This window comes from Lingula anatina, chromosome 9 (genome assembly GCF_051362555.1).
Source record: "Lingula anatina isolate TDL-2025a chromosome 9, LinAna3.0, whole genome shotgun sequence".
NCBI lineage: Eukaryota > Metazoa > Brachiopoda > Lingulata > Lingulida > Lingulidae > Lingula > Lingula anatina.
The window spans coordinates 14,331,981-14,476,159 of NC_141775.1; the positions used below are offsets into that span (position 1 = coordinate 14,331,981).

A 144,179-nucleotide genomic window follows, 5' to 3' on the forward strand; every position below is an offset into this window, starting at 1 on the left:
AATAAAAAACAGTTAAAATGCACTAGAATGCAGTATTATACATACTTTTTTAAAAATTTTCCACACCGTGGGAGGGGGACACCCCCTCCCCCCTCGGGGGCTTCGCCCCCTCGTGTCCGCTTACTGCCCCCCCTGGCATTTTGCTCAGGCTACGGCCCTGGATCAACATCAAGAACTACAATGTCGCAGCCTCAGCACAGGTCAGTGCAACAATGATATTACTATACTGGTGATTCTCTTCAGTTTCCTTTTTTTACCACCACCACCACTATTTATACTATCTTGAATATTGACATCTTGTAAAAGGGTCACTAAAGATCCCACTCGATCAGTTTGATATATGTTCAAAGTGAAAAGGGTTAATGTGAACTCTTGGGGGTCTGAGCAAAAATCTGCCAGTTTTTCAAATTGCCATATGGACAAAATTTCATATATACCTTTTGATACCTTTTGATATACCATGTGCACTGTCTGTTGTGACAATGTATGTGTCTGTATATATATTCTGACCATTGTGTGTGTCTGTTTTGTCCCTGTACACATTTATTTCTGTTCTGATCTCAGTGTGTACTATGTCTGTGTTATAATTATAAATCTGCTAATATTCTTTCTTGAAGATGTCTCTTATTTCAGTATTGATGAATGTGTGCATGTCTCCATTTTTATCACACTGCTGAGGAGAGCCAAATTCCTCATCGACATCAAGATCAACAACCTGGCTGCCTTAAGAGAGGTCAGTGCAATAATGATATATTGCATAAAACTGGTGTTCTAGCTCTTCAATCACTTTGTGAACACCACCACTATATGCATGTATAGTACCTGGAATAGTATCATTTTGTAAAATGGTCAATTAATTAGACCCACTCACTTTTATATTTGTTCAAAGTGAAAAGGGTTCATAGGTACCATGGCCCATAGGAGCCTACGCGTGCGTCTTTTAGATGCCCCTTTACATGCGAAAACGACAAGGCCTAAGCCGAGTTCGTCTTTTACTACAGAGCTTTGAGAGCCGAAAATGGCATGGCTGTGTCTCTTTCGCCACTTACTGAACTCCAGAGATGCGAGATTAACACGACCCATGTCGCGTTTGTCTCTCAAAAGACACTGTTATAAAACATGAAATAGGCATTACGTGTGATTTTCGCAGCTGAATAAGTAGACCCTTATAAACGAAGTTGACGTGACCTTAGAGTCATGTCGCTTTCAACTTTTACAAACCTCCAACAAAATCTATCTCCACACAGACGCGCGCGACATGTACTATTGGACATGGGTCAGTTGAAAGCGACATTAACCTAAATGGCTCATGTTACTTTCAGCCGATTAATTTGAAACAGAAGGACCGTCTTAAAACCCTTTATATTTGAATCCTTGAAAATAAAAATATGAGGCCATATAATTATTACAAGCAATTAGCCACACTGTTATCTAGATAGCACTAAATTATGATGGGATTCAAATGAAAAAAATGTTTTGGGACAGCACAACACTGTTTCAAATTAATTGGATTTGACATATAAGAGTTGGCTGAAAGTAACATGAGCCCTTTAGGTTAATAGGGTTTCAACTGACCCATGTCCAATAGTACATGTCGTGCGCGTCTGTGTGGAGATAGATTTTGTTGGAGGTTTGTAAGAGTTGAAAGCGACATGACTCTCAAGTTACGTCAACTTCGTTTATAAGGGTCTATTTATTCAGCTGCGAAAATCACACGTTATGCCTATTTCATGTTTTATAACAGTGTCATTTGAGAGAAGAACGCGACATGGGTCGTGTCAATCTCGCATCTGTGGAGTTCAGTAAGTGGCGAAAGAGACACAGCCATGTCATTTTCGGCTCTCAAAGCTCTGTAGTAAAAGACGAATTCGGCATAGGCCTTGTCGTTTTCGCATGTAAAGGGGCGTCTAAAAGACGCACGCGTAGGCTCCTATGGGCCATGGTACATAGGAACTCAAGGTGGGGTGGGGGCTGCTGAGCAAAAATCTCATTTTCATACCTGCAGTGCACTGTCAGTTGTGAGGGTTAATGTGAAGTCTGGGGGGGGGGGGTTGAGCAAAAACTCTGTCAGTCTTTCAAATTGCTATATGGGCAAATTTCTATGTATACCTTTTGATACTTGTGCACTGTCTGTTATGACACTATATGTCTGTATATATTCTGATTACTGTGTATGTCTGTTTTGTCGCTGTATGTGTTTATTATAATATAATAATATTTTTTTATCACTGTGTAATGTCTGTGTTGTAACTACTATATGTGGCTGCATATATTCTTTATTGAAAATATGTTCTCTGATTTTAGAGAAGATGAAGGTATGTCTCTTGGATTATCATCACCCTGAGGACAGCTAAACTCATCATCACCATCAAGATCTACAGTGTTGCAGCCTCAGAACAGGTCGGTGCAACAAACATATTTCTATACTGGTGATGTGATTCTCTTCAATCCCCCTTTTTAACACCACCACTATATATTAATCGAGTCACATACCATTCCATAGGCCCAATAGTCAAACCCTGCAATATGTTCTTTCCTATAAACTTTTTTTGCTGAAACGCATTCTTCAGGCCAAGAGAAGCAAAATTAGCTTGGTTGCTATGTTCAAGATATTGAGCATTTTTCAATATAGCCGTCAATATATGATGAAAAAAGCAAAACAACTAGTATTCGGCGGGGATACTATATTGAGAGCTTCTTTCAACGTTAATCTTATCAGAAGACAACAGCAGGACCATTGAATACACTTAAGTGCATAACATTTAGCAAATAAGAAAAAAGGCCGTCAAAACATATGTCAGAAAGTGATAAAAGCTGCAAAATTAGTTCGTTTTTGTAAATTTAATCTTATTAAAAGCATATCTGCTTTTTATGTTTATGTTCATTATCATATTTTGTTAGTCATGACCCAAAACTGTTAGAATATTCTTATCTGACAGTTTAATAACAGGTGGTTGAGAATATCAACCCCCAAGAGTCTATTTGCCACTTCAACGGGTCCCATAGTCAAATACTTCTATAATTTTTTTAAGAATTTTCTTTTAGAATTGAATTCTTTGGGGCTATAAAAGCCAATTTAATTTGGTATTTTTTTGCCAGTGGCTATATATCTGGAAGTCTGGAACATTGATCAATTTTCAAAATTCGAGATGGCCGTCAATAATTTAAATTATATTAGAGTATTATATTATAAATAGGTAATTATGTCAACTTGCAAAGAGTCGGGTTCAAAGTGCATGATATCCCACATTTCAAATGAACGCTAAAACATATCCAAAAAGGTTTTAAAAAAAGCAATAAAATTATGTTTTGAACTGATAATCTGCCATATAATATGTATTAACTCTTTTATTAGTTACAAGGTGTACTAGTAAGGTACAGTTATACTAAGAATCTTTGAAAAAGTGTCATTGATAAGACTGACCGTTATGTAAGTTCTCTTTTTAACGCAAGCTCAGTCTGAAGGAGATACTGTCAAGGGCCAACAGGGATTCCCGCAGGATTTTGGGTACAGGGAGTTCAAAATGTTAATTTGCAATCGGGGCCCTCATTTACAGGGAGTCCAACCAATTCCTTCAGGGAGGGGGGGTAAAATTAATAATAAATATATTTATCTATCTATTTATATAAAATTTAGCTTTAAAAATTCACGTTCTTTTTATTGAGATTGACATGTTTCAGAAAACTTCAAGGTTTAAATTACATCAGTATATATTACCACTTCTAATTTTTCTTATTTCTGCAAGTTTTTCACTTTAAATTATACAGGGTTTATACTTATTATGGGATATTATTTTTGGGTGTGTAAATTTTCTTCAAAATATTTATTTTCTCTTCAGCTATTTTAAATCCAAAACTGAAGTGTCACTCCATGTGTAGCCAGGTGTATTACCTAATTACCACATGACTCTCAAAACAATTGATGCATGCAGTTACATGTTCTGTTGTCAGAAATGTTAGGGGTGGTCTTTTCGGCAATTTCTGCCCTTGTATAAAAACACATAATGGTTTGGTCAATCTTTGCAGTGTATTTGAAACAACAAAGGGATCGTTCTGAAACTTGACAGGTACCTTAGAGAAGATATGGTTTGACAGCTAAGCAACGCAGCTTACTATGCGATTCTTGCTCTCAGAGAAAATGACCAGACATGGACGACTGCAATTGCTAGGCAATTCAACATTTATCAGTAACCGTTAGTAAAGTCCTCCAAAGAAATGCTATAACAGGGGCACCTACTCCAATATCTCGAACAGGGTGTCCACGTATCACAACAAGAAGACATGATGGCCTTCTCCTTAGAGTGTGCCGTGCTGGTCATACAAAGACAACCATGCAGTGTCCTCAGAAAAAAGTGGCAGAATGTCGTTCAAACACCCAGTTCAAGGTCCTTTGAGAACAAGAGATAACTGCAAGCTGGTTTTAAAAACACACACAGAGTCGGGCAAAATGACCATATTTCCCCAAATCTAGAACACTATAAGGAGAACAGACAAACTAAATAGTAATTAATTGGATCATAAATAAATTCAACCATTTCTGCAACAGATAATGAAAAATCCCACCACTTGCAACCGAGTTAAGATAATAAAAAGTCCCGAATATGGAAAGGGAAGGGTGGGTGGGAGAGCAAAGCGAAATTGGCTTAAGCTAGCAAAGTTGGTGTACTAACGCAAAATATTACGCATATTACAGCTGGCGGCGCTAAACAAAGACTTCCCCAGGAGTGAAAATTAATAGGCCTATGAAATAAAGCTGAGTGACCATTGGTCACACTACCGGATGTTTTTCACGTGGCCTAGTTACTTAGAGCTGATAGGACAAAATTGTTTTTCACATGACTAGTTACTACCCTGGGAAACAAAGGCCAGCTGCAGGCAACCTTCCCTGTGTGTGCTTTTAAATACTCCTTATACTAAGGGGGCACATTTTGAAGATCTGCAGTATGGGCTGGGGACCACGTGCTTTTGCAGCCAAATCACTGGAATCATATAATTTTCAGTGATGAGGCCAGATATGGAGTTTTTAGCGTTGATGCCCATATCCGTGTCCGCCAACGTGTGCGAAAGACATAAAATGATGATGATTGTGTACTGCCTAGGGTGCAAGCAGGGGGTTGATAACGTCTCTGTTTGGAGAGCATTTCATGCTGGTGCCCAGAACCAGATGGTTTTTCTAGAAGGCAACCTCAACCAGGATTCCTACAGAGACATTCTATAGCAAACAATGCTTCCCTTTGTAAGAGTCATCTTCAGGAACAACTTTTTGTACCAAGACAACTACGCACCCCCACATCAAGCTCGCAGAATCACTGTTTTTCTTCAAAACCATTGGGTTCAGCAACTGTCCTGGCCTGCAAACTCCCCAGATATGAACTCAATTGAAAATCTGTGGGCAGAAGTAACTCACAGAATTAATAGCTATGGTCATTGGCCGGTAAATCGTGATGAACTACGACAGGCAAATATCACTGTGTGGAATGATATCCCCATCCAAACTCTGAAAAACTTGTCACAGGGTATGCCATGTAGGGTGAGGGCGCTGCAAGTGGCTGCTGGAGGTCATACCCGCTATTACATGATTACTTTTCATGATTTACTGTAATGAGTTCTTTGACTTCATAACATATCACTGTCCGTTGGCTATCATTTTCTTTAATATCTTATAATTAGCTTATAGTTAATACTGACATCAAACTGGTGATGTGGTTTTCTGGGTGTGTTCTTTTCTTTTGAGTGATCTATGTATAGATCTATGTATGACATCTGATGTCAGATTTGATATTATTGGCCAGAATATCTCACAATAGAAGACTGGACATTTTTATCACTCAATGACATACTATTTTGATGAATAAAGCCCAAAAAAATTTAATATGCGCTCAGGAATAACAATGATAAAAAATATTCCATATTAAGTATTAACCCTGTAGAGTCAATAAACAAAACAAACCATCTTAAAAATCTTTTGGTTATATATACTGACAGTCATTATAAACTTTGAGGCCATATTTTTTGACATAATTGTTATTTTGAGCCCTAAACTGGATTTATTTTTCATATGAATCATTTGTTTAGGATATTGGCATACAGAAACACAAATCTTAAAGGGATAATAACTCTTTGTATAAGATCTATATTTCACAATAAAAACATTGTGAACAACTCATAGAAATATAATTTATTCTGTTTTACCACAAAAATGGCAGTTATAGCTATTATTCTGAAAGACCACGTAACCTCCATTGATGGCTATACTCTATGTATGAAATGACTTTTTAGAAAAAAAACAGGGACTAACTTGTAAAAATGGATTCTTCATTAACCATTGGTAAGTGTTGGAAAATTGTTGTTTACTCCAGGAAAAATTCATTTTTTGGTCAGAACATGAATAGCAAGAGACATACATTTATACGTGTCATACGTTCAAATTAAAAATTGTATTGTTCATTCCATTGTTCATCATGTTTATGTATAGATCTATGCAAATTGCGATCATTTATTAGGCCACACTTTTTTATTTTTATGGATGACATCCTCTAGGGACCCCGAAATTGGTGCGAGAGGGCAAAAAAAAAAATACTGCTTAAGTAAAGGAATGCTGTTAGGACAGAGGCGTAGACATATGTATTTCCGAAGAAAATTCAATCGCCCCTATCAAAAAATACCAACTGGTACTCAAACGGATTTCAGTGTAACCTTAAAGTATGGTGATTGTTGAAGCATGGAAAGTATTTTTTATGGAATTAAACGTTACAATGGAAATTAATGGGACTTTTTATAGTGGTTTGTAACCTAGAACAAAAGTGGATGGCTAGTCTTTTTAATTTCTATGGCAAGTGTAATGCTTAAATAGGGACTGTCCGGGATAGCCTATTTTGAACATCTGCACAGCAGATGATGTCAAACGAGACCTGGATTGGAGCGAGATTTCACGAGAGGTGGGGTTAAAATCTGCCATTGAAACTTCTCTTGCGGTCGAGCACAAGTCTATGTTATAGGATTGCATTGAGTAAAATTTGGCGTTGTCATGTAATTTGAGATAGAGCAACGCAATGGCGAATTGCTAATGTTGTGTCGTAGGGTGCATTGCAGTTAAAGTTAAGCGAGAAAACCAGGAAAATGACCGTGGATGACGGACACGACTGGCGAGAGAAGTGAAGTGAAGAAAGAGAAGTTGGGCTTGATTAGATTAAAAGGACTAAGTGCGGACATATTTAAAGTACAGATCAGGTCGCAGTATTTTGTAGAAAGAAAGGGACCAACTGCAGACAACTCGCACCCGGCACGTCACTGGCTCCATGGCATCACCGTATAGACCGTATCATCAACGGTCAAGGGGCATATTAATAAGTGAGTTTTGTGTGTAGTTTACAGGACACCATGGTTTATTAATGTGATACAGCCCTAGTACTTGTGATTAATAGTCTTTTACGGTAACTATATCAGACAAATTTGCTTGTACCATTCCTATATCTCCATATAACATGTACCTGATTATGAAATACTGGTGAACCTTCCACACCTATTAAGCATACACATTGTTCAGTTGCATTTGTAACATTCCATGCCGGGTGGTCAGTTATGATAATTGCAAGTAAGGTAGAAATTAGAGTTGGTATTTTACAACAACGTTTACCACATAATGATATATATTTCAGAAAACTAAGTGAGTTATTTTTTATTTATTTTAGAGCATGACAGACACAGCCCATGTTATTGAACCAGGCAAGAACTGTGAGAGTCATGTGGTCAGGATAATCAGATGTTGAAGATTGCTCAGTGTATATTAATCTCTTATGTCCTTAGTTATTATGTTGTTAATTATATCAGGAGTCAACAGATGGCATTTATGTGTGTATATGCAAGAGTGAGATGGAATTTATACATCTTGCTACGTTGTCTTTATATAATCTCAATGATGAAAGATGTGTGCGTGTGTGTGTGTGTGTGTGTGTAAGAGAGAGATGGAGGTCATACATCACTTTTTGGACAGCCTTATTTGATAATTTTGATCCAAGAAGATTTGCATATAAGAGAAAATTGAATTTTTTTTCTACTTTGGATTGTTTGAAAGTTTTTAATGAATTAAAGGAATTAATTTGTTCATTTTCTTTTTGTTTCTTGTGTTATTCTCTATTTCAAAGTGATATTTTAATGCCTGCAGTCAGTTTTGCATATCCTCCCCTCTGCTGCATTTTAGTGCTTTTTTCATCTGCTTGGGGGCAGCACCTTACAGTAAAGTTCTTGTGACTGGGAGGCTATACTGTTAAATAAGATATCTTGATTTTATATACAGATGCAATAAGTGTATTAACGGTAATTAGGACTAAACTGCAGTCTTAGTTGGAAAAGCAGTGTTAATTGGTTTCTTTTTCAGAAGTTATACATTTTTGTGAAATTTATTGGCATTTTCATTGTGGGACATGGAACTCCCACACGCTTGAAGCAAAACGGTAATCAAATTTTCTACACATCCATGTTATTTATATTAGATATTTAAGTTGGTGGTAATTTCACTTTTAATCAGCATGTAATATTGCATCAAAATTGACAAAAAAAACTACTTTGTGCTCTGCCACCACAAACGTTATGAAAAGAAAAGTGTTATTTATTACAGTGAAGTTATTGTGACTGGGAGGCTATACTGGTAAGGTATTCTGTTTAGGTCTTGGGTAAAATTGTTAGAATCTGAAGTATGGTGTTTGTTGAAAGCATGGAAAAGATTTTTTATGGAATTAAACGTTACAATGGAAATGAATGGGGACTTTTATAATGGTTTGTAACCTAGAACGAAAGTGGATAGCTAGTTTTTTTAAATATCTATGGCAAATGTAATGCTTAAAATGGATCATTATCCAAACACAATGTTTCTTGCACTGAACAATATCTGAAGTATGTCCTGTAAGCCTATTTTTAATCATTACCCTAACATTAAGCCCAACTTTTAAGCCTGGGTTCCCATGCCTAGACCGATCCATCTGGAACGGTCTAACTCGATCCCAGGGGAGTCTCACTAAATTCCTATCTACTCAACCGGCTTAAATGTCTGAATCGGCTAGAGGGTAAAGATAATTACCCCCTAACAGGTTTACAAGGCTTGAGAGACATTTAAGCCGTTTAAGTTGATGGGAACTTAGTGAGACGGTCCAGGAAGATAGATCGATCCAAATATCTGTGGGAATGGTCCCTAATGCTAACCCTAATCCTTACGCTAGCCCTAAGTCTTACCCTAACTCTAGCCCTAAGTCTTACCCTTACCGTAAAATTAACCCCACGTTTTGAAGCGAGACCCCTGAAAGTTAGCCCCATCTTTTAAGTGTTACTTTAAAATCAACCCTACCTTTCACCCCCAATCCATAAAAAACAATTTATTGAAGAAATAACAGACAATAGTGTATGTATAAAATTCACTTTGTTTATTATTATTATTATTGTCATCTGGATGGCATCTAATGGACTTCTGTGGCAGCTTGTCAAGCATACCTTTTCGAACTGTACTGTTAACTTTTTTTGGTCTTCAGTCATACGTTTTATATTTTGTTAAAACAGTTCTTGTTTTGCATGTATTTGGCTTGTTTTTAAATGTCTTTTCTCATTTTGACTTGTTCATCTTCACTTTTCAGCTAGCACCGAACACATGAATTGTGGGCATGCAAGGATGGCCCCAGCATGATCCACAAGCTGCACTGTAGAATGGCCTGGTCCATTGTTCACCTTGAGGACTGCACTGTGTGTCCCAACTGCCACTGAAATTCCTTGACATGCAGACACATTTTGGGTTTGTTGATGTATTAATGTCAGTGGTTTACTGCTTCTGCTTCTGGCTGTTACTATTAAATTGCTGAGAGAGCACGTACTGCATTTGTCTATTTTGTAGCCAATAGCTTGTCTTAATTTATCTTTATCCTCATCAGTCATATGTATAGCCTGTAGCCTTCTGCTAGCTTGTACTTGTTCCAGTGGTACCTTTTTGTACCCTGGCTTGTTAATGACTTAATTGCCTCTTTTACACAAGTTATGGTTCACATTGCAAAATTTAATCAAGGCATCAGTGGTATAGGTCAGTTTTTTTATCATCATATTCACATCCCCAGCACCTGCCTGATATTACAGTGAAAATGTCGTAGCACACTGCCGCTTAACATCATCATTGAATCAGTTAATCAGTCTTAAATTGTCTATTTTCAGTTGTCTAGAAAACATCCCAGAGCTCCAGGATACTTTGGCCGATGCACATGAATTCTGTCTGAGACTGAGGTGATGGATGTCTTTACATTTCAGTAGGAGTGGAGGGATATTACTTGTTGATGCCTGTGAGGTAGGTTGTAAGCCCTTAAGCCCTTAAGTGCATGTGAATCACCATCTAAAATGCAGTATTTCACAGGTGCTGGCTCAGTGTCCTTTTGCATTTCCACCATACATGCCTTCAAAGTCTGCTTTATCACCAATGCTGGAGTTAGGGGTTGCTGTAGCATAGTATTGACCCCAGTGGTCTGGACACATCTCACAGCAGGCCCGTATATAGCCAGCAATTTCAAAAGGAGGGGGGGGGGGGGGGGCTCGTTTTTTTGAAGGAGTAGACCTTTTTTGTGTTAGAGAATTTATTGTTAAAAGCTCCAAAAACTTCAGAATTGATATTAAAAAAAACTAACCCAAATAAATTAAGGGATTTAATCATGCTGATGTTGAAAGCTGTATTCATTTAAAGTCAAATACAGAATAAATTTGTGGAATACTGAATAAATTTAAAAGTAACAAGTGTTCAGTTTATCAAGTATTGTCATTACATTACAATTAATTAAAAGCTCCACGTAACATGTAGGCCTACATGACCAGGGGGAAAATCTATTTAGAGCTATAGCATTGTGTCATGCTTCTGTGCCTTCATTTAATCTCAAAGATGACTTGGTGTGTGTGTGTGTCTGTATATATGCGTGTATGTGTGTATATGCAAGAGTGAGATGGAATTTATACATCTTGCTACGTTGTCTTTATATAATCTCAATGATGAAAGATGTGTGCGTGTGTGTGTGTGTGTGTAAGAGAGAGATGGAGGTCATACATCACTTTTTGGACAGCCTTATTTGATAATTTTGATGCAAGAAGATTTGCATATAAGAGAAAATTGAATTTTTTTTCTACTTTGGATTGTTTGAAAGTTTTTAATGAATTAAAGGAATTAATTTGTTCATTTTCTTTTTGTTTCTTGTGTTATTCTCTATTTCAAAGTGATATTTTAATGCCTGCAGTCAGTTTTGCATATCCTCCCCTCTGCTGCATTTTAGTGCTTTTTTCATCTGCTTGGGGGCAGCACCTTACAGTAAAGTTCTTGTGACTGGGAGGCTATACTGTTAGATAAGATATCTTGATTTTATATACAGATGCAATAAGTGTATTAACGGTAATTAGGACTAAAATGCAGCCTTAGTTGGAAAAGCAGTGTTAATTGGTTTCTTTTTCAGAAGTTATACATTTTTGTGAAATTTATTGGCATTTTCATTGTGGGACATGGAACTCCCACACGCTTGAAGCAAAAACGGTAATCAAATTTTCTACACATCCATGTTATTTATATTAGATATTTAAGTTGGTGGTAATTTCACTTTTAATCAGCATGTAATATTGCATCAAAATTGACAAAAAAAACTACTTTGTGCTCTGCCACCACAAACGTTATGAAAAGAAAAGTGTTATTTATTACAGTGAAGTTATTGTGACTGGGAGGCTATACTGGTAAGAAATCTGTTTAGGTCTTGGGTAAAATTGTTAGAATCTGAAGTATGGTGTTTGTTGAAAGCATGGAAAAGATTTTTTATGGAATTAAACGTTACAATGGAAATGAATGGGCCTTTTTATAATGGTTTGTAACCTAGAACGAAAGTGGATAGCTAGTTTTTTTTAATTTCTATGGCAAATGTAATGCTTAAAATGGATCATTATCCAAACACAATGTTTCTTGCACTGAACAATATCTGAAGTATGTCCTGTAAGCCTATTTTTAATCATTACCCTAACATTAAGCCCAACTTTCAAGCCTGGGTTCCCATGCCCAGACCGATCCATCTGGAACGGTCTAACTCGATCCCAGGGGAGTCTCACTAAATTCCTATCTACTCAACCGGCTTAAATGTCTGAATCGGCTAGAGGGTAAAGATAATTACCCCCTAACAGGTTTACAAGGCTTGAGAGACATTTAAGCCGTTTAAGTTGATGGGAACTTAGTGAGACTGTCCAGGAAGATAGATCGATCCAAATATCTGTGGGAATGGTCCCTAATGCTAACCCTAATCCTTACGCTAGCCCTAAGTCTTACCCTAACTCTAGCCCTAAGTCTTACCCTTACCGTAAAATTAACCCCACGTTTTGAAGCGAGACCCCTGAAAGTTAGCCCCATCTTTTAAGTGTTACTTTAAAATCAACCCTACCTTTCACCCCCAATCCATAAAAAACAATTTATTGAAGAAATAACAGACAATAATGTATGTATAAAATTCACTTTGTTTATTATTATTATTGTCATCTGGATGGCATCTAATGGACTTCTGTGGCAGCTTGTCAAGCATTGCAAAATTTAATCAGGGCATCAGTGGTATAGGTTAGTTTTTTTATCATCATGTTCACATCCCCAGCACCTGCCTGATATTACAGTGAAAATGTCGTAGCACACTGCCGCTTAACATCATCATTGAATCAGTTAATCAGTCTTAAATTGTCTATTTTCAGTTGTCTAGAAAACATCCCAGAGCTCCAGGATACTTTGGCCGATGCACATGAATTCTGTCTGAGACTGAGGTGATGGATGTCTTTACATTTCAGTAGGAGTGGAGGGATATTACTTGTTGATGCCTGTGAGGTAGGTTGTAAGCCCTTAAGCCCTTAAGTGCATGTGAATCACCATCTAAAATGCAGTATTTCACAGGTGCTGGCTCAGTGTCCTTTTGCATTTCCACCATACATGCCTTCAAAGTCTGCTTTATCACCAATGCTGGAGTTAGGGGTTGCTGTAGCATAGTATTGACCCCAGTGGTCTGGACACATCTCACAGCAGGCCCGTATATAGCCAGCAATTTCAAAAGGAGGGGGGGGGGCTCGTTTTTTTGAAGGAGTAGACCTTTTTTGTTTTAGAGAATTAAGTGTTAAAAGCTCCATAAACTTCAGAATTGATATAAAAAAAAACTAACCCAAATAAATTAAGGGATGAAATCATGCTGATGTTGAAAGCTGTATTCATTTAAAGTCAAATACAGAATAAATTTGTGGAATGCTGAATAAATTTAAAAGTAACAAGTGTTCAGCTTATCAAGTATTGTTATAACATTACAATTAATTAAAAGCTCCACGTAACATGTAGGCCTACATGACCAGGGGGAAAATCTATTTAGAACTATAGCATTGTGTCGATCATGCTTCTGTGCCTTCATTTAATCTCAAAGATGACTTGGTGTATATGTGTCTGTACATGTATGTGTGCGTGTATGTGTGTATATGCAAGAGTGAGATGGAATTTATACATCTTGCTACGTTGTCTTTATATAATCTCAATGATGAAAGATGTGTGCGTGTGTGTGTGTGTGTGTGTGTAAGAGAGAGATGGAGGTCATACATCACTTTTTGGACAGCCTTATTTGATAATTTTGATGCAAGAAGATTTGCATGTAAGAGAAAATTGAATTTTTTTTCTACTTTGGATTGTTTGAAAGTTTTTAATGAATTAAAGGAATTAATTTGTTCATTTTCTTTTTGTTTCTTGTGTTATTCTCTATTTCAAAGTGATATTTTAATGCCTGCAGTCAGTTTTGCATATCCTCCCCTCTGCTGCATTTTAGTGGTTTTTTCATCTGCTTGGGGGCAGCACCTTACAGTAAAGTTCTTGTGACTGGGAGGCTATACTGTTAATTAAGATATCTTGATTTTATCTACAGATGCAATAAGTGTATTAACGGTAATTAGGACTAAAATGCAGCCTTAGTTGGAAAAGCAGTGTTAATTGGTTTCTTTTTCAGAACTTATACATTTTTGTAAAATTTATTGGCATTTTCATTGTGGGACATGGAACTCCCACACGCTTGAAGCAAAACGGTAATCAAATTTTCTACACATTCATGTTATTTATATTAGATATTTAAGTTGGTGGTAATTTCACTCTTAATCAGCATGTAATATTGCATCAAAATTAACAAAAAAAAAAACTACTTTGTGCTCTGCCACCACAAACGTTATGAAAAGAAAAGTGTTATTTATTACAGTGAAGTTATTGTGACTGGGAGGCTATACTGGTAAGGTATTCTGTTAAGGTCTTGGGTAAAATTGTTAGAATCTGAAGTATGGTGTTTGTTGAAAGCTTGGAAAAGATTTTTTATGGAATTAAACGTTACAATGGAAATGAATGGGGACTTTTATAATGGTTTGTAACCTAGAACGAAAGTGGATAGCTAGTTTTTTTAAATATCTATGGCAAATGTAATGCTTAAAATGGATCATTATCCAAACACAATGTTTCTTGCACTGAACAATATCTGAAGTATGTCCTGTAAGCCTATTTTTAATCATTACCCTAACATTAAGCCCAACTTTCAAGCCTGGGTTCCCATGCCTAGACCGATCCATCTGGAACGGTCTAACTCGATCACAGGGGAGTCTCACTAAATTCCTATCTACTCAACCGGCTTAAATGTCTGAATCGGCTAGAGGGTAAAGATAATTACCCCCTAACAGGTTTACAAGGCTTGAGAGACATTTAAGCCGTTTAAGTTGATGGGAACTTAGTGAGACTGTCCAGGAAGATAGATCGATCCAACTATCTGTGGGAATGGTCCCTAATGCTAACCCTAATCCTTACGCTAGCCCTAAGTCTTACCCTAACTCTAGCCCTAAGTCTTACCCTTACCGTAAAATTAACCCCACGTTTTGAAGCGAGACCCCTGAAAGTTAGCCCCATCTTTTAACTGTTACTTTAAAATCAACCCTACCTTTCACCCCCAATCCATAAAATACAATTTATTGAAGAAATAACAGACAATAGTGTATGTATAAAATTTACTTTGTTTATTATTATTATTGTCATCTGGATGGCATCTAATGGACTTCTGTGGCAGCTTGTCAAGCATACCTTTTTGAACTGTACTGATAACTTTTTCTGGTCTTGAGTCATACATTTTATATTTTGTTAAAACAGTTCTTGTTTTGCATGTATTTGGCTTGTTTTTAAATGTCTTTTCTCATTTTGACTTGTTCATCTTCACTTTTCAGCTAGCACCGAACACATGAATTGTGGGCATGCAAGGATGGCCCCAGCAATATCCACAAGCTGCACTGTAGAATGGCCTGGTCCATTGTTCACCTTGAGGACTGCACTGTGTGTCCCAACTGCCACTGAAATTCCTTGACATGCAGACACATTTTGGGTTTGTTGATGTATTAATGTCAGTGGTTTACTGCTTCTGCTTCTGGCTGTTACTATTAAATTGCTGAGAGAGCACGTACTGCATTTGTCTATTTTGTAGCCAATAGCTTGTCTTAATTTATCTTTATCCTCATCAGTCATATGTATAGCCTGTAGCCTTCTGCTAGCTTGTACTTGTTCCAGTGGTACCTTTTTGTACCCTGGCTTGTTAATGACTTAATTGCCTCTTTTACACAAGTTATGGTTCACATTGCAAAATTTAATCAGGGCATCAGTGGTATAGGTCAGTTTTTTTTATCATCATGTTCACATCCCCAGCACCTGCCTGATATTACAGTGAAAATGTCGTAGCACACTGCCGCTTAACATCATCATTGAATCTGTGAATCAGTCTTTAATTGTCTATTTTCAGTTGTCTAGAAAACATCCCAGAGCTCCAGGATACTTTGGCCGATGCACATGAATTCTGTCTGAGACTGAGGTGATGGATGTCTTTACATTTCAGTAGGAGTGGAGGGATATTACTTGTTGATGCCTGTGAGGTAGGTTGTAAGCCCTTAAGCCCTTAAGTGCATGTGAATCACCATCTAAAATGCAGTATTTCACAGGTGCTGGCTCAGTGTCCTTTTGCATTTCCACCATACATGCCTTCAAAGTCTGCTTTATCACCAATGCTGGAGTTAGGGGTTGCTGTAGCATAGTATTGACCCCAGTGGTCTGGACACATCTCACAGCAGGCCCGTATATAGCCAGCAATTTCAAAAGGAGGGGGGGGGGGGGGGCTCGTTTTTTTGAAGGAGTAGACCTTTTTTGTGTTAGAGAATTTAGTGTTAAAAGCTCCAAAAACTTCAGAATTGATATTAAAAAAAACTAACCCAAATAAATTAAGGGATGAAATCATGCTGATGTTGAAAGCTGTATTCATTTAAAGTCAAATACAGAATAAATTTGTGGAATACTGAATAAATTTAAAAGTAACAAGTGTTCAGCTTATCAAGTATTGTCATAACATTACAATTAATTAAAAGCTCCACGTAACATGTAGGCCTACATGACCAGGGGGAAAATCTATTTAGAACTATAGCATTGTGTCGATCATGCTTCTGTGCCTTCATTTAATCTCAAAGATGACTTGGTGTGTGTGTGTCTGTACATGTATGTGTGCGTGTATGTGTGTATATGCAAGAGTGAGATGGAATTTATACATCTTGCTATGTTGTCTTTATATAATCTCAATGATGAAAGATGTTTGCGTGTGTGTGTGTGTGTGTAAGAGAGAGATGGAGGTCATACATCACTTTTTGGACAGCCTTATTTGATAATTTTGATGCAAGAAGATTTGCATATAAGAGAAAATTGAATTTTTTTTCTACTTTGGATTGTTTGAAAGTTTTTAATGAATTAAAGGAATTAATTTGTTCATTTTCTTTTTGTTTCTTGTGTTATTCTCTATTTCAAAGTGATATTTTAATGCCTGCAGTCAGTTTTGCATATCCTCCCCTCTGCTGCATTTTAGTGCTTTTTTCATCTGCTTGGGGGCAGCACCTTACAGTAAAGTTCTTGTGACTGGGAGGCTATACTGTTAGATAAGATATCTTGATTTTATATACAGATGCAATAAGTGTATTAACGGTAATTAGGACTAAAATGCAGCCTTAGTTGGAAAAGCAGTGTTAATTGGTTTCTTTTTCAGAACTTATACATTTTTGTAAAATTTATTGGCATTTTCATTGTGGGACATGGAACTCCCACACGCTTGAAGCAAAACGGTAATCAAATTTTCTACACATCCATGTTATTTATATTAGATATTTAAGTTGGTGGTAATTTCACTCTTAATCAGCATGTAATATTGCATCAAAATTGACAAAAAAAAACTACTTTGTGCTCTGCCACCACAAACGTTATGAAAAGAAAAGTGTTATTTATTACAGTGAAGTTATTGTGACTGGGAGGCTATACTGGTAAGGTATTCTGTTTAGGTCTTGGGTAAAATTGTTAGAATCTGAAGTATGGTGTTTGTTGAAAGCATGGAAAAGATTTTTTATGGAATTAAACGTTACAATGGAAATGAATGGGGACTTTTATAATGGTTTGTAACCTAGAACGAAAGTGGATAGCTAGTTTTTTTAAATATCTATGGCAAATGTAATGCTTAAAATGGATCATTATCCAAACACAATGTTTCTTGCACTGAACAATATCTGAAGTATGTCCTGTAAGCCTATTTTTAATCATTACCCTAACATTAAGCCCAACTTTCAAGCCTGGGTTCCCATGCCCAGACCGATCCATCTGGAACGGTCTAACTCGATCCCAGGGGAGTCTCACTAAATTCCTATCTACTCAACCGGCTTAAATGTTTGAATCGGCTAGAGTGTAAAGATAATTACCCCCTAACAGGTTTACAAGGCTTGAGAGACATTTAAGCCGTTTAAGTTGATGGGAACTTAGTGAGACTGTCCAGGAAGATAGATCGATCCAAATATCTGTGGGAATGGTCCCTAATGCTAACCCTAATCTGTACGCTAGCCCTAAGTCTTACCCTAACTCTAGCCCTAAGTCTTACCCTTACCGTAAAATTAACCCCACGTTTTGAAGCGAGACCCCTGAAAGTTAGCCCCATCTTTTAAGTGTTACTTTAAAATCAACCCTACCTTTCACCCCCAATCCATAAAAAACAATGTATTGAAGAAATAACAGACAATAGTGTATGTATAAAATTCACTTTGTTTATTATTATTATTGTCATCTGGATGGCATCTAATGGACTTCTGTGGCAGCTTGTCAAGCATACCTTTTCGAACTGTACTGATAACTTTTTTGGTCTTCAGTCATACATTTTATATTTTGTTAAAACAGTTCTTGTTTTGCATGTATTTGGCTTGTTTTTAAATGTCTTTTCTCATTTTGACTTGTTCATCTTCACTTTTCAGCTAGCACCGAACACATGAATTGTGGGCATGCAAGGATGGCCCCAGCATGATCCACAAGCTGCACTGTAGAATGGCCTGGTCCATTGTTCACCTTGAGGACTGCACTGTGTGTCCCAACTGCCACTGAAATTCCTTGACATGCAGACACATTTTGGGTTTGTTGATGTATTAATGTCAGTGGTTTACTGCTTCTGCTTCTGGCTGTTACTATTAAATTGCTGAGAGAGCACGTACTGCATTTGTCTATTTTGTAGCCAATAGCTTGTCTTAATTTATCTTTATCCTCATCAGTCATATGTATAGCCTGTAGCCTTCTGCTAGCTTGTACTTGTTCCAGTGGTACCTTTTTGTACCCTGGCTTGTTAATGACTTAATTGCCTCTTTTACACAAGTTATGGTTCACATTGCAAAATTTAATCAGGGCATCAGTGGTATAGGTCAGTTTTTTTTATCATCATGTTCACATCCCCAGCACCTGCCTGATATTACAGTGAAAATGTCGTAGCACACTGCCGCTTAACATCATCATTGAATTTGTGAATCAGTCTTTAATTGTCTATTTTCAGTTGTCTAGAAAACATCCCAGAGCTCCAGGATACTTTGGCCGATGCACATGAATTCTGTCTGAGACTGAGGTGATGGATGTCTTTACATTTCAGTAGGAGTGGAGGGATATTACTTGTTGATGCCTGTGAGGTAGGTTGTAAGCCCTTAAGCCCTTAAGTGCATGTGAATCACCATCTAAAACGCAGTATTTCACAGGTGCTGGCTCAGTGTCCTTTTGCATTTCCACCATACATGCCTTCAAAGTCTGTTTTATCACCAATGCTGGAGTTAGGGGTTGCTGTAGCATAGTATTGACCCCAGTGGTCTGGACACATCTCACAGCAGGCCCGCATATAGCCAGCAATTTCAAAAGGAGGGGGGGGGCTCGTTTTTTTGAAGGAGTAGACCTTTTTTATGTTAGAGAATTTAGTGTTAAAAGCTCCAAAAACTTCAGAATTGATATAAAAAAAAACTAACCCAAATAAATTAAGGGATGAAATCATGCTGATGTTGAAAGCTGTATTCATTTAAAGTCAAATACAGAATAAATTTGTGGAATGCTGAATAAATTTAAAAGTAACAAGTGTTCAGCTTATCAAGTATTGTCATAACATTACAATTAATTAAAAGCTCCACGTAACATGTAGGCCTACATGACCAGGGGGAAAATCTATTTAGAGCTATAGCATTGTGTCATGCTTCTGTGCCTTCATTTAATCTCAAAGATGACTTGGTGTGTGTGTGTCTGTACATGTATGTGTGCGTGTATGTGTGTATATGCAAGAGTGAGATGGAATTTATACATCTTGCTACGTTGTCTTTATATAATCTCAATGATGAAAGATGTGTGCGTGTGTGTGTGTGTGTGTAAGAGAGAGATGGAGGTCATACATCACTTTTTGGACAGCCTTATTTGATAATTTTGATGCAAGAAGATTTGCATATAAGAGAAAATTGAATTTTTTTTCTACTTTGGATTGTTTGAAAGTTTTTAATGAATTAAAGGAATTAATTTGTTCATTTTCTTTTTGTTTCTTGTGTTATTCTCTATTTCAAAGTGATATTTTAATGCCTGCAGTCAGTTTTGCATATCCTCCCCTCTGCTGCATTTTAGTGCTTTTTTCATCTGCTTGGGGGCAGCACCTTACAGTAAAGTTCTTGTGACTGGGAGGCTATACTGTTAGATAAGATATCTTGATTTTATATACAGATGCAATAAGCAGGGGCGGATTTAGGCCGTCTTCTGGGTCTTCCAGGAGACGGTCAGATTTTCAAGTTTACATTGACGGGTATCCAATTTTTAATGTTGGAAGACGGTCAAAATTGGAGGATGAATCAACAAAGATAATTTGGAAGACTGTCAGTATATAGCTCTGGATCCGCCCCTGATAAGTGTATTAACGGTAATTAGGACTAAACTGCAGTCTTAGTTGGAAAAGCAGTGTTAATTGGTTTCTTTTTCAGAAGTTATACATTTTTGTGAAATTTATTGGCATTTTCATTGTGGGACATGGAACTCCCACACGCTTGAAGCAAAAACGGTAATCAGATTTTCTACACATCCATGTTATTTATATTAGATATTTAAGTTGGTGGTAATTTTAATCAGCATGTAATATTGCATCAAAATTGACAAAAAAAACTACTTTGTGCTCTGCCACCACAAACGTTATGAAAAGAAAAGTGTTATTTATTACAGTGAAGTTATTGTGACTGGGAGGCTATACTGGTAAGGTATTCTGTTTAGGTCTTGGGTAAAATTGTTAGAATCTGAATGCACATGAATTCTGTCTGAGACTGAGGTGATGGATGTCTTTACATTTCAGTAGGAGTGGAGGGATATTACTTGTTGATGCCTGTGAGGTAGGTTGTAAGCCCTTAAGCCCTTAAGTACATGTGAATCACCATCTAAAATGCAGTATTTCACAGGTGCTGGCTCAGTGTCCTTTTGCATTTCCACCATACATGCCTTCAAAGTCTGCTTTATCACCAATGCTGGAGTTAGGGGTTGCTGTAGCATAGTATTGACCCCAGTGGTCTGGACACATCTCACAGCAGGCCCGTATATAGCCAGCAATTTCAAAAGGAGGAGGGGGGGGGGGGCTCATTTTTTTGAAGGAGTGGACCTTTTTTGTGTTAGAGAATTTAGTGTTAAAAGCTCCAAAAACTTCAGAATTGATATAAAAAAAAACTAACCCAAATAAATTAAGGGATGAAATCATGCTGATGTTGAAAGCTGTATTCATTTAAAGTCAAATACAGAATAAATTTGTGGAATGCTGAATAAATTTAAAAGTAACAAGTGTTCAGCTTATCAAGTATTGTCATAACATTACAATTAATTAAAAGCTCCACGTAACATGTAGGCCTACATGACCAGGGGGAAAATCTATTTAGAGCTATAGCATTGTGTCATGCTTCTGTGCCTTCATTTAATCTCAAAGATGACTTGGTGTGTGTGTGTCTGTATGTATGCGTGTATGTGTGTATATGCAAGAGTGAGATGGAATTTATACATCTTGCTACGTTGTCTTTATATAATCTCAATGATGAAAGATGTGTGCGCGTGTGTGTGTGTGTGTGTGTGTGTGTGTGTGTGTGTGTAAGAGAGAGATGGAGGTCATACATCACTTTTTGGACAGCCTTATTTGATAATTTTGATGCAAGAAGATTTGCATATAAGAGAAAATTGAATTTTTTTTCTACTTTGGATTGTTTGAAAGTTTTTAATGAATTAAAGGAATTAATTTGTTCATTTTCTTTTTGTTTCTTGTGTTATTCTCTATTTCAAAGTGATACTTTAATGCCTGCAGTCAGTTTTGCATATCCTCCCCTCTGCTGCATTTTAGTGCTTTTTTCATCTGCTTGGGGGCAGCACCTTACAGTAAAGTTCTTGTGACTGGGAGGCTATACTGTTAATAAGGATATCTTGATTTTATATACAGATGCAATAAGTGTATTAACGGTAATTAGGACTAAAATGCAGCCTTAGTTGGAAAAGCAGTGGTAATTGGTTTCTTTTTCAGAAGTTATACATTTTTGTGAAATTTATTGGCATTTTCATTGTGGGACATGGAACTCCCACACGCTTGAATCAAAAACGGTAATCAAATTTTCTACACATCCATGTTATTTATATTAGATATTTAAGTTGGTGGTAATGTCACTTTTAATCAGCATGTAATATTGCATCAAAATTGACAAAAAAAAACTACTTTGTGCTCTGCCACCACAAACGTTATGAAAAGAAAAGTGTTATTTATTACAGTGAAGTTATTGGGACTGGGAGGCTATACTGGTAAGGTATTCTGTTTAGGTCTTGGGTAAAATTGTTAGAATCTGAAGTATGGTGTTTGTTGAAAGCATGGAAAAGATTTTTTATGGAATTAAACGTTACCATGGAAATGAATGGGCCTTTTTATGATGGTTTGTAACCTAGAACGAAAGTGGATAGCTAGTTTTTTTTAATTTCTATGGCAAATGTAATGCTTAAAATGGATCATTATCCAAACACAATGTTTCTTGCACTGAACAATATCTGAAGTATGTCCTGTAAGCCTATTTTTAATCATTACCCTAACATTAAGCCCAACTTTTAAGCCTGGGTTCCCATGCCTAGACCGATCCATCTGGAACGGTCTAACTCGATCCCAGGGGAGTCTCACTAAATTCCTATCTACTCAACTGGCTTAAGTGTCTGAATCGGCTAGAGGGTAAAGATAATTACCCCCTAACAGGTTTACAAGGCTTGAGAGACATTTAAGCCGTTTAAGTTGATGGGAACTTAGTGAGGCTGTCCAGGAAGATAGATAGATCCAAATATCTGTGGCAATGGTCCCTAATGCTAACCCTAATCCTTACGCTAGCCCTAAGTCTTACCCTAACTCTAGCCCTAAGTCTTACCCTTACCGTAAAATTAACCCCACGTTTTGAAGCGAGACCCCTGAAAGTTAGCCCCATCTTTTAAGTGTTACTTTAAAATCAACCCTACCTTTCACCCCCAATCCATAAAAAACAATTTATTGAAGAAATAACAGACAATAGTGTATGTATAAAATTCACTTTGTTTATTATTATTATTGTCATCTGGATGGCATCTAATGGACTTCTGTGGCAGCTTGTCAAGCATACCTTTTCGAACTGTACTGATAACTTTTTTTGGTCTTCAGTCATACATTTTATATTTTGTTAAAACAGTTCTTGTTTTGCATGTATTTGACTTGTTTTTAAATGTCTTTTCTCATTTTGACTTGTTCATCTTCACTTTTCAGCTAGCACCGAACACATGAATTGTGGGCATGCAAGGATGGCCCCAGCATGATCCACAAGCTGCACTGTAGAATGGCCTGGTCCATTGTTCACCTTGAGGACTGCACTGTGTGTCCCAACTGCCACTGAAATTCCTTGACATGCAGACACATTTTGGGTTTGTTGATGTATTAATGTCAGTGGTTTACTGCTTCTGCTTCTGGCTGTTACTATTAAATTGCTGAGAGAGCACGTACTGCATTTGTCTATTTTGTAGCCAATAGCTTGTCTTAATTTATCTTTATCCTCATCAGTCATATGTATAGCCTGTAGCCTTCTGCTAGCTTGTACTTGTTCCAGTGGTACCTTTTTGTACCCTGGCTTGTTAATGACTTAATTGCCTCTTTTACACAAGTTATGGTTCACATTGCAAAATTTAATCAGGGCATCAGTGGTATAGGTCAGTTTTTTTATCATCATGTTCACATCCCCAGCACCTGCCTGATATTACAGTGAAAATGTCGTAGCACACTGCCGCTTAACATCAACATTGAATCTGTTAATCAGTCTTTAATTGTCTATTTTCAGTTGTCTAGAAAACATCCCAGAGCTCCAGGATACTTTGGCCGATGCACATGAATTCTGTCTGAGACTGAGGTGATGGATGTCTTTACATTTCAGTAGGAGTGGAGGGACATTACTTGTTGATGCCTGTGAGGTAGGTTGTAAGCCCTTAAGCCCTTAAGTGCATGTGAATCACCATCTAAAATGCAGTATTTCACAGGTGCTGGCTCAGTGTCCTTTTGCATTTCCACCATACATGCCTTCAAAGTCTGCTTTATCACCAATGCTGGAGTTAGGGGTTGCTGTAGCATAGTATTGACCCCAGTGGTCTGGACACATCTCACAGCAGGCCCGCATATAGCCAGCAATTTCAAAAGGAGGGGGGGGGGGGCTCGTTTTTTTGAAGGAGTAGACCTTTTTTGTGTTAGAGAATTTAGTGTTAAAAGCTCCAAAAACTTCAGAATTGATATAAAAAAAACTAACCCAAATAAATTAAGGGATGAAATCATGCTGATGTTGAAAGCTGTATTCATTTAAAGTCAAATACAGAATAAATTTGTGGAATGCTGAATAAATTTAAAAGTAACAAGTGTTCAGCTTATCAAGTATTGTCATAACATTACAATTAATAAAAAGCTCCACGTAACATGTAGGCCTACATGACCAGGGGGAAAATCTATTTAGAACTATAGCATTGTGTCGATCATGCTTCTGTGCCTTCATTTAATCTCAAAGATGACTTGGTGTGTGTGTTTGTCTGTACATGTATGTGTGCGTGTACATGTATGTGTGTATATGCAAGAGTGAGATGGAATTTATACATCTTGCTACGTTGTCTTTATATAATCTCAATGATGAAAGATGTGTGCGTGTGTGTGTGTGTGTGTGTGTAAGAGAAAGATGGAGGTCATACATCACTTTTTGGACAGCCTTATTTGATAATTATGATGCAAGAAGATTTGCATATAAGAGAAAATTGAATTTTTTTTCTACTTTGGATTGTTTGAAAGTTTTTAATGAATTAAAGGAATTAATTTGTTCATTTTCTTTTTGTTTCTTGTGTTATTCTCTATTTCAAAGTGATATTTTAATGCCTGCAGTCAGTTTTGCATATCCTCCCCTCTGCTGCATTTTAGTGCTTTTTTCATCTGCTTGGGGGCAGCACCTTACAGTAAAGTTCTTGTGACTGGGAGGCTATACTGTTAATTAAGATATCTTGATTTTATATACAGATCCAATAAGTGTATTAACGGTAATTAGGACTAAACTGCAGCCTTAGTTGGAAAAGCAGTGTTAATTGGTTTCTTTTTCAGAAGTTATACAATTTTGTAAAATTTATTGGCATTTTCATTGTGGGACATGGAACTCCCACACGCTTGAAGCAAAAACGGTAATCAAATTTTCTACACATCCATGTTATTTATATTAGATATTTAAGTTGGTGGTAATTTCACTTTTAATCAGCATGTAATATTGCATCAAAATTGACAAAAAAAACTACTTTGTGCTCTGCCACCACAAACGTTATGAAAAGAAAAGTGTTATTTATTACAGTGAAGTTATTGTGACTGGGAGGCTATACTGGTAAGGTATTCTGTTTAGGTCTTGGGTAAAATTGTTAGAATCTGAAGTATGGTGTTTGTTGAAAGCATGGAAAAGATTTTTTATGGAATTAAACGTTACAATGGAAATGAATGGGCCTTTTTATGATGGTTTGTAACCTAGAACGAAAGTGGATAGCTATTTTTTTTTTTAATTTCTATGGCAAATGTAATGCTTAAAATGGATCATTATCCAAACACAATGTTTCTTGCACTGAACAATATCTGAAGTATGTCCTGTAAGCCTATTTTTAATCATTACCCTAACATTAAGCCCAACTTTCAAGCCTGGGTTCCCATGCCTAGACCGATCCATCTGGAGCGGTCTAACTCGATCCCAGGGGAGTCTCACTAAATTCCTATTTACTCAACCGGCTTAAGTGTCTGAATCGGCTAGAGGGTAAAGATAATTACCCCCTAACAGGTTTACAAGGCTTGAGAGACATTTAAGCCGTTTAAGTTGATAGGAACTTAGTGAGACTGTCCAGGAAGATAAATCGATCCAAATATCTGTGGGAATGGTCCCTAATGCTAACCCTAATCCTTACGCTAGCCGTAAGTCTTACCCTAACTCTAGCCCTAAGTCTTACCCTCACCGTAAAATTAACCCCACGTTTTGAAGCGAGACCCCTGAAAGTTAGCCCCATATTTTAAGTGTTACTTTAAAATCAACCCTACCTTTCACCCCCAATCCATAAAAAACAATTTATTGAAGAAATAACAGACAATAGTGTATGTATAAAATTCACTTTGTTTATTATTATTATTGTCATCTGGATGGCATCTAATGGACTTCTGTGGCAGCTTGTCAAGCATACCTTTTCGAACTGTACTGATAACTTTTTCTGGTCTTGAGTCATACATTTTATATTTTGTTAAAACAGTTCTTGTTTTGCATGTATTTGGTTTGTTTTTAAATGTCTTTTCTCATTTTGACTTGTTCATCTTCACTTTTCAGCTAGCACCGAACACATGAATTGTGGGCATGCAAGGATGGCCCCAGCATGATCCACAAGCTGCACTGTAGAATGGCCTGGTCCATTGTTCACCTTGAGGACTGCACTGTGTGTCCCAACTGCCACTGAAATTCCTTGACATGCAGACACATTTTGGGTTTGTTGATGTATTAATGTCAGTGGTTTACTGCTTCTGCTTCTGGCTGTTACTATTAAATTGCTGAGAGAGCACGTACTGCATTTGTCTATTTTGTAGCCAATATAGCTTGTCTTAATTTATCTTTATCCTCATCAGTCATATGTATAGCCTGTAGCCTTCTGCTAGCTTGTACTTGTTCCAGTGGTACCTTTTTGTACCCTGGCTTGTTAATGACTAAATTGCCTCTTTTACACAAGTTATGGTTCACATTGCAAAATTTAATCAGGGCATCAGTGGTATAGGTCAGTTTTTTTATCATCATGTTCACATCCCCAGCACCTGCCTGATATTACAGTGAAAATGTCGTAGCACACTGCCGCTTAACATCAACATTGAATCTGTTAATCAGTCTTTAATTGTCTATTTTCAGTTGTCTAGAAAACATCCCAGAGCTCCAGGATACTTTGGCCGATGCACATGAATTCTGTCTGAGACTGAGGTGATGGATGTCTTTACATTTCAGTAGGAGTGGAGGGATATTACTTGTTGATGCCTGTGAGGTAGGTTGTAAGCCCTTAAGTGTATGTGAATCACCATCTCAAAGATTACTTGGTGTGTGTGTCTGTATGTGTGCGTGTATGTGTGTATATGCAAGAGTGAGATGGAATTTATACATCTTGTCATGCTACATGTACGTTGCCTTTGAATAATCTCAATGATGAATGATGTGTGTGTGTGTGTGTACGTGCGTAAGAGAGAGATGGAGGTTGCACATCACTTTTTGGACAGCCTTATTTGATAATTTTGATGCAAGAAGATTTGCATATAAGAGAAAATTGAATTTTTTTCTACTTTGGAATGTTTGAAAGTTTTTAATGAATTAAAGGAATTAATTTGTTCTTCTTTTTTTTTTGTTTCGTGTGTTTTTCTCTATTTCAAAGTGATATTTTAATGCCTGCAGTGAGTTTTGCATACCCTCCCCTCTGTGATGATTAGTGTGTTAGTTGAGATTATTTTATATTGCTACTGGTAGATGTCTCTATAAAACCCCCTTAACACTGGACGGCGTCCTTTGTGCAACGCCGTCAGACAGTCAAATAACGCACAGTGATCACTAAGGTCGCACAAAGAATGTTCAAGCATTGTCGAGGACACCATGGACACCACGAAGTTTGAGCATGTTCAAAACAATCGCAGAGAGAACGTGATGGAGGATGGGCGCTGCACGGTAGCTCAATGGACACAGAAATGACGCACAAGCATCTCCGTGGTCGAAGAGAGGACGCACAAGCATTGCCACGGTCGTAGAAAGGAGGCACAAGCATCGCTTTGGTTGCAGAATGAAAACTCAAAGATTGTCCAGTGTTCGGCACATAGAACATTATTCTTTTCATTCTCAAATGGGGTCGTGCTAAGGTATTTTTTTACCAGACAGGAATTCTAAGGGCAACAGTGGTCTCATATCAGCCTCCGATTGTTTTTTCCCCTAAAATTCATGAAACTATCCATTTTTGTTGAGGTTATTATAAAACAAATATTTTGCCTTTTTTATAAGATGCATTAATTGTCAGAACTTTTTGCAGAATGTGTCATCTGAAAACGTATTCAAACATGTTGTGTCAGTCATACTTTCTCGTTTTCAGCACCTTTCCATCCCTTTTATATGGATAACAATGAGCATCTGGCTGATTATCAGTCCATGCAGACCTTGCATCACTATAGTTTAAAGCATTTATTCCTATTTATTTGTTTGGTGTGCTGGAAATGTTCTTTATTGGATGACCTGGTTAGAACCGATGAAAAAAATATGAGTTAGAATATAGAGAAGGACGCCCAAACAACGCTCATCGGTCAAGCAGGATGCAGAATGATCGTAGAATAGATGCCACTGATCGCGGATGAAGGTATAGAGAACACAGCAAGAATGCTCAATGGTCGCTCAAACATCGCAGTGGACACCGAGGGTTGCACAAGGGGACGTACAGTGGAGGCAGGCAGGTCGCTCGCAGTTTTACAGGTAAAATCGAGATTCAGTCGTTCAAAGGATGCACAGCGGATGCAGACGCCTTTACACTAAGACACAATTTAATTGCTTTGGCGACCGTTGAGCGTCCTGACCACATTTTTGTGAGCAAAAAGGACGCAAAAAGGATGCTGTCCAGTGTAAAGGGGCCCTAAGTAAAGTGTTGTCCGGTGTGCAAGTTTGAATCTCTCCTGTGATTGGTAACTAAAAGGTAAAACTGTTCATTGTATAATTGGTTCTGATTGGTAAACATGTACTATCTGAACTTGTATATAAGGGTTGACTTGAAATAAATCATCCTTTTTGGGGTCTCTTACGGCTTCTTTTAGTGCGTCTTGGTCTTCCTTGGCTTTAACGGCTCCCTGTTGGTTCTTAGGATTAGTGAATTACACCAGTAAGTACATTGTTATTTGTACCTTCATAAGGCACTCGGCCGCGAAGGCGTAACAATTGGCACAGTCGACAGGATAGAATTCAGTGTAACTATTGTTGTGAGAGGATACAATTTGTGTAGCATATGTTTTTAAATTGACAGGATTCAATTTGTGTATCTAACGTTGTCAATTTACAGGACAGAGTTTGTGTAGCTTATGTTGTTAGAGGATAGAATTAGTAGTTATTAGCGATATTAGAATTTTTGGGAAAGCTTTGTGTATGACTAAGTGAGAGTTGGAAAGATAGTGACACATGTTAGACGTGATTTGTTGCAAGGCGCGAACTAGTCGGAACATATTGCAGTGATATTTCACTTTCAGTGTTGGCTGATACTTGCGGCAATTCAGTAAATATTTTCAGTGTTGCATTCAATTTAGTAGTTTAGAGATATTTTGTGTTAATTTTCTGTTGTGATACTAAAACTGCGGAGACATTGTGGAGCACGAGTACTGAGTAGTAGTCAGACAGACCACATGTAATTACAGTCCCGTGCGTGTAGAGCCTTATGTTGTATTAGAACACAGAACACAATTTAGTGAGTTTATTTACTAAGAAAAACATTTATTTAAAATAAAGATTTCAAATTTGTGTTTTTCACTGACTTGCTGAATGAAGGAGTGAGTGTGAATTGTGTATTGTATATTTTTATCAATATTGTAATAGCATATATTGATAGAGTACTATTCTACCTTGTTCGTCTGTGTTGAAGGTGTTTCATCATAGGTGTACATGTGAGTAGGTTGAATAGTGTGAGAGATTTGTTTGTATTTACTGTGAAGTTTAGTAGTGGCTTTTTGCTGAAACTTTCTTCAAACAGTAAATAGTGTGGTAGTGGTGAAAGTATTTTATTGTGTAGTTTTTGTGGCATTTCTGCATTGCTATTATCAATGAAATTGTGTAATAGATTGTGGGAAACTGGAAGTGAAAATGGCATTGGGTAATGTGGAAAGTAGTGTTGTGTTGAATGTGCAGACAGCATCTGAAACAGAATTGAAAATTTTGAAAGGAATTGGTCCGGTGAAAGCTCATAGATTGGTGATTTGGAAGAAATTACTGGTATTAGTGTGGCAGGTTGGCAGAAATGGGAAAAGAAGGGTATTGTGTTTCTGGGTGTAATGGAAGAAAAAGATGAAGGTTCAAAAGTTGGAGATGAGAAAAAGGAAGAGAGTGTGAATTGGGAGGAAAAGTATAGACAGTTGATGGAACGAGTGAAGGTACAAAATGATATGATATCAAATCTTCGAGATGAGGTTGAAGAAGTTGGAGAAAAGATGGAATTTTTATCAAGTGAATTGGAGATTAATGATGCCAAAGTGAAAAAGTTGGAAAATGAAAAGAGTGAATGAGAAAAAGAGAAATATGCTTTGAAAAATGAAAAGTATGTTTTAGAGAGTGAGAAGTGTGATTTGAAAATTGAAAATGATATGTTGAAAGAAAGAAATGTAAAAATTCAGAGTGAGTTGGGAAAAACTAAACAAGTGTTGACGAAAAAAGAAATGGAAATGGAGGAAGAGTGTAGAGAGTATTCCACAAAAGAAGTAATGTTACATGCTCAGGTTGAAACACAGAATGAATTGTTCAGAAAACGTGTAGAAAGTTTGCAGAAGTGTGAAATTGAAAAATTGGACTTGAAATTGCAATTGGATGAGATGACAGCACGTCATAATCATTTGCAAACTCCGTATGAAAGAATGCATTTACAACATGATTTAGAAAAAATTCCAAGGTCAACTCCTAGAAATATTAAAATTAGTAGACCTACACCTGCACCTAGAAGTAGTAAAAAGAAAAATTTGGAAACCCCTGTGAAAAAGCCAATACTGAAACTAGAAGAGAGTGATAGTGAAAGCGAAAGTGAATTTGAATGTGAACAGAAAAGAGTTCCTTTGGCTGAAAGAGAAAAAGGACCTGTTCATAAAATGCCTAGTTTTAGTGGGAATGGAAGAGAAAATTGGGAAGCTTTTGTATTTAAGTTTGAAGGAATGGCAGAAAGATATGGATGGAATGATAAAAGAAAAACTAGCAGATTGATTGAATGTTTGGAAGACAGAGCTCTTGAGTAACCGGTGGAGTTTGGAAACTGCAAATATAAACATTTCAACAAAACTTTGAAAGAAGTGATGTCAAAACATTTTAGTATGAAAGAATCTGCGCGTAAAGCACTTCAATTAATGAGTCAAGGTGAAAGTGGATCATTGCAAGATTTTTCCCTATCGCATCTAGAGAGGGATATGCAGAAGGTGGTGAAGGAATAACTGTGGATTCATATTTGAGAGGGTGTTGTGACAAAGAATCTGCAAAGTTAGGAATGGATAAAGAGCCTAAAGATTTATTTGAAGCGTTAAAGTTTGTGAAAGTTGCAAACAATAACTTCAAAGCAGTGTATGGTACAAGTGGAAGAAATGCGTCTATTAGACAAGTTGGAATGTCTGATCAGAGTGTTGAGAATGGAAGTAATAATCAATTACTCTACAACATGCAAAGAACTATGTCCGCAATGTGTGATCAGATGAAAAGAATGAATGATGCATGGGTGTCACCGTCGAATTCTCAGAGAAATTCTAGTAGAATGTTAAAATCACCTCAGAATGGAAACGTAAATCAAAGTACAGGGGGTCCACCACAATGTTTTAAATGTGGAGAAAGAGGTCATGTTCAAAGATTGTAAGAATGAAATTGTAGAACATCCACGTAATCCCAATGTTAGTAAAAATGCCAGCCCAAGTTCTATTTTGATTTGTCATAAATGTGGACAGAGAGGTCACATTCAAACAAATTGTCCTCAAATAGAGAATTGCCTAAGAATCCTCCTGGTGCAAGAAATTCGATAAACTAGAATGGGACAAATTGACCGACCGGATTTCGGATCCCTTACTTCATGTTGAAGGTCAGCTTATGGAAGGTGGAAATGTGAAAATGATGAATGTTGGAAAATTAGTAGGGGAAAATTTTGTGATTCCTGTGAGTGTTGGAGGTGTGAAAACATCAGCAGTTGTGGATACAGCAGCTCAATTTACTATCGTAAATAAAAGATTTTATAGTAAATTGCAGGGTTTGCCTGAGTTTTGTGAGACCTTGAAATTAATGCTTGCTGGAAAAAATGCATTTATGATGGGTCATAGAGTGGAAAATTTGAGTATTGAGATAGATGGGATAGAATATAAGGAAAATGTGTATATTGCAGATTTGCAAGAAGGAAATGATATGTTGTTGGGATTGAAGATTTTGAAGGAGAGAAATTGTGTGGTAAATTTAGTTGATCATACGTTGATCATTGGAGAAAAATGTGTACAGGGAAGCATAGAAGTTGAAGGTGATTCTGATTTGAGTAAAGTGAATGGTGAAACAGAGGCTAAAAGTGATGAGAAATGTGTTGATGAATTAGAGAAAGAAGTTGAAATTTGTGAAAATATGGTGAGAACGAAAAAGAGAATAGTAGTTCCTCCATTGACAGTGATGATAATTTCTGTTTGTCCAGATTATGAGTTAGAGAAAAAGAAAGAGTATGTGATAGAACCTTGTGTTGATAGACCAGTGTTGATATCTTGTGCATTAGTTAAAGGTGATGTTTCTGTTCCTGTAGTTGTGAATGATGGAGAAAGCAATGCTGTTTTGAAAGCAGGTAGTGTGTTTGGTGTTATTAAAGAAGTTGAGATAGTTGATTCAGAAGTGAGATGTAAAGAAGATGTATATGGAAAAGCTAGGGTGTCTGCTGTGAATAAAGTTGAAATGAAGTTGAATATAGATGAAAATATGGATAAAGAAGAAGTGATGAGATGTTTGAAAAGAGATTTGCCTGAACATTTGCAAGATTTATTTGAAAGATCAAGTGAGGAGCTTGATTCAAATGAAATGGTTGCACTGTGTGGAACTTTGAGAGATTATGAAGATGTATTTGCAAAGCATGATCTTGATTTAGGGTGCATGAAAGGTGTTAAGCATACTATTAACACTGGTAGTGCAGCTCCTGTGAAACAGAAATTGCGTAGAACTCCTTTGGGAATGGAGGAACAGGAGAGAAAGATGCTTGAAAAGTTGTTAGCTTCTGATGTTATTCAGCCGTCAAATTCCGAAATGGGCTTCTCCACCAGTATTGATAAGAAAGAAAGATGGAAGTGTTAGATGGTGTGTGGATTATAGGGAATTAAATAAGAAAACTATCAAAAATTCTTATCCTATTCCAAACATTGGTGATTGTTTAGATTGTCTGGCTGGAAATCAATTTTTGAGTTTGATTGAAATGGCTCAAGGATATTTTCAAATTGAAATTGATGAGAAAGATAGAAACAAAACTGCTCTTGTCACTAGATATGGTCTGTATGAACAAACGAGAATGGCTATGGGACTGACAAATTCTCCTGCAAGTTTTTCAAGAGCAATGCAATTAGTATTGAGAGGTTTGACTTGGGAGAAAGTGTTAGTGTATCTGGATGATATCACTGTGTTAGGAAAGAATTTTGAAGATCATCTCAAGGATTTGAAAGAGGTTTTGGAGAGATTGTGTTCTTACAATCTGAAGTTAAAGCTTAAGAAGTGTTTTCTTTTCCAAACAAAGTGTGAGTTCTTAGGAAAGTCTGTCAGTAGAGAAGGTGTTGGTTTAGAAAATGGTTAACCGAAAGAGTCATAGTTGTATTTGTGTAGTATGGCTGTGAAAGAATTATGGAATTGCAAAGAACAATTGATTATTTTGAATGATGTGTTATATTGCAAATAGGAAAAGAAAGAAGATAGACATTTGTGTTTAATTGTACCAGAAGATTTGGTCAATGAAGTTTTTTTTTTTTCTTTATTTGAATTTGCTTTATGTTTAAGTAATATGTTCACATAGTAAATGTGGCAATGCTGTAATACTATGTTAGTAATGTAATACTATGTTCAGGCCCGTAGCCAGGGGGGTCAGGGGGGGGGGGTTTCGAAAGAACCACCCTTTTTGCTGGGAAAAGGTCCACTCTGAGTAAAATTTGACATATGTTCTTGAGGATTTTATGGTAAAAGGTCCACTTTTTCAGAAAACGACCCCCCCCCCCTCTGAAATTGCTGGCTATGGGCCTGATGTTTATAATGTAATATGCTAATATTCATTTGAAAGAAAAGATCATTATCATGCTATTTTTATTCAAGAAAATAAACCCTTGTATAAGTTTATTTCAGATATGGATGATTTAGAAATGCTAGATGAAGCCTATTTTGTCCCTGATTATGATGACACTGATCTGGTGGAAGATCCTACTGTCCTAATTGGTGAAGAGGGGGGGGGGAGTTACCCACTCAAAGCGCAGGAAGAAACAGCGGAAAGAAGTTCAGTGTGGTTTGTGCCTAATGTCCAGTGCTGACTTGAGTAGACATCTTGCATGTCATGTGAAATCTGTGATGTGTTGGTATTGCAGATTGATAGGGAAGGACAATATTCGTTTTTGCGTAAACGTCATGGTGATGTTCATTTGTATGGAACTGGTGAATTCGAGGAAAAACTGGGGATCCAGTTGGTGAATGGATTTATATGTTTCCTGATCTTGACACTAAATATAAGAAATATATGGGAACTGATGAAATATGGGCAAAGTGAAGGACTAGTAATATTACCAGGACATTAACTTTGTGAAAATATACATTTATGGAAATGGTATGGTGCCTATGCTTGAGATTCTTAATTCTTTGTTGACTTTGTTTCACTGGAGAACTTTGTATCATCTGTTACAAAAACTTTCATCAGAGGATCGTGAACTCAGTAGTCATTGGTATCGGCAGATGAAATTTACTTTGCTACATGGATGAAAAATGAACTATATAATGATTTGACATTTCACATTGACATTGTTATCATTAATAATGTTGTTTTGAGCAACTGAGTTAAAATCACTTTGTTTACTTTAAAGTTGATTTAAAGTGATAATGGATTTTAAAGCTTTATTTTGCTTTCCTAAAGATGGACATTTATGCTGAAAGATGGACTTGCTTGACTTTGCGTGTGTTAAAGTTAAATGTTGAATCTTGGCATAACAAGAATGAACTATTTGCATTACTTGCTTATTTTAAATGTAAAGTACCATTTCAGTTGTTGAATTATAATAATTGTTAGTTAAGAAATTTAAATTAATGGTTTATATTGTAATGATAGGGGGGAGTTTTGTTCGTCAAAAGGGGGGAGAGTGTGACGATGTAGTGTGTTAGTTGAGATTATTTTATATTGCTACTGGTAGATGTCTCTATAAGTAAAGTGTTGTCTGGTATGCAAGTTTGAATCTCTCCTGTGATTGGTAACTTAAAGGTAAAACTGTTCATTGTATAATTGGTTAATTGGATCCTATTCTCATTATACATGTTACCTGTAGAAGATATCATACTAAAGCATGGTTTGAACACTGTTATTTTTGCAGATGATACAAGTCTATATTACATGCAAGAGCAGCCAGTCTGCAACAATCACTTCTATGGAGACTTGTCTTGCAGAGATTCGAGAATGGATGAAAGTAAATATGTTGGCTTTAAATGATAGTAAGACTGAGTTGATATGGTTTACATTAAGGTTCAAGGCAAATAGGAAAAATGCAGCAAATGCCAACATTTGCATAGGAGATGTTCTTATAAAACCATCTAGTTCTGTAAGATATCTGGGAGTTACCCTCGATGAAAATTGCACTATGGGGAGGTGTGTATCTGAAGTATGTAAATTAGCATCTTATGCACTATGGCGCATTGGAAAAATAAGGAAAGAGTTAAATAACAAAATCACTGAAAAATTAGTACATGCATTTATATCATCAAGATTAGATTACTGCAATAGTCTCCTCTTTGGTATTTGTGACCATCAGATTAAAAAGTTACAAGTTATTCAAAACTCAGCTGCAAGACTGGTTTGTCAAATTAAGTGCAATAGCACACACCATATCACTCCCATTCTGAAAGAATTACACTGGCTGCCTGTGAAGCAGAGGATTGATTTTAAAGTACTGTACTTTGTATTATTTTTAAGGCGATCCATTCACAAGGACCATTATATTTATATGATCTTATCTGTTTTAACTTACCACGGTGGTCCACACATTTTAATACTGAGAATGATTTTATTTTAGAACATTCTGTTTTAGAGAAGGGGTGCCTCAAAAGTTATGGAGATCGTGCTTTTATAATCTACGCCCCAAAAGTGTGGAATGCCCTACCAAATTTTATTAGAAAAACAGAAGACTTTGACAATTTTAAATCTCTTTTAAAGACCCACATTTTAAATTCTGTCTATATCGCTTATATATATATATATATATATATATATATATATATATATATGTATTTTAATAAGATTGATTTTAAGTAGTGTAAATTTTAAATGGTTTCCAGTGAGAGTTTAAGATTAAAATATTGTCATTTTAATGATTTTAGTACATTAGCCATTATTGTAAGGCACCTTGAGATAGAATGTAAGGCGCCATATAAGAATCTTATTATTATTATTATTATTCTGATTGGTAAACGTGCACTATCTGAACTTGTATATAAGGGTTGACTTGAAATAAATCATCCTTTTTTGGGTCTCTTACGGCTTCTTTTAGTGTGTCTTGGTCTTCCTTGGCTTTAACGGCTCCCTGTTGGTTCTTAGGATTAGTGAATTACACCAGTAAGTACATTGTTATTTGTACCTTCATAAGGAACTCGGCCGCGTAGGCGTAACAATTGGCGCAGTCGACAGGATAGAATTCTGTGTAGCTATTGTTGTGAGAGGATACAATTTGTGTAGCATATGTTGTTAAATAGACAGGATTCAATTTGTGTATTTAATGTTGTCAATTTACAGGATAGAATTTGTGTAGCTTATGTTGTTAGAGGATAGAATTAGTAGTTATTAGCGATATTAGAATTTTTGAAAAGCTTTGTGTATGACTTAGAGTTGGAAAGATAGTGACACGTGTTAGACGGGACTTGTTGCAAGACGCAAACTAGTCGGAACATATTGCAGTGATATTTCACTTTCAGTGTTGGCTGATACTCGCGGCAATTCAGTAAATATTTTCAGTGTTGCATTCAATTTAGTAGTTTAGAGATATTTTGTATTAATTTTCTGTTGTGATACTAAAACTTAGTGAATTACACCAGTAAGTACATTGTTATTTGTACCTTCATAAGGCACTCGGCCGTGAAGGCGTAACACTTCTGCTGCATTTTAGTGCTTTTTTCATCTGCTTTGGGGCAGCACTTTACAGTAAAGTTCTTGTGACTGGGAGGCTATACTGTTAATTAAGATATCTTGATTTTTATATACAGATGCAATAAGTGTATTTATGGTAATTAGGACTAAAATGCAGCCTGAGTTGGAAAAACAGTGTTAATTGGCTTCTTTTTCAGAAGTTATACATTTTTATGAAATTTATTGGCATTGTGGGACTTGGAACTCCCACACGCTTGAAGCAAAATGGTAATTTCTACATATCCTTGTTATTTATATTAGATATTTAGGATGGTGGTAATTTCACTGTAATATTGCATCAAAATTGACAAAAAAACTGCTTTGTGCTCTGCCACCACAAATGTTATGAAAAGATAACTGTTATTTACAGTGAAGTTATTGTGACTGGGAGGCTATACTGGTAAGGTATTCTGTTTAGGTCTTGGGTAAAATTGTTAGAATCTGAAGTATGGTGTTTGTTGAAGAATGGAAAGTATTTTTTATGGAATTAAACGTTACAATGGAAATGAATGGGACTTTTTTATAGTGGTTTGTAACCTAGAACGAAAGTGGTCTTTTTAATTTCTATGGCAAGTGTAATACTTAAAATGGATCATTATCGAAACACAATGTGTCCTGCACTGAACAGTATCTGAGGTATGTCCTGTAAGCCTAACTGTAATCATTACCAAACTTTCCCATGCCTAGACTGTCCATCTGGAGCGGTCTAACTCAATCCCAGGGGAGTCTCACTAAATTCCTATCTACCTAACCAGCTTGAATGTCTGAATCAACTAGAGGGTGAAGATAATTACCCCCTGACAGGTTTACAAGGCATGACAGACATTTGAGCCATTGAAGTTGATGGGAATTTAGTGAGACTCTCCAGGAAGATAGATCAATCCAAATATCTGTGGGAATGGTCCCTAAGGCTAACCCTAACCCTTATGCTAGCCCTAAGGCTACGTTCACATGGAAAGTCTATTTTCTAAAAATCTATTTTCTATTCGCGGTATCTTATGATCACGGTCTGTGCCCTGAATATCCCGTGGCGTAATTACTGGCAGCGCAAGCCAGTTACTTATACAAAGCTGTAATTAATTCTCGGCTGTGCTCGCATTCTATAAAATCTCATCCTCGCTTGCCATCGGGTCATAACGATTGCACTCGTATCTGTCGTGTGTATAGCTTCTTCATCTTCTTCGTCTTGTTGTTGCACAAAATCGACAAACACATTTTTCAAAGCAACCGCGACCGCTATTAACTTTCTAACTTCCTACTGCGCATGTGTCAAGGTATCAGAATCTCCTCCGTGCACAGCCAAGAATTAATTACAGCTTTGGAAGTAACTGTCTCGCGCTGCCAGTAATTACACCACGGGATATTCAGGGCACAGACCATGATCACAAAATATACCGCGAATAGAAAATAGATTTTTAGAAAATAGACTTTCCATGTGAATGAAGCCTAAGTCTTACCCTAACTCTAGCCCTAAGTCTTACCCTTACTGTAAAATTAACCCCACTTTTTGAAGTGTGACCCCTGAAAATTAGCCCTATCTTTTAAGTGTTACTTTAAAATCAACCCTTCCTTTCACCCCCAATCCATAAAAAAACAATTTATTGAATAAATAACAGACAATAGTGTATGTATAAAATTCACTTTGTTTATTATTATTGTCATCTGGATGGCATCCAATGGACTTCTGTGGCGCTTGTCATGCATATATCTTTTCTGTACTGTTAACTTTTTCTGGTCTTGAGTCATACATTTTATGTTTTCTTAAAACAGGTCTTGTCAGTGGTTTACTGCTTCTGCTTCTGGCTGTTACTATTAAATTGCTGAGAGAGCACGTACTGCATTTGTCTATTTTGTAGCCAATAGCTTGTCTTAATTTATCTTTATCCTCATCAGTCATACAGTATGTAACCTGTAGCTATGTTGAGCATAAATATGTCTGTTTTTGTCGCTGTACATATGTGTAAGCTTTAGATAGAATTATCTCATTGGGGGTTCTTGCTAAATTGCAATGGCCTTAAGAGGCTTAGATCATCTGTCACACCCACCCCTATAGGGGGTAATTAACTATCGTCTAGCAGATTGAGCAGGCATGTCAGACATCTAAGCCACTTAAGGTGAAAGCAATTTAATTTAGCAAAAAATCCCTTGGAGATGGATCAATCCTGTTAGATCGATTGAGGTATAGGAACCAAGTCTTAGATCCTACTCAGTTTCAGATATGTGAAAGTGAAAAGGGTCAATGTGAACTCATGCATGGGTGAAAGGAGGAGGGGAGGAGGTGCTGAGCAAAAATCTCTGTCAGTCTTTCAAATCTTTATATAAACAAAATTTCATTGTTACATTGTTATGCCTGTGCACTGTCTGTTGGGACACTGTATGTATCTGTATATATATTCTGATTACTGTGTATGTCTGTTTTGCTGCTGTTTATGTGTTTATTATAATATAATAATATATATTTTGATCACTGTGTTATATCTGTGTTGAAACTGCTGTATGTGTCTGTATATATTCTTAATTGATGATAGTTCTTTGATTTCCGTGCAGATGTAGGTGTATCTCTTGGATTATCACACCAAGGACAGCTAAACTCATCATCACCATCAAGATCTACAGTGTTGCAGCCTCAGAACAGGTCAGTGCAACAATGATATTTCTATACTGGTGATTCTCTTTAGTCCCCTTTTTAATGCCACCACTAAATGTATAGTAGGTATCTGGAATATTAATATCCTTTTGTAAAATGGTCAGTTAGATCCTACTCAGTTTCATATATACATGTATGTGTTCAACATTAAAAGGGTTAATGTGAACTCTTGGGGGTCTGAACAAAAATCTGTCAGTCTTTCAAATCGCTATATGGACAAAATTTCATGTATACCTTTTGATGCCTGTGTACTGTATTTTGTCACGTTATATGTGTGTGTCTGATATTCTGATCACTGTGTGTGTGTCTGTTTTGTCCCTGTGTGTGTGAACTCGTATATTTCAATTCTGATCACTGTGTATGTGTCTGTTTTGTCCCTGTGTGTGTGAACTCGTATATTTCTATTCTGATCACTGTGTATGTGTCTGTTTTGTCCCTGTGTGTGTGAACTCGTATATTTCTATTCTGATCGCTGTGTTATGTCTGTGTTATAATTATATATCTGCAAATATTATTTTTTGAAGATGTCTCTTATTTCAGTAGAGATGAATGCATGTCGCTATTATTATCACAATGAGGATCGAGAGTTAAATTCCTTATCGATATCAAGATCAACAACCTGGCTGCCTTAAGACAGGTCAGTGCAATAATGATATTGCATAAAACTGGTGTTCTCTTCAATCACTTTGTGAACACCACCACTATATGCATATGTACCTGGAATAGTATCATTTTGTAAAATGGTCAATTAATTATTTCCACTCACTTTTATATATGTTCAAAGTGAAAAGGTTCGCGTGAACTCGGGGGTGGGGTGGGGGTTGCTTAGCAGAAATATCTGACAGTCTTTGAAATCAATTCATAGACAAAATTCCATTAACACATTCTGATGCCTGTGTGCTGTCTGTTGTGACAGTGTAAGACTGGGTTCCCATACTTAGATTGATCCATCCCAGCAGGCATAGTTGCATTGGTTCAACGTTGAAAACAGGTTGATACATTTTATATACACGCCATCTTTTGTACTCATGGCCACTATAATGAAGTGGGCACCTGAAAGACAACATCATAAGAAGTGAATGGAAAAAAGCAGGACTCTCGCCTGGGTATGAGATTAAAAACATATATATATATGTCATAAACAATTAAATAGTCAGGATTACATTTGTCACCCGATTTAAATCTTCCTAAGTCAAATTGGAATTTTGATCCTGAATAAGCCAAATTAAAATCTGAAAATAAAATTTGACTATGGTTGATTTTACACCAGCCTGGGCCCAGTTTTATAAAGGACGTTTAGCACTAACCAGTGTTTAACTCTAACCAGACCTAAATAATCTGTTAGTAAACTGACCTTTAAATAATTATTTAATCCAGTTAAACACTGGCCAGTTAACTAATTGGCTGTTTTCCGTCAGAAGACTGTATATAAAACACATTTTAACCATCTTTTAGTTAATGGGTGTTAGGGGAATTTATCCACTGGTTAGGCTTATCCACTGGTTAGTGTTAAACGTCCTTTATAAAACTGGGCCCTGCTGGATTTTAATCTGGCCTTTATATATATATATATATATATATATATATATATATATATATATATATATATATATATATATATATATATATATATAAGAAAAGAACAATATATGTTTATCAAAACCTTGGAAATTTTAACTTAAAGGCCGTACATTTCTACCCTACATATATTTAGCCATCAAACATGCCCAACTGCTAAACACATCCAGGCTTATTTCCCGCTGGGTAGGGTTGATATAATATTGTTTCTGACGTTGATACATTGTTATCTGAGGTTGACACAACTTTCAAATCCAATGTTTACTCAACGTTATGGTTCAACGTTGTTTCAACCTTAAAAAAACAAAATTTGCCTGCTGGGATCTGGATCGACCTTATTCCCTAGGGGTTCACGCTAAATTGCTATCAGCTCAAGAGGCTTAAATGGCTGTCACACCTACCAAATTAGCTAGGGGTAAAGATAATTACGCTGTAACAGCTTTACTAGGCGTGACAGGCGTTTAAGCTGGTTAGTTTGATAGCAATTTAGTGAGAATCCCAAGGGAGATAGATCGATCCAAATATTTGTGGGAATGGTCCCTATGTGACTGTATATTTTTATCACTGTGTCTGTTTTGTTGCTGCACCTATGTGTTTATTGTAATATAATAATATATATTTTGATCACAGTGTTTTCCCAGCAGGCATAGTGACGTTGGATCAACGTTGAAAACAGGTTGATACATTGAATTAACGTTGATCTACCTAAATTCAACGTAAAATCAACGTTGATCCAACTCTGTCATAATGTATTTTGGTTATTGACTCAATGTTGTTGTTTGGTCGTCATGATGCAAGACATGGATTGTAATTTAAAATTTTAATTATTGAAAATGTGATACTTTGTTAATCAATACTGTAACTAACTTTATCAAAAAATTTAAAAAAGCGTTTTAAAGTATAAGTGACAGTTGTTTTGTGTCTTTAGTGAATTAGTGAATTTTCTTAACTTGTTATTTAGAAATACATTCCAATAAACTTCCTTGCAAGGTCATCTAACACTAGGATGAATAAGTTGCTGTAATTGTGATGGAGTGAAGTTAAATCAAAGTTGACAGTTCTTGGTACCCTGTCATAGATAGACAGGTTGAGGTGACTGTGACTTTGTTATATATATATATATTTTTTTCTTATATATATATATATATATATATATATATATATATATATATATATATATATAAAACTAAACCTGGGAAATCCTAACTTAAAGGCCATACATATATACCCTACATATATTTAGCCATCAAACATGTCCTACTAGTGCAAACACATCTAGGCTAAAAGGGTGCAAAACATGCTTAGGAGCTAAATGCGTTGAAAAAATCAAACAAAGCAGGCACTTGGATGTTTTTACAGTGTACGTTATAATTGAGTCCTGTGTTTTGTACAAAAAAAACATTTCAGGTCATTTTGATGTCTTTTCATGCAAGAATGTTGTCTAACAACTGGGGTTGATACAATGTTGTTATCTGACGTTGATCCAACTTTCAAATCCAACGTTTATCTAACATCCTATCAATGTTATAGTTCAACGTTGTTTCAACGTTAAAACAACATAATTTGCCCGCTGGGTTGTCTGTGTTGTAACTACTATATGTGTCTGCATATTTTCTTTATTGATCATATGTACTCTGATTTCAGCACAGTCGAAAGTGTATCTCTTGGATTATCATCACACTGAGGACAGCTAAACTCATCATCACCATCAAGATCTACAGTGTTGCAGCCTCAGAACAGGTCAGTGCAACAATGATATTTCTATACTGATTATTGTGTATATATGTCTTTTTTGTTGCTGTATATGTGTTTATTATAATATAATATATTTTGATCACTGTGTTATGTCTGTGTTGTAAATACTGTATGTCTCTGCATAAATTTAAATTATTTATTGATGAACAGATATGATCTTTGATTTCAGCTCAGATGAAGTTGTGTTTCTTGGATTATCATCACACTGAGGACAGTTAAACTCATCATTACCATTAAGATCTACAATGTCAGTTTCATCTTGAGTGAGAGATCAACTGGAACAGCATTTGGTCAAGCATTGCAGGGCTTGTAGAGCCAACACTACCCAAACTTTAGAGCAGTTTAAGCACAATGAACTCAGATAGGAGACTGCAGATTGAAGGCTGTCGTCACACATTGTCAAACAAAGAAGAAGCAAATAGATTTCTGCTCTGGGTACCCACACATGGCTTATTGGGCACACAAAAGTTACGTCCAAGTTCTCCTTGAGGACACTAGCTTGGAGCACATAGAGGACTGTAGTGTATGGAAGTCTATTTATCCTGTCGCCTAATTAATGATATTGATGGTCAACTGCAGTTGATATGATGATGACGATGAATTATTCAACAATGCATCTATCTTTGTGCTGATTTAAAACAATAAAAATCTCTCAAAAATATAAAATGTTGGCATTTATATTTCTCGTTGCAATGCATATTGCTATTGTTGCAATTTTTGTACAGAGGTGAACTCAATAGAAATGTTCTGTTTTTTTATTTTTTTTCATTGTTGGCCTGGTGAATGAAGTCAATGAAGCAAATGACAGTTGTGCAACTTATTGGAAATTTCACTTTTTTTATTTTTTTACAAACAGTAAATGCACAAATCCAATCTTATTTAAATTTGTACATGTATAATATCAATATGAATTTGTAGTATTAAAATATCTTGTATTCTTTTCACTACTTTAGTTTACTTGTATATGTTTTCAAGAAGCAGCATCACAGTTTTGGAGTAAAAACAAATGAATTCCAAATATCAACTAACATCAGTACAATTTCAAGGTGCATTATAAAAATAGATCATATACTTCATTTCTGCTGCTCCCAACTGCAAACAAAATGCATTACAATCTCAATGTAGCTCTCAAGCTCTCTTTACTTTTGTATGATACACTTTTTTTGCTAATCAGCTGCAATTTTTTTCCAACATCTAGCAAAAGCATCATCCCTTATAAGGGTCACGTACTTAATTACAGCTTTGAAGAAGTAGAAGCTAGTGCTATCATATCCAGTTTGGGAAGATCTCCCACACCACCACTTCTTCACAAGTTCGGATGCTATCAATTTATCATATATATAATGTGAGCTATGGCCTCACCCTGGTAAGACACTCATAAATCTTTGTTAAACACTGATCTAGCAACAATATCATCCTGTCTAAAGAAATTGGTTATCTTTATAATTTACAACAAACAAGCTGCCTCTAATGAGGACCTTGTTTAATCCAGGAAAAAGCTGTTTCCAGGTTTGCTGCCCTGATTCCAAGACGTACTTCAGTATATTCAGTATATTTAAATGATATAGTGTCCCACTTCCTTTCTCCTGCTGCTAACACAGGCAAACTGCACATAACAAGTCATGTATGTCACATTTTCTTCCTCCTCGGTGGTCAGTTCTCCATCCATGTGTTCCTTGAGTACCCTTTGTTCTGCATGATCATGCAGTTAGATTGTTCTCTACAAGTACAGACAGTAGATTGTGTAGCAGATGTGGGTCAAGACTAGAGCATATTCTAAGATGCTGAAGAAATTCATTGAACTCGAACATAACTTCTAATATACTCATGTTATAGAGTTTCTTAAATACCACCATTCTAGAATTGCAGGACGGTTTAAGGTCGTTTCGCCTACAGAACGCTTTAAACAACTTGTCACTTCTGAAGTATCATCTCACTTGCTGAGGTTTGCTTGCTGTATCCCTGCCCCTGGCTGGCTTCTGAAGTATCATGTCACTCTCAACTTTTTTCAGTGCCTCCAGGAAAAGTCCCTTCATTTAAAGTCCTCCCACTTGCCTGCTGCATGGTGTTTCCTGAAACAATGCACGGTCACATCTAAGTACATGTAACTGCAGTCAGATATTTGAAAAATTGACTTATGCAGGTGTTTACTTCCTACTATACTATGAAGTGCACTTTTCTTCCTCTAAGTATTAAAATTAACTATTTCTGGAACTAAAGGAAGACATTAACACGTCTTCCCAGCTTTATTTGTACTTGAAACTTGCATTGGGTAACTTAAAGAGATAACAACTGTTTATTTTGGCCAAAAGATGAATTTTCCTGGGGCAAACAACAATTTTCCCATACTTACCAATGGTTAATAAATCCATTTCTACATTCAAAGTTGGTCCCTGTTTTTTTTCTAAAAAATTTGTGTTTTTGTAATAATCTCTAAAGAGATTATTATGGAGTATAGCCATCTATGGAGGTCACATGGTCCTATGACAAGCACAAATTTCAAAATAATTGCAATAACTGCCATTGTATTGGTTGTAAAATATAGATCTCATACGAAGAGTTGTTATCCCTTCAACTCTGTATAAATTGTTTTTCTAATGGGGTCAAGCTAATTCAATATTATTAAAAATATTATCAATTTTATGGGTATTATTATTATTATTATTAAGAATTTTTAGCTTTAACTTAAGGGATAACATGTCTCAAGGAAACTGGTGTTTTATTAATTCAACAGCCATGGCATTATGTCATATCGACATTTACCGGTGACTTACCATAATGATTCTCTTTGTCATGCATTTTGGCTACGTTTCATCAACCAAGAATTACATATATATTTCTTCTTACAGTATGGGCAAGCTGTACCAGCAGCGACACCATCTGCTTCGAGCGAAGGTATTACGATTTCTTGACCCAAATCTTCATCTTATGATTTGTGCTCCATTGAGTCAAGTAATTCAAGGTAGCCACCCTCAGTCTCCACCTCATGATCCCTTTTTATAATATAGAATGTGGTATATATATATATTCTGCAATAATATCATTAAAATCTTCCCCAGCATAAATTTTGCCTGTGTTCTTATAGTGTTAAAGAATCCATGTAATTCCTTCTGATGGAACAAGTGCAACTTGTATCTTTATATCTAATATTATTTTTATGCTAGGACATACTGCAGTGATAAAATTCTTTAAAATATTTTATGCCTGATGAATTATGAGTCCTGTCTATTCTTTCATACAACACCCATGAACAATTGGACAATAAATTAAAAACAACTAAACTTGCCCCTTTACACAGCAAAGCGACTCAGTACATTTTAAGTAGAACAAAAATTCGGTTTGGAAGTCATGGGGGGAATATCCCCAAAATTGTGCAAAAAAAAAAAAAAACGGAATAATTACTGTAAATGTTAACCAAGCATGCCAATTTTTTTAAAGCAACCTGCCTCTTAACCAAGCTAAGCCATTCAAAATTTAGAGTAAAACAAGATACGGTTTGGAAGTTATGTGGCAAACGTCACCAAAATTGTGCAAAGGCAAGCTGTACCAACAATGACCCTACTTGCTAAAATTGTGCAAAAAAGGGAAGTTTGGCATAGAGAAACAATGTTTTAGGTTTTAATTAACTGCAAACTTTCATTAGCTGGGGTAACGGCATCTGGTATTACCAGGTTATGAGTGTAAACAGGGAATGGCATCTGGAGATCACTGCATTAAGCTGCTTGAAAATTCTTTGTCCAATCAGGGAGACCCAGAAGCTTTGAAGCGTCACTTTTGTCAAAATTCTGCAGTACTGAATCTGGGGCCCTCTTTTAGGTACGTGCTATCGCACGTATACAATAAACGCTAATACTCTTCCTTACTTTGCTATTAGCTCTTTGCTGAAAGCATAGTGTTAAGGATTAATTATACCAATTTGAGTCTCACTGACAAATTTTTGTTCAGTTTGTGACTACCTGCTCCTCTTTTGTTACAATTTTGTTTGTGTGACTCTCGGATCCAACCAAGTTTTAGGAGACTTACGTGAAACAGAACATTCATCTTTACAAATTAGTAATTTGCACCTCAATGACAATGTTTGTTTTCCATACCATTTGTGTCTGCTTTTCTTTTGTTATGACTTTGTGTGTGGGACTCGCGTATCCAGCCAAGCTTTAGGAGACTCATACGTGAAGTGGATCATTCATTATTACAAGTAAGATTTTATTTTCATCACATTTAAGTTAAGTTTTGAACACAGTTGACCATGGTGGTTCTCGCCATTGGTCACTCTTTTGTTCATAGGCTTCATTCATATCTTGACCAAGGTTGGGAGAAAGATTTTGGATTTCCCAATGTTGTACACTGACATGGTGCTGGGGGCCATACGGTCCTGAAACTGGCCAGGTATAACTTGGCTGTCCTTCACTGGGTCCACCCTGCCTTGGTTATTTGGGTTCAAAAACTAATTATATCAAAAAATATGGTCTCAAAGTTTTTAAAGACTGTCAGTATGTTATGGTTTACAGGTAAATTTCTTGGCTAATGACTATATATATATATATATATATATATATATATATATATATATATATATATATGCATATGTCCGTTTCATCCAAGTAATGTACACTCAGGAATCATAAGTCAAAGGATTATATTGGCATTTTGAAGCCAGTCTTTAGCTTTTTCGTCTAACGACTTAAGTGAGTCCAACCCTGGACACTGATGCAGCTGACAAGTCTCTACGATGTGGTTGGCTGTCTGTAGGGGGGCACCACACTCACATGCTGGAGACTGACAGAGCCTCCATTCAAACAAGTTAGCACGGAAACGGCCATGACCTGTTCTGATGCGGTTCAGTCGAGTCCATGATAGGCGATCCAGCTCATGTCCAGATGGTCAGGTGCTCACTTCAGGAATGAAATCACGCAGTCTGCCATTTTTTTTGCTCTCCTCTAACTTTCGTAAGTATGGAATCAGTGGAGCCCTTGAGGAAAGCCTGGTAAATTCCTCATCTTGACGGAGTCACTGGAACAATAGATGTTCTGGCTCATGTGCTCTGTTGGCCAGTTGGAGACAGCGCTGATCCCGTCTGATATCTGGGGGAAGTATGCCGTTTAGCACCGGGAGATATGGTTTTGGTGTTGATCTCAGACATCCTATGATAAGCCTCATGCTGTTGTTTAGGGCTGCATCAATTGTCTTTGTATGGCTACTCCTGCACCACACAGGGGCGCAATATTCTGCAGTGGAGTAAGCCAGGGCAAGGGAGGTAGTTCTCAGGGTGGGAAAGTTTGCCCCCCAGGGCTAATGAGTAATAAGTATAGAGACCATTCCCAGGGACTATCATACTAACTTTGGATCAAACTATCTCCAAGGGGATACTCGGTTAATTGCAATTAACTTGGGCGATTTAGTTGTCTGTCACACCTGAAGCTGATAGGGGTTATCTAACAGGATCAGTCCATCTCTAACGGGTTACTCGCTACATTCTATCAGCTTAAGGAGCTTAGACGTCTGACACGCCTACTAAAGCTGCTAGACGATAGTTAATTACCCCCTATCAGCTTCAGTGGGCGTGACAGACATCTAAGCCATTTAAGTCGATTACAATTTAGCGAGAAGCCCCTCTGAGATAGTTTGACCTAAAGTTAGTACTATACAGTCCCTAAATGTCAACACACAAAAAGACTACTTGACACATTCAAGAAAATCCCACAAGACATAGTAGGTATGGTTCATAACTTGGCAGAAAAGACTTTATTAAGTAATGATACAGATGACCCAATACATACAATTATATTTATGTACATGAAATATTAATTATACCAGTTTAAACTTCACAAAAACAAAGCTCAGCTGTGATAGGCTTCTAACCAGCCTTAAAATGTGTACTTGGTCAAGAGTACATTTGGATTAAAAATTAAAGCCAGAAATAATCTCATGATTATTGGAAATTGTGGCATGCATGTCCTACTATGCTGAACAAATTTTTTATGATGATAAATGATATACACTTTATATATATATATATATATATATATATATGTCAAAGGCCTGAATCAAATCTATTCCCATGCATAAAAAGCCCAGACCCCATGTTTATTACGCCCTGGCTGGGCCCGTTCTTTATGGTGTCTTTGCATTGTTAACAGCATAATGGGCAAGTTAATTGACCAAGTTAATTGGCCAAGCTGCCAGTTTGTTTGTAAGGCATGTGCAGGGGATGTCTTATATCAAGGCACATATTATGATACTTACAGGTGTGGCAAATGAACCCACCTTTAATTTAACATTTCTTTAGTAAATGTTACTAAATCAATCTACATGTCTTTTCTTTAAACATTAAATATCTTTAAAGTATCACCCTCAGATGTATTTTACAAACCACAGGTAATGAAATACAACTGTATCTCATTTGCTACACCTGTAAGTACCGTATCATAATATGTGCCTTCATATAAAACATCCCCTGCACATGCCATACAAACAAACTGGCAGCTTGGCCAATTAACTTGGTCAATTAACTTGCCCATTACACTGTGAACAAAGCAAAGACACCAAAGGATAGGCCCAGCCAGGGCGTAATAAACATGGGGTCTGGGCTTTTTATGCATGGGACTAGATTTGGTCCGGGCCTTTGACATATATATATATATATATATATATATATATATATATACACTTCCACGATACTGGCATGGGTAACAACAATGGGACAAGGGCATCAAAATTTCAACATGACACTGATCTTGTGAGCAAACTTTTGGTATTTTGCTTTATATTCATGAATTTGGTAAATGTAACATAAAACACATTTAAATAATCAGGGAAGAGTACACTTGACTTCTCAGAGTTGGAAAAGCACACTGCGATCCTAAATTAAACAATGATGATATGAAATCATCTCTCATGCATTACATGCCAAAAAGTGGGAACTGGATATAGCTAATTTAGTAAGTCTCATTTAATATTTATTTGATCGGGTCATTATGTCATCAGTGGAAATTTTCGCTATATCATTAGTCATTGGGCCAAATCTAAATGGGTAACAAAACTACAGGCTAGCTGTGGTTTCGCTGTCATACCATAACACACTCAGATGACAGGATTTCCTTACATCTTGGTGTTTTATGAAAAGCAGAATGTATTCCAGGTATTTAAATCCTGAAATTGAACGGTTTGTTTAGTTCACATGTATGGAAGATCATACTTTGTAGTGAAGTTGAAAACAAAAATGTTGGTAATGCACCATAACCCATTTTCGTCACCCATCAAAAATTGCAATGTAGGACAAATTTTTGTATTTCTGTAGTGTGTCTGCTGTAAATGATCCCTGAGATGACCAAAATACATGGCAATACTATTCTGAGAGTTTTCTTTTCCATAATGTACAGCAGCAAAACATACTGGTGTGTCTGTATCCCAAATTTAAGTACTGTTTGGCTGTAATTTTCGGCTTAGAATTAAAAAGCGTAAAATACACAGCAATGTTTGGAAACACAAAATTGTTTGTTAAAATAAGACATCCATCCCCTATCACATGAAAGCACTCTCATTGTAATCAAACACACAGAAATATTTTGTCAGACTTCATAGATGATAACCCACTGTTGTTACCCAATATCGTGGACCTCCAGATATCTAACCCTTGTGTGTATGTTTTAACCTTGACAGATATGTTTATATATGAACACAAGTGATGTCTAGACTTGTGAAGATTCTTTTGTCAATAGCTACTTATATTTGTTTGATCTTATCAGCCAATAATTTGTCTGCTTGCAGTCGAACTTCATCAGGGAATGAGGTTGTGACAGATGTGACAACCTATCATCCCCTCTGGTACGCTATTTGGTCAGATCCCCCCTTGCCTGCCCCTCCCTTAGGCGTGGTAGGTAGAGGTTGGGTAGCTCAGTCCCATCATTCCGATTCAGCTCGGCCCCATGTAAGCGGTTGTTAATCGCTTCAAGAACTTTCCGGTGAAGGTCCCATGGCTCTCTTTCCAAGATTTTTATGTCTTCTAGAGTTGTTGATGTTATACAATGCCCTGTCTGTTCCTGGTGTTGGCTGAGGGCAGATTTTTTATCACTTTTTGATGGATTTTTGATGTTTCGTGATTCTTTCTGTTAAGGAATGTCCTGTCTAGGGGCCCGTTTCATGAAGCAGTCGTTAGTTTGAATAACTAACTACTGAACTGCTAATGAGAAAACTTGGCAATTTTCGAGGGGTGTTTCACAAAGCAGTCTTTAACTCATTCAGTCATAAAGTTCAGTCCTCAGTTCTGCCGTTACTCACTGTACTCTTGAAACAGTCTACCAGAATTCTTGCATAAAAGTGTCACAAATGTGTAGATAACTCTCCAATTTTTGGTGGCTGGAAATGCGTAAGAATGTCTCCTTTGAGGTCATCATAAAGGATCTCCACCATCTTTTTTGCCACTCTTTTTGTCACAGCCAGGTGCAACCTCTCATAAATTGCATCACTGTGCATATATTCTAATAGATTCTGCCTCTGATGAAATGTTGCCATCTGGCAGTACAGATAGCAAGAAAGGCAGCAGCCATATTGCACACAAAGACAAACGACAGACAACAGTAACTAATCAACCTTTCTAATTCATTCATTACGAATGCGTACCATGAAACTCTAGAGTTAGCGACTGGTCTGACCAGTAGTTAAATATCCATGGTAACAACAACACAATAACGAGCGAGAGAACTAGCAAGAGCTTCATGAAACGGCACTCATAACTAGCGAGAGGCTAACTACCGATCGTTAAATAACAACTGCTTCGGGAAACGGGCCCCTGTCTCTCTGATGAATTTCTCTCCACATACCTGACACTCACACTTGTATACAACACCTGTCACAACCTCATTCCCTGATGAAGTCGTATTGGCTGGTAAGATCAGAAAAATATAAATAGCTATAGACAAAAGAATCTTCACAAGTCTATTACAATAACATAGCTAATGAAACTGTTCTACACTATAAGTGATGTCTATTTTAGTTGCTCATTCTAAAAATCTGTAGCAATATAAAACCATGGACTTACTACACAGTATTGTTCTGCCAAATACATTAGTACCAGATAATTGTTTTTTTTTTTCTAAAATGCACAAATTTTTATGAACAAGGCAGCAAAGCTGTCAAATGTACAGACAAAAAGAAGAAAATAATAATGCACAAACTAGGATACTGTCAACTCTGATGCAAAAATGCATTATGCTTAACTGCATAGCCAACATCAAATTTTAATTCTGCTCAGCAGTTAATAAGGATGAAAGTAAAATATGTAACAAGCATTAGACTGGGTTCCCATACCTAGATCAATCTAACAGGATCGATCCACCTCCAAGGGGTTTCAGCTTAAGCGGTTAAGGATTCTAGCATGCCAGCTTCAGAAGGCGTGACAGACATCTAAGCAACTTACACTGATTGCAATTTAGCGAGAATCCCCTGGGAGATAAAGCAATCCACAGTTAGCAAGATAGGGTCTGGAAATGGTCCCCAAGGCTTCAGGCTGATAAGAGTTCATACCCTGAAAATGCCAGAATGAGAAAGTTTAAGAAAAGAAAGTGACATGGTTTTTCTTTAATGGTAACTATGGAGGCAGTGCCCAAAATAGGGTTTTCTTCAATTTTGATGCAATATATCATAATGCTTAACAGTATAATCACCATCAAACTTAAATAATAAAATAAAAGTATCATGGATATTCAGAAAATGTGACTAGCAAAGGTCTTCATAGCCCATGGAAGTTCAAAGTCACATCTTGAAAATGCAAATATGCAAAAAAATTAATTTTCACAAAAAAAACTTTATAACTTCAAAAAAAAACCCAATAGGACAGATTTTCCAACTACAGCTGTATTTTAGTCCTGTGTTTCTTTCCTGTAAGTGTGAGAAGAGTAAGTGACATGGTTTTCCTTTAATGGTCGCTATGGAGGCAGTGCCCAAAAAAGGGTTTTCTACAATTTTGATGCAATATATCATAATGCTTAACAGCATAATCACCATCAACTTTTAATAATAAAGTAAAACTATCATGGACATTCAGAAAATGTGACTAGCAAAAGCCCATGGAAGTTCAGAGTCACACCTTAAAAATGCCAAAATGTAAACAAGAGCTAACTGTACTGAAATGTGTTTATCTCCATTATCAACACCCTTTGTACATGAAACAAAATATTTAATTGACTGTCATTTTTATATGATCAACTAAGAAAATTGTATTCATAGGAAAAATATCAATAGAACCATTTTAAATGTCCAATTTGATCCATTCTGAGATTCTAAATATAGTGAATGATTGAATCTGACAAATTGCAATGATATGAGTTTTTTTCATTTTAACTCTATTACACAATACACAAAAACAAATATACCATCATTTTTTATAATCAAAAACCACTTATATACAAAAAAAGCATAACTTTTGTAAAAATGGTCTGATCAAGCTGATTTTCGAACTCGACCTTATTTTAGTAAGATTGACCACCTGTGAATTTCAAGCCAATAGAACGAAAGATTTCACTGAAATATCTTACCAGTGCTGCATGTATGCTGATAAAAAGCAAAAAAAAAAAAGCATAACTTTTGTAAAAATTGGTCTGATCAAGCTGATTTACAAAATCAACCTGTATTTTAGTAAGAATGATCACACTTGTGAATTTCAAGACAATAGGCCGAGTGGTTTTTCTTGAAATGTGTTATCAGTGTTGCATATATGCTAAAAAAGTTTAAAAACATCATAACCTTTTAAAAAAAAATGGCCCGGTCATACTGATTTTCGAACTTGACCTGCGTTTTATGAATATTCATGAGTTCTGTAAGTTTCAAGCCAAAACTTTGAACAGTTTTCCAGTCATCATGTTATCAGTGAAAGTGCACGGCGACAGCGGTGACAATGGCAACGACAAATGGAGGAGACGGTTATATGTACAGACACATCTGTGTCTGTACATAAAAAGGCATTCATATTTTCTATTGTTCATACAAAATACAATCATTCATAATTTAAATGAGAGAAACATTTGTACTATATATTCAAGCCCAAAAAATTTGAATTAACATATTTGTTCAGAATGACAACACCTTTTGAGCCATAACATGTGGTGTCATTTTTTCTTTTCTTTATTTTTCCAATAAACATTAAACAGTTTCACTGAATTGTGTTTGAAATTTTTTAGATGCATATCATTTCCAAGTAATAAGAGTTTATTTGTACATTGAAAGATTCAGATGAGGTGGGTTAGCAAATCACTTAGTGCTGCAAACTTCCAAATAACTTCAGACACTGCACCATATTTCCATAAATTGCCCTCTAAGCATTCTTAACAGCCTAGAACTGTTAGTTGCAGGGTTTTCATTTGCTGACAGGTACAAATTTACTCTGTTCTGCAAGTTTCAAGGGAGGTTTGTCATTTTCATCTGTGATTAGTTTGAGCTTCTGTTCCTCATTGGTGTGAAAGTTCAATCTCACAAAATCACTGGCCCTCTTCAGAGTGTGACTCCTGAATAATAAACATTCAGATGGTTTTGAAACCATAAATAAGTAACAAGTCTGATTAAACATTTAACACACAAGTGCTACCAAAACAATTTTATAAAGAAGTAGTGGTTCACTCTTTTAACTGACAATTAAATGTACCCTTTGGGCCAATTAACAATCGGGCAGTTTTTAAGAGATTGAAAATAAATATGAAAGTGCAGACTGGTTCTTATACAATTTAATATGCTATATAGGCTTTACAAAAGATGTCATACTGTCAACATGCTTGGCATATTTCTCGCCCCTTCTCCTGACTGGATGCTGATGGTCTCACCTTCCTCCACAGGACTTATCCCAGCTGAAGCATTGAAAATCAGCATACCAAAAATATCTATCAATGCCAGACCAGATACTTTACCCCTGCTTCAACCTCAGAGTGCTGTGTGCCAAGTGAGGAGACAGAAAAAACTGTTCATGAAGGATTGTTAATACGCTTTCTTTCACACAGAAGCTGTACACTGTGACCACTTTGACCTGATCAATGAAAACACCAGACATTCCCTTTGCATTTGTCAGTAAAGGCACTTCCACACCTAGATGCTGAGCTGCACACATCCCTGCCTGAGCCACCATTTAAGGGGCAGGTAGGGGCCAGGTAGTTACATAAGAGCAGATGAGCTGATCAGGTGCATTCCCACAGGGACCTATACCTTAAAGGTTTCTCGACAGATCGTCTGAATGGCCTGAATGGAGCATATTCTTCAGAACACATGCCCAACTAACGATATCTTTATCCAAATACACAAATTAAAAGCTCATTTTGTAAATTTTGGGCTTTAAAAGACGTCCTTTTTGCTAGGCTTGGGAGTTAATGAGCTACCTGGTCACTTGGTCCAATTACGACTATCTTGCCACCGGAGGAGAGAGCCAAGCAGCATGTTTAGCTGTCAAACTGAGCTGCATTTTCTACCTGTAAGTTTACTTTTCTGACTGCTGATTAAAAGTTCATACTCATTCAGATCTCTTACCGGAGGGATCTCAATCTTCATGAAGCCGTGTGAAGCCATTTCCCCGTCTATCCAATCCTTTAACTAGCATTTAATTATGGTTATCCCATCTAGTTTAAAATACTGCATTCGAATGAGTTGAAGGTACTTTTGATCCTTCGATATGAGGTCCATGTTATTTATGAAATTCAATTCAATTTATTAAACCCTTGCGCCCTACAGCTCATCAGAATGAAATGCAATAAAAATATAAAGTCATAAAAACAACAACAATACAACTACTAGTGGTAATGATAAAAACTCATCAGACTGATGCTAATCTTAGCTCCGATGTACATTTTAAGTACTTTCATAAGTTGTTTAATTGTGAAACATTGTTAAGTGATAAATTACTTTGTTTGAAAACACTTTGTTTTGTGTAATAAAAATTTTGATGTATTTCTGACTAATCGTTCTGTAGCAAAGACATTTTGAAATTTTAAGTTCTTAAAAGAATAAAATGAAATTCACCCTTGATGTCATCTAAAATACATAGTTCACAGGTTCTTAATTTTTATTGTGTCTGTTTACCTTCCAGTTTCTACAGCTAGATTATGTAATGAAACACTCAATTCGGCAAGAAATTCCTTATATTTCTGTGAAATTGGCTTATTTAAATAGAACTGCACTGTAAAATTATCAACAAGATGTTGGAACAATAGCCCTTTACTCCTTGTGGATATTTCATCTGTCAATGTTTGTCTAAAATTATCTTTCACTCTTTACTCTATCCAGGACGGTATCAAATTATCTGACATACTTTCATGAAAAATTAATGACAAGCCAATTGTCTCCAGTTCATTCTGTACTCAAATTACCTAATCAAATTTTTTTGTTAAGTAGATCTTTATAGCACGCTGTTATAATACAATTTTTTGAGGAGCGGATTTAAATCAATATTAAAAAATCATAGCTTTATACTTAAAAGAAGCGGTATCTCCTCACGGTTTCATAATATACTAAGTTATGTACAATGAACTTATATTAGTTATCACTAGTGCTCCTTTCTATACCCAACATTCTTTTAAAAAATCTGCATGTGCTTTCTTATATCCCTTACCATGTTAAATCTCCATGCATAATTTAAAACATACTAGAGTGCACACATTAAAGTGAACACATTAAAGTTATGATTTTTTAACATGCTACTATTAGCAAACAATGCTTTTTTACCTTGTTCTGATATATGTTTTTGGGTTTGACAAAACTTACAAATTTGCAAAAAGTATTGCATACAGATGCAGAACTTGCATTTCAAATTATAAAATTATAAACCTTTTAAATTACTTAATATTTCAGATGAAACACCCTTCAGAAACAAATTCTCAAAGCAAATTAAAGGATTGAGTGCTGAATCTTCCAAATTCGAGAAATTGATATTTACGTGAGTAGAATCCTTTAATTTCATTTACTATTTTAGAGGTTCTTGATATCGCAGGGTACAGTAGCTGGGCTGCTTTCTCCCCAGGGAGGTGAGAACATCACCACCTAGTCTGACTCAGGGGGTCAAAACATATGCCAGGCAGGTTGGCATCTAATGTCAACCACACTGAGACACAGTGGGGTGCAATGTTTAAGAAGCTGAATTTACTTAAATCTGAGTATTTCTCACCTTATAGCCAGCCATACTTCTCTGTTATCATTGCTGTCAATATGACCACTGTCTTTATGAAACACCATTCCTGAATGAAATACCTTCCATGTTTGCCCAAAGTCCACACTGTACATGATATCAAATCCAGGGATCTCACAGTTGGCTGATAAGGTGCCATCTTTGCTGAAACTGAAGTGCAAAGTACTGCATTAAAAACATGCTATTTTATAAATCTAAACTATAAGTAATTTCCCCTCCAAAACAAAGTTTCCTCAAAAAGGGCAATTTTCTCTTACACAAAAACCATTAACCATCTTATCCCAAGCACTGGGATTCAACAATTTGTTTGTTTTTTTTTAATTCAGTGATTTATTTCCTTTTTAATCCAATGATTTAATTCATTGTATTCCCTTTTTAATTCAAAAATTTAATTCTAAAGGACTGTCCTAGTATTCAGAACAATTTTCACTATTCTGACTTTCAAAGATGTGGCCTTTCTTTCATTTTGCACAATAACGCAAAAAAGGTGAGATGTTTTTTATCATGGCTATTTGTAATCCTGAGATAATGGCACTACGCACACTTTATATAAACTTTTAGTAACAGGATTTTAATGTCTTTAAGGTCTGAAATATTAAGACTACTAGTCATGATATCATTTTAAGATTGTAGTAGACATGATATTAAGTAAGATGATTGCTAATCACTATGTTGTTTTTACAATGTATTCAATGTTACATGACTGCTAGTCATGATCTTGTATTATATCTGATATTTAGAGGACTGCTAATCATGGTGTTATTTCAACATTGTATTAGATGTGACTTCTAGCCTGGATGTTGTTTATATGCAATACTAATTCTATTTTATTTTTATTTCATTTTTATTTTTATCCATTTATTTATTTATTTATTTTTTTTGGGGGGGGGGTGTAGAAAATTACAATTTGCAACAAAACTGTGGGGAAAAGTGATAAGTCAAATCCAAGGTTGCAATAAGATGGTAAATATAGGACTTCCCATCCAAGAAAATATAAGAGCCTGGAAATATGCCAGGTGCAGTTCACGGTGAAAAGTAGGTCAAAGATAAATTTCAAGGTCACAGGAAGACCTTCAATACATGAGCTCCTATTCAACATCAATAGTAACTATGGGCATATCTCTGCCAGTTTTGGAGTTTGGAGATATAAGGGACAGAAACTTTGCAAAGTTCAGTTCATGATGAAAAGTAGGCTTAACAAGTTCCATGGGCATATCTCTGCAAGTTTTGGAGTATTCCACATTTTTATTTTCACCACTGAATATTGTAACATTGTAATATTTGATATAGCGCAACTCCTAAACCATATGGAAAACAAAAAAATTTGAGATCACTTCTAGTATTGCACTTGACAGGCTCTTAAAAATGCAAAAACAAGAGGTCTTTAGCATCTATGGTTGCAGAATTAGAGTTTTTTCAGTTTCTCCCGTAAAAATACTTCAATTTACCCCAAACTCTTGAAGATGAAAGGAGTCCCTAATTGTAACCTTTCAATATAATATGAGAGTTTTCATCTGTGTAGTTCCTGAAAATTGGCACAAACTATTTTTTTTTTTTTTTTTTTTTTGCAGAAAATTCCAATTTTTAGACAATTTTGCCCCATTTGACCTTGAAATAAATGTCAAAGGTCAAATTCATATATGAAATCTCCACATATGACTGTCAGTCAGCCATCTATAGAAATTTTTCCCATAATTCCTTTGGTTTGGGAGAAATTTAGAATTAAATTTTGCAAATTTTAGACAAGGGTGCATTGTGACAAGCACCACACCTAGATCCGAGCACCGACTAAGCCCAAAATTCACATGGCTCAAGTTGAAATTAAATGTGACCTAGCGCCACGCTGGTTGTACAATTACAATATAGTACAGTTTGCTGAAAAAAATGGAAAATGCAACGTACCTGTGGTCAGATGAAGGTGACTTTTAAACTTGACTTGCATTTTATTAATATTCATCAATATGTTTGATGACAATAGTTTAACCTGTTTTCCACTTTTGTTATGGATTTTATTCTTCTAAAGAAAGTGAATATGTGCTATCAGACACCAAACATTAACTGAGCAACCTGCTCCAAAAGGAGACAGTCAGTCTGAACAAGAATGTGCTGTTGGTGAAAATGGAACAAAATGTACTTACACAGCTCCTGGTAAAGGCAAACGATACCAAATGCCCAAAGAATCAAGTTCAGATAATTCCTTGAGTCCGAGGGTGCTCGCAAACTTCTCCCAATCTTCTTGCATGAGGTCAGCCTTTGTGTCATCTGTCTCCCAGGGAGCCTGATGCCATGACCTCTCAGCCACTGCCAGTAACCGTGGAAACAGCATATAGTAAAACTGATCTGCACTACGTATAGTTTCTGTCCATAATTGACTTTGTATTCCTTTAATAAACAAAGATAGAGATAACAGGGTCACTTTCATACAAGCTGAAAGCAACATTTCTATTTAATCTGTACACTTTGCAAAAAATTAGTACAATTTATTTTCCTTTTGATGTCTTTTTATCTATCAAGTCTACATTTACTTTTGTAACATTTCATATTACTACAACTACTAACAACTTCCAATTCAGAATCAACAATTAATTATAAAACTGTATCTTATCAGTCATGGAATCTTCAACATCTTAGAATGCATTCCCAAAAACCCATCCTTTCAGCTGGATTGATTTAACTCGGCAGGGCTTCTCTTTAAAGCCCACTAACAGCATCTTTTTTGCGTCCTTTGTGCAATGATTAAACTGTTGCTGTGGTTATAGTAAACATACAATCCACACAGCAAACCAGTTCTGTTTTCTAAAGAATCTTGTATATGATTCTCAGGTTTCTTCATCTCTTTACACTTTCCCAATATGTTTGAACTAATACATTTATACACAATTCTTAGCTTTTTGCATTAAAGCATCTGTTTTCAGTGAACTTACCCAAAATGTTCTCAGACTGATCCACTAGCTTACACTTTTCCTGGTACCCTCCGCAAAGAGGCCTATACTTGAACACATGCTCCAAGGATATAGACCGCGAAGCCCAGTAAAGACCACGCTCTTCTGGATCTTGAATTTGGGGGTGGTCAAAATAGAGATAGTTTGCATTTGACAAGATGACCTGAAGAAGAGTTAAGAATGTGTTATGTGACATATCTGTTATGTGTGATTGCATTAACAAGGCAGCAAAGCTGTCAAACGTACAGACAAAAACCAGAAAATAAAAATGCAGAAAATAGGATACTGTCAATTCTGATGAACTGATGCATTATGCTTTCTGTAACTGCATAGCCAACATCGAATTCTAATTCTGCAAAAACAGTGGATTAGGATGAAAGTAAAATGTGTAACAAGCATTAGACTGAATTCCCATACCTAGATCAATCCAACAGGATCAATCCAACTCCAAGGGGTTTCTCACTAAATTGCTTTCAGCTTAAGCGGCTTAGGATTCTGCCATGCCAGTTTCAGTAGGCGTGACAGACAGCTAAGCCACTTAGCAATTTGATTGCAATTAAGCGAGAATTCCCTTGGAGACAGATCGATCCACAGTTAGTGTAATAGGGTCTGGAAATGGTCCCTAAGGCTTCAGGCTGATAAGAGTTAAAGTTCATACTTTGGAAATGCCAGAATGAGATAAAGTGAAAATTTCACAAAAAAAATTGCTTAAACTAATATATATATATATATATATATATATATATATATATAATTTAATAGAGCTGTTCTTCTAATTTGGGCTGTATGTCAATCCTAAGAATCATTCTTGTTAAAAAAAATACAGAAAATGTTACAAAGTAACAGTACAGGGCTCCTGGTGGATGGGAGTGATAAGTCACATCTTGAAAATGCCAGTTTGAAAAATGAAAAATTAAAAAAGAAAAAATTACAAAAATATTCCACTAAAGCTGCCATTCAGTCTAGTTGCACTACCATGATATGAATCATCCAACTTGAGTTTAAGCTGTGTAAACAACTCACAGAAATATATTTGTTTTATCACACAAGGCACCAAAGCTGTCAAATGTACAGACAAAAAACAAAAAATAAAAATGCAGAAAATAGGATGCTGTTAATTCTGATGCACTTATGTATTATGCTTAACTACAGCCAACATCAAATTTTAATTCTGCACAACAGTGGATCAGGATGAAAGTAAAATGTGTAACAAGCATTAGACTGAATTCCCATACCTACATCAATCTACGAGGATCAATCCAACTCCAAGGGGTTTCTCACTAAATTGCCTTCAGCTTAAGCGGCTTAGGATTCTGGCATGCTAGTTTCAGTAGAGGTGACAGACAGCTAAGCCACTTACATTAATTGCAATTTAGCGCGTGATAGGGTCTGGAAATGGTCCCTAAGGCTTCAGGCTGATAAGAGTTCAAGACACTTTGGAAATGCCCGAATGAGAATAAGTGAAAATTTCACAAAAAAATTGCTTAAACTCAATAAAAAAATAATAATAACAATAATATATATATAAGAAATTGTAAAATAAAACATAACAAAAATTCCAATAAAGCTGCTATTCAAACTTTTAAGCTGTATAATTACTAACATGATTTGAATAACCCTATTGAGTTTGAGAATAATACTGCACTGTTATTCATCTTTAGCATTAATGTAAACGTTACACAAAATTTTTCTTTTGTAAAATTATTTTCAATATTAAATAACATTTACCTGCATAATAATCATCGATTCCTAATTATGTGACACAATCAAGAGAGCTAAACCTGTGGGACTTTACAATGAAATCTCAACGTTTGTTTTATGTAATCTCATTTAATGGCCACTTGAAAATTAATTAAGCAAATTACTTTATAACCCTAAAATAACTCGAAAAATTAATTAAGCAAATTACTTTATAACCTGAATTAACATACTGCCCGCTATCCATATACATTTATTGCACCATATAGCACTCTATAGAACTGCATTGCTTCCAAAACAGAAACAAACACACTGGTTTTCCAACACAAGCTGCACTTCAGTCTTATGAAACTTTTCAGTAAATTTGAGTATCATAAGTAACATGGTTTTCCCTTAATCGCTATCCTGGCAGCAGTGTCCAAAATAGGGTTTTCTTCAATTTTCATGCAATATAACATAATACTTAATAGCATAATGACCATAAATTTTTTTATAAAAAAATAAAAGTATCATGGATATTCAGAAAATGTGATATGGGAAGGTCATCAAGGCCATGGAAGTTCAGAGTCACACTTTAAAAATGCCAAAATGTAAACAAGAGATAACTGTACTGAAATGATTTTCTTTCCATTTTCAACACCTTTTTTACATTAAACAAAATAATCAATTTATTGTCATTTTTAAATGATCAACTAGGAAAATTGTTGACATAGGAAAAATATCAATAGAACAATTTCAAATGTCCAATTTGCTCCATTCGGAGATTCTGAACATAGTGAATGATTGAATCTGACGAACTACAATGATGAGTTCCTTTCCACTTTTGATACTTTATTACACAATGCACGATAACAGGTTTACCGTCATTTTTATATAATCAACTAACAATATTGTTAAGAAGCAGAAAATGTCAAAACAACACTTTTACACATCTAATTAGTTCCATAATGAGACTGTTAACATGCCTAAGAATTAAATCTGAAGAAAAACCACTTATATACAAAAAGGCTAATAACTTCATCAAAACTCAACTGATTAAGCTCATTTTCAAACTTGATCTGTATACTGGTCAGACTGATCACTCCTGTGAGTTGAAAGGCAAAAGGCTGATTTGTTTTCCTTAAAATGCGTCATCAGTGTTGCATATATGCTGAATAAAGGAAAAAACAGCATAATTTTTGTAAAAGCCAATTTTCTCCAATCAAGCCAATTTTCGAACTTGACCTGCGCATTATGAATATTCATCAGTTCTATAAGTTTAAAGCCTAAAGGTAAAACAGTTCTTAACTTATCGCGTTATCTGTATTGCATATATGTTGAAAATAGTGAAAAAACAGCATAACTTCCCTAAAAATGGCCCGATCATGCTGATTTTCGAACTTGACCTGCGCATTATAAATATTCATCAGTTCTGTAAGTTTCAAACTAAAAAGTAAAATGGTTTTCCACTTATGGTGTTAACGGTGCTGCAAATGCAAATGCATCCATAGTCATTGCAATAAAAGGAACCCTTGTATGTTGTCTGCTACAATATTGTTTCGCTCACTACACAAGAAGCATAAATGACACAAATACTTTGTAAATATGATGAAAGCCTTAGTTAATCTAAAATGTTTTTTGGCAATTTGGAAACTTATTTAGCAAAGAGACAAATGTTCCCTTATATTTCACTAATTTTCTCATTTTACCAAGACTGATAGTAAACTGATAGTAATTCTTGAAGAAACAAAAGATCAAATGATAGCTAGGCTTTTGAGATCAATCTTGGTAAAATTGCTGCTTTTTTAATTCTGATTTAATATATATGACTTCTTATTTGTATTCTAGTCATTATGGGTTAATCTCTTTTAGTATAGGAAATGAAAGGGGTATAAAGTTTGAAAAGTGCATCAGGAGGTCAAAGGCGACATGCAAGATCACATTTGGATTTCCAATACATTATTTCCTATTCAACTTTAAGGATGCTGTCTCTAAATTGACAATATCATTTTTGCCCTAGTAAATTGATAAAAAGGTAGCAAAGCTGTCAAATGTACAGACAAAAAGCAGAAAATAATGCAAAAAATAGGCTACTGTTAATTCTGATGCAAAAATACATTAAGCTTAACTGCAAATTCAACATCAAATTGTAATTATGCACAACAGATAATACCAATGTTAGTAAAATGTGTAACAAGCATAAGGCTTCAGGCCCACGAGAATTTCACAAAAAAAGTCAATAAAAAAATGATAATTCAATACAGCAGGTTTTCTAATTTGAACTGTATATCAATCCTAAGAATGATTCTTGTAAGTTAAAAAAAAACTAGAGGATCAGAGAGGCGATACCGCCTCTGGATATTGTACCACCAGCTGGAGTAAGCACATTCGTAAGGACACCCCCCAAAAAAAATAATAAAAAAAAATTGGACACCACCACCAGTCTTGTGCTTGACAAGCTCTATAAAATGCAATAAACAAGAGTTCTCAAAATATGCACAAAAAAAAAAAAAAAAAAAAAAATCAAAAAAACATAACAGTTAAAATGGTCCAATCAAGGAGATGTTCAAATTGACCTATATTTTCCTAACACTGATCACTCCTGTGATTTTCTAGACAATAGGCCTATTGGTTTTCCTTGAAATGCATTATCAGTATTGCATATACCGGTATGCTGACAAAAGAGAAAACCTAGGGACAACACTGAGCAGATCTCTGCTAGTTTTGAAGATATGAAGGGCACGAAAATATGCAGAGTTCAGTTTGTGGTAAAAAGGTAGGTCAAAGGTCAATTTCAAGGCCACAGTATATGACTTCCTATAAAGGTTCAATAGTAGCTATGGGCATTTCTTTACCAATGTTGGAGATATGAAGGCCAGGAAACATGCAAAGTGCAGTTCAACATAAATAGTAGGTCAAAGGTCAATTTCAAGGTCACAGTAAGATTGCCAGTTTATGACTTTCTATTCAAGTTCAATAGTAACTTTGGACCTATCTCTGCCAGTTTTCGAGATATAAGGGATAGAAAATTTGCAAAGTTCAGTTCATGTTGAAAAGTAGGTCAAAGGTCAATTTCAAGGTCACAATAAGAATGCCAGTATATGACTTCCTATTCATGTTTAACAGTAACTATGGGTGTATCTCTGCCAGTTTTGGAGATATAAGGGCTGGAAAATTTGCAAAGTTCAGTTCATGGTGAAAAGTAGGTCAAATGTCAATTTAAAGGTCACAGTTAGATTAACAGTATATAACTTCCTATTCAAGTTCAATAGTAACTATGGGCTTATCTTTGCCAGTTTTGGAGATATAAAGATCAGAAAACTTCAAAGTGCAGTTCATCATGAAATGTAGGTCAAAGGTCAATTTCAAGGTCACAGTTAGATTACCAGTATATGACTTCTTACTCAAGTTCAATAGTAACTATGGGCATATCTCTGCTAATTTTGGAATATTTATCATTTTCCCCACTGAATATTGCAATGTTGTAATTTTTGATATAGCGCAATGCCTAAACCATATCGAAAACAAAAAAATGGACACCACCTCCAGTATTGCACTTGACAAGTTCTACAAAATGCGATGAACAAAAGGTTTCTGGCATTTACCATTCCAGAATAAAAACAAGTTTTCAGTTTCGGGATCTAATGGCTGCTTCTCCCGTGAAAATGCACCGATTGACCCCAAACTCCCAAAGATGAAAGGAGTCCCCAATTGTAACCCCTCACTGTAACAGGAGAGCTTAGATCTGTGTAGTTTCCAAAAAATAGCACAAACAAATATTTTTTTGCAGAAAATTCCCATTTTTTAGAAAATTTTGGCTTGTTTGACCTTGAAAAAAAGGTCAAAAGTCAAATCCAAGGGCATATTTGGAATCTCCACATATGAGTTTCGGTCAGACTTCTGTAGTAATTTTTCCCATAATTCCTTTGGTTTGGGAGATATTTAGCCTTGAATTTTCAAAAATTTTGACAAGGGTGCGTTTCAACAAGTGTCACGCCCAGGCCAATGCACCGACAGAGATAAAAAAACAGGGTGTTCAAGTTGAGATTATATGTGACCTAAATCCAAGAGATGGGGACACAGGTCCTGGCGGTCTAGGAGGAGAAGCGGTAACAGTGACTTGTTTCCGGCGCCCGACTGCGGAGCCGCAGGAGCCGGCGGAGCCGGCGGAGCCAGCGGAGCTGTACGAGACGGGTCGGGACTAAAACCATGAGTACCGCCAGCGTATACGCTGGTGGTACTAATAATGAGTAACAGTTTTCTTTTCATAATGTTTCTGGTGGCAGTGCACAAAATAGGTTTTGTTGCAGTATTACATAATGATTAAAGGTATAATTACCACCAATTTTTAATTGTCTAGTATAAATAACATGGACACTATGTTTTTTTCTTAATGGCAGCAGTGTCCAAAATAGGGTTTTCTTCACTTTTGATGCAATATTGCATAATCCGTAACAGCATAATTACCATCAATATTTTATGATCAAATATAAGTATCATGGATATTCAAAAAACGTGACTAGAAAAAGTCTTCAAGCCAATGAAAGTCACACCTTGAAAATGTTAATATGTGAAGAATAAAAATTTCACAAAATACTATATTACTTTTAGAAAAATTACCCAATCAGACTGGTTTTCCAACTGATGCTGTATTTAAGTCCTATGTTTCTTTACTGTAAGTTTGAGGACAGTAAGTGGCATGGTTTTCCTTTAACAGTCACTACTGCAACAGTGCCCCAAATGGGTTTTCTTCAATTTTGAGAAAATATAACATTAATGCTTAACAGTATAATCACCACCAATCTTTAATTAGGCACTGCAGGTAACATGGATATTTAGAAAATGTGACTAGCAAAGACCCATGGAAATTAAATTCACACCATGTAAACGAGATAACTGTACTGAAATCAGTTTATTTCCATTTTCATTACTTTTTTTACATAAAACAAAATAACTCATTTACTCTCACTTTTAAAGGATCAACTAAGAAAATTGCTAAGATGGGAAAAATATCAACAGAACAATTTTAAATGTCCATATGCTCCATTCTGAGATTCTGAACAAAGTGAATGAGTCAATCTGACAAACTGCAGTGAAATGAGTTTATTTCCATTTTGACACTTTATTACACACTAAAGTTAACAGGTTTAGCATAATTTTTATATAAACAGCAACAAAATCATAGAAAATGCCAAAAAATGTCTGCCCTAGCATTATCTATGCAATTTGGATATTATATTTCATAGTTCTTCTTGTTTTAAATTTCATATGTATATAAATATATATTTACCTTATATCCTTTTTTGAGAAGTACATGAGCTATATCCTGGCCTGAATGCCCTATGTCCCACACATTTATGCTGATTTGATTGTCTGGCATGTTATACTGGTCCTTGTGGACAATGTCTTTGTCACTTTTCTTGATTGCATCCCATAATATTACATCTACTTGATACTTTGCTGAAAGAAAATCAAAAGCTATACTCCTACCAACTTCCTATCAGCTTCAAATTTAATGCTCTACAGTTTGTATTCCCTGTAATATAGTTCACTTTTCCATTCTTGGCACATATACAGAGTTTAACCAAATATTACATGTTACCAAATACCTATGCAGACATGATGAAACTCTCGGTCTGATCGGTCATGACCGGGAAAATTTGTCTGGACCGGTATAAAATTGGACTTGGTCGGTACAAAGTACCGACAAGAGTTTTAAGAACCACAGTTTTGAATTTACATTCATCATTCGACATACTTCACTAATAAAATTATATGAAACCCAAAGCGTTTTTCCCCTCCATTTCAAACCTATCACATTCACAAACAAAGTAAGTTACTTAATCATACTGGAAGTATCTGTCTCAAACGAATAGACAATTTTTCATTACTGTCGGTCTAAATGTCCGGCCATTCTGAAAAGTTTTCAGCATGTCTGCTATGTGACATATTTCCTTTATGAGGCACAATAATTAGCCCTAACTGAACAATTTAAATTGCACAATATAATTTATCTTATGAAAACCAATTATTAAAGTGTTCCTCCAATGGCAACCTCCACACTGACTCACCCACACTACTCAACTAGACAGCTAATTGCACAACACTATTTCTTTCCTCAGTGTAGAAAACATATTATTGCCAAATGAATGTCAACTTCAAACAACTACTTTTCCTACCAAACTTAAAATGCACTACATGCACTACTTTCAAGTGACAATCTACCAATCTACAAGCATACAAGGTTTTTAGCAGCATATGTACACCATTTCACACAAACACACTCACATAAACACACATACTACCCAATGTTATCCCCACCTACACATTCCATCACCAATTGCAATAAATAGGCCTGCACACGTTAATTGAGTGCTCGACTGCATGTGCTGACTTTTTCCTTCTGACTGTGCAACTCATGGACATTTTACACAGGAGCCAGAGGAAAGATGGCTGATTTCAATACAGTGTTATTAACCTAAGATATTGTATCTAGGGCCAAACTACCAAACCCTAGTGCTGAGATACAAACTAGCATTGTTATAAAATGATTATAACTTGTTACAGACTTAAAGTTAGAGGGAAAAGATTTGACAGCATGCCACTGTACACATGAACTTGTGTCTGTGGAGCACTAAATTGTGTTGTAAAATTCTCATAAAACATGTTGCTAGAAAATTTCCCAACTAATTTGAAGAGCAGAGACACTTCAGCTATCAACAAAGGTGCAATGTAGAAAATCAAATCAAACTTTTGGGAAATGAAGCAAAATACACCTCAGGATGAACAAGATATAATTGTCACACTAATTTCACCAGCTGTCAGGGTAAATCTATTCATTGCTGAAGTGTCAGAGCATTATCTGATAGTTTGTTATAGACTGTGAAAATTTCTAAAACTTGGTATAGTTTATAAAATTACAAAAACCAATAACAGAAGAATAAAATACAGTTTGTTATAGTGACAAGGGTACTGCTCTGGCCACTTGAACCTATTTGTCATCATAAGGTATCATGTTTCCCAAGGACAGCAATCCATTCAACCTTGTGGTCAGAGACAACATCTTCTGTCTGATCTGTCTGATAGTCTCCAGTCTGGTTGGCCAAAAGCTAACAGTAAAAGCTTGTGCTCAATAACCTTACTATTATGTTATCATACTACTAATGAACATTTCCCCTGGGCAACAATTATAATGAATAAAAATAACAAGGATAATAGTAATAACACATCAAATGTCAATTAACTATTAATAAATTATAATCAATTCATCATTAAATTTCTTTTTTCCAAAGCTTGCATCAAATACTTGGCCAGTTCCTTGGTTATGATCATCATAATAAATTGCAATGTTAGGTCTGTATCATTATTAGATGTATACTAGCCAATCATTGGGTCTATAAAATGTTTTCTACGCATGTGAGTGGCCTTGGAAACCTTCTGTATATTGAACTTCTCATTTTAAGTCTTCAATATAATTGAATCTACAACTTGCATTTTTCCAGATTGGTTTGACACACCCCCTAAAAAAACATCTGTCATATACTGCCTGTCAGCTTGAGTAAGGTCAATTTTGTATGTGGCCTAAGCAACATGATTATTAACCACAGCAGTGACTATCAAATTTGTCAATGAAATGAAAAATAATTACAGTTATAGACAAGTATCTGTCACCTTCCCCACAGTTAACAGTATGTGCCTGGTCATAGAAATATCCAGTCTCCACAGGTGACACCTTGCAGAGCCAGTGAGCAGAATCCACCGTTTTGCTAAAAATAGCATTGTCACGCAACTCTACTGCTAACATATTCAACAATGAAAAAATAGTGATTTACTCATATTTACTTCAAAATTACTACTCATACTTACTTCAATATTACATATTACATAAGACTGCTACACCACACTCTTAAACATAATAATCTGCCTTGGGCCTCAACGATTTTTTTTTTCAATTAAGTAAATGTTGTCCTTACTACTACTTCTGTACATTTCATCACAGTATCAATGACTTTTTATCATAATTTGCCAATGAAGAGGTAAGAAATATACAGACCTGTTATATTAATAATTTTCTCAGCAAACATCTGCCTGAGTTCTTCTCTTGATTTCCCCATCTGCATACAGACAGTTGACTTCTCCCATGCGCCCCGAGGTACCTCATCACCTCCTAAATGTATAGTCTTGAGAGAGTTATGTCCCTTGTGTAAATCTATCACAGATTTAATCACATGCTCAATAAAGACATATGTGGAGCTAAGGCATGGGTTCATAACGTTTTCTGTAAATAGCTGCACTGAAGAGAATTCTGAGTCATCATTAAAGTCATTGAGCAGGTATTTTGAAGCTTTTTGGGGATCTTTTGATATGTATTTGTCATATCTTAATAACATTGACTGGATGGCAGCATGTGCATGAGCTGGCATATCAAATTCTGGGATGATTTCAATATGGCGATGAGCAGCATAGTCTAGAATTTCCTGATAATCTGAGGTTGTGTAAAAACCACTTCCAAGACCCGTAGCTTCAGGACCAGATCCAAGTTGTGGCATAAGGCATGCAACTTTGGTAGGATCATGGCAACGCCTGGCTCCAATCTAAACATAATAAACAAAGAATCAACATAATGCCCAAGTTTTCAAAGAAATAATGAAAAAATAAGATGCCTAATTTACAAACCATATCGAAAACAGTCAACTATCAATGGCTGACAGTAATCTCTAGGATATCACAGACCTTGTATACATTTGCATTGGAACATGCTTAGCATTTAATGAATTTAAATTAAAGGGATAACAACTGTCCGTATGATATCCACATTTTACAATAAATGCATTGTAAACAACTTATAGAAATATAATAGATTCTATTTTACCGTCAATACAGCAGTTCACACAATTATTCTGGAATTTTTGCTTGCTATCACATCACGTGACTTCCATAGATGGCTATACTCTGTAATAATCTCTTAAGAAAATATTACAAAAATGAAACTTTTTAGAAAAAAAAAACAGGGACTAACTTTAAATGTTGGAATGGATTCATTTACCATTGGTAAGTATGGGGAAATTGTCCTTTACTCCAGGGAAATCTATTTTTTTGCAAAAATGAACAGCTGTTATCCCTTTAATTGGAAATTATAGGTAAAATTATGTAGGATGTGTGTGTGTGTGTGTGTGTGTGTGTGTGTGTGTGTGTGTATAAGTATAGTAAAATCATTTTCTATTAGGAATTTTAAACTCAACTGAGTGAACAAGAATGAGAGAATGTGAGAGAAAGTTATTAGTTAACTTGAGATTAATGTGTCTTGTACTTTCTGTTTCTTTTCTTAGAATACCAAAAAATTTATAAATGAAACACTGCAACTAGAAGAAAAAAGTTTCAATTAAATAAAACTAAGTTTTTAATAAATAAAACTAGATCAAGAGAATTCTAGCATCCAGCCCCCCCCCCCCCCCCCCCCCAACCATTGTTACCACCATTCCTTCCATCTGAAAAGGTCTTAATCTTCAACTTCAGATCACAAATTATCTAACATGGTCCTAATCATTAGAGATGTGGTCCTACCATGGGCTGACTCAGTCTGCTTTTTTGATTAAATATCATCTTACTTTGAATAAGCAAAGCCAAGTTTTTTTTTAAACAAATATTAACACAGGGCATTTACAACAATGAGAGACAAAGACACCTTCCACACACCGCTCACACAATGAAAAAAACTCTTACAGATGATGACTTAAAATACAAGTAAAAATTAGTAAGAGTAAGAGAATCTCAGTAGGCTATGACACATGATCTTTTCTATTCATATGAATATTTTTTTCTGTGCTTTCCCATTTCTTCCTTAGATCAACTGCCTTTTAAGGACCCAGGAGGTATAAAGACTGAAAATCTATTTTTTTGCTTCTCCAAATACTTTTTGCAGGGATCCCAGAGTGGTTTAATTTTATTCTGCCTGCATAGAGTGAGATATTTCTTTATATGAAGGAGTAGAGTATGCAAGAGCTGTTATCCAATAATCCAAATAGAAACAGGCAAGAGTTTTGTTCTAATTCAACAGGGCACTGTGTGCGTAGGTTCTGAATGAAACAAGTTCAAATGAAATCCCAGAAAATATGCAATAAAGTCTCTTTTGGGGCATTACAGAAAGTGCATCACTCGTTTTTTCCACTTAATGTGTTACCTGCATTGCACATATGCTGAAAAAAAGCTAAAAACAACATAAATTTTGGAAATATGGCCCAATGAAGCTGTTTATTTAACTCAACCTGTGTTTTAATAATATTCCTCAGTTCTGAAAACAAAAGGTCAAACGGTTTTCTGCTCATTGTGTTATCTCTGAAAGAGAACGGCAACAACAGGTGATGGCCATGTGTACAGGCATGATGTATCTGTGCATAAAAAATAATCCACTGAGAGTTTTTTCACTTATACCTGTATGTTAGTAATGTGATCACTCCTGTAGGTTTTAGGACAATGGGCTTATTGGTTTTCCTTTAAATGTGTTTTCTGTATTGCATACAGTAAAATATATGCTAAAAAAATACATCATTTTTTAAACAATGGACCAGTCAAGCTGATATTGGATCTCAAGCTGTATTTTACTAATATTCATCAGTTCTGTAAGTTTGAAGACAAAAGGTCAAACAGTTTTCCACTTATCATGTTACCTCTGAAAGTGCATGGTGACCACAGAAGCAGATTATGACTTTATGTACAGACACTATATGCCTGTGCAAAATAAAAAGAAAACTTCTACAAACCTCAGTTAATTCTGGAAGACCTGGAATCTCCAGTCTCCAACCCTCATCATCTGACAAATGGAAGTGTAACTTATTCATCTTATACTTAGACATAGCCTGCAGCGTCCTTAGAATGACATCCTTTTGGAAAAAATTCCGTGATACATCAATGTGTGTTCCTCGATAAGAAAACCTTGGTGCATCTTGGACTTTTAACTGTGGAATATTCCCTTGTTCATCCATAGTTGAATATATGGTCTGCATAGCATAAAAAACCCCAGCAGTTGATGGTGATGTGACCTCAATTCGCTCATCTTGTGCACTGACATCAATTCTGTATGCTTCTTTGCTGTGTATTGCCTTCCCCTGTATAATGACATCAACTGGGCCCTGTCTGATGCGTATGACTTTCTTGCCTGGATCATCTTGTGACAGAGGAAGGAGCATTCCTGGAGAAGAATAAATAAAGGTTGTATAATACTAAACAGAGCAGTTATTGCTGTTAAAGGAGTAATTTTCTTTATTCCTCATTTCTGACAATTTTCACAAGTCTCAGTCATTTTCTTCTTTGGCTATCCATTCAAGTTTACTCCAAAGCCTACAGTCACTGTAATGCTGGTATATGGCATGATTTGTGTTACAATATTCAATAAATATATATTTCATTCACTTTAAAGTTTGTTATCCAATGTTTCAAAATTTTATGCAATATTCTTTTTTTTTTTCATTCAATGTTGTTTCATTTTTTACTGCAATACTTTTTTTTTCATTCAATGTTGTTTCATTTTTTATGCAATAATTTTTTTCATTCAATTTTGTTTCATTTTTTCATGCAATGGTTTTTTATTTTATTTCAATGTTGTTTAATTTTTTATGCAATAATTTTTTTATTCAATGTTGTATCAACTTTTCACGCAATGTTCTTTTTTTTTCATTCAATATTGTTTCATATTTTTATGTAATATTCTTTTTTTTTTCATTCAATGCTGTTTCAAATTTTTATGCAATATTTTTTTTTATGTACAGACACAGATGTGTCTCTACATATTACCCCCCCACCTGCATCTGTCGTTGTCGTTGACTCCATGCGCTTTCATCGATAACACAATAAGTGGAAAGCAGTTTTACCTTTTGGTTTTAAACTTACAGAACTGATAAAAGCTCATAATACACAAGTTGAGTTCAAAAATCAGCATGATCCGTCCTTTTTTCAAAAGTTATGCTGTTTTTTTTTTCACTTTTTTCATCACATATGCAACACCAATAACATGATATATGGAAAATCATTTTACCCTTTGGGTCGAAACTCTTGAGCTGATAGCAATTTAGCATGAACCCCCAGGGAGTTTGGTCGATCCAGATGGATCGATTTAAGTATGGGAACCCAGTTTTACAGAATTGATGGTCATTAAATGCTGGTCAAGTTCCAAAAAAAAGACATGATCAGGCTTTTTTTTTAAGTTACGGTATGCTGTTTTTCCCTTTTTTCAGCACATACGCAACACTGATAACACATTTCAAGGAAAACCGATGTACCTATTGTCTTGAAACCTTACAGGAGTGCTCAATATTACTAAAATACAGGTTTAGTACAAAAATCAGCTTGATCTGACCATTTTTACAATAGTTATAAATCTCCCAATGAAAATATCAAACTGATTTAGATTATATTGGATACCCCCCAACCCTCTCTCTCTCTCATACTCACTTCTAGGAAGGCCCTCTTCTAGACCAGCATCTGCCACCACCACCCAGTCATTGGTCCGTATGTTCAGTGGCTTGGTGTGATCAGCCACTATCTCCACAGGGGTTGGAATAACATACAGTGGTGGAATCTCAAATCGTTTCAAATTTTTGTTATTATTGTATCTTTCCACTGCTTTACTGTAGTGCATGCTCAATCTGGTAGCATCTGAAATGCCACTGCTGTCTTCCCAAAAGTATTTGGCAAAGTTCAGATCCTCCCCCACAGTGCAGTGAAGAAGCACAGGTGTACACCCTGGCGACATGATGTACCTGAAGAAACAGCAACCATTTTTATCATACAAAACTAGAGGATTAGAGAGGCGATACCACCTCTGGGTATTGTACCACCAGCTGGAGTAAGCGCATTCGTATGTAAAAGCAAAAACAAGGACACCACCTCTAGTTTTGTGCTTGACAAGATCTACAAAATGCAGGCTTGAGTTTGAATTATTTTTCTTGAAAATTACAATTTAAAACAAAATCATGGGGAAGAGTTAAAGTTTAAATCCCAATTTGTAAAGTGCAATTCATGGCAAAAGAAGGTCAAAGGTCATTTTTAAGATCACAGTTAGATTGCCAGCATGACTTCCTGTATTAGTTCAATAGTAACTATGGGCATATCTCTGCTAGTTTTTGAGACATAACAGATGGAAAGGTTGTAAAGTTCAGCTCATGGTGAAAAGTAGGTCTAAGGTTAATTTTAAGGTTACAGTTAGATTGCCAGTACATATCTTCCTATTCAACTTAAATAGTAAATTTGGCCATATCTCTGTCAGTTTGGGAGATATAAGAGATACAAAGTTCAGTTCAAAAGTAGGTGGCCGCTACTCCCGTGAAAATGCACCCAAACTCACAGAGATGAAAGGTGACCTGAAGGGTAACACCTGCCAATAATATTATAGGTAAGGTCTGTGTAGTTTCTGAATATCAGCACAATTTTTTTTTTTTTTTTTGTAAAAAATTCCCTTTTTTGAAAATTTTGGCCCGTTTCACCTTGAAATAAAGGTCAAAGGTCAAATCCAAGGGCATATTTGAAATCTCCACATATGACTTTTGGTCTGCCATCTATAGAAATTTTTCCCATAATTCCTTCGATATGGTAGATAATTTGCATTTAATTTTGCAAATTTTGGACAAAGGTGCATTGCAACAAGCGCCACACCTAGACCCCAGCACTGACAAAGCCCAAATTTTACATGAATCGAGTTGAGATTATATGTGACCTAAATCCAAGAGATGGGTATGCAGGCCCTTGTAGTCTAGGAGCAGAAGCGGTAACAGTGACATGGTGGCGGGGCCGGCAGAGCCGCAGGAGCCGGCGGAACACACGGGTTGCGACTAAAACCATGGGTACTGCCAGCACCTCCGTAAGCTGGTGGTACAATTATGACTCAATATTTCTAGACCTGAATTTTGAAGGGTGTAGGAGGAAACATGTCAGGACAGAACCAGCAGACACTTGAGCAACGTTATTTGCAGCAATAAGCTTTTTAAAAGCATATACATTCTCCTGATCAATCCAACTTTAAACTGACTTTAAATTTGTAATTTTGAAAGACTTTCATACAGCCTTAAGGCTTTCCACTATTAGTTTGTAATAAAAAGGATGGTTCAAATTAGTTCAGTATCATGGTACTGGATTATCACAGTAAAATTGGTTTCACATTTTTATATTACTCAATATTTTGTATAATATGTGGTAATATATTGTCCTACAGGCACTTTTGTTCATATTTTAATATTTTAAAAGCTAACTTACTGTTTTGACATGCAGTTGGGCCTAATGCAAATAACTGCCTGATGTAATTCAGATAGAGTTGTTCCACAGTTCAATCATGGGCAACCCCATTAACCATGGTGTATGAAGATAACGTTTTCTTAAACATCCAAACATTGCATAAACATGTTGAATAGATCAATGAAAGTTGCCAATACCAGTTACAGTTTTGATATTATCATTATGTTTTCTTTTCTTATGATACCCCTGTACCCTGACAAGGAAGCCATTTTCATGCCAAAGAGTCTGATACAGTGAAGTGCATCAGCACTCCAATTCAGACTACGATAAATAATCTGTGCTATTTATGCTGCATCAAAATTGAATAAAAAAAAACAATTTTTTACTTGTTAATAATAACCACAGGAAAAAAAAAACCTGTATGAATGAATGATTTATAGTAAATATTGCTATTGCTGAAAATGAGTTTTTAGACAACTTTTATACAAATAAATCCCCCAGAATGTGGAAAGCACTGACCATAAATCTTCATTAATCGTATGTAGTACTGAATTTATCAGTCTTCGAAATAAACAGCTGTCGGATTGCCCAGGACAACTAAAAAGCATGTCAGTGAACTTAAAATTACGAAGTTGTTGTCTGATCGGGCAACTGAATAAATTATTGACATAAAGAGTAAACCTATCTCAAAATCTACACAGAAAACAAAAATTTTAGCTTAACCTAAATCGTTCTGTTTTCCTCAAGATTTACTATCGCAGTAACCGACCTGCTGATCAAAGTGTTTGCTATTATTAGAGCTATAGTTATTTATAGCACTGCTAGTAGCTGGTCGTTTTATGAAGCAGATAGAGACAGGAAGATGACGTAATGCCTGGGGAGTAGGAGGAAGGGTGTCATGTTTGCCACTTTGCCAGATTCTTCACCTTTCGTTCAAGGCAAAACCTCACTACGATTAGATGGCATTAAGGAGCACGATTCCTCAGAGGGGCATTTCAAAGCGACAGCACCAGTGCTGGCGGTTCCAAAGTGGCGTGGCGGACTGCTTGCATTGGCTGCAGAAGTCAGAATCTGAAGGTCTAGGAGTTTTAATGAGAAACACGTAAGTTTCAATTTTTTTTTTATATATTTTTACTTGTTCTTGTTGTCTGCTTTGAAGTATTTTTACTTCATTTTAATAAAAGATAAAAGTGAAATTGTGATGACAATTGAATTGTTTTCAGACAAGCACTTTTTCTGGAAAGAGAAGAATTGGATCCAGTGCCAGAAAGTCCCAGGCCAAGTCCTGTCACAGACTCAGAGGGAAGTATTGTTGGATGAAGAGTTAGAGGGAACTGCAGCTCAGTCATCAGATGAAACTGCTTCCTTTCTGGAATTTGAGGTACAGCCCTGTCTCACATAAAATTGAGAATTCGTAGGGCATTGGTATGGTCGAGTCCTGTATTCCTTTCAATCAGTGTATCTATGTGAAAATCAATATGCTTCAATGTCTGAACTTCACAACCATGCAATTTAGGAGTCTTCCAATTTTTTTTTTTTTTTTCATTTTTATGGTACTGTATGATATTTTATATTGAATTATTCATTTGTCTTTTCTAGCAGGAGGTAGTTACAGATTCTTTGGTTACTTCAAAGGAGAATGATGAAGATGAATTTGATGAAGTAGATGAGATGGAGATGGAAGAAAACACGTTTTTTTTTTTTTTTTTTTTTTTTTTGTCCTTCAAGGACTAGTCTGAACCAGACATTTCATGTTTAAAATAGTGACATTCCTTTTTATATATAGACACTATATTCTGATCATTCTGTCTGTCTGTGCTGTCCAACGTGTTGTACTTCCTGTATCATGATTACAATGGTGAAGATGAATTTGATGAAGTAGATGAGATGGAGATGGCAGAAAATGCAGCAGTTTAATTATTGTTTATTATGATAATTGTATATATGTAATAAATTAATATGTCCACATTTGAAAGTAAGTTAATAGACTAAGAGGCAGAGAAATGGAGAATCCTATTACACTTAGCTAGCAGTCAATATATTGAAAATTATTATTCATTCTGGCTTGTCTTCAAATCTTGACCTGAAGTGCCTTTTTTTGCTAGAAAATATTCTAGTGTTTGTACAAAAGTATGATGATGTATAGTTGTTCTTAAAATAATTGTTTGTGGGAAGACATGTTACTAAATGCTGCATTGTTGCTGTTGAGGTTCTGTAATATAAAACTGCTCATCATCATCATGTTTATTTGCATAAATTAATCTATTTAAAGCTACACAGTGCATGTCAGCCTTTAACCCCCTGAAATAAAAGGAATCTTGGAAGTTTTGTGTTATTTTCCTACGCTTCATTTGGGCAACCAAAAGGGGATGGGGCAACCTTTAAAAATGGTTGTCTGATGGGACAACCACTCTAAAAAGCTCATTTCACAGACTGATTTATATTACTTGTTGGTCAACAAAGAAAAATTTAAATCGTTTAAAATAAAACTAATGTAATCTTCTTCGTGACAAACCAATTGAAATAACCTTTTAATTTCACATTTTCAAAGATTTTGTGGAGATGAACCCCCAAAGCCTCATTCAAGAGGAGTATCCCCCTCCAAAACCCTACCCCACCACCAAAAATAGCCTTATCACCTAGCAGTCTTGAAAAAATGGTGAAATAAAAATTTCAAAAAGATCAGCAAAAGTTTGGTAGAACAAGTAGATTTTTTGTCCAGCTAATTTGAAAGACCATCAAAGCCTTGGAGTTTTGGCCATGGCTGCAAGAATAACATTTGATAGCAATCAGCAGATTTCAAATGTCATTGAATTATGTCATCATAAAATTCAGTGTAGGAGTAGCCACAGTGATTCAGCACCATGGAGTCTGAACTGAGCACATTGTAAACTTTTGAGCTGTGCTCACTAATAGATTGGTATGAGGTAAAAAACTTACACCGCACATAATTATGTCTGTGAGACAGATCTATGGAGACAAATTGTTAAGTTTTCCATTCAACAGAAATTGCTACTTTGTCAAAAATGGAGACATCTTTTTGGGCTATCCTGTATAAAAGAAAGGAAGTCTTGTGACCAATGAACCTTTGTAGCAAAAAACTACGATATAAGAACCTTTATACTTTTATATGAACCTTGACACTAAAACAAATTTAAACAAATGACCCCTCAGATCAATGAGCCCTCAGAATATTGAGACATACAACTTACCAGTTAGGTGATACATCAGAACGTGCCCAAGTGGAAATTGAAGATTTCAAAGAAACCACCAATTTTTCCTGTGATTGCAGCACCTGTGTTGTTGTATTTTTTGAAAAGCGAAGACGAAACAGGGACCCATCTACATGATGTAGCTCCATGGCTATACCATCAAACTTGGAATCAAGATGAATTTTTCTCAACATGTGATAAAAATAGAGTTCCACATTTGTCAAATTCATGGGTTGATCTCCAGTGTTTGTTAATGCCATATACTCCTTTTTTGAATTTTGTATCAGATAGTATTTCACATCAAGGCTCTCTGCAATATAATTCAGATGCAGTTGTTCTTTGGTAGGCAAACGTGCTGAAAAATATAAATGAATAACTGTCACCAGCGTACTGGATTATCAATCATTAATATAAAGGTTTCAGATTTGACAAACAATTTACTTATTTAGTAAATCTGTACTATAAACAATCAATTGCAGTGGGCTAGATACCTAGATACCTAGACAGTGAAGATGCAACATATGCAGAGTGACTGATATGAAAAACAAGGCAGCAGAGCTGTCAAATGTGCAGGCACAAAACAGGAAACATTGCGCAAATTAAAATATTGTTTGTCAATTTAAAAGCATCATTATATAATGTTTAGTAGCTTTATCACCACCACTTCCAAATAAGTACTTAGCACAGAGCTTCAAGCCCATACGAGTTCAAAGTCCTACGTGTGGTAATTGTAATTTCTATCAGTTGACAAGAGGAATTTGAGTGAAATTATTTCCTCTCTGGTTATGGCATGCCAGTAGAGGGTGTGATTGGCATAGAAGAGTTCTCGTGTCATTCAGGCGATATACATTCTGTTACACACTTTGGATTTGAATTTGTATTATTAGGATTTTTCCTTATGATATATTGTTGATTATATCATATATAATTTATAATTACAGGTGTATGGCGGTCGATACGTCTTTGGAAGAGCTGAGAAGCCTTTTGTTCTTGAATGACCATGATTGTTGTAGGTTATCCTTCTTAGTAAAGGAAGAGAGCTTGTTGAGTGTTGGATGGCCTTAGTTGCAATATGTCACCTTGTTTACAAGCAGGAGCATTTTCAAGGCCCTGGGTGGCCTTAGTAGCAATGTTTCATCTTTTTGACAGTTGGGAGCCTTTTTGAGGATGGCCTTAGTTGTCATGTGTCACCTTTTCAAATGTGGATACCTTTGTCAAAATACTTTATGTAAATGGTGTCATAAGATAACACATTTTTACTGGAGTACAATAAAAATAACAATGTTAACAGTTGTCTCTTGCTGGGAAACAGTTTGGTTGTTATTAATGGCTAGTATTAAGAAAAGTTTTATGTTCTTGAAATTCAAACATACAGGGAAATGTTTTTAAAAAATATGAAAATGCACCAATTGATCCCAAACTTCCGAAAATGAAAGGAGTCCCTAATCATAATCCTTCACTATAATATGAAAGCTTAGGTCTGTGAACTTTCTAAAATTTGGCACAAACAAATATTTTTAGAAACTTTTTAGAAAATTTTAGCCTGTTTGACCTTGAAATAATCCCCCCGTCACACTTATTTGGAATCAACAGGAATCAAAAAGAATGAGGCTGAATGAAGAATTTTAAAAATTCGCACCACATTTTTAAATTGACCTTTATTATTGTAGGAGTACCGTTGGAATACTCAGAATGCGCTTGAATTCGCCTGGAATGATGAGTGCACTTTTGGCTGTTTTAGCTCTCAAATGCAGTTCGAATGTAGTTGGAAAACTAGGAATATCTATAATGCTGTCAGAAGGCAGTAAGAATATTTAGAATATACTTTGAATGGCATACTAGTGTAGTTCGTTTGCTGGCAAAATTAACATTTCACCTCATCCGAGGCACATTCTCTGTGCCTCTCAACTGAATTACCTGTTCAGGTAATTACCTCAGCCTTGATGATGACTCATTTTATTTTATTTTTAAACATGCTGAAAAATGAAAAAAACAGCAGATGTAAGTTAGAAGAAAAAAGGTCAAATGGTTTTCCACTTACTTTTATAACACTGAAAGTGCACGGGGACGATTAAGACAGGGACGGCAATGACCAATGCAGGTGACAGCTATATGTGCAGACACATTTGTGTCTGCATATAAAAATATACAAACTTAAAGTTTCAATAACATCTAGGCAAGATAAATGGTGACATAGTTTCAAAAATCTTGGAAAAAATTAACAGTTTTTATTTTAACAACAGGTATGATCTATCTTTTCGTACTTTTGGTTTTTCTGATAAACCATCAATGCACACTAATGTCATAGTGACAACACATTCCAATACTTTAAGTTATCAACTAAACACAATGGTTCATTTTTCACTGGCAACATTCTGTATGAGTAAGCCATGGCCAAACTTTTATAAAATATATTAATCTATATTGATAAAAAAGTAATAATCTACTTCAATTGTGAGACATACAAACTATAAAGACAACATTAAGTACTCAGGTCCACTCACAATGAGTTAGGTCTCAACAGCTACTGTGTACTAACTTCAAGGGGACTCTCGCTAAATGCAATCAAATTAACAGACAAACAAGTCTCCTCTTGTTTCCAATGAACTTGTATAACCTCCAGCTTCTCAGTATCCTACTTACTAGTAACCTCATGTGCATATTCAGGATCTGTGCCATTACTCTCACATACCTGTATATATGGCGGCCAACAGCAATAACATGGTCAATATGATAATTGCCATAGTCCCACTACAACAAGTCCTCCGCATGAATCTTAGATGACGTCTTGCACGACGTGACTGGATCATTGCACAGACAATGATGCGCAAGCGCCGCAGTGACATCTTCAATGCCATACCCTCCTTTTCTTTCTAAGTGATATCACCACCCAAACCCCAGTTATAACAATCTCCACAGTTCTGAAAAAAAGACTATAGATGTTTAATCAAAATCTCAGAAAGATCATCTCTACCTTAAAACATACCACATCTGAACAGACATTGCTTACAATAACCTAATTATAACCCTAATGAAGACTCACTGGTTTAGGCAATGTAGAACTTTATCAGTGGAGAACTTCTGAAACAACCATAACTGAAGCTAAATGCAGTGCAGAATGACACACAAGATGAGAAAAAGTGTATTTTCAGAGTAGGTTGGATCAATGTTTTATTGATAAGGGTTAGATATATATATATATAAATTATATGTGGAATATGCTGGTAAGCCTCCAGCTTTCTACTACAGCCACAGTCACTGCTAAGGTGTTATGTCAAAACACATCCTCCTAAGGCTCACCTCCAGGCCAATATGTTATATTGATCACTCTTCCTCCAGCTGCTATGGATTAAGACAAACACACACATAACTTTATTACCCTCCAGCCATTAAGGTGACAAGTCAATTCAGCTGATTACACTGATTGCAATTAAGCGAGAAACCCCGGCTTGATCCCGCTGGAATGATGTTTGAATCTGAACATGGTCACAGAATATATTTTAGCTATCAAATTAGAAAATAAGTGATTTTTAAAAGGCATCTTGTGCTTAAGTAAGTGGGCAAAGAGTTCCCTGGTTGACAGGTCAAGATGACAGCATTGATAACTTGTCTCATATGGCAGATTGCTATCTGATGACGTTTGCTACTTAAACCTGTGAAAAGTAATAAAGTTTTGTGCGTGTTTGACTTAATCCATAGCATAACTTAAAGAAATACCATACTTCCCAAAAAATATATATATATTTGAACAAAAATATTTTGTTTCTTTATGTGCTACATACAGCCTTTGCTTGTTTCTGACACTCATTTGAATATGGGCATTTGAAATGTCTCTGACGGGACATTTTAGAGACAATTTTCAAGATTACAGTTGGTAAACGATCCACGTGGCTACTTTTAAAGACATTTTTACTTAGCTGGACCATAAAGGATTATTTAAAACAAGCAGCTAATTTGCACTGAAATAAATGTGGGAATGACAATCACTTAAATGTCAGTCTCTGACGGGACATTTTTGACCCGTTACTGTGTTTTGATCCATATTGTGCCTGCTGCAGTTATGCAACAAAGATCACTACCTCATTGGGCAAAATTATACTAACTGGAGGGATGGATAAATAGGTCAACTTTGTTTTTTTTTTCTGGTCGCGCGATGCCTTTGATTTATCCATTGCCATGACCATGCTATTTAAGTCATATCGCTGTCATGTAAATAACTCTAGCAAAAGTTAATTTCATGTGTTACAGGAATCTAAACTGGCTTCATATGCAACAATAACAGCATGTGCAGGAGCCAAGTCGCACTCCCTAATCACATTACCCCAGGTTAGGAATGTTCAAAATCCACACTTGTCCCTGAATTCACACAATTACCATTAATCAATGCATGTCGAGTTAGTTGCACATAAGCCATGCATTCTCTGTTCAATATGCCATATAGCATTATGTAATCAACAATCGACTGACTGCAGGGGCAACATAAACTGGTCTATTTGACTATACCCATCACCTATGTTTCTCTTTAATGAATATTAAAAAAAAACACAAAAAGGACATGTTTGATATTTCACCACGTACCATGTTCAGTATACGGCAAATCGTAAACGGGCAGATGTTGAACGAAGTAAACCTCGGCCATTGGCATGTTGCTCCTCTGGACTCCCAGTTTGTCTTCGTTTTTTCCCTTTTTTCCACTGTTCACCTCTTTCTGATGAAATATATAAAGTTGATGGTCTCCTTTAGTAGTTTAAATATTCTTTACACTACATTTATCTCGCAAAATTAGCGAGGATTCACCTAAACGGGAGGTTTAATATGCTAAACCATTCCCTGCGATATGTAAACAAAGTACATTTACTGCGGAGCTACTTTCGAACGGTAATCTACGGGGGGGGGGGGCAGGTCTGATCACAATGTACAGAAAATAAAATTATCAATCCACAAATCACAGTAAATAAAAGTTTTATTCATAAATCATTGTATATGGAGGAAAAGTACGTGTTTAGAATGTGGGTATCGCGGATCACGCTAATTAATATGAAGTTTCGCAAGTCGTTAAATAAAAAGTGACTTTCACGGGTAACAATACAAGGGCTAGTCGGTCATCCGGGCGCTTTACCTTAGCAACCGGCATCTGGGGTAAAACAATGCGGGCAACTTGGCGGATCGCATTGCCTTCTATGTAAAAGTTGGCCGACCCTCATCTACTATTGCTTTCGTTTAACACTGATAGAAACCATTCCCATACCCTAACGTACTAGCAGGATCGATCTATCTCCGAGGAGTTTCTCGCTAAATTGCATTTAGGCTTACATTAAAATTCCCAGGCTGAAATTAGCTGAATCATAGTTCTGAACCGCCCCTGCAGGTCACTAAAATAAATGAATGCTTTTTAACATTTTTTCGAATGTGAAACATTATAAGAAATCCACTTAGTAACCCTTGGTAATTTCTTGTTAGGTCTAAGGGAGGACTGCAGGTAAGATTTTTTATCTTAAACGAAAGGTGTTAGCTTTTTTTAAATCCTGTTGCATTCACTTAATGTATCTACAAAACATCTAATTATAAGCTTGAAACGCAGCTCCAAGTTACCGTGTGACATCATATTGGGACTTTTGGGGTAAAAACATAATTTTCGATTTCCTGATTTTCTCAGACGCCTGGACAGCTATAAACATGATTAGAGTAGGCCTAATATTTGATTTTAATATTGCAATTCATGCATTGTTTTGAGCTCTCTATGCATTAACTAGGCCGACATTAAATTTATAGTTTTCCATCTCACCTAGAAATTGAATTAATTAATTGTATATTGTATTTATTATATTATTGTTATAGGCTAGTCGTAGAAGAAAAAATCAACTCAGCAACGAAATGTACAGTTTGCCACTAATTTCTGAAGTTAGCGATATATCAAAAGTAAAAAAATATACGAAACTTCAAACGACTGTTCGCATTGAGTACATACAAGAATAAAAAAACAAAAAAATAAAGTTAATTTTACTCTCAAAATTGATAGATGGCTATGTGCGTGCAGATGCACTTTGTCCTTTTGGTAAAAAAATGTAATTATTTCATCCAGCTGCCACATAAATACATAAATATTATCATGTGATATTTCCAAGAAACAGCACTAGCCTTTCAGTGGAAGAACAACCTAAAACAACGTCAATATGTCGATGACCTTCCTCCATAATGAAGCCTGCAACATCACTATATAGCTTCGTTTAATAAACACTTCATAAATATTTTAAATTTTTGAAAGTCTAAATTAAAATACTCATCTTTCATATATAAAAAAGCCTATCGCGTTACTATTACTAATCCCATAGGTTTTCTGGTTAAAGACAGCACTCTTAAAACTGAAGTCTGGTATCTTATAAGTGACGGAATTCATTAAAAAGCACATCGGTGTCCTTTACCATTTTTCGCTGTCTTTGCAAGCACAATCTGAAGTAATACATTTGTGGACATCGTCAATCATGTTGTGACTGACTCTAAGACTACACAGACCATATACTATAAACTCAGTACTGTTGTAACTAATCTTCCTCTTGGAATAACTTTCTAAAATTTGGCACAAACAAATATAACGAACGATATGAATATTTGTGTACATTGATGACTTGTTTTGTCTTTACTTTGATACAAACATTCGGTCGCGGATCTGGTAAGCACTGGTGCCAATCAGCATGTATTCTATAAAAATACGATTAAGTTCATTCAGCTTACTACCGCGTACGTCATAGTCAACCACTAGTATAGAGCATTATATCTCCCTTTACTTCTTTAGAAATTAAAATCCTTAAGTATAGAACCTTGTTGGATCTGCCGTCATATTTCACACACCAAGCTTCTTCCTATTGGTGCGTTGGTCACTGATTTTCAATAAACAGGACCGTGATAACAATTTATATTTTATTTAAAGTAAGCGAGCTGAAGAATTGTTTGCCATAGTGGGGCTTTATAAACACCAGGCTGGCAACTTAATCACTTATGAAATAATTACTAAGTGTATCTGTTCTGACAAAAAACTAGATATATCACTTTGTGTCACCAGGGTTTTATAAAAATTAGAATTTACGAATATATGTTTAACTTCATTTTTCACTTCTGTTTTTACCTCCGCCATTGAGGTTATGTTTTCACCCCTGTCTTTCTGTCTGTCTTTTTGTCTGTTTGTCATCAACATAACTCAGAAAGTTATGGACCGATTTTGATGAAATTTTCAGGGTAGGTCAGAAATGGGTTAACTTAGAAGTGGTTAGTTTTTGGTGGTGATCCGGATCAATAGTCAATCAATAATCAATAATAATCAAAAATCGCTGCCCTGGCGGAGGTCTGCGCTCTCGGAGTGCTTTTCTAGTCTTAAAATATCAATTGCCAGTATATTTGTCGGAGTATCTGAGGTCAAAGTCCATGTCCCACATGCATGTAGGAATTTTAAGAGAATCAGCGATTTTGATCTTAATTCTGTCGGTGACGTTCTTACCTCCCCCCCCTCCCATCCCCCCCACCCCCCAGATTTGAGCTTACTATACAATGTATATAACGACAGATGCAGTTCTCGCTATTCTAGCCGTAATGTCTGGTTTAGAGTCTTTATCACTGCTAATATTTCAGGGTATTAGTACTGATTTTCTAATTTACATTTGACCATGAATCTTTCGTAAAGGTTTTTATTTAATATTTTTTCATAAGATAGTCACGTTTCCTAATTATCGAGCTGGTGCCATATTCACACTGAGAATTCACGCTATGCATACTACGCTATTGCTTCATTTATCTTGTGGTTTAATATTTTAACAACAAATTCCCCTCTTCTTCTTTGCCGTTATTCTTTCAGTTGGTGGTAATATCACTTGTTTAAACCTAAGAGTGCATTCCCATAGATTTTTAGATAGATCTATCCCCGTGGGGAGTCTCACTAGAATGTTGTCAGCCTGACCGGCATAAATGTCTGTCCCGCCTACTAAAATCTGTAAGGGGGGTAATTAACTTTTGTTCCCGCTCGGCTCTCGGAACCTGACAGCAATTTAGCATGAACCCCCCAAGGAGTTAGGTCGATCCGGATAGATCGATCTAAATCTATGAGAACCCAGTCTAAGACACGTAACAATGATAAACTTATCTGGCGTATGTTCTAAGATTGTGGATGGAGTATCCCCGATTACATAATTATGTTGCCGAAGACTGTTTTTGTAATGAATTCTTTGCCTATTTACATTTTTATCAGCTTGAAAAGTGATTAATTTATACACATATCATCAGTACATCACTCTCAGTGGTGGATTTAGAGGGGTGGTTTAGGGGGATCCTGACCCCTCCTTCGATTTCTGAAAAAGGCCACACGCATGGTCCCCTCCTGAAATTAGAATTTTGGCTGGCTAAACCGTACCACTGTTCGCCCTCTAAAAAGCCAAAAAGTTTCGGGGGCCTTCAGCGGGCCCCGAACCCCACGCCAAGGGGGGAGGGGCGGAATGAGCGGCTTCACATCCTCGTCCCCCTTATTTCGACAAACTGTATATGACTTCAAAGACTTTCCATATGCACAATATTTCAGAGACTTGATATGTATTATGACTTCTCCCTCAATATTCCCCCTTTGTGACATTGTTTACCGCTTTTTACTGTAATAATGATTTACTCGGGATTTGATGTTACGTGTTGGCATCGTTGGCTGTCTATGCTACTTTTAATACTTCAAGTGTATGTTTACACATCAAAAAGTACCTGTGAGTACGTAAATAAATAATAACAAAAAAGAGATAAATAACTTACAATTTTAGATTCACGAAATTAACTCTTAAACTAAAATAGCTTTCCAACACTATCCATGAATTATTACTTGGAGAACATCTGTACTCCCCAAGCCCATTCTCACGTTGTCTTCACTAACACAATTGTGTGATTTTTGTGAAGTCCGTCACAATCATGGTTGAGACAGCGTCATAAACCAGACACCGCAGCCTGTGGCACATTTTTCTTATGAACAAATGTTGTTCACTTAAAATTTTCTTCTCAGTGGCAGATATATTACCCAAAAAAAGGGGAACAAAAAAGAGTTAAAAGGATAATACAAGTAAAACAGATTTAGCAAAGACGGGAGACCGGGGCTAGTTGGCCCAGTTAGACACTTTTGGCCTTGTAGAGCCAACTAGGAATGAGTTAGAGTAACAAAATCGGTTTCAAAGTAAGCCCCATGAACTAAGCTACGTATGCAAAGTCATTATTTTTCAAATATAATGCCAGATGGCTCACAATTTGACAAAAAACGCAGTTGACGTCAGGGGGGGGCCAACTTGCCCCGCCACGGGGCAAGTTGGCCCCCTATACAAAATGGAGTAAATATCCCACGTAAACGCCTTGTAATACATTTTTATATATTTTTAATTTATTAAATTGACTTTTGAGAGTCTTTGATGAATAAATAGTTCAAATGAGGCAGATTTATTGAGGTTTCCGTACGTCACGTTGTAGGGGGGGGGGGTATGTGTTGCAAGAACAGAATATCTATTGATAAATTTGTTTTATTTTAATAAAGAATTAATTAATAATGGTATAAAGCAGGTTTTTAATGAATGAAAACGTTTTCGTTTTAAAAGAAAGTAACATATTCAGTTTTAAACCATTGAGTTTGTTTCAACAATGGTCTCTAGCTGTGTTGCGCGCAAAGGTTTGTGGGTAATATGAGGGTCCAACTTGCCCCGAGTCAAGGGGGCCAACTAGCCCCGGGTGCACACTTTTTATTTTAAAGGATGGCAGCCATTTATGGTGCTAGAATGAGCAACGATGATACGTCTCTGTGAAACTTGAAACAATGAGCTTCAGTTTGATGCCCTATACATATATTATATTCGATCAAAAGCCTATGAAATAGATTTTTAAATCTCTTTAACAAAATTACTTTAAGGTGCAAAAATACTTTATTTTGACTCACTGCTTAAGTAAAACTTTTTAACGTCCGACACTTCCTTAGCATTGTAGGCTACGGTCACTTTACAAGACTATGTGGCCAATTTTTTTACCTCGTTATTTTGTTTGTCATAAATTGACGGGGGGCCAACTTACCCCGGGGTCCAACTAGCCCCGGTCTCCCCTACTAAATCAAAAGAATCACTTGAAGTTCATTTAAAAGCAGGAGCTGCCAGGCCTTATAAACGGATTAGGCGTTAACTAACCCTACCCGCAGATCTTTTAGCTCTAACACCCTAAACCACATAATCCGCGAATTAACCAGCACACCGTAAATGTATCTACCACTGCGCTCTTCCATTAGGTTTTCAATACAACAAAACCAGCCTTCAGTGTGTGTGTGTGTGTGTGTGTGTGTGTGTGTGTGTGTGTGTGTGTGCTGAAAAACACTTTTTAGCGGAGTCGTACACTCTCCTGACACATCTACTGACACTTTGCCAACCCCCCGGGCCAAGCAACCCAGTTATACATACAGTTTGCTTGAGTCCATCATATCACTAAATCCTTTTTATCTACCGTTCAGTACAAGTGATGGCCTTTAATTTTAAGCTTAAATAGCATGTCATCACTGCCCATGACTTCATGACTTATTACGTCAGTGACATTTAATTTTCCTATACAAATATTTCATACATCTCTACATATATCTCAGAGAAATATTTCCAGTCCTTTATTTTGCTCTACATTTATTGCAATTTAATGAGCATTCGCATTGTTTATATGCAGCCGCAAAGCTTTTAAGTAAAGGGGCATTGAACGGGTAGAGAGCGGCGAACGTGTTCTAGCTTGGCGCCGGCATTGCATATTACGCAGTAGATTCCTATTTCCGTATTTTGACCATTTCGTGGCGTACACACATTGCATGGCAAATATTAAAATGACATTGGCTTCAGATGTAAAGTTTTAGTAAAACGATATGTATCTTTGGTGGAAATTTTTGTGCGCACAATTCCTAAAGTATGTGGGCGCTCCTTTATTATATGCGCCGAAGAACTCATTAACGATTCACGTAGACACATTATGGAAAAATTATATTAAATTATTAAAAAGATAAATATGTACCCAACTGAACAGAGTGAAATAACTTGCAGATACTCTGTTAATATTTTCTATTTATCAAGCACTTAGGGATCTTTAACATATGAGATACACAATATTGCAGAGACATTTTATGTATGACCTCTCCCTCAGTATTCCCCCTTTGTGACATTGTTTCCAGCTTTTTACTGTAATAATGATTTACTCGGGATTTGATGTTACGTGTTGGCATCGTTGGCTGTCTATGCTACTTTCAATACTACAAGTGTATGTTTACACATCAAAAAGTACATGTGAGTACGTACATAAATAATTACAAAAAGGAGATAAATAACTTACAAAGTACGTAATTACAATATTAAAACGAACTTGATTTTTTCCCATGTGAAATTTGAAGGAGATTACAGTGGAATCTACTCAATGGATAAAGTTTTAAATACGAATAAAACAGAAGTGAGCCAGCGCATGGCAGCCTGTGGTATCTATACTACCGTGAATTAACTTTGTAGGGCGAAAGAGGCAAGAATCAAGATAGGGCGGATAAAGATGGTATAGGGGCATATTTTTGAATAGCGACTGTACGTGTCCCTCTTACAGGAACGTTGTCTTTGCCACAGAGTTTCTGACACAACCAGGCGTCTTTGATCCTCTTACCTGCTGGAATATTGTTTGTTGTTCAGAGAGGACGCCTTGACGTCGGGAGGGAAAATTTTCTACGAAGGGGGAGAATTAAGTAGGTGTGCCCTTACGAAGGGGGGGAATTAAGTAGGTGTGCCCTTATTTGAGGTTATTTGCGTAATTGTAATCACCAGTACGTGCGACAAGCCTTGAAGGAGATGATTGAGAGCCATTTATCGTATATAAAGGCTTTTACCCTGTCCATGTTGAAGGGTATCAGTACACACACTCAAGCACACCCAAAACTCACCCTCAGACCTTTAAATTATCATCATATTGGACCCCTCTCCCCAAACACACACACTGTACACTCTCCTCATAACACTGGTTACTTTGTCGACGGCTGTTTTCATCACATTTTCTTTTCATATACCGTGTAGTAAATGTTAGATTTACGACATTAACTCTTAAACTAAAATAGCTTCCCAACACTACCTATTTATTATTACTTGGAGAACATCTTTACTCCCCCAGCACCATCTCACGTTGTCTTCACTAACACAATTGTGTGATTTTTGTGGAGTCCGACACAATCATGGTTGAGACAGCGTCATAAACCAGACACCGCAGCTTGTGGCACTTTTTTTTATGAACAGACTGTTCACTTAAAACATTCTTCACAGTGGCAGATATATAAGTCAAAATGAGGATGAAAAAGAGTTAAAGTTCAATAAGATTAAAGTACAAGTAGATTTAGCAAAGACATTAATCAAAACGGAAAGAATCACTTCAATTATAATCAGGTGCTGCCGGACAAAGGAATAAATTACTTACAAAGACCTTTCATTGCGTGTTCAATATATTAGCTGAGAGACATATGGGAATACCCTGTTAATTAAGTTTTTTGTACTCCCACATATTGTAAATATATTTGGCCTTGAGAAATAATTTAAATATAACTGGTGAAATGGTGTCAACAGCAAAAATACTAATTCCAATGGTTTCAATGTAAGACGACTGCGACGTGCAAATAGACCGATGTGGTAACTTTCGATGTCATTTTAGTAACACAACTAGTATATAATTGCTTGTTAAAGGAGTGCATATTTACAATGGCAGCACATATGACCGCACGGTTCCCATATGTACGTGTATGTTTGTAATATGATCAGTAATATAACACTAGTCCTTTACAGGTTGTTATCTAAGCCTTCAAAACGGTGACGGACAATTTGCGAGAGTTGCGGGATTTGAAAACATTTTGATTGCATTTGAAAATCTGTATGTAGAAGTACTAAACTCAACAAATATATTACAATATCTTATAAGACTTTCCCTTCTACATACTGTGTTAAATATACATACTTTTGAGTTACTATTGGTATCAGAATTTATAACATTTCATATCGAAGATCCGTTTTGAATTAACGAAATTAATTTTGATGCTTCGGATAGCGTTTACATTTTCTTATGTGAAAAGTTGATATTTCACAGCCCGTCAGTCAGATTTGTTAGCACATAAAGTGGCTTCTGCTTTTTAAAATAATTTAGTTCCATAATATAACTGTATTCACAGGCTATAGGTTGGTATTCATCAGCTAGGTTGTTTCCACATAGGTTACATATAATGTTTTGCATCTCTCTTGTGTCATCTTCCAACTTACATTAAGAGATTTTGGTTTGAGCATCCAAACCATAGGTTTTCACTTTTCCTATTTCGCCACGGTAATTGCTAGAGCGCTGATGTACAACATATACGGTTTATAATTTTGGTATTTCGCCAAGGTTATTTGCTACAGCGCTGATGTATAACATATACGGTTTATAATTTTGACGGGTGTATTTATTTTGTACCACACTGCAAATTGCTACCAAATCGGAATATTATTCCATTATAGGCCAGATACTTGCACCAGTTTGTGATATTAGACAGAACATGTGTCGTTATCTTGCTATTGTGTACTTTGAATTGTGTGCTACAGCACTGATCTAAAACAAAGCCTATTCAAATTGTAACCACTCTGGGCAGTATTTCGTTAATTTACTTAGCACGTTCTTATGCTTTTTCTCCAGTGCATGCCTGAACGAATCTTTCGCCCTTGTTTTTTTTTTTTTTTTTTTTTTTACTTTAAAGCACATTCGCTTTTTAAACCTTCATGGCAAATAATTAAGTTGAATATCTTTTTTATCAAAAATGTAACTTCTTTGAAAATTGTCTCCAGTCTATCCTTGTCATGTGTGTTAACCTTTGGTCTCCAGTCAATCCTTATCATGAGTGTTAAGTCTCCAGTCTAGCCTTGCAGTGGCGGATTTACTGGGGGGGGGGGGGGGGGGGGGGGGGCAGGGGAGTCCTGAACCCCCCCCCCCCTTCGATTTCTCAAAATAATCACACCAATGGTCCCCTCTTGAAATTTGACATTTGACTAGCTGAATTATAGTTCTAAACCGTAACAAAAGGCAGCCTTCGCCCTCTAAAGTGCAAAAAATTTCCAACGCCAACAGAGGGGAAGGGGGTTCCGATTGGTTTCGCATCCGCGGACCCCTCTTCAAATAATCCTGGATCCGCCTCTGATTCTAGACTATTTGTTATTATTTCTAGACAAAAAATGTACGATGTTATGTCATTTGAGTTTCTAAACATATTTATTCTTTTCCACTGTAAGTGCCTACGGTCTATGGTGAATGTGCACTCATTTCTTTATATTACTAAGAGGCCAATTATTGTTTTGAAACAATATTTAACAACATTAAAATGTCGATGAAACATGTATATAGGTGGCTGTTTTGGCTTGCAGACACAGATATATTTACTAAGTAAAGGTTTTAGCAAGAAAATATGATATGTTTTGTGGTATGCACTGAGAAGAGGCTCATTCTGCAAATTGTTTGTCAGTAGCTTAAATAGTATGGGGTTGAAAAGTTTTCCCTGTTAAATTGTAGATTGAGGACGTGATTATCAACTTTACAGAGACTACAGCAGCCTGGAAGAGTACAATATAATTCAGGAGTAAGGGACCATTTCCAGACCCTATTGTACCAACTGTGGATCGATCTATCTCCAAGAAGATTCTCGCTAAATTGCAATCAACTTGAGCGGCTTGGATGTCTGGCACGCTTTCTGAAACTGTTAAGGGGTAATTAACTATCTTTTTAAAGCTTCTGTAGGCGTGCCAGACATCTAAGCCTCTTAAGCTTAAAGTAATTTAGCAAGAAACCCTTTGGAGATGGGTCGAACCTGTTAGATCAATCTATGTATGGAAACCCAGTCTAAAACATGGGTGAAAGTTGTAAAAAAAAAAAAATCCTGAAAACGTTGCTTGAAATTTATCCACATGACCACATGAAAAAATACAATTGTCAAGAAACATACATGTATAAGATCTCCATATAAACAATGACTGCCCCTTCAAAGTTCAATATGCTTGAAAACTGTCATTAGTTCAGAACAATTTATTCTAGTGAAGTCTTTCTCCACAGTATAAAACGATGATAATAACGGCTGCAAGAAGATCAGTGATACGTGTTGTAACATCTGATGCTCAGAAACGTATGTATGGTGCTGTATCAACTCGCTCCCCTTTTTATTCTATTCTGCCATCACACCCAAACAGCTGTACCCCCAAATATTCCGAGTATCCCCCAGTTTTAACACTCTCCAAACAAGAATGAGATAAAGATAAAGATGAAACACTCATCCGAGACCTTCTCAGATATTAGATATTAATTAAGTAGATAAAAGCCATGCTCTCTTGATTGTTGTCTTTTGCCAATGAAAACTGACCCCCAACTTAATCTAACGCATGCATACATAAAATCACTATGACAAAAACACTGTACTGGTACTTTTATTGAAAATGTAATAAAGCAGAAAGGACAATGTATGTTTGAAGGAAGGAGCTGATGGGAGGATTGTTTTATCAACAGGTTAATGATTTATTACCATTTCGTCACGAAGACGATTAACAACCACGGAGCGCGAAACCATTATAAATTAAACGGGCGCTAATGGAAAAATCTTTCACAAAAGACCGCTGCTCAGTCATCAGCTGATTATTCAGCTCTTCTTTCATATAGGGTCCGCCATATTTGACCCGTGGATCAGAAGATCCTCCGATTTTCTATTCTGAATAAGCTCTATGTCCACATTCAGAACAGTGGATGAACTTGTTTGAAGTACCCTGTATAAAGAGAACTCTCCAGATCCCATTAAAGCATTGCATTATGGACAACATTTGCCACATATACATTAACAAACATATTATTGTCCTGAAAATTTGTTTTTTATTTCTAAAATAAATTAACCTGTTTGAACTTTTACCTATTTTCCTACGGCATCATCCAATACTTTTATGTTTAGAGCATTCTTTCAGCAACTCAATGTTCTATAAATCCTTGTTTTATTTTATTTATATTCTAAATTATGAATGATATGCCGTTACTTCCCCTACCTCATTGTTTTAAAACGTGTCCATTCAAGTCACAAGTGTTACATGACATTAAAGTAAATTCATATGCCACAGTTTTCTGTTCTGGGAACACCTAAAAAAAATTAGACGTCGTGTTTAAGAAAATGCATGCTCCAACTGTTTGTCAAGCTAGGGGTTGCACGTGGATTCTTTGTTCCTTCCGAACTAATAAAGTTCTTTGCTGTCTCCACAAGTACAATATGATGAAACTAGTGGACACCGTCACAATCATGTTGAAACAGACCCCAAGTCCAAATCTTCAGCCTCACTTGTATGTGAATTATTTTAAACAAGCTACCTTCTGCAGGCCCGGAAACTGATGCGAATGGGAGAAGTCATGCTGCTAAAGTAAAGGAATGCACAGCGAGAAACATCTACACATATTAATTGACCACGAACTAAAGTCCCCTTACAGTAAAGAGCTTGTATATTATTCTTAATCTCTGAAGCTGTAAAATACGGCATTGGTCAGAAAGGTTGTCCCACTCCCAGTTTCGTGTGCTTTTATTTATAAATGATCACATCACAGGAGATATTGCTATGGATGTTGATTTTCATTCCAGACACCATTACTAATATGATTAGTGGTACAGAAAAATGCAAAATAGCGGCGAAGATATCAATATTTAATACCATTTATTCACATTTATTACATGTACCCCCTCGACTTTGACGTTTCACTGTCATTTCCACAGAGGTAAAGAAATGCCCATTAAATTGAAAAGACACCACCAAATATTACCAAATTTACACACATTTATCATTAGGGTGTGCTCGTTAAAGATCACATGTCTAATAGCTTGTGTGTCTACCGTGTACTGTAATTATCTCCAGTAGACGGTGCCGCTGCCTTCACAACAAGGGTAACAATTCTGTTTTGTGGGATATTGTCCCATGTTACCTAAAAAGCTTGGCGGAATTGGTCCGCAACGGGTGCTCAGTGGGTTTAATATCAGGACACAGAGATGGTTTTTCCAGCCCCAGAACTTTGGGTTTCTACATCAACACACTCAGCAGAAGAGAACTGTGTGCAAGTGTGCTGTCTTGATGAAGACTGGATCACCACCGAACTCCCCACTTTCAGATGGAATGAGATTTCAGTTGAGAATGTTAGGTTTAGTGACCCCAGAACTACCAGAACTTGGTCAACGATCTCTAGGAACAAGTTGGTTTTGCTGAAGAATCAAGGTATTTATTGTATGCCTTCGATGTTCAAATTAGGGCCTGTAGACATATAGTAGAATGAGGTGTCAGGTTAGTCCACGTTTGGGGAGCATTCCAAGCCCGTGGTTTAGTACATTTTCTTTCCAAAAAAGAATGTTAATGGGTCAATTCACTGAAATTTTTCACTCCATTTGCAAGAGGTGACTTCAGGGATACTGCAGGCGTCGTCGTGGAAATGCACTTGCACACAATTCACGTCTGCTGAGTGATTTGTTGCAGGAACCCAATGTTCAGAGGATGGAGCAACCAACTTTGAGCGCTCGTGGCATGAATTGAAGTGTGCAATCCAGAGGAGAACCATTACCGTCACAATTATGTTGAGATAGACCCTGAGGTCAAATACTGCAGCATTAACTCTGTTGTAACTCAACTTTCTCTATTCTCCCGGACCATTACATACCTGTCAACAATGGCAATATGCAGAGTGGGAGATTCCCCCGCACGACCTACGCCCCCTACCCGACACGCGCGCGCACGCTCAAAAGCTTTTTTCATGCTTTGGAAAGAAACGCCTCGGTTATAAATGTGTTGTTAGTAGTTTGCTATAATAAAACATATGTACTTTGATTATACAAAATGATGTAGATAAATTAAATCGGCAATTAAGAAATTTATTTTATTCCAATTCAAGTCTTTCAATGTTTCAAGAATTTTACCAGCCTGTTTTAATCAATAATTAAAACAAGTCAAATTTTTCGCTCCGATATTTCTGTCTCCGTTGTGTGGCTTATTGCACATCTCGGGTACAGATGACACTTACGTTGTTAGCCTAACCGTTTATGTTACTGGAACATTTTTGAAATATTGTTGAGATTTCGTTGTGAAGTCCCAAATACAGACTTGACATTTAATATGGAATATTTCAGTTTCGAGGGTATGCCTAGGTAAAAATGCGTTCTTTTTTTTTATAAAAAAACTCCGATCTCATATAAGATATGTGAATGGAGAAGTGTGTAGTCAGGTGTGTTGCTTCCCATTAACTGAATTTCAGGTATGTTGCACTGCTGCATTATGTAATATGCAGTGATTTAATTGGGTAGTGCTCCTTTTGGCAGGCCAAAGCTTGGCTTTGGCAAAACATGGTTCTGTGAAAAAAGTATCCATATGTCCGTTACTGCTGCATAGAAGAATTTGAAATTTTGCATGCAAGTGGTCGGTTTTGCAGTGTGTAAAATGAGCTATGCAGTGCTACAAATTTGTTAACCTGTGGCAAAATGACGCGAAAAAGACAGACATTGCCAGACAGATAATTGCGCCAAACGAAACGGTCCGCACAGTTTTATAGAGTAATGCCCAGACTGATGTACCTACATAGAGGCCACACCCATTATATTGAAATTTTACCACCAGGGTACAGGACCCACTGTCTTTCAGGATATGCTGTTGCAACTAAACAAAAACCAAACAGTTCGTTCAGAATGAGGAGTAAATTGCCACCAAAACGCATTTTTCAAGGCCCTTAGCGAACACCAAACTGGTTTTAGCAGGTTAGAATACCAGACGACCTACGAGGAACCCACTGTAAACAGCTTAACATAGTTGTATGTTTCTCTAATGAATTGGGGACCTTGTCCGGTTCTGGGTTGAAGACTGAAACTTCGTGGCTTTTTTTAGGTCAGATTTCACCTGTACTGCTCAACTAGTCAAAACGAAGTTTACAGAAATCCAGAAGAGGCCAACGACGAAGTGTGTGCCGTGTCTAAAGTGACTTAGGTCATTAACAGCGTCAGTATTTGGAGTGGATACAACATTGGTGCCAAAACACCAATGGTAGTCATCGACGAAAACCTAAACCAGATCAAATAAAGGAATTATCTGGGAACCACTTGACTATCATTTAATAGGGGGCACCTTAGGAACAATTTTATGTTGCACGGTGAAATTGCCGGTTCACACAGAGCACTTTTAATAGCAGATTACTTACAGAACCAAGGGAATGAGCAGCTACTTTGGTCATCAAAATCGCCATATTTGAACCACATAGACAATTTTTGGGTAAGCCATTACTCGCCAAATCAATGGCCTACATGTCCTACAACAAAACTGGACCAAATTGGACAGATTTTGACCGATGCCTGGAATGTTATTCCAGATTGAACTCTAAAAACCTATCCCAAGGAATGCCTTGCCACTTGAGAGCGCTAACAGCAGCCAGAAGAGGCCAGGCGTAACAGCGACCGTTACTGTGACTAGACACTGACATGAGGGTCCTTTGTGGACCGTGTAACTCTTTTACAGACAATAATTTGGAAAATATGGAGATCCAAAATATCTCTTTTAATGGTTGTCGCATGACGTAGAATAGGCAGTGTGTTTTTTTTCCTCTGGCAAATTCCATTAATAAACTGATGTCACAGTGACCTCAAAGAGATCATTGAAAGTTATTAAAACACGATTTTAATACTTATTTTCATTTATCAGTCAGCAAAATAGGAAAAAACTGATGAAAAATGATTTGGAAAAAATTCCATATTAAATGTCAAGTCTGTATCTCACTTCGTATCAAATTCATTTTTAATTTTAAAAATAAGATAAAATTATCTTTTTGTCCTTCAAACCGTACTATTTAAGTCCATTGCCTATGTGGACAGTTCGGCAATTCGGCTCATTCATTAGCACTTCTGTTTTGTTTTCTGATGTATATTCTGGATTGTCGCGCAAATAAGCCCCAGTGCATAAATGAAAATGTGCAATATATCGTGAAAGTCGGCAAACATACTTGATGTGAAAATAAATCGCTGACAGTTTGTGTACTTCAAACATAGCAAACTGACTCCACGTAAATTCAGTCGGCACTTTATGTTTCATTTTTAACCTATTTTAATTTTAGTTCCTTTCGTAGCGTTGACGGTCATCTTCAAAGTTAATCTTTAACACCCCATTTCCATAGATTTTTAGATCGATCTATTCCTGTGGGGAGTCTCACTAGATTACTGTCAGCTTGGCCGGCTTAAGCGTCTGTCCCGCCTACTAAAAGCTGTAAGGGGGTAATTAACTATGGTGCCCGCTCGGCTGACTGCAATTTAGCGTGAACCCCCAGGGCGTTAGGTCGATCTAAATTTTAATCTTTAGATCGTTCTAAATCTGTGGGAAAGCATCCTATGAATTACTACAGTTGAAACATACGGTACAAAAAGATAATCTGTACAGGGTTTTTTTAGAGACAAAAATTTGTATAATCTGGTGTGTTAAAGTTAAAGGGCACCTGTAAACACCCGAACGCTCTCAAAACTCAATTTCTCCGATTCTCCCAAACCTTTTATACCATCATCATACCCTCACCCCATCATTTTGTGCCGTTTTATTTCAACATATTTCCTTTAATCCAATTTTCTCTACTGAAAGGTTCGTCGCCATCTAATTTAAATTAAAATAGCATGTTGTCATTTCCAATTTCCATTTCTTTATAAACATTTCAGGGTGATGTGTGGAGTCTGTCACAATCATGGTTGAGACAGCATCAATATCAACACACCACAACCTGTGGCCACCCTCTACCAGGGCCATAGATTGATTTTTACTAGATATTCAAAGATGCATCTCTGGTTAAATAGATGGCTAATCTCTGTACTGTAAAAAAAAAAAAAAATAAAATGTCCACAGCATAATAACTGCGGCCTTGATAGAGGGAAGCCTTTGGCCCATTTTCCGTATAAACTGAGATTGTTCATTTGAAATGTCTTCACAGTGGCAGTGAACATATTTTGCGCTAGCGAGAAAGATTAAGAGGTTAAAAACGAGTGCGAGAAAGAGTGGGAACAGAAAAGTTAAAATAGGTTTAGTCGAGGCATTAATGAAATCAAAAACCAAATTAATTCAATTATAAGCAGGAAAATTTTGATGGACAATATTAAATTACACACAAGTATCTAGTACGAATGTCGGAGATCGACATTGGGGGGATAATCATTATCAGCGTTCTGCTAAAGCCTAGGCTACATTTTTCTCAAACGCCATATGGAATTGAAATCAATTTTCCGTATTTTTTGCACTGTAAAAGTGTCTATGGACTAGCATGCTTATACGTTCGGCACGGGCGCCGTTCCATTTGTCCCACATGACTTTGAGGTTAAGTATAACGGACGCCGCACGAGTGATGGCATATGGGCAATACATAGACACCGTACGGACATCGTATACTACAAATGTACACTAGGATTAGATATCTGGTAAATTTTTAATATATTGGTCGGGAATTATGCGTACAGTTTTTGAAATATTTGCGGGCGCACCTGAGAGAAATTTCGGTCACATATTTTTATCATTATCAAAAACTGTTTGTGTGTGGAGTGAGTATTATGCAGGGCTGACACTTGCACGACTTTTGGCCCCGATTTTGTCTTCGCAAGTCGTGCCATTTTGGGGCACGAATTGGGAGGCTCCCACACTGTTCCCGACTAGTTCACGCATAGTTTACGACGAGTTCACAACGAGCTAACGAACAGATCACGAATTCGTGTCCACATTGACACGAACTGGCACAAGTTCACGCATAGTTTGCGCATATTTTACGCACTTCCCGCAGTGGCACGACGAGTTTGCGCAATTCGGACGGTGTCGTGCCGACTTGGGCAAGCAATATAACAAGGCAGCAAAGCTGTCAAATGTACAGACAAAAAAAACCCAGAAAATAAAGATGCAAAATAGGTCATTTTGTCAATTTTGATGCAATAATAAATAATGCTTGTAATAGCACTGTCAGTCACTCTGAATTTTAATCATGCACAACAGGTAACATGGTCAATAACAGGAGCGGACCCAGAGATATATTCTGACAGCATTCCAAAGTATCTATGTTGATCTATCCTCCATTTTGATGGTCTTCCAACAAGAAAAAAAATAGATACCGCTCAATATAAACTTAAAAACCTGACCGTCTTCCGGAAGACCCAGAAGATAGTCAGATAGTCTCAATCCACCCCTTCAATAAGATTACAGTTTCAGGATCATGAGTTTTCAAATTCACATGATGAAAGTCCCAATGTTTGAAAAATGATGACAGTGCATAAAATAATATTACATAATGTTTAAAGACATAAAAACCAATACAACTGCTTATGTGGAAATACAGAAAATGTGCAGGCGTATGGGAGTTAAAAGTCACAAATGCCAGTGTTTGAGAAAAAATTAAAAAAGGAAAACATAACAAAACTAGAAAAGCACTCCAAGAGCCCAGACCTCTGCCAAGGCAGCAATTTTTTATTATTATTGATTATTGATTGATTATTGATCCAGACCACCAAATTTCATCAAAATTGGTCCGTAACTTTTGGAGTTATGTTGATGATAGACAAACAGGGGTGAAAACATAACCTCCTTGGCAGAGGTAAATATAATTCCAATGAAGCTGCTATTCAAACTTTTAATCTTTGACCAACAAAATTTACCTGCATAATTATCACTGCTTCCTTATTAATAATCTAGCAGAGAGCTTAACCTTTGGGACTTTACAGGGAAATACCAACAAGTGTGCTTTATGCAATCTCATTTAATGGCCTATTAATTAGGCAAATGACTTTATAACTCTCAAATTAATCTACTGATACCCAAGGGAAATTTACAGACTGACCCTCTCAAAGGTCTTCAGGCCCATAAGTCACACCTTACGAAAAGCACAAAACAATAATGCACAAAATAGGAGACTACCAATTCTGATGCAATAATACATTGTTTAACTGCACAGTCAACATCAAATTTTAATTATGCACAACAAGTAACACCGATGAAAGTAAAAGCATAAGGCTTCAGGCCCATCAGAGTTCATGTTTATACTTAAAAAGTGCCAGAATGAGAAAAATGAAAATTTCACAAAAGATGCATGAATTTAATAAAAAATGATAATCCAATGGAGCTGGTTTTTTAATATGAAAGATAAAAATTTTCACAAAAAAAAAAAAAAAAAAAAACTCTATAACTTCCAGAAAATTAACTAATGAGACAGATTTTCCAACTGAAGCTGTATTTCAGTCCTATGTTTCTTTCCTTTAAGTGTGAAAAGAGCAAGTGACATGGTTTTCCTTTCAGGCAGTGCCCAAAATAGGGTTTTGTTCAATTTTGATGCAATATTACACAATGCTTAACCGCATAATAACCATCAGTTTTTTAATGATAAAATAAAACTATCATGGATATTCAAGCAAATGTGACTAGCCCATAGAGTTCAGAGTCACACTTTGAAAATCCCAAAATCTAAACAAGAGAAAACTGTATTGAAAAGAGTTTTATTTCCATTTTCAACACCTTTTTTACATAAAACAAAATAATCGATTTACTGTCATTTTTATATGATCAATTAAAATATGTTGTCAAAGGAAAAATATCAATAGAACAAATTTAAATGTCCAACTTGCTCCATTCTGAGATTCTTAACTTGGTGAATGATTGAATCTGACGAACTGCAATGATATGAGTGTTATTCCATTTTTGATACTTTATTACACAATGCACAATAAAAGGTGTACCGTCATTTTTATATAATCAACTAACAATTTTGTAAAGAAGCAGAAAATGTCAAAACAACACTTTTACATATCTAATTAGTTCCATAATGAGACTGTTAACATGCCTAAGAATTAAATCTGAAGAAAAACTACTTATATACAAAAGGCTAAAAACTTCATCAAAACTTAACTGATCAAGTTTATTTTCAAACTTGATCTGTATACTAGTCAGACTGATCACACCTGTGAGTTTCAAGGCAAAAGGCTAATTGGTTTTCCTTAAAATGCGTTATCAGTGTTGCATTTATGCTGAATAATGGAAAAAACAGAATAACTTTCCTAAAAATGGCCCGATCATGCTGATTTTCGAAATAGACCTGCGCATTATGAATATTCATCAATTCTGTAAGTTTCAAACCAAAAGAAAAAACGGTTTTCCACTTATCGTGTTATTGGTAAAAGTGCACGGCGACAACGACGGCGACGACAGACGCAGGTGATGGCTATATGTACAGACACATCTGTGTCTGTACATTACCGCATAATAACCATCAGTTTTTTAATGATAAAATAAAACTATCATGGATATTCAAGCAAATGTGACTAGCCCATAGAGTTCAGAGTCACACTTTGAAAATCCCAAAATCTAAACAAGAGAAAACTGTATTGAAAAGAGTTTTATTTCCATTTTCAACACCTTTTTTACATAAAACAAAATAATCGATTTACTGTCATTTTTATATGATCAATTAAAATATGTTGTCAAAGGAAAAATATCAATAGAACAAATTTAAATGTCCAACTTGCTCCATTCTGAGATTCTTAACTTGGTGAATGATTGAATCTGACGAACTGCAATGATATGAGTGTTATTCCATTTTTGATACTTTATTACACAATGCACAATAAAAGGTGTACCGTCATTTTTATATAATCAACTAACAATTTTGTAAAGAAGCAGAAAATGTCAAAACAACACTTTTACATATCTAATTAGTTCCATAATGAGACTGTTAACATGCCTAAGAATTAAATCAAAAGGGGGCCTCCCCAACCCCTGGTCATTTTTGGATTGGCTTTGGAAGAGAGAACATGATGAATGCCAGAGACACAATCATTGCAGAGAAGAGAAGATGCCTATAGCTGGCAGCTGCTCTAGCCGTTTTTGAAGAGTAGCAGAAAAGGCTGGAAGAGGCAGAAGAGCAAGAAAAGGCAATCCCACCTCTAATAAAGACATATAGGAAAGTGTAGGCCAAGGAATGGTTGACCAGAAGGCACGAGTTTGGACAGTATGACAGTCTACTGAATGAACTCCACAAGGAAGATCAAAGGGGCCAAAAAAATTACCTCAGAATCACACCTGACCTGTTCCAAGAGATGGTTGTGAAGTTAACCCCTCGCCTCCAGAAGCAGTCCACCTTCATGAGGGCACTGCTTCAAGTTAGACTCAAGCTGGCTGCCACCCTCCGCTTCCTAGCCACTGGAAATTCCTATCCAAGTCTGCAGTACAGTTTCAGGGTTGAAGCAAGTACCATCTGCAAGTGCATACCTGAGGTGTGTAAAGCCATCATCGCGGTCTACAAGGACGAAGTGCTAAGCTGCTACAAAACTGAAGAGGAGTGGAAGGACGTTGCTGCCAGGTTCAGCTCCAGATGGAACTACCACAACTGTCTGGGGGCTGTGGACGGCAAGCACATCGCAATTAAGAAGCCACCCAATGCTGGCTCTTACTACTACTACTACTACAAGGGCTTCCACAGCATTGTACTGATGGCAGTGGCAGATGCTACCTACAAGTTCCTCTATGTGCATGTTAGGGCAGTGGGTGGTGCGTAGGATGGAGGAACATGGAGTAACTGTTACCTGTATGATGCTGTAGAAGAGAACAGAGCTGGAGTCCCTCAACCAGAACCACTCGCTAATGATGACCAGCCAGTGCCCTATCACTTCGTAAAGGTGAAGCCTTTGCTCTCCGAAACTGGATGATGAAATCATTCTCCCATCGGTCACAGGTCCTACGAGAACGCATATACAGCTACAGGCTGTCTCGTGCCCGACGTGTCGTGGAGAATGCCTTTAGATTTTTGTGTCAAAGGTTCCGTTGCTTCTTGACGATGATGCATTAGCACCCCGACACCATCACACTGATCACCATGTGCGCCTGTGATTTGCACAACCTCATCCTCATCAGATACCCACACGCAATTTCAGAAGTGGACCGCAAAGATCCGGACACACATGATCCGATCACTGGTGGATGGAGGACTGACCGACACCTGCAGGGGCTGCTGCCTCTAACTGGCCATGACTAGCCGAGACTAACTATCACATTACTACATGTTCCCTGCTGGTGCTGTCCCTTGGCAAGAAAGAATGGTAGTAGCTCCATGAGCTGCATCTACAGTTGTTCCATTTTTGAAATAAAAGAAATGAAACTTCCCCCTCCCCCACCAAAAAAGTAAAGAAGAAATAGGAAATAAAAGACATTAAAGAAAGGAAGTCAGAAAAAATTTAAAAACTGAAAAGAAATAATGAGAAAAGAAGTCCCCTCCCCCACTCACCAAAAAGAAAGAAAGAAAGAAAGAAACGAAGAAATGAAAGTAAACAAAAAGAGAAAGGAAGAGAAAGAGAAACGGAAAAGAAACGCAAGAAACGAAGGATTTCGTTTTTGGGTGAGGGGACTTTCTTGAGAGGGGAGGGAGTGGGGGGGAGCTTTGTTGTTGTTTTTTTTTTGTTTTGGTTTTTTTTTTTTTTTTCGTTGTCCTTGTGTTGGGAAGGCACGGCAATGCTGCGACGGACACCAATTCGTGAACATGTCGTGAACTCGACGTGAGCTGTTCGTGAACTATTAGTGGTAGTTCGTAACAGTCGTGGCATGGCGCGCACTTCCACGCACTGGCACGCATCCTCCCGCATCGTCCCGACGAGTTCACGACGAGTTCACGAACAGTTTGTGCATAGCTCACGACGCGGTTGCGAAATTTTGTCGTGACCAAAATTTTAAACATTTCAAAATTCTCGTCCCGACATGGCACGCGGTCACGACGGGTTTACGCACACTTCACGCCAGTTAACGACCAGTTTGAGCGTACCACAGAATCGTGCAAGTGTCAGCCTTGCTATACTTATATACATGTACAGCCTATGTCAGTAATTACATTGCCTTCTATACTACCACTATAAATACTACTATAACTACCACAGTGGACGACTTCATCCTGTAGGTCTACTACTACATGCACTGCTACTTTTACTTACACCGCCACAAGTATGCTGAGGTGAGTTTCCAGAAACCTCTTACATACTGTCGTGGACAACCTGAAAATATTTGTTCCCCTTGACTTAGTACGAATGTTGTAAGGAACTGATCTTTTTGTGTCTCCCTTCCTCTCCCCTACATCCATCCCCGTTATCCTACCCCCTTCCCCCACCACATTCCCATTCAAACACTCTAATCATTGCAATACACGTACATGCTATCTCCCTCCCCGTCTCACGTTATGTCTTCACTAACACAATGGGCTGATATTTGTGGAATCCGTCACAATCATGGTTGAGACAGCATCAAAATCAGCTGGAGCGGAGTTTCACTTGTATTGTTGAAGGAAGGACACTAGTAACCCCTACCAGGGCCACACAGAGAATTGTTCATTAAAATGTCTCATATATTTTTCTGGCCAATTATCCACCAGTCTTTGGTGGAGAAGCGAGAAACTTTGAAAACAAAAATAATAAAACGCCCTCCCCCCCGCCCCCCCCCCCCCCCCCCCCCTCCGTAGAAGGACTACCTATTGGTCATATTGGCTGCCCTCCTCACCTTCGGCTCCGTGGCAGAATATAGCATAATTTATTTGTATGATATGATCTTTTAGTGTATTCATTACAGACAGGAGCGATGCATAACTTTAATTTGATTTTCTTAGCTATGCTGTGATTTAGTTTCGAATTTTTAAAAGCAATATGTGATACATGTAGGCCTAAGTGAGTTGCACTTTTTGTCTGTGGCAGTTCCCAAAGATTGTTAACTGAGATGACAGGTTAGAGTTATCCTTTGAGTCTGAATTGAGGTCGTCTTCCGAAGAGCGGTACCTTTTACTGGACCGGTCCATTTTAAGAGACTTGACTTGACATGTACATAAGAGTGTTACCTAAATGGACCCCCTCCCTCCTCTCTCGACACGGTTGGGTGATAAATTGGCAGCTTTAAAGCGGGAAGCAGTTCAGAAGAACTTGGGAAAGATAGTAAAAGCCTCTGCAGAGAATTTACGTGTTATAAAAGTTAAAAGTTAGTTTTATAAAATTATTATTTATTTAACCTGTTATTCAATAACCTCACTAACATGAAATGCAGATAAATTGATGTCTGTTTGCTCTCAGAAAAAAAACATAGAAAACGGTAGTAGTTGTTTGATAAAAATGACAAGAATGGCAAATGACCAAATTTGCTTAAATAAATGTAATTAAGGTTGCCTCTCAGGTCTGTTTATGAGCGTAAGCAAACTTCCTGATTCTTGTAATTTATAGCCAATACTTTTGTTTTTATTTCATTTTCTGTCTCTTTTCATATATTCAGTAAAACATTCAAGAAATGTATAAATGTAATACATGTATAATATAGATAATTCAAAACCAGCGGTTTTTTTTTTTTGGGGGGGGGGGGGGGAGATGGGGTTGTCTTGCGGGGAATTGTTCGGTGGCGGATGCCTTGGGAGGATTGTCCAAGAGGAATTGTCCCGGGGGGGGGAGGGTTGTCTTGGGGGGATTGTTCGGGAGGAATTGTCCGGTGGGGGGTGGGGGTGTCCTAGAATCTTGTATCCAGCCAACTTTGACCCATTGCCATCATTGAAGAGGCAAGTCCTGATGTGTAGACTGTGTACTGCCCCTCCCCACGGCCTTCTCCACGTCCCTGCCCCTCTCCACGGCCTTCTTCACGTCTCTACCCCCCCCGCGGCCTTCTCCACGTGAGGTACATAGTTGTATTTCATGCACCATTTCTATACTACGCGATCACAGCTGTGTGAACCAAGAATGGAGAAAGTTCGGCTAAATTCAATGAATTAATGCCAAAGCTTTAAATTTTTTTCTCAAGAAGATGTTTCTTTTAATTAAAAAAATGCAACATTTGACAAGAGCCCTACAGAATGTGCAGTACGTTATGGGCACAGTGGGCACAGTGACTACATCATCAAAATCACAGAATATGTCCTTAATACTGAATTGCGAAATGTCTGTTTTGTAAGAAAGAGAACATAAATTGAATGGAAACTGAGACTGTTAGCATAATTAAAACCAGGGGTGAGAAAGGACAGCGGTAAACCACTCTCTGTGCAGGTGTTCCGGCCACTTCTCTTGCTAATACTTGCTCTGTCACGCTCTCCTAACATTATGTGATATAGCAAGTCTTCAGTTTGCTCGAGTCCGTCACAACACTTGTTTTCGATAATGATTTTAACCGGAAATTTTGGTGTTATAAATCTAGATGTGGCTTGCGCTTAGGAAAGAAAACAAGAAAATTGAATAGTTTCGCGTGTAGGCCTACGATATAAAGTGATAAAAGGCGTGCTAACATAAATAGGATATAAATTTGCAAATGGATAGGCCTACGCAAAATCAATGTAGATCTAATTTAACGTTGTTATTTTCCGCAATGGACATCAAGCAATACAGGTAGGCCTACCGCGAAAACTAAAAATCAAAGGATCAAAGTCGAAATAACTTAAACGTAGCGTTGCACTAGGATGCGCTTGATGTGCCCGATTCTCCTCCGATGTAGTGTGTTAGTTGTGACAGATATGTTGATTGTGTTTTCACTGCGGGGTCTCTTTTCTCCAACAGGCTTCAGTCATCAGTATTTTCGGAAGTCAAACCTGGTCGTCGGGGAGACATTTATTTGTATGGGTTTATTGGACACCTGGCTGGATCGGACACACAGTATATATGAGTGAAAAATGGTAAATCACATGCCTAGAAAACTTTGTCTTGTTTTCTTAGAAAGTGTTTTCATAGTAGCAAAACTTCCAGGGATACCTATCTGTTGCTGATTGTCAAACATGGTCATATAATATGGTCTAGTTAAGAAAATTTGAATGAACTTTTGAAAATTTTGTAAGAATTGCTGTTTTTCTCCCCATAAGGATGTTCAGTACTGAAGAAAAAGTAATTTATTTTAAAAAAGCAAAAGTAAAAAGCTGAAAATATAGATAAAATGCCAGGAGTGTAGCACTTTAGCTGCAATTGATTTAAATTTTTTTTAAATCACATTGTTTGAAAATTGTCCATCATATTTGTTCAACCTATCGCTTGTAAAAGTCCAATCTTACATCCCCCCCCCCCCAAAAAAAAAAAAAAAACCTGGGTTAAAGAGTAATTTTCTCCTACTCACTGACTACTGCTTAATCCATCCCTACACTTAAATTTGATGTTTTATTCCATTTTAGGGAAAATGACAAGGCCAGTGAAATGGAACAACATCTTCTGTCACACACATTGCCTAGTTTTCATACAAGAAAATGGCAGGTTGTTCAGTATTGCAGCCCTGTGCCATGTATAATGATGGACCATGCAAGCTGGCAATGGCTTCTCAAGGAGGCTGAGAAAATAATACTGACACTATAGGTATGCTTCAAATAAACTTTTGATCTATTTTTTATGAAATGTAACTGTTACATGATGATTCTAAAAATCCGTATCACTTAATCAGTGCCTTGTTATTACAAATAGTAATGCTATAAGTGAAAATGGACCACAGTGAATCCAGTAGATCTTAGGAGACTGTCCATGCAGTTGGTCAGAAAGCTGAAAAGTTTATGGCAAAGATTGCACTACTAAGGGAGCCTTTGTTCAAATTTAATGACCAATATGAAATTTGCCAAAATAAAGCTGAGGCTATTTCTTTCTACAGTTTTCTTCTATGCTGTTACACCTATAACTTCTTACATACTTTTTGAATTTTAAACCATTAGTTAAATTTACATTTTCTTTACATGTAATATCTACTCACACATGCCTTCAGGTGGCAAAGGGGTATAAATGATGTTCCTTCTGTTGTGGTCTTCATGTCAAATATATACTGATGTCAAGAATGTAATACCATGGACAATTTTACAATCTGAACTTGCAAAATATGTTAACATCCTTGTAGTGGTCTAATGTAAAAGCTACAAACTTTATTTATCTTAGTGTCACAGAAAATAAAATCATGCCATTATTTCCTCTGTAAATGTATTTGTAAAATGTCACAAATCTGATACAACATGTATTTTCTATTTTAAATTGTATCTGCCTTCAGCTTGATTTTTTTTACGTTTGTCTGTCCTTAATACCCATGGAAAATGTGACATAGCCTTGTTTAATAAATCTCTAGCTTAGTTTCTTATCACTTAAAAGTCATGCTATTAATTTAATCCAATAACACAAAGATGAAAAAGATGACATTTTGAGATCTAAGAAAGAATAAGCCATTATTTTTGTAAATGGTCCATATACTGAAGTTGTGGTGTAGTGAGAAAAATAAAGCACATTGGTTGTGAAGAAGGTATGATATCACTGATATAGTAGAAAAAGATTTATATACAGACACCTGTGACACCAGCACCCACAGGTAAATATCAGTACCACTATATATATAGTGTATGGTGTCACTGATATAGTAGAAGAATATTTATATACAGACACCTGTGACACCAGCACCCACAGGTAAATATCAGTACCACTATATATACAGTGTATGATATCACTGATATAGTAGAAGAATATTTATATACAGACACCTGTGACACCAGCACCCACAGGTAAATATCAGTACCACTATATATATAGTGTATGATATCACTGATATAGTAGAAGAATATTTATATACAGACACCTGTGACACCAGCACCCACAGGTAAATATCAGTACCACTATATATACAGTGTATGGTGTCACTGATATAGTAGAAGAATATTTATATACAGACACCTGTGACACCAGCACCCACAGGTAAATATCAGTACCACTATATATACAGTGTATGATATCACTGATATAGTAGAAGAATATTTATATACAGACACCTGTGACACCAGCACCCACAGGTAAATATCAGTACCACTATATATACAGTGTATGATATCACTGATATAGTAGAAGAATATTTATATACAGACATCTGTGACACCAGCACCCACAGGTAAATATCAGTACCACTATATATACTGTGTATGATATCACTGATATATATAGTAGAAGAATATTTATATACAGACACCTGTGACACCAGCACCCACAGGTAAATATCAGTACCACTATATATACAGTGTATGATGTCACTGATATTGTAGAAGAATATTTATATACAGACACCTGTGACACCAGCACCCACAGGTAAATATCAGTACCACTATATATACAGTGTATGATATCACTGATATAGTAGAAGAATATTTATATACAGACACCTGTGACACCAGCACCCACAGGTAAATATCAGTACCACTATATATACAGTGTATGATGTCACTGATATTGTAGAAGAATATTTATATACAGACACCTGTGACTCCAGCACCTAGTTGTTTTTTGTTTACCCTATATATCGATGAGTTCGTCAGAGACCTACGGTCTTTAATACCTCATGACGGTTTCTTGGGTTGGTTACATTGCCTCTTACTAATGGACGACACTGTCATTCTGGCCACTAGTGGAGAGATGGCTGAGAGAGAATTACATATTCTGATTAATTTCTGCCAGAGATCCGGGATGGTGATTAACAACGATAAAACGGAGTTAATGGTGATAAACGGGGAAGAACGAGATAAGATACCTTTGACAGCTATAGATGTATTGGTTAAAAATTGCAAAGTGTATACATATCTAGGGGTAATGTTTAGTCAGACTGGCGGTTGTGTGGAAGCGGTCAGACAACAAATTTCCACAAAACAATCTCAACTTTTAAAGTTTGCGTCTTTTATTTCGAAAAATGCGGACTTCCCATTTCCTATAAAGAAAAAGGTCATGGAAGCAGCATTAATTTCTTCAATGCTGTATGGCTGTGAATCCTGGTTATGTTCAAGTTATAAAACAGCTCAGTCGACCTATTACGAAATTATCAAAAATTTATTAAGTGTCAGGCAGAGCACTCTTAATGACTTAATACTAGTCGAATTAGGAATACCCGAACTGAGCGCCAGGGTACGCGCTGCACAAAGATCCTATATGACTAAGATTCTTCAGACATGATCTGGCATGGTGGACGATCCTTTTATGCAAGTGTGGCAGCTTTGTTACGACAACGGCACCAGGGGAGCCCAATATCTGACCAAAGTGGTTAACTCTAATAACATTATAGAGGCAAATAGAGCCGAAATAAAGAATCGATTTAGAAATTCAATCAGAATTAAATCTGTTACATACTTTAAGATGAATCCTAACACCTTGGTGAACTGACTCTTCCTCTCTGGACAGCGCTATGTCTCATCCATGTGTCAACTGATAAGCTTGTCACTGATTTTTATATATGTTCAGCATCATATGTTTAAATTTCACCATTATTGGACTAAATTTGTCAAAATTATTATCGTTTAACTATTTTATGTCATGGAATTTGCCAGTCTTTTCAATGTAATTTTCAGTTTTCTAAAATATATCGTCCAAAAAAATAGTTTTTAGTGGACACAGTCAACTGATAACCTTATCACTGATTTTTATAATTGTTCAGCATCATATGTTTAAATTTCACCATTATTGGACTAGATTTGTCAAAGTTATTAACGTTTAACTATTTTATGTCTTGGAATTAGTCAGCCTTTTCAATGTTATTTTCAGTTTTCTCAAATATATATGTTCAGACAAAATCTTTTTTATTTTACACAGTCAACTGCTAAGCTTTTCATAGATTTTTATTGTTGTTAAGCATCATTTGTACAAATTTCACCAATGTTGGACTAGATTTGTCAAAATTATTAGCGTTTAACTATTTTATGTCATGGAATTTGCCAGTCTTTTCAATGTAATTTTCAGTTTTCTAAAATATATCGTCCAAAAAATAGTTTTTAGTGGACACAGTCAACTGATAACCTTATCAATGATTTTAATAATTGTTCAGCATCATTTGCACAAATTTCACCATTATTGGACTAGATTTGTCAAAATTATTAGCGTTTAACTATTTTATGTCTTGGAATTTGCCAGTCTTTTCAATGTTATTTTCAGTTTTCTAAAATATATCGTCCAAAAAATAGTTTTTAGTAGACACAGTCAACTGATAACCTTATCAATGATTTTTTTAATTGCTCAGCATCATATGTTTAAATTTCACCAATGTTGGACTAGATTTGTCAAAATTATTAGCGTTTAACTATTTCATGTCTTGGAATTAGTCAGCCTTTTCAATGTTATTTTCAGTTTTCTCAAATATATATGTTCAGACAAAATCTTTTTTATTTTGCACAGTCACCTGCTAAGCTTATCACAGATTTTTATTGTTGTTCAGCATCATTTGCACAAATTTCAGCATTATTGGACTAGATTTGTCAAAATTATTAGCGTTGAACTATTTGATATATTGCTCATTTCCAGGTGACCCTTTCCATACATTTGTCCAAATTTCACAAATATTGGACTAGATTTGTCAAAATTATTAACGTTTAACTATTTGATATATTGCTCATTTCCAGGTGACCCTTTCCATACAGTGTGGTGGCTTCTTGGTGAACTGACTCTTCCTCTCTGGACTCAGCTAATTCCTATGGAAAAAGCAGGCACTGAAAGACAGTAGCAAGAGCAGTGCTATGTCTCATCCATGTGTAGAATATATTGTATGAGGCAAGATTTAGGACATTGTCAAATGTTGTGCTAAACCTGATTCCAGAAATCCACTGTAAGGAGGAATCTGCATCTGGTATTGGTAGTATTTAGAAGTCTTGAATGGGTATGTATTGTTTTCCGGATGATATATATGGGTAATTTGGCACCTCTTACACAAACAAACTCAAATCGTAATATTTCTTGTTTCATTTTAGACTGACTGATATGTTGTGAAATCATAAAATTTGTTTTCGGTAATTCTACCTCTTGTCGAACAAATTGCTAATTAACCACCACCTCTACTACACACGGTCAACTGATAAGCTTATCACAGATATTTATTGTTGTTAAGCATCATTTGCACAAATTTCACAAATATTGGAGTAGATTTGTCAAAATTATTAGCGTTTAACTATTTTATGTCATGGAATTTGCCAGTCTTTTCAATGTAATTTTCAGTTTTCTAAAATATATCGTCCAAAAAAATAGTTTTTAGTGGACACAGTCAACTGATAACCTTATCACTGATTTTTATAATTGTTCAGCATCATATGTTTAAATTTCACCATTATTGGACTAGATTTGTCAAAGTTATTAACGTTTAACTATTTGATATATTGCTCATTTCCAGGTGACCCTTTCCATACAGTGTGGTGGCTTCTTGGTGAACTGACTCTTCCTCTCTGGACTCAGCTAATTCCTATGGAAAAAGCAGGCACTGAAAGACAGTAGCAAGAGCAGCGCTATGTCTCATCCATGTGTAGAATATATTGTATGAGGCAAGATTTAGGACATTGTCAAATGTTGTGCTAAACCTGATTCCAGAAACCCACTGTAAGGAGGAATCTGCATCTGGTATTGGTAGTATTTAGAAGTTTTGAATGGGTATGTATTGTTTTCCAGATGATATATATGGGTAATTTGGCACCTCTTACACAAACAAACTCAAATCGTAATATTTCTTGTTTCATTTTAGACTGGCTGATATGTTGTGAAATCGTAAAATTTGTTTTCGGTAATTCTACCTCTTGTCGAACAAATTGCTAATTAACCACCACCTCTACTACACACGGTCAACTGATAAGCTTATCACAGATATTTATTGTTGTTAAGCATCATTTGCACCAATTTCACAAATATTGGAGTAGATTTGTCAAAATTATTAGCGTTTAACTATTTTATGTCATGGAATTTGCCAGTCTTTTCAATGTAATTTTCAGTTTTCTAAAATATATCGTCCAAAAAAATAGTTTTTAGTGGACACAGTCAACTGATAACCTTATCACTGATTTTTATAATTGTTCAGCATCATATGTTTAAATTTCACCATTATTGGACTAGATTTGTCAAAGTTATTAACGTTTAACTATTTTATGTCTTGGAATTAGTCAGCCTTTTCAATGTTATTTTCAGTTTTCTCAAATATATATGTTCAGACAAAATCTTTTTTATTTTACACAGTCAACTGCTAAGCTTTTCATAGATTTTTATTGTTGTTAAGCATCATTTGTACAAATTTCACCAATGTTGGACTAGATTTGTCAAAATTATTAGCGTTTAACTATTTTATGTCATGGAATTTGCCAGTCTTTTCAATGTAATTTTCAGTTTTCTAAAATATATCGTCCAAAAAATAGTTTTTAGTGGACACAGTCAACTGATAACCTTATCAATGATTTTAATAATTGTTCAGCATCATTTGCACAAATTTCACCATTATTGGACTAGATTTGTCAAAATTATTAGCGTTTAACTATTTTATGTCTTGGAATTTGCCAGTCTTTTCAATGTTATTTTCAGTTTTCTAAAATATATCGTCCAAAAAATAGTTTTTAGTAGACACAGTCAACTGATAACCTTATCAATGATTTTTTTAATTGCTCAGCATCATATGTTTAAATTTCACCAATGTTGGACTAGATTTGTCAAAATTATTAGCGTTTAACTATTTTATGTCTTGGAATTAGTCAGCCTTTTCAATGTTATTTTCAGTTTTCTCAAATATATATGTTCAGACAAAATCTTTTTTATTTTGCACAGTCACCTGCTAAGCTTATCACAGATTTTTATTGTTGTTCAGCATCATTTGCACAAATTTCAGCATTATTGGACTAGATTTGTCAAAATTATTAGCGTTGAACTATTTGATATATTGCTCATTTCCAGGTGACCCTTTCCATACATTTGTCCAAATTTCACAAATATTGGACTAGATTTGTCAAAATTATTAACGTTTAACTATTTGATATATTGCTCATTTCCAGGTGACCCTTTCCATACAGTGTGGTGGCTTCTTGGTGAACTGACTCTTCCTCTCTGGACTCAGCTAATTCCTATGGAAAAAGCAGGCACTGAAAGACAGTAGCAAGAGCAGTGCTATGTCTCATCCATGTGTAGAATATATTGTATGAGGCAAGATTTAGGACATTGTCAAATGTTGTGCTAAACCTGATTCCAGAAATCCACTGTAAGGAGGAATCTGCATCTGGTATTGGTAGTATTTAGAAGTCTTGAATGGGTATGTATTGTTTTCCGGATGATATATATGGGTAATTTGGCACCTCTTACACAAACAAACTCAAATCGTAATATTTCTTGTTTCATTTTAGACTGACTGATATGTTGTGAAATCATAAAATTTGTTTTCGGTAATTCTACCTCTTGTCGAACAAATTGCTAATTAACCACCACCTCTACTACACACGGTCAACTGATAAGCTTATCACAGATATTTATTGTTGTTAAGCATCATTTGCACAAATTTCACAAATATTGGAGTAGATTTGTCAAAATTATTAGCGTTTAACTATTTTATGTCATGGAATTTGCCAGTCTTTTCAATGTAATTTTCAGTTTTCTAAAATATATCGTCCAAAAAAATAGTTTTTAGTGGACACAGTCAACTGATAACCTTATCAATGATTTTTATAATTGTTCAGCATCATATGTTTAAATTTCACCAATGTTAGAATAGATTTGTCAAAATTATTAGCGTTTAACTATTTTATGTCATGGAATTTGCCAGTCTTTTCAATGTAATTTTCAGTTTTCTAAAATATATCGTCCAAAAAATAGTTTTTAGTGGACACAGTCAACTTATAACCTTATCAATGATTTTTATAATTGTTCAGCATCATTTGCACAAATTTCACCATTATTGGACTAGATTTGTCAAAATTATTAGCGTTTAACTATTTTATGTCTTGGAATTTGCCAGTCTTTTCAATGTTATTTTCAGTTTTCTAAAATATATCGTCCAAAAAATAGTTTTTAGTGGACACAGTCAACTGATAACCTTATCAATGATTTTTATAATTGTTCAGCATCATATGTTTAAATTTCACCAATGTTGGACTAGATTTGTCAAAATTATTAGCGTTTAACTATTTTATGTCTTGGAATTAGTCAGCCTTTTCAATGTTATTTTCAGTTTTCTCAAATATATATGTTCAGACAAAATCTTTTTTATTTTGCACAGTCACCTGCTAAGCTTATCACAGATTTTTATTGTTGTTCAGCATCATTGGACTAGATTTGTCAAAATTATTAGCGTTGAACTATTTGATATATTGCTCATTTCCAGGTGACCCTTTCCATACAGTGTGGTGGCTTCTTGGTGAACTGACTCTTCCTCTCTGGACTCAGCTAATTCCTATGGAAAAAGCAGGCACTGAAAGACAGTAGCAAGAGCAGCGCTATGTCTCATCCATGTGTAGAATATATTGTATGAGGCAAGATTTAGGACATTGTCAAATGTTGTGCTAAACCTGATTCCAAAAACCCACTGTAAGGAGGAATCTGCATCTGGTATTGGTAGTATGTAGAAGTCTTGAATGGGTATGTATTGTTTTCCAGATGATATATATGGGTATTTTGGCACCTCTTACACAAACAAACTCAATTCGTAATATTTCTTGTTTCATTTTAGACTGAATGATATGTTGTGAAATCGTAAAATATGTTTTCGGTAATTCTACCTCTTGTTGGACAAATTTCTAATGAACAACACTTCTATGACACTCTGTCAACTGATAAGCTTATTAGAGATATTTATTGTTGTTAAGCATCATTTGCACAAATTTCACAAATATTGGAGTAGATTTGTCAAAATTATTAGCGTTTAACTATTTTATGTCATGGAATTTGCCAGTCTTTTTAATGTAATTTTCAGTTTTCTAAAATATATCGTCTAAAAAAATAGTTTTTAGTGGACACAGTCAACTGATAACCTTATCACTGATTTTTATAATTGTTCAGCATCATATGTTTAAATTTCACCAATGTTGGACTAGATTTGTCAAAATTATTAGCGTTTAACTATTTTATGTCTTGGAATTTGCCAGTCTTTTCAATGTAATTTTCAGTTTTCTAAAATATATCGCCCAAAAAAAATAGTTTTTAGTGCACACAGTCAATTGATAACCTTATCACTGATTTTTATTATTGTTCAGCATCATTTGTCCAAATTTCAAAAACATTGGAGTAGATTTGTTAAAATTATTAACGTTTAACTATTTGATATATTGCTCATTTCCAGGTGACCCTTTCCATAAAGTGTGGTGGCTTCTTGGTGAACCCACTCTTCCTCTCTGGACACGGTTAATTCCTATGGAAAAAGCAGGCATTAAAAGTCAGTAGCGAGACAGCGCTATGTCTCATCCATTTGTAGAATATATTGTATGAGGCAAGATTTAGGACATTGTCAAATGTTGTGCTAAACCTGATTCCAGAAACCCACTGTAAGGAGGAATCTGCATCTGGTATTGGTAGTATTTAGAAGTTTTGAAGGGGTATCTATTGTTTTCCAGATGATATATATGGGTAATTTGGCACCTCTTACACAAACAAACTCAAATCGTAATATTTCTTGTTTCATTTTAGACTGGCTGATATGTTGTGAAATCGTAAAATTTGTTTTCGGTAATTCTACCTCTTGTCGAACAAATTGCTAATGAACACCACTTCTACTACACACAGTCAACTGTTAAGCTTATCACAGATATTTATTGTTGTTAAGCATCATTTGCACAAATTTCACAAATATTGGAGTAGATTTGTCAAAATTATTAGCGTTTAACTATTTTATGTCATGGAATTTGCCAGTCTTTTCAATGTAATTTTCAGTTTTCTAAAATATATCGTCTAAAAAAATAGTTTTTAGTGGACACAGTCAACTGATAACCTTATCACTGATTTTTATAATTGTTCAGCATCATATGTTTAAATTTCACCAATGTTGGACTAGATTTGTCAAAATTATTAGCGTTTAACTATTTTATGTCTTGGAATTTGCCAGTCTTTTCAATGTTATTTTCAGTTTTCTAAAATATATCGTCCAAAAAAATTGTTTTTAGTCGACACAGTCAACTAATAACCTTATCACTGATTTTTATTATTGTTCAGCATCATTTGTCCAAATTTCAAAAACATTGGAGTAGATTTGTTAAAATTATTAACGTTTAACTATTTGATATATTGCTCATTTCCAGGTGACCCTTTCCATACAGTGTGGTGGCTTCTTGGTGAACTGACTCTTCCTCTCTGGACTCAGCTAATTCCTATGGAAAAAGCAGGCACTGAAAGACAGTAGCAAGAGCAGCGCTATGTCTCATCCATGTGTAGAATATATTGTATGAGGCAAGATTTAGGACATTGTCAAATGTTGTGCTAAACCTGATTCCAGAAACCCACTGTAAGGAGGAATCTGCATCTGGTATTGGTAGTATTTAGAAGTCTTGAATGGGTATGTATTGTTTTCCGGATGATATATATGGGTAATTTGGCACCTCTTACACAAACAAACTCAAATCGTAATATTTCTTGTTTCATTTTAGACTGACTGATATGTTGTGAAATCATAAAATTTGTTTTCGGTAATTCTACCTCTTGTCGAACAAATTGCTAATGAACATCACTTCTACTACACACGGTCAAATGATAAGCTTATCACAGATATTAATTGTTGTTAAGCATCATTTGCACAAATTTCACAAATATTGGAGTAGATTTGTCAAAATTATTAGCGTTTAACTATTTTATGTCATGGAATTTGCCAGTCTTTTCAATGTAATTTTCAGTTTTCTAAAATATATCGTCCAAAAAAATAGTTTTTAGTGGACACAGTCAACTGATAACCTTATCACTGATTTTTATAATTGTTCAGCATCATATGTTTAAATTTCACCATTATTGGACTAGATTTGTCAAAGTTATTAACGTTTAACTATTTTATGTCTTGGAATTAGTCAGCCTTTTCAATGTTATTTTCAGTTTTCTCAAATATATATGTTCAGACAAAATCTTTTTTATTTTACACAGTCAACTGCTAAGCTTTTCATAGATTTTTATTGTTGTTAAGCATCATTTGTACAAATTTCACAAATATTGGAGTAGATTTGTCAAAATTGTTAACATTTAACTATTTTATGCCTTGGAATTTGCCAGTCTTTTCAATGTAATTTTCAGTTTTCTTAAATATATTATTCGAAAAAATTGTTTTCAGAGGACACTGTCAAATGCTAAGCTTATCACAGATTTTTATTGTTGTCGTGCATCATTTGCACAAATTTCACCATTATTGGACAAGATTTGTCAAAATGATTAACGTTTAACTAATTTATGTCTTGGAATTTGTCAGCCTTTTCAATGTTATTTTCAGTTTTCTCAAAAATATATATATCGTCCAAAAAAATAGTTTTTAGTGGACACAGTCAACTGGTAACCTTATCACTGATTTTTATAATTGTTCAGCATCATATGTTTAAATTTCACCAATGTTGGACTAGATTTGTCAAAATTATTAGCGTTTAACTATTTTATGTCTTGGAATTTGCCAGTCTTTTCAATGTAATTTTCAGTTTTCTAAAATATATCGTCCAAAAAAAATAGTTTTTAGTGCACACAGTCAATTGATAACCTTATCACTGATTTCTATTATTGTTCAGCATCGTTTGTCCAAATTTCACAAATATTGGACTAGATTTGTCAAAATTGTTAACATTTAACTATTTTATGCCTTGGAATTTGCCAGTCTTTTCAATGTAATTTTCAGTTTTCTAAAATATATCGCCCAAAAAAAATAGTTTTTAGTGCACACAGTCAATTGATAACCTTATCACTGATTTTTATTATTGTTCAGCATCATTTGTCCAAATTTCAAAAACATTGGAGTAGATTTGTTAAAATTATTAACGTTTAACTATTTGATATATTGCTCATTTCCAGGTGACCCTTTCCATAAAGTGTGGTGGCTTCTTGGTGAACCCACTCTTCCTCTCTGGACACGGTTAATTCCTATGGAAAAAGCAGGCATTAAAAGTCAGTAGCGAGACAGCGCTATGTCTCATCCATTTGTAGAATATATTGTATGAGGCAAGATTTAGGACATTGTCAAATGTTGTGCTAAACCTGATTCCAGAAACCCACTGTAAGGAGGAATCTGCATCTGGTATTGGTAGTATTTAGAAGTTTTGAAGGGGTATCTATTGTTTTCCAGATGATATATATGGGTAATTTGGCACCTCTTACACAAACAAACTCAAATCGTAATATTTCTTGTTTCATTTTAGACTGGCTGATATGTTGTGAAATCGTAAAATTTGTTTTCGGTAATTCTACCTCTTGTCGAACAAATTGCTAATGAACACCACTTCTACTACACACAGTCAACTGTTAAGCTTATCACAGATATTTATTGTTGTTAAGCATCATTTGCACAAATTTCACAAATATTGGAGTAGATTTGTCAAAATTATTAGCGTTTAACTATTTTATGTCATGGAATTTGCCAGTCTTTTCAATGTAATTTTCAGTTTTCTAAAATATATCGTCTAAAAAAATAGTTTTTAGTGGACACAGTCAACTGATAACCTTATCACTGATTTTTATAATTGTTCAGCATCATATGTTTAAATTTCACCAATGTTGGACTAGATTTGTCAAAATTATTAGCGTTTAACTATTTTATGTCTTGGAATTTGCCAGTCTTTTCAATGTTATTTTCAGTTTTCTAAAATATATCGTCCAAAAAAATTGTTTTTAGTCGACACAGTCAACTAATAACCTTATCACTGATTTTTATTATTGTTCAGCATCATTTGTCCAAATTTCAAAAACATTGGAGTAGATTTGTTAAAATTATTAACGTTTAACTATTTGATATATTGCTCATTTCCAGGTGACCCTTTCCATACAGTGTGGTGGCTTCTTGGTGAACTGACTCTTCCTCTCTGGACTCAGCTAATTCCTATGGAAAAAGCAGGCACTGAAAGACAGTAGCAAGAGCAGCGCTATGTCTCATCCATGTGTAGAATATATTGTATGAGGCAAGATTTAGGACATTGTCAAATGTTGTGCTAAACCTGATTCCAGAAACCCACTGTAAGGAGGAATCTGCATCTGGTATTGGTAGTATTTAGAAGTCTTGAATGGGTATGTATTGTTTTCCGGATGATATATATGGGTAATTTGGCACCTCTTACACAAACAAACTCAAATCGTAATATTTCTTGTTTCATTTTAGACTGACTGATATGTTGTGAAATCATAAAATTTGTTTTCGGTAATTCTACCTCTTGTCGAACAAATTGCTAATGAACATCACTTCTACTACACACGGTCAAATGATAAGCTTATCACAGATATTAATTGTTGTTAAGCATCATTTGCACAAATTTCACAAATATTGGAGTAGATTTGTCAAAATTATTAGCGTTTAACTATTTTATGTCATGGAATTTGCCAGTCTTTTCAATGTAATTTTCAGTTTTCTAAAATATATCGTCCAAAAAAATAGTTTTTAGTGGACACAGTCAACTGATAACCTTATCACTGATTTTTATAATTGTTCAGCATCATATGTTTAAATTTCACCATTATTGGACTAGATTTGTCAAAGTTATTAACGTTTAACTATTTTATGTCTTGGAATTAGTCAGCCTTTTCAATGTTATTTTCAGTTTTCTCAAATATATATGTTCAGACAAAATCTTTTTTATTTTACACAGTCAACTGCTAAGCTTTTCATAGATTTTTATTGTTGTTAAGCATCATTTGTACAAATTTCACAAATATTGGAGTAGATTTGTCAAAATTGTTAACATTTAACTATTTTATGCCTTGGAATTTGCCAGTCTTTTCAATGTAATTTTCAGTTTTCTTAAATATATTATTCGAAAAAATTGTTTTCAGAGGACACTGTCAAATGCTAAGCTTATCACAGATTTTTATTGTTGTCGTGCATCATTTGCACAAATTTCACCATTATTGGACAAGATTTGTCAAAATGATTAACGTTTAACTAATTTATGTCTTGGAATTTGTCAGCCTTTTCAATGTTATTTTCAGTTTTCTCAAAAATATATATATCGTCCAAAAAAATAGTTTTTAGTGGACACAGTCAACTGGTAACCTTATCACTGATTTTTATAATTGTTCAGCATCATATGTTTAAATTTCACCAATGTTGGACTAGATTTGTCAAAATTATTAGCGTTTAACTATTTTATGTCTTGGAATTTGCCAGTCTTTTCAATGTAATTTTCAGTTTTCTAAAATATATCGTCCAAAAAAAATAGTTTTTAGTGCACACAGTCAATTGATAACCTTATCACTGATTTCTATTATTGTTCAGCATCGTTTGTCCAAATTTCACAAATATTGGACTAGATTTGTCAAAATTGTTAACATTTAACTATTTTATGCCTTGGAATTTGCCAGTCTTTTCAATGTAATTTTCAGTTTTCTTAAATATATTATTCGAAAAAATTGTTTTCAGAGGACACTGTCAAATGCTAAGCTTATCACAGATTTTTATTGTTGTCGTGCATCATTTGCACAAATTTCACCATTATTGGACAAGATTTGTCAAAATGATTAACGTTTAACTAATTTATGTCTTGGAATTTGTCAGCCTTCTCAATGTTATTTTCAGTTTTCTCAAAAATATATATATCGTCCAAAAAAATAGTTTTTAGTGGACACAGTCAACTGGTAACCTTATCACTGATTTTTATAATTGTTCAGCATCATATGTTTAAATTTCACCAATGTTGGACTAGATTTGTCAAAATTATTAGCGTTTAACTATTTTATGTCTTGGAATTTGCCAGTCTTTTCAATGTAATTTTCAGTTTTCTAAAATATATCGTCCAAAAAAAATAGTTTTTAGTGCACACAGTCAATTGATAACCTTATCACTGATTTCTATTATTGTTCAGCATCGTTTGTCCAAATTTCACAAATATTGGACTAGATTTGTCAAAATTGTTAACATTTAACTATTTTATGCCTTGGAATTTGCCAGTCTTTTCAATGTAATTTTCAGTTTTCTTAAATATATTATTCGAAAAAATTGTTTTTAGAGGACTCTGTCAACTGATAACCTTATCAATGATTTTTATAATTGTTCAGCATCATATGTTTAAATTTCACCAATGTTGGACTAGATTTGTCAAAATTATTAGCGTTTAACTATTTTATGTCATGGAATTTGCCAGTCTTTACAATGTAATTTTCAGTTTTCTAAAATATATCGTCCAAAAAATAGTTTTTAGTGGACACAGTCAACTGATAACCTTATCAATGATTTTAATAATTGTTCAGCATCATATGTTTAAATTTCACCAATGTTGGACTAGATTTGTCAAAATTATTAGCGTTTAACTATTTTATGTCTTGGAATTAGTCAGCCTTTTCAATGTTATTTTCAGTTTTCTCAAATATATATGTTCAGACAAAATCTTTTTTATTTTGCACAGTCACCTGCTAAGCTTATCACAGATTTTTATTGTTGTTCAGCATCATTTGCACAAATTTCAGCATTATTGGACTAGATTTGTCAAAATTATTAGCGTTGAACTATTTGATATATTGCTCATTTCCAGGTGACCCTTTCCATACAGTGTGGTGGCTTCTTGGTGAACTGACTCTTCCTCTCTGGACTCAGCTAATTCCTATGGAAGAAGCAGGCACTGAAAGACAGTAGCAAGAGCAGCGCTATGTCTCATCCATGTGTAGAATATATTGTATGAGGCAAGATTTAGGACATTGTCAAATGTTGTGCTAAACCTGATTCCAAAAACCCACTGTAAGGAGGAATCTGCATCTGGTATTGGTAGTATGTAGAAGTCTTGAATGGGTATGTATTGTTTTCCAGATGATATATATGGGTAATTTGGCACCTCTTACACAAACTCAATTCGTAATATTTCTTGTTTCATTTTAGACTGAATGATATGTTGTGAAATCGTAAAATATGTTTTCGGTAATTCTACCTCTTGTCCGACAAATTTCTAATGAACAACACTTCTATGACACACTGTCAACTGATAAGCTTATTAGAGATATTTATTGTTGTTAAGCATCATTTGCACAAATTTCACCAATGTTGGACTAGATTTGTCAAAATTATTAGCGTTTAACTATTTTATGTCATTGGATTTGCCAGTCTTTTCAATGTAATTTTCAGTTTTCTAAAATATATCGTCCAAAAAAATAGTTTTTAGTGCACACAGTCAACTGATAACCTTATCAATGATTTTTATAATTGTTCAGCATCATATGTTTAAATTTCACCAATGTTGGACTAGATTTGTCAAAATTATTAGCGTTTAACTATTTTATGTCATGGAATTTGCCAGTCTTTTCAATATAATTTTCAGTTTTCTAAAATATATCGTCCAAAAAAATCGTTTTTAGTGGTCACAGTCAACTAATAACCTTATCACTGATTTTTATTATTGTTCAGCATCATTTGTCCAAATTTCAAAAACATTGAGAGTAGATTTGTTAAAATTATTATTGTTTAACTATTTGATATATTGCTCATTTCCAGGTGACCCTTTCCATAAAGTGTGGTGGCTTCTTGGTGAACCCACTCTTCCTCTCTGGACACGGTTAATTCCTATGGAAAAAGCAGGCATTAAAAGTCAGTAGCGAGACAGCGCTATGTCTCATCCATTTGTAGAATATATTGTATGAGGCAAGATTTAGGACATTGTCAAATGTTGTGCTAAACCTGATTCCAGAAATCCACTGTAAGGAGGAATCTGCATCTGGTATTGGTAGTATGTAGAAGTTTTGAATGGGTATGTATTGTTTTCCAGATGATATATATGGGTAATTTGGCACCTCTTACACAAACAAACTCAAATCGTAATATTTCTTGTTTCATTTTAGACTGGCTGATATGTTGTGAAATCGTAAAATTTGTTTTGGGTAATTCTACCTCTTGTCGAACAAATTGCTTATGAACACCACTTCTACTACACACGGTCAACTGTTAAGCTTATCACAGATATTTATTGTTGTTAAGCATCATTTGTACAAATTTCACAAATATTGGAGTAGATTTGTCAAAATTATTAGCGTTTAACTATTTTATGTCATGGAATTTGCCAGTCTTTTCAATGTAATTTTGTTTTCTAAAATATATCGTCCAAAAAAATCGTTTTTAGTGCACACAGTAAACTGATAAGTTTCTCACTGATTTTTATAATTGTTCAGCATCATATGTTTAAATTTCACCAATGTTGGACCAGATTTGTCAAAATTATTAGCGTTTAACTATTTTATGTCATGGAATTTGCCAGTCTTTTCAATGTAATTTTCAGTTTTCTAAAATATATCGTCCAAAAAAATAGTTTTTAGTGGACACAGTCAACTGATAACCTTATCACTGATTTTTATAATTGTTCAGCATCATATGTTTAAATTTCACCAATGTTGGACTAGATTTGTCAAAGTTATTAGCGTTTAACTATTTTATGTCATGGAATTTGCCAGTCTTTTAAATGTAATTTTCAGTTTTCTAAAATATATCGTCCAAAAAAATCGTTTTTAGTGGTCACAGTCAACTGATAAGCTTCTCACTGATTTTTATAATAGTTCAGCATCATATGTTTAAATTTCACCATTATTGGACTAGATTTGTCAAAGTGATTAACGTTTAACTATTTTATGTCTTGGAATTAGTCAGCCTTTTCAATGTTATTTTCAGTTTTCTAAAATATATCATCCATTAAAAATCGTTTTAAGTGGACACAGTCAACAAATAAGCTTCTCACTGATTTTTATGTATGTTCAGCATCATATGTTTAAATTTCACTATTATTGGACTAGATTTGTTAAAGTTATTAACGTTTAACTATTTTATGTCTTGGAATTAGTCAGCCTTTTCAATGTTATTTTCAGTTTTCTCAAATATATATGTTCAGACAAAATCTTTTTTATTTTACACAGTCAACTGCTAAGCTTATCACAGATTTTTATTGTTGTTCAGCATCATTTGCATAAATTTCAACATTATTGGACTAGATTTGTCAAAATTATTAGCGTTTAACTATTTTATGTCTTGGAATTTGCCAGTCTTTTCAATGTAATTTTCAGTTTTCTAAAATATATCGTCCAAAAAAAATCGTTTTCAGTGGACACAGTCAACTGATACCCTTATCACTGATTTTTATTATTGTTCAGCATCATTTGTCCAAATTTCACAAATATTGGACTAGATTTGTCAAAATTATTAACGTTTAACTATTTGATATATTGCTCATTTCCAGGTGACCCTTTCCATAAAGTGTGGTGGCCTCTTGGTGAACAGACTCTTCCTCTCTGGACACGGCTAATTCCCATGGAAAAAGCAAGCATTGAAAGTCAGTAGCGGGACAGCGCTATGTCTCATCCATTTGTAGAATATATTGTATGAGGCAAGATTTAGGACATTGTCAAATGTTGTGCTAAACCTGATTCCAGAAATCCACTGTAAGGAGGAATCTGCATCTGGTATTGGTAGTATGTAGAAGTCTTGAATGGGTATGTATTGTTCTCCAGATGATATATATGGGTAATTTGGCACCTCTTACACAAACAAACTCAAATCGTAATATTTCTTGTTTCATTTTAGACTGACTGATATGTTATGAAATCGTAAAATTTGTATTCGGTAATTCTACCTCTTGTCGAACAAATTGCTAATGAACACCACTTCTACTACACACGGTCAACTGTTAAGCTTATCACAGATATTTATTGTTGTTAAGCATCATTTGTACAAATTTCACAAATATTGGAGTAGATTTGTCAAAATTATTAGCGTTTAACTATTTTATGTCATGGAATTTGCCAGTCTTTTCAATGTAATTTTCTGTTTTCTAAAATATATCGTCCAAAAAAATCGTTTTTAGTGCACACAGTCAACTGATAAGTTTCTCACTGATTTTTATAATTGTTCAGCATCATATGTTTAAATTTCACCAATGTTGGACCAGATTTGTCAAAATTATTAGCGTTTAACTATTTTATGTCATGGAATTTGCCAGTCTTTTCAATGTAATTTTCAGTTTTCTAAAATGTATCGTCCAAAAAAATAGTTTTTAGTGGACACAGTCAACTGATAACCTTATCACTGATTTCTATAATTGTTCAGCATCATATGTTTAAATTTCACCAATGTTGGACTAGATTTGTCAAAATTATTAGCGTTTAACTATTTTATGTCATGGAATTTGCCAGTCTTTTCAATGTAATTTTCAGTTTTCTAAAATATATCGTCCAAAAAAATCGTTTTAAGTGGACACAGTCAACTGATAAGCTTCTCACTGATTTTTATATATGTTCAGCATCATATGTTTAAATTTCACCATTATTGGACTTGATTTGTCAAAGTTATTAACGTTTAACTATTTTATGTCTTGGAATTAGTCAGCCTTTTCAATGTTATTTTCAGTTTTCTCAAATATATATGTTCAGACAAGATCTTTTTCATTTTACACAGTCAACTGCTAACTTTATCACAGATTTTTATTGTTGTTCAGCATCATTTGCACAAATTTCACCATTATTGGACTAGATTTGTCAAAATTATTAGCGTTTAACTATTTTATGTCTTGGAATTTGCCAGTCTTTTCAATGTTATTTTCAGTTTTCTAAAATATATCATCCATTAAAAATCGTTTTTAGTGGACACAGTCAACTGATAACCTTATCACTGATTTTTATTATTGTTCAGCATCATTTGTCCAAATTTCACAAATATTGGACTAGATTTGTCAAAATTATTAACGTTTAACTATTTGATATATTGCTCATTTCCATGTGACCCTTTTCATAGAGTGTGGTGGCCTCTTGGTGAACACACTCTTCCTCTCTGGACACGGCTAATTCCTATGGAAAAAGCAAGCATTGAAAGTCAATAGCGGGACAGCGCTATGTCTCATCCATTTGTAGAATATATTGTATGAGGTAAGATTTAGGACATTGTCAAATGTTGTGCTAAACCTGATTCCAGAAATCCACTGTAAGGAGGAATCTGCATCTGGTATTGGTAGTATGTCTTGAATGGGTATGTATTGTTTTCCAGATGATATATATGGGTAATTTGGCACCCCTTACACAAACAAACTCAAATCGTAATGTTTCTTGTTTCATTTTAGACTGACTGATGTTGTGAAATCGTAAAATTTGTTTTCGGTAATTCTACCTCTTGTCGAAGAAATTGCTAATGAACACCACTTCTACTACACACGGTCAACTGATAAGCTTATCACAGATATTTGTTGTTGTTAAGCATCATTTGTACAAATTGCACAAATATTGGAGTAGATTTGTCAAAATTATTAGCGTTTAACTATTTTATGTCATGGAATTTGCCAGTCTTTTCAATGTAATTTTCAGTTTTCTAAAATATATCGTCCAAAAAAATAGTTTTTAGTGGACACAGTCAACTGATAACCTTATCACTGATTTTTAAAATTGTTCAGCATCATATGTTTAAATTTCACCAATGTTGGACTAGATTTGTCAAAATTATTAGTGTTTAACTATTTTATGTCATGGAATTTGCCAGTCTTTTCAATGTAATTTTCAGTTTTCTAAAATATATCGTCCAAAAAAATAGTTTTTAGTGGACACAGTCAACTGATAACCTTATCACTGATTTTTAAAATTGTTCAGCATCATATGTTTAAATTTCACCAATGTTGGACTAGATTTGTCAAAATTATTAGTGTTTAACTATTTTATGTCATGGAATTTGCCAGTCTTTTCAATGTAATTTTCAGTTTTCTAAAATATATCGTCCAAAAAAATAGTTTTTAGTGGACACAGTCAACTGATAACCTTATCACTGATTTTTATAATTGTTCAGCATCATATGTTTAAATTTCACCAATGTTGGACTAGATTTGTCAAAATTATTAACGTTTAACTATTTTATGTCATGGAATTTGCCAGTCTTTTCAATGTAATTTTCAGTTTTCTAAAATATATCATCCAAAAAAATCGTTTTAAGTGGACACAGTCAACTGATAACCTTATCATTGATTTTTATAATTGTTCAGCATCAAATATTTAAATTTCACCAATGTTGGACTAGATTTGTCAAAATTATTAACGTTTAACTATTTTATGTCTTCGAATTTGTCAGTCTTTTCAATGTTATTTTCAGTTTTCTAAAATATATCATCCATTAAAAATCGTTTTAAGTGGACACAGTCAACTGATAAGCTTCTCACTGATTTTTATATATGTTCAGCATCATATGTTTAAATTTCACCATTATTGGACTTGATTTGTCAAAGTTATTAACGTTTAACTATTTTATGTCTTGGAATTTGTCAGCCTTTTCAATGTTATTTTCAGTTTTCTCAAATATATATGTTCAGACGAAATCTTTTTCATTTCACACAGTCAATTGATAAGCTTATCACAGACTTTTATTGTTGTTCAGTATCATTTGCACCAATTTCACCATTATTGGACTAGATTTGTCAAAATTATTAACGTTTAACTATTTTATGTCTTGGAATTTGTCAGCCTTTTCAATGTTATTTTCAGTTTTCTCAAATATATATATTCATACAAAATCTTTTTCATTTTACACAGTCAACTGATAACTTTATTACAGATTTTGATTATTGTTCAGCATCATTTGCACCAATTTCACCATTATTGGACTATATTTGTCAAAATTATTAGCGTTTAACTATTTTATGTCTTGGAATTTGCCAGTCTTTTCAATGTAATTTTCAGTTTTCTAAAATATATCGTCCAAAAAAATCATTTTTAGTGGACACAGTCAAGTGATTAACTTATCACTGATTTTTATTATTGTTCAGCATCATTTGTCCAAATTTCACAAATATTGGACTAGATTTGTCAAAATTATAAACGTTTAACTATTTGATATATTGCTCATTTCCAGGTGACCCTTTCCATACAGTGTGGTGGCTTCTTGGTGAACTGACTCTTCCTCTCTGGACTCAGCTAATTCCTATGGAAAAAGCAGGCACTGAAAGACAGTAGCAAGAGCAGCGCTATGTCTCATCCATGTGTAGAATATATTGTATGAGGCAAGATTTAGGACATTGTCAAATGTTGTGCTAAACCTGATTCCAGAAACCCACTGTAAGGAGGAATCTGCATCTGGTATTGGTAGTATTTAGAAGTTAAGAATGGGTATGTATTGTTTTCCAGATGATATATATGGGTAATTTGGCACCTCTTACACAAACAAACTCAAATCATAATATTTCTTGTTTCATTTTAGACTGGCTGATATGTTGTGAAATCGTAAAATTTGTTTTCGGTAATTCTACCTCTTGTCGAACAAATTGCTAATGAACACCACTTCTACTACACACGGTCAACTGTTAAGCTTATCACAGATATTTATTGTTGTTAAACATCATTTGCACAAATTTCACAAATATTGGAGTAGATTTGTCAAAATTATTAGCGTTTAACTATTTTATGTCATGGAATTTGCCAGTCTTTTCAATGTAATTTTCAGTTTTCTAAAATATATCGTCTAAAAAAATAGTTTTTAGTGGACACAGTCAACTGATAACCTTATCACTGATTTTTATAATTGTTCAGCATCATATGTTTAAATTTCACCAATGTTGGACTAGATTTGTCAAAATTATTAGCGTTTAACTATTTTATGTCTTGGAATTTGCCAGTCTTTTCAATGTAATTTTCAGTTTTCTAAAATATATCGTCTAAAAAAATAGTTTTTAGTGGACACAGTCAACTGATAACCTTATCACTGATTTTTATAATTGTTCAGCATCATATGTTTAAATTTCACCAATGTTGGACTAGATTTGTCAAAATTATTAGCGTTTAACTATTTTATGTCTTGGAATTTGCCAGTCTTTTCAATGTAATTTTCAGTTTTCTAAAATATATCGTCCAAAAAAAATAGTTTTTAGTGCACACAGTCAATTGATAACCTTATCACTGATTTCTATTATTGTTCAGCATCGTTCGTCCAAATTTCACAAATATTGGACTAGATTTGTCAAAATTGTTAACATTTAACTATTTTATGCCTTGGAATTTGCCAGTCTTTTCAATGTAATTTTCAGTTTTCTTAAATATATTATTCGAAAAAATTGTTTTCAGAGGACTCTGTCAACTGATAACCTTATCAATGATTTTTATAATTGTTCAGCATCATATGTTTAAATTTCACCAATGTTGGACTAGATTTGTCAAAATTATTAGCGTTTAACTATTTTATGTCATGGAATTTGCCAGTCTTTTCAATGTAATTTTCAGTTTTCTAAAATATATCGTCCAAAAAATAGTTTTTAGTGGACACAGTCAACTGATAACCTTATCAATGATTTTTATAATTGTTCAGCATCATATGTTTAAATTTCACCAATGTTGGACTAGATTTGTCAAAATTATTAGCGTTTAACTATTTTATGTCTTGGAATTAGTCAGCCTTTTCAATGTTATTTTCAGTTTTCTAAAATATATATGTTCAGACAAAATCTTTTTTATTTTGCACAATCACCTGCTAAGCTTATCACAGATTTTTATTGTTGTTCAGCATCATTTGCACAAATTTCAGCATTATTGGACTAGATTTGTCAAAATTATTAGCGTTGAACTATTTGATATATTGCTCATTTCCAGGTGACCCTTTCCATACAGTGTGGTGGCTTCTTGGTGAACTGACTCTTCCTCTCTGGACTCAGCTAATTCCTATGGAAAAAGCAGGCACTGAAAGACAGTAGCAAGAGCAGCGCTATGTCTCATCCATGTGTAGAATATATTGTATGAGGCAAGATTTAGGACATTGTCAAATGTTGTGCTAAACCTGATTCCAGAAACCCACTGTAAGGAGGAATCTGCATCTGGTATTGGTAGTATTTAGAAGTTAAGAATGGGTATGTATTGTTTTCCAGATGATATATATGGGTAATTTGGCACCTCTTACACAAACAAACTCAAATCATAATATTTCTTGTTTCATTTTAGACTGGCTGATATGTTGTGAAATCGTAAAATTTGTTTTCGGTAATTCTACCTCTTGTCGAACAAATTGCTAATGAACACCACTTCTACTACACACGGTCAACTGTTAAGCTTATCACAGATATTTATTGTTGTTAAACATCATTTGCACAAATTTCACAAATATTGGAGTAGATTTGTCAAAATTATTAGCGTTTAACTATTTTATGTCTTGGAATTTGCCAGTCTTTTCAATGTAATTTTCAGTTTTCTAAAATATATCGTCTAAAAAAATAGTTTTTAGTGGACACAGTCAACTGATAACCTTATCACTGATTTTTATAATTGTTCAGCATCATATGTTTAAATTTCACCAATGTTGGACTAGATTTGTCAAAATTATTAGCGTTTAACTATTTTATGTCTTGGAATTTGCCAGTCTTTTCAATGTAATTTTCAGTTTTCTAAAATATATCGTCTAAAAAAATAGTTTTTAGTGGACACAGTCAACTGATAACCTTATCACTGATTTTTATAATTGTTCAGCATCATATGTTTAAATTTCACCAATGTTGGACTAGATTTGTCAAAATTATTAGCGTTTAACTATTTTATGTCTTGGAATTTGCCAGTCTTTTCAATGTAATTTTCAGTTTTCTAAAATATATCGTCCAAAAAAAATAGTTTTTAGTGCACACAGTCAATTGATAACCTTATCACTGATTTCTATTATTGTTCAGCATCGTTCGTCCAAATTTCACAAATATTGGACTAGATTTGTCAAAATTGTTAACATTTAACTATTTTATGCCTTGGAATTTGCCAGTCTTTTCAATGTAATTTTCAGTTTTCTTAAATATATTATTCGAAAAAATTGTTTTCAGAGGACTCTGTCAACTGATAACCTTATCAATGATTTTTATAATTGTTCAGCATCATATGTTTAAATTTCACCAATGTTGGACTAGATTTGTCAAAATTATTAGCGTTTAACTATTTTATGTCATGGAATTTGCCAGTCTTTTCAATGTAATTTTCAGTTTTCTAAAATATATCGTCCAAAAAATAGTTTTTAGTGGACACAGTCAACTGATAACCTTATCAATGATTTTTATAATTGTTCAGCATCATATGTTTAAATTTCACCAATGTTGGACTAGATTTGTCAAAATTATTAGCGTTTAACTATTTTATGTCTTGGAATTAGTCAGCCTTTTCAATGTTATTTTCAGTTTTCTAAAATATATATGTTCAGACAAAATCTTTTTTATTTTGCACAATCACCTGCTAAGCTTATCACAGATTTTTATTGTTGTTCAGCATCATTTGCACAAATTTCAGCATTATTGGACTAGATTTGTCAAAATTATTAGCGTTGAACTATTTGATATATTGCTCATTTCCAGGTGACCCTTTCCATACAGTGTGGTGGCTTCTTGGTGAACTGACTCTTCCTCTCTGGACTCAGCTAATTCCTATGGAAAAAGCAGGCACTGAAAGACAGTAGCAAGAGCAGCGCTATGTCTCATCCATGTGTAGAATATATTGTATGAGGCAAGATTTAGGACATTGTCAAATGTTGTGCTAAACCTGATTCCAGAAACCCACTGTAAGGAGGAATCTGCATCTGGTATTGGTAGTATTTAGAAGTTAAGAATGGGTATGTATTGTTTTCCAGATGATATATATGGGTAATTTGGCACCTCTTACACAAACAAACTCAAATCATAATATTTCTTGTTTCATTTTAGACTGGCTGATATGTTGTGAAATCGTAAAATTTGTTTTCGGTAATTCTACCTCTTGTCGAACAAATTGCTAATGAACACCACTTCTACTACACACGGTCAACTGTTAAGCTTATCACAGATATTTATTGTTGTTAAACATCATTTGCACAAATTTCACAAATATTGGAGTAGATTTGTCAAAATTATTAGCGTTTAACTATTTTATGTCATGGAATTTGCCAGTCTTTTCAATGTAATTTTCAGTTTTCTAAAATATATCGTCTAAAAAAATAGTTTTTAGTGGACACAGTCAACTGATAACCTTATCACTGATTTTTATAATTGTTCAGCATCATATGTTTAAATTTCACCAATGTTGGACTAGATTTGTCAAAATTATTAGCGTTTAACTATTTTATGTCTTGGAATTTGCCAGTCTTTTCAATGTAATTTTCAGTTTTCTAAAATATATCGTCTAAAAAAATAGTTTTTAGTGGACACAGTCAACTGATAACCTTATCACTGATTTTTATAATTGTTCAGCATCATATGTTTAAATTTCACCAATGTTGGACTAGATTTGTCAAAATTATTAGCGTTTAACTATTTTATGTCTTGGAATTTGCCAGTCTTTTCAATATAATTTTCAGTTTTCTAAAATATATCGTCCAAAAAAATCGTTTTTAGTGGTCACAGTCAACTAATAACCTTATCACTGATTTTTATTATTGTTCAGCATCATTTGTCCAAATTTCAAAAACATTGGAGTAGATTTGTTAAAATTATTTTTGTTTAACTATTTGATATATTGCTCATTTCCAGGTGACCCTTTCCATAAAGTGTGGTGGCTTCTTGGTGAACCCACTCTTCCTCTCTGGACACGGTTAATTCCTATGGAAAAAGCAGGCATTAAAAGTCAGTAGCGAGACAGCGCTATGTCTCATCCATTTGTAGAATATATTGTATGAGGCAAGATTTAGGACATTGTCAAATGTTGTGCTAAACCTGATTCCAGAAATCCACTGTAAGGAGGAATCTGCATCTGGTATTGGTAGTATGTAGAAGTTTTGAATGGGTATGTATTGTTTTCCAGATGATATATATGGGTAATTTGGCACCTCTTACACAAACAAACTCAAATCGTAATATTTCTTGTTTCATTTTAGACTGGCTGATATGTTGTGAAATCGTAAAATTTGTTTTCGGTAATTCTACCTCTTGTCGAACAAATTGCTAATGAACACCACTTCTACTACACACGGTCAACTGTTAAGCTTATCACAGATATTTATTGTTGTTAAGCATCATTTGTACAAATTTCACAAATATTGGAGTAGATTTGTCAAAATTATTAGCGTTTAACTATTTTATGTCATGGAATTTGCCAGTCTTTTCAATGTAATTTTCAGTTTTCTAAAATGTATCGTCCAAAAAAATAGTTTTTAGTGGACACAGTCAACTGATAACCTTATCACTGATTTCTATAATTGTTCAGCATCATATGTTTAAATTTCACCAATGTTGGACTAGATTTGTCAAAATTATTAACGTTTAACTATTTTATGTCATGGAATTTGCCAGTCTTTTCAATGTAATTTTCAGTTTTCTAAAATATATCGTCCAAAAAAATAGTTTTTAGTGCACACAGTCAAATGATAACCTTATCACTGATTTTTATAATTGTTCAGCATCATATGTTTAAATTTCACCAATGTTGGACTAGATTTGTCAAAATTATTAGCGTTTAACTATTTTATGTCATGGAATTTGCCAGTCTTTTCAATGTAATTTTCAGTTTTCTAAAATATATTGTCCAAAAAAATCGTTTTTAGTGGACACAGTCAACTGATAACCTTATCACTGATTTCTATAATTGTTCAGCATCATATGTTTAAATTTCACCAATGTTGGACTAGATTTGTCAAAATTATTAACGTTTAACTATTTTATGTCTTCGAATTTGTCAGTCTTTTCAATGTTATTTTCAGTTTTCTAAAATATATCATCCATTAAAAATCGTTTTAAGTGGACACAGTCAACTGATAAGCTTCTCACTGATTTTTATATATGTTCAGCATCATATGTTTAAATTTCACCATTATTGGACTAGATTTGTTAAAGTTATTAACGTTTAACTATTTTATGTCTTGGAATTAGTCAGCCTTTTCAATGTTATTTTCAGTTTTCTCAAATATATATGTTCAGACAAAATCTTTTTTATTTTACACAGTCAACTGCTAAGCTTATCACAGATTTTTATTGTTGTTCAGCATCATTTGCACAAATTTCAACATTATTGGACTAGATTTGTCAAAATTATTAGCGTTTAACTATTTTATGTCTTGGAATTTGCCAGTCTTTTCAATGTAATTTTCAGTTTTCTAAAATATATCGTCCAAAAAAAATCGTTTTTAGTGGACACAGTCAACTGATACCCTTATCACTGATTTTTATTATTGTTCAGCATCATTTGTCCAAATTTCACAAATATTGGACTAGATTTGTCAAAATTATTAACGTTTAACTATTTGATATATTGCTCATTTCCAGGTGACCCTTTCCATAAAGTGTGGTGGCCTCTTGGTGAACAGACTCTTCCTCTCTGGACACGGCTAATTCCCATGGAAAAAGCAAGCATTGAAAGTCAGTAGCGGGACAGCGCTATGTCTCATCCATTTGTAGAATATATTGTATGAGGCAAGATTTAGGACATTGTCAAATGTTGTGCTAAACCTGATTCCAGAAATCCACTGTAAGGAGGAATCTGCATCTGGTATTGGTAGTATGTAGAAGTCTTGAATGGGTATGTATTGTTCTCCAGATGATATATATGGGTAATTTGGCACCTATTACACAAACAAACTCAAATCGTAATATTTCTTGTTTCATTTTAGACTGACTGATATGTTATGAAATCGTAAAATTTGTATTCGGTAATTCTACCTCTTGTCGAACAAATTGCTAATGAACACCACTTCTACTACACACGGTCAACTGATAACCTTATCACAGATATTTATTGTTGTTAAGCATCATTTGTACAAATTTCACAACTATTGGAGTAGATTTGTCAAAATTATTAGCGTTTAACTATTTTATGTCATGGAATTTGCCAGTCTTTTCAATGTAATTTTCAGTTTTCTAAAATATATCGTCCAAAAAAGTAGTTTTTAGTGGACACAGTCAACTGATAACCTTATCACTGATTTTTATAATTGTTCAGCATCATATGTTTAAATTTCACCAATGTTGGACTAGATTTGTCAAAATTATTAACGTTTAACTATTTTATGTCATGGAATTTGCCAGTCTTTTTAATGTAATTTTCAGTTTTCTAAAATATATCGTCCAAAAAAATAGTTTTTAGTGGACACAGTCAACTGATAACCTTATCACTGATTTTTATAATTGTTCAGCATCATATGTTTAAATTTCACCAATGTTGGACTAGATTTGTCAAAATTATTAGCGTTTAACTATTTTATGTCATGGAATTTGCCAGTCTTTTAAATGTAATTTTCAGTTTTCTAAAATATATCGTCCAAAAAAATCGTTTTTAGTGGACACAGTCAACTGATAAGCTTCTCACTGATTTTTATAATTGTTCAGCATCATATGTTTAAATTTCACCATTATTGGACTAGATTTGTCAAAGTGATTAACGTTTAACTATTTTATGTCTTGGAATTAGTCAGCCTTTTCAATGTTATTTTCAGTTTTCTAAAATATATCATCCATTAAAAATCGTTTTAAGTGGACACAGTCAACTGATAAGCTTCTCACTGATTTTTATATATGTTCAGCATCATATGTTTAAATTTCACCATTATTGGACTACATTTGTCAAAGTTATTAACGTTTAACTATTTTATGTCTTGGAATTAGTCAGCCTTTTCAATGTTATTTTCAGTTTTCTCAAATATATATGTTCAGACAAAATCTTTTTTATTTTACACAGTCAACTGCTAAGCTTATCACAGATTTTTATTGTTGTTCAGCATCATTTGCACAAATTTCACCATTATTGGACTAGATTTGTCAAAATTATTAGCGTTTAACTATTTTATGTCTTGGAATTTGCCAGTCTTTTCAATGTAATTTTCAGTTTTCTAAAAATATCGTCCAAAAAAAATTGTTTTTAGTGGACACAGTCAACTGATACCCTTATCACTGATTTTTATTATTATTCAGCATCATTTGTCCAAATTTCACAAATATTGGACTAGATTTGTCAAAATTATTAACGTTTAACTATTTGATATATTGCTCATTTCCAGGTGACCCTTTCCATAAAGTGTGGTGGCCTCTTGGTGAACAGACTCTTCCTCTCTGGACACGGCTAATTCCCATGGAAAAAGCAAGCATTGATAGTCAGTAGCGGGACAGCGCTATGTCTCATCCATTTGTAGAATATATTGTATGAGGCAAGATTTAGGACATTGTCAAATGTTGTGCTAAACCTGATTCCAGAAATCCACTGTAAGGAGGAATCTGCATCTGGTATTGGTAGTATGTAGAAGTCTTGAATGGGTATGTATTGTTTTCCAGATGACATATATGGGTAATTTGGCACCTCTTACACAAACAAACTCAAATCGTAATATTTTTTGTTTTATTTTAGACTGAATGATATGTTGTGAAATCGTAAAATTTGTTTTCGATAATTCTACCTCTTGTCGAACAAATTTCTAATGAACAACACTTCTATGACACACTGTCAATCAAAAAGCTTATCACAGATTTTTATTGTTGTCGTGCATCATTTGCACAAATTTCACCATTATTGGACTAGATTTGTCAAAATGATTAACGTTTAACTATTTTATGTCTTGGAATTAGTCAGCCTTTTCAATGTTATTTTCAGTTTTCTAAAATATATCATCCATTAAAAATCGTTTTTAGTGCACACAGTCAACTGATAACCTTATCACTGATTTTTATAATTGTTCAGCATCATATGTTTAAATTTCACCAATGTTGGACTAGATTTGTCAAAATTATTAGCGTTTAACTATTTTATGTCTTGGAATTTGCCAGTCTTTTCAATGTAATTTTCAGTTTTCTAAAATATATCGTCCAAAAAAAATAGTTTTTAGTGCACACAGTCAATTGATAACCTTATCACTGATTTCTATCATTGTTCAGCATCGTTTGTCCAAATTTCACAAATATTGGACTAGATTTGTCAAAATTATTAGCGTTTAACTATTTTATGTCATGGAATTTGCCAGTCTTTTCAATGTTATTTTCAGTTTTCTAAAATATATCGTCCAAAAAAATCGTTTTTAGTGGACAAAGTCAATTGATAACCTCATCACTGATTTTTATTATTGTTCAGCATCATTTGTCCAAATTTCACAAATATTGGACTAGATTTGTCAAAATTATTAACGTTTAACTATTTGATATATTGCTCATTTCCAGGTGACCCTTTCCATACAGTGTGGTGGCTTCTTGGTGAACTGACTCTTCCTCTCTGGACTCAGCTAATTCCTATGGAAAAAGCAGGCACTGAAAGACAGTAGCAAGAGCAGCGCTATGTCTCATCCATGTGTAGAATATATTGTATGAGGCAAGATTTAGGACATTGTCAAATGTTGTGCTAAACCTGATTCCAGAAACCCACTGTAAGGAGGAATCTGCATCTGGTATTGGTAGTATTTAGAAGTTAAGAATGGGTATGTATTGTTTTCCAGATGATATATATGGGTAATTTGGCACCTCTTACACAAACAAACTCAAATCATAATATTTCTTGTTTCATTTTAGACTGGCTGATATGTTGTGAAATCGTAAAATTTGTTTTCGGTAATTCTACCTCTTGTCGAACAAATTGCTAATGAACACCACTTCTACTACACACGGTCAACTGTTAAGCTTATCACAGATATTTATTGTTGTTAAACATCATTTGCACAAATTTCACAAATATTGGAGTAGATTTGTCAAAATTATTAGCGTTTAACTATTTTATGTCATGGAATTTGCCAGTCTTTTCAATGTAATTTTCAGTTTTCTAAAATATATCGTCTAAAAAAATAGTTTATAGTGGACACAGTCAACTGATAACCTTATCACTGATTTTTATAATTGTTCAGCATCATATGTTTAAATTTCACCAATGTTGGACTAGATTTGTCAAAATTATTAGCGTTTAACTATTTTATGTCTTGGAATTTGACAGTCTTTTCAATGTAATTTTCAGTTTTCTAAAATATATCGTCCAAAAAAAATAGTTTTTAGTGCACACAGTCAATTGATAACCTTATCACTGATTTCTATTATTGTTCAGCATCGTTTGTCCAAATTTCACAAATATTGGACTAGATTTGTCAAAATTGTTAACATTTAACTATTTTATGCCTTGGAATTTGCCAGTCTTTTCAATGTAATTTTCAGTTTTCTTAAATATATTATTCGAAAAAATTGTTTTCAGAGGACTCTGTCAACTGATAACCTTATCAATGATTTTTATAATTGTTCAGCATCATATGTTTAAATTTCACCAATGTTGGACTAGATTTGTCAAAATTATTAGCGTTTAACTATTTTATGTCATGGAATTTGCCAGTCTTTTCAATGTAATTTTCAGTTTTCTAAAATATATCGTCCAAAAAATAGTTTTTAGTGGACACAGTCAACTGATAACCTTATCAATGATTTTTATAATTGTTCAGCATCATATGTTTAAATTTCACCAATGTTGGACTAGATTTGTCAAAATTATTAGCGTTTAACTATTTTATGTCTTGGAATTAGTCAGCCTTTTCAATGTTATTTTCAGTTTTCTAAAATATATATGTTCAGACAAAATCTTTTTTATTTTGCACAATCACCTGCTAAGCTTATCACAGATTTTTATTGTTGTTCAGCATCATTTGCACAAATTTCAGCATTATTGGACTAGATTTGTCAAAATTATTAGCGTTGAACTATTTGATATATTGCTCATTTCCAGGTGACCCTTTCCATACAGTGTGGTGGCTTCTTGGTGAACTGACTCTTCCTCTCTGGACTCAGCTAATTCCTATGGAAAAAGCAGGCACTGAAAGACAGTAGCAAGAGCAGCGCTATGTCTCATCCATGTGTAGAATATATTGTATGAGGCAAGATTAAGGACATTGTCAAATGTTGTGCTAAACCTGATTCCAAAAACCCACTGTAAGGAGGAATCTGCATCTGGTATTGGTAGTATGTAGAAGTCTTGAATGGGTATGTATTGTTTTCCAGATGATATATATGGGTAATTTGGCACCTCTTACACAAACTCAATTCGTAATATTTCTTGTTTCATTTTAGACTGAATGATATGTTGTGAAATCGTAAAATATGTTTTCGGTAATTCTACCTCTTGTCGGACAAATTTCTAATGAACAACACTTCTATGACACACTGTCAACTGATAAGCTTATTAGAGATATTTATTGTTGTTAAGCATCATTTGCACAAATTTCACCAATGTTGGACTAGATTTGTCAAAATTATTAGCGTTTAACTATTTTATGTCATTGAATTTGCCATTCTTTTCAATGTAATTTTCAGTTTTCTAAAATATATCGTCCAAAAAAATAGTTTTTAGTGCACACAGTCAACTGATAACCTTATCAATGATTTTTATAATTGTTCAGCATCATATGTTTAAATTTCACCAATGTTGGACTAGATTTGTCAAAATTATTAGCGTTTAACTATTTTATGTCATGGAATTTGCCAGTCTTTTCAATATAATTTTCAGTTTTCTAAAATATATCGTCCAAAAAAATCGTTTTTAGTGGTCACAGTCAACTAATAACCTTATCACTGATTTTTATTATTGTTCAGCATCATTTGTCCAAATTTCAAAAACATTGGAGTAGATTTGTTAAAATTATTTTTGTTTAACTATTTGATATATTGCTCATTTCCAGGTGACCCTTTCCATAAAGTGTGGTGGCTTCTTGGTGAACCCACTCTTCCTCTCTGGACACGGTTAATTCCTATGGAAAAAGCAGGCATTAAAAGTCAGTAGCGAGACAGCGCTATGTCTCATCCATTTGTAGAATATATTGTATGAGGCAAGATTTAGGACATTGTCAAATGTTGTGCTAAACCTGATTCCAGAAATCCACTGTAAGGAGGAATCTGCATCTGGTATTGGTAGTATGTAGAAGTTTTGAATGGGTATGTATTGTTTTTCAGATGATATATATGGGTAATTTGGCACCTCTTACACAAACAAACTCAAATCGTAATATTTCTTGTTTCATTTTAGACTGGCTGATATGTTGTGAAATCGTAAAATTTGTTTTCGGTAATTCTACCTCTTGTCGAACAAATTGCTAATGAACACCACTTCTACTACACACGGTCAACTGTTAAGCTTATCACAGATATTTATTGTTGTTAAGCATCATTTGTACAAATTTCACAAATATTGGAGTAGATTTGTCAAAATTATTAGCGTTTAACTATTTTATGTCATGGAATTTGCCAGTCTTTTCAATGTAATTTTCTGTTTTCTAAAATATATCGTCCAAAAAAATAGTTTTTAGTGGACACAGTCAAATGATAACCTTATCACTGATTTTTATAATTGTTCAGCATCATATGTTTAAATTTCACCAATGTTGGACTAGATTTGTCAAAATTATTAGCGTTTAACTATTTTATGTCATGGAATTTGCCAGTCTTTTCAATGTAATTTTCAGTTTTCTAAAATATATTGTCCAAAAAAAATAGTTTTTAGTGGACACAGTCAACTGATAACCTTATCACTGATTTCTATAATTGTTCAGCATCATATGTTTAAATTTCACCAATGTTGGACTAGATTTGTCAAAATTATTAACGTTTAACTATTTTATGTCTTGGAATTTGTCAGTCTTTTCAATGTTATTTTCAGTTTTCTAAAATATATCATCCATTAAAAATCGTTTTAAGTGGACACAGTCAACTGATAAGCTTCTCACTGATTTTTATATATGTTCAGCATCATATGTTTAAATTTCACCATTATTGGACTAGATTTGTTAAAGTTATTAACGTTTAACTATTTTATGTCTTGGAATTAGTCAGCCTTTTCAATGTTATTTTCAGTTTTCTCAAATATATATGTTCAGACGAAATCTTTTTTATTTTACACAGTCAACTGCTAAGCTTATCACAGATTTTTATTGTTGTTCAGCATCATTTGCACAAATTTCAACATTATTGGACTAGATTTGTCAAAATTATTAGCGTTTAACTATTTTATGTCTTGGAATTTGCCAGTCTTTTCAATGTAATTTTCAGTTTTCTAAAATATATCGTCCAAAAAAAATCGTTTTTAGTGGACACAGTCAACTGATACCCTTATCACTGATTTTTATTATTATTCAGCATCATTTGTCCAAATTTCACAAATATTGGACTAGATTTGTCAAAATTATTAACGTTTAACTATTTGATATATTGCTCA

General features: G+C 35.1%; 2 protein-coding genes and 1 long non-coding RNA gene across 10 annotated transcripts; 2 read left to right on the top strand and 1 right to left on the bottom strand.

Moving 5' to 3' along the window:
* Positions 1-6,329: 6,329 nt before the first annotated feature.
* LOC106171733 (uncharacterized) lies at positions 6,330-43,957 on the top strand. Of its 5 annotated transcripts, none has more exons than XR_015331230.1 (17): positions 6,399-7,350; positions 7,692-9,778; positions 10,189-10,318; positions 12,724-12,853; positions 15,250-15,404; positions 15,816-15,945; positions 18,340-18,494; positions 18,906-19,035; positions 20,350-20,748; positions 23,157-23,311; positions 23,722-23,851; positions 26,257-26,411; positions 26,824-26,953; positions 39,578-39,665; positions 40,218-40,314; positions 42,900-42,995; positions 43,180-43,957. XR_015331230.1 is itself a non-coding variant. In XM_086996221.1 (12 exons), exon 12 carries the CDS (start codon positions 31,747-31,749, stop codon positions 32,971-32,973), a length of 1,227 nt encoding a protein of 408 aa, XP_086852347.1. In that variant the 5' UTR covers positions 6,330-7,350; positions 7,692-9,778; positions 10,189-10,318; positions 12,724-12,853; positions 15,250-15,404; positions 15,816-15,945; positions 18,340-18,494; positions 18,906-19,035; positions 23,157-23,311; positions 23,722-23,851; positions 26,257-26,411; positions 26,824-31,746; the 3' UTR covers positions 32,974-33,981. The 5 variants fall into 5 exon arrangements, 3 of the variants coding, with proteins under 3 accessions (XP_086852347.1, XP_086852346.1, XP_086852348.1); XR_015331231.1 differs by having other exon boundaries at positions 40,221-40,314; XM_086996221.1 differs by lacking the exons at positions 20,350-20,748; positions 39,578-39,665; positions 40,218-40,314; positions 42,900-42,995; positions 43,180-43,957 and having other exon boundaries at positions 6,330-7,350; positions 26,824-33,981.
* A 1,827-nt stretch (positions 43,958-45,784) lies between these two features.
* On the bottom strand, positions 45,785-84,083 carry LOC106171732 (uncharacterized). Of its 3 annotated transcripts, XR_001239348.2 has the most exons (13): positions 83,798-84,083; positions 81,912-82,140; positions 79,220-79,574; positions 74,232-74,539; positions 72,545-72,972; positions 69,838-70,378; positions 67,075-67,244; positions 60,090-60,270; positions 59,304-59,547; positions 57,145-57,315; positions 54,223-54,508; positions 52,426-52,533; positions 45,785-46,003 (listed from the first exon to the last, which is right to left on the bottom strand). XR_001239348.2 is itself a non-coding variant. In XM_013552186.2 (11 exons), the coding sequence occupies exons 2-11, from the start codon at positions 82,075-82,077 to the stop codon at positions 54,361-54,363; spliced, it is 2,712 nt and encodes a 903-aa protein (XP_013407640.2). In that variant the 5' UTR covers positions 82,078-82,140; positions 83,798-84,083; the 3' UTR covers positions 50,429-54,360. The 3 variants fall into 3 exon arrangements, 2 of the variants coding, with proteins under 2 accessions (XP_013407640.2, XP_086852345.1); XM_013552186.2 differs by lacking the exon at positions 45,785-46,003 and having other exon boundaries at positions 50,429-54,508; XM_086996219.1 differs by lacking the exons at positions 45,785-46,003; positions 52,426-52,533; positions 67,075-67,244; positions 69,838-70,378 and having other exon boundaries at positions 54,113-54,508.
* Positions 76,518-78,323, top strand: LOC147759957 (uncharacterized). 2 transcript variants are annotated; one of them, XR_015331232.1, is made up of 3 exons: positions 76,518-77,109; positions 77,231-77,388; positions 77,607-78,323. It is a non-coding gene; the product is annotated as an uncharacterized LOC147759957 (long non-coding RNA). The 2 variants fall into 2 exon arrangements; XR_015331233.1 differs by lacking the exon at positions 77,607-78,323 and having other exon boundaries at positions 77,231-77,502.
* Positions 84,084-144,179: the final 60,096 nt, after the last annotated feature.

Bases quoted from the DNA above. Each gene is read 5' to 3' on its own strand.
- LOC106171733 (XM_086996221.1), top strand. From the start codon at position 31,747: ATGGAAGGTGGAAATGTGAAAATGATGAATGTTGGAAAATTAGTAGGG.
- LOC106171732 (XM_013552186.2), bottom strand. From the start codon at position 82,077: ATGGCATTGAAGATGTCACTGCGGCGCTTGCGCATCATTGTCTGTGCA. The intron at 70,379-72,544 runs GTTTGTAGAAGT...TATTATGTTTAG, and splicing joins GTCTTCCAGAATTAACTGAG to ATTGGAGCCAGGCGTTGCCA. The intron at 67,245-69,837 runs GTCTGTATATTT...ATTTTCTTTCAG, and splicing joins GAAAATTATTAATATAACAG to CAAAGTATCAAGTAGATGTA.